The sequence below is a fragment of the Onychomys torridus genome, chromosome 10 (genome assembly GCF_903995425.1).
Source record: "Onychomys torridus chromosome 10, mOncTor1.1, whole genome shotgun sequence".
NCBI lineage: Eukaryota > Metazoa > Chordata > Mammalia > Rodentia > Cricetidae > Onychomys > Onychomys torridus.
The window spans coordinates 34,990,521-35,134,699 of record NC_050452.1 but is presented as its reverse complement, the minus strand read 5'-3'; positions in this window follow the sequence as shown (position 1 = coordinate 35,134,699).

Sequence of the window (144,179 nt, the reverse complement as noted above, 5' to 3'; positions counted from 1 at the left end):
TCCTCCTAGGGAAGTTACAGATGTTGCCTTCACGCCTTTTTCTGCTGCATAAACTTGGTCATGTGGCCATGCTTGGAGGAAATGGTCCTTACCAAAGTTTAACCCAGCTGGCTGACCTGCTAAGACATTACAGTGAGGTCTTCTACTAAGAGGAGGAAAACAGGAGGAGATGCAGAGGACAGTGGTCTTCTCAATATTTCTGGTCTGATGGGAACCATGTACAGTGAGCCTGGCTATAGGTAAACACATGTACACCAGAGAAATAGATGTGCTGACAGGCGCCCAGAGCCTCCTGAGACTCTGAAGACTATAAACTTTTTTTTTTAACTTAAAAATTTTTATTTATGTGTTTGAGTGTGTGGTGGTATTGTGTTCCCCAAAATATTGTGCACGCTAATAAACTTATCTGGGGTCAGAGAACAGGACAGCCACAATATTAAACATAGAGCTTAGGCAGTGGTAGCACATACCTTTAATCCCAGTGCTCAGGAGGGAGAGCCAGGCAGATCTATGTGAGTTCAAGGTCACATTGGAATAGCCAGGTGTGGTGACTCACACCTTTAATTCCAGAAAGCGAGCCTTTAATCCCAGGGAGTGATGGCAGAAACCAGAAAAGATATATAAGGCGTGAAGACCAGAAACTAGAAGCATTTGGCTGGTTAAGCATTCAGGCTTTGGAGCAGCAGTTCAGCTGAGATTCATTTGGATGAGGACACAGAAGCTTGCAGTCTGAGAAAACAGCATCAGTGAGGCAAGGAAGCTGTGGCTTGTTCTGCTTCTCTGATCTTCCAGCGTTCACCCTAATACCTACCTCAGGTTTGATTTTATTAATAAGACATTCTAAGATTCCTGCTACATGGGTGTTTTGCCTACATGTATGTCTGTGCACCATGTGCATGCCTGGTGCCCACAGTGGTCAGAAGAGGGTGTCAGGTTCCCTGGAACTGGAGCTATAGATGCTTATGAGCCACCATGGGGGTGCTGATGGGCTATTCTGGTTGCCTCTAGTGAATTCCCAGAAGTTCCTGGGCCAGCTAGCCTTGTGCAGCATTGAACCCAAAGAGGGCTCTATCTCAGTTGAGATAGAAGAAAAAAACATAATCTCTGATATTCTCCGACCTCTGGATGTACACTGGCACACATGCACTTCTACACACACACACACACACACACACACACACACACACACACACACACACACACACACCCTGTTCACACATACATACAAAAGAGAAAAAATGGTATCAGGACATATTTGTTAAATGCATATACAAATAATGGTGGAAAATGTCACAATATTAGCAGGCTTGAGGCTCTGTCACAGTCAGGGACTTAGGGTAGTTCACTTACCCCTTGACCTACTCCTGCTTTGTACATCAGAGCAGGGGTGGCATTGGCAACAGAGCGGGCATCTTTGAGGCAAATCCTACTTGCCTTGGTGGATGAGGCAGGTTCACCCACAAGCTAACAGGCTGGGGCCTACATCTCACTTCCTTATCCATTGTCTCCAGTGGTGCCATCCACACTGTTCTGTGGTCCTCCTGACAGTCCTGACGCCCGCATGATTGAGGCCTGGAGACAGAGCAGAGAAGCCAGTCAGTGGGGTGTGAACAAGTTTCCAGACCCCCTGCCTCCATGTGGCCCACATGGTCTCCCAACCCCATGCTCCTCAGCCTCTTAACCACTTCACTCTGAATTCATAGCTCTCATGCAAATGCTCCCAGAAGGCCCACGGAAGTAGTACCCCATTTTCTCAAGGGGAGCCCAACTCCTTTCATTAGGGGATAAAGTCAGGACTTGAGACATTGTTCTGGCTCTTGTCCCCTTTCAGTAGACATGGAAACTCACCTGTAAAATATGCAGTTCCAGGTCCTGGAAAGATAAATGTGTTTTCTTCCTCTTTATCTTTTCTACAGAGATTTGGTCTCTGGTTTGGTTTTTGTTTTGTTTCCTGGCAAATACATAAGCTTCCAAGCCTGCCCTTTCCTCTGGGTGGAGGTCAATTCTGAATCTGTGGGAGACAGCCTGTTCTGACCTCCACTGGCCCAGTGAACCACAGCCCTCCCCCCAACTCCATCCGTTTGTTCTTTAACTCACCTGCTTGATAAACGGCACAATTTTTGAAGTATAGATTTCTAGAGTCCCCTCCTCCTATGTGGAATGGTTCTAGTGACCCCCAAATCCAGGGGCTCACACTCTTGTGTAATTCCCTCCTCACTCTGTGAGTTGTGGACAGGATCTATGGCTGTCACCATATTAATTAGAGTATATAATTGTACTTACATATACTTCACTATGTAGCCCAGGCTGGTCTCGAACTCTCTATCACTCCACATCAGCCTACCAATCCCTGGGATCATTGGTGTGTACCCCCACCACATGAGGTTGTCTTGACAGAACTCTTTTACAGATTTTGACCAAGTATTCCAGCATGCTTACCAGGAACAGAGGGCAGGATCCAATGAGCTGGCAACAAGGAATGGAAGCCCCAGTCCCGCCGACGTCTTCCACCAACCACACGACCTTGAAAGTGAGTATCCCACCCTTGAACCTTCATAAGGGACCTCGGCTCCTGGGAACAGCCTGATGGCAGTCTCCTGGATGTTCCTAAAACCCAGAATCCCATTAAGCCATGTCTGGATTCCTCTGGGCACAGAAAAACTAAAGAGGACAGGATGTGTTGTTTTAAGGCCTCTAGCTGTGGTGACTTGTTACACACTAGTAGGCAGCAAATGGACTCTCCTATGTCTAATTAGTGCCTTGCTCTTACCTGCCAGAGAGCTCTATTTGTCTCCACTCCTACCTCGGTTTTGTGTCAATCCCCACAGCGTGCATTTGTGTCAACAATGACTTCCCGAATCAGTCAGGGTCCCGAGGTAGTGAGGACTCACCCAAGCGGCTTGCCTGGAGAATGTGTGCAGGTGAAGCAAGCCAACAGAATTTGGGGTATCAGGGTGACCTAGCCACAGCAGAGAGCCATTGCCACCATGCCCTCAGAGCACAAGGGGATGGCCGCAGTGTTTGATGGGTGCTAGCATGGAAGGCAGCTTTTCTCCCGTGGTTTCGGGCAGAGGCTGGACAGTACAAGAAAGTAGCTAGCGTCCCTTCCCTCCCTCCAACCTCTTGCTAAGTGTCCCTTTGGGTAAATGTGCCCGGAGGTGATGTGGGGAAGGCACAGAGCAAAAGAGAAGCTGTGGCAAACAGATGTGGGCAGAGGAACAAAGGGACAATCATAGAGAATCACTCCTAACTGAGCCCTCTTTTGACCTTGCTCAGCTCCAGTCTGCATAGTGAGCCAGCCTCTGCCAAAAGCAACTCTCCATTTAGACACGCCCCATGATCACACCGTCTTTCTCTGGGGGTGCCTGCTGCCAGGCTGAGGCCACTCAAGCCGTTCTGTGGGGGAATGCATGTGTTGAGAAAGGACCCCTTATCTTTCCAACCATGTTCAGTTTGTGTCTGTGTGTTCCAGCCACACCTAACCTCCTGTGACCTTCCCCCCACTCTGTTTTGCACGTTCCAGAAGACCCCACCATTATTTTCCCAACCAGAAATGACACCACTCATGCTGTAGGGCTGTGGCTCCTCGGCAGTAACGGCTACTGTCTGCTGGCCTGAGGAGGTTTCTTCCTGGAGTTTATTTCCACAGCTCTAAAGGGCAACCCCGTGTCTGTAGCACGGGCCCAGAACGTTCTAACAACCGAAATTCGCACTTCTCAGCTCTGGGTACAAGTAGGGTCACCCCGATAAGAGTAACTCAGATTTCACCTTCACCACATGCTGGAGGTCCTGCTGCATCTTAGTGACCCCCCTGACACAGATAACAGCAGCTCAGCTGCAGCCCCAGTCCTCACCTCCCTGGCCCCTTGGTGTTATGTATCACTGTTTCCCGGCTTTGAGAGACTGGCTCTGCATCCTCATCTCTGCGGGTTCTTCTGGGACCACACCTCTGTGGCCCTGCTCTGCCGTTTCTTGGCGCTGCACAGCTGTAAGCCCTGTGGTACTAGAGCAGTGCCAGTCCCTGCAGCTGGCTTCAGCAGAGCCCTGTAGCCCTCAGCTGCCCCTCACCACCTCTGGCCCGTCATTCACAGTGGTCTTAAAGCAACACATGCTCCTGAGAAAATCAATCCTTTGACCTTATCTGCGGGCTCTGGGGCTTAGAAGGGACCCGGTGTGAGGCTGGGCTGGGTAATGGACACCTTGCTGTCTTTTGCCAACTTCATCTTCTCCAGGTAGACTCCTTCCTTTAAGAGAATTGGCTCACGCACCTGGATGCTTGCAGGTTCCATGGTCCACTAAACCACTAGGCTTAAATGGATTGCATGGCTTCATTTGTCTGCTATAAGGAGCTTTGTCTATCTGTATGCCCAGCATGGTGTGTGTGTGTGTGTGTGTGTGTGTGTGTGGTATGTGATAAACCCACTGGGTGATGCCCGTCATCAGTCAGAGAGATGGACCAGGGATGCAGATGATGCACTCACCCCACTACCCTTCAGTAAGAAAATTAAAGAAGCCAGCTGTGGGCCAAATGCAAGGCTTTGGGACTTGATCTTAACCCTGTGCGTTTTTCCTTTTTCTCTTGAGTAGGGATTTTAGCTTATTTAACGCTGTGTCCTCAACAATCAATAGAACTTTAATGGACGTAATTTTTGTCTTTTAAATAAGGATCTCACTATGTAGGCCAGCGTGGCCTTGAACTCTCAGCCATCCTTTTGCCTCAGCCTCCTGAGCATGAGAAGACCAAGTGCGAGCTGTTAGCCCTGGCTTGACTACATGTTTGAAGAGAGGTTCATTTGCTGTCTGAGATGGGTCTCTTCAAAGACTGGAAGACAAGGCTCCGATGAAGGTGGTTTGTTTGAGAGCAGGAAGAGAGAGGCCAGTGAAAGGCACATTAATGTATGAGTGTCTGTTGAGGGCCAGTCAGCTGGGTCCTGCAAGAGATCCCCAAGGAAGCTTGCGGAGCCTTTTGGAGTGACCCACCAGCAAACATCGAGGTGTGGAGAAGCCGCTGGAGAACTGTCATCCCTGCTAATTAATCTTTGCTTCCCAGGAGACTTGTATACTGGTGCTTTGGGGCCGTTCCTGGCATCAGAGGTCACTCTGTGTATGAGAACCCCTCAGGGGAAGAAGCAGAGTGTGGCAGGTGTGTGGTGAGAAGCTGTCATGGGGTTGAAGATCACTGACTTGCCAGGCAGCTCTGGTTGTGGAGGGGATGGACCCAGCAGTGGGTCTGCTACCCTCAGCCTCCTGGATTGAGAGAGCAGGGCAACATAAATTCATTATTCTCCATTTAAAGCCACCCATTCCTGGGAGCAGTGTTATCTTAGAGGTAAACTACATAAATAGTTTTGGAATAAACAAAAAGAGTCTGTATTTAGTTTTTTTTTTTAATTTTGATTTGATATGTTGATGCTTTTTTTTTTTCCTGTGTTGGGAATCGAACCTATGGGCTTACTCATGCTAGGCAAGTGCTCCATCCCTAGACCTAATCATTAGTTTTAATAATCGTTTAAGGAACTTTTGTTCTCCAGAGAGTCCTGCTTCAGACAATAAACTAATACACAGTAACAGATTTAGACACCAGCTGCAACCACCCTGCCCCCACTCCCATCATTAAGAGCTTACTGTGTATGTCCCTGCATCCGTCTCTACCCCATACCGGCATGAACCCGGACCGCTGTGCCTGGAGCCAGCCATGTCCTCACTAGACTAGAGAGGTAGAGGTTACGAGGGCTGAGTTGTGGTGAAGGGTACTTTCTTTCTCCCACCCAGCACCTTGCAGCCCACCTCCCTCTCTGTCCTTGGAGAGATTTTGGCTTGCCCACTTCCCAGGGTTTCAGCTCCTCTGCATTTCCCAGGTTCCATCTCTGTTCTTCTGTGGCTCGAGGCTGTGCCTGATCCCTGGTCATCCAGGACCTTGGGCTTCTTCTCCGGCTGCAATCTCCTCTTCCAGGGACTGGATCTAGCTCTCTGATCTTTCTCTGACATACATCAGGTACTTCTTATCCCCCCTCTTTCCTCTCCCTTCCTTCATTCTCCCCGACCCCAATCGAATATTTCTGTTTCGAATGTACTTATCCAAAGTCATAACAAAATCAGTCTCCACCAATGAGTATTAGGAGGGTGGAGTCTACTGGCTGTGATATTTGGAAATGGGATCTTTGGAAGATGACTTAGGTTAAAGAAGGCTGTAAGGGTGGGGCCCTCACCCCATGTGACTGTTTCTAAAAGAGGAGACGTGAGGTAGGGAATTTTGTCTTGCTGTGTGATGCAATGAGGATCTCACCAGCTGCAACCCCTTGACCTTGAACCCCCTTAGTCTTCAGCACTGCAAAGCAAAATAAAGCATTGTTGTTTTGCAAATTACTCTGGGATTTTCCGTTATAGTAACAAAACAGAGTGAGACCAGGCTCTCAAATATTTGCCAAGAAGACCACTTCACATCCCTGCTTGACCAGACCTGTGAGTCCAGCGCCAAGTGCATCTGAGTTCGTGTTGCCGTTGACCGTGCAGCTGGACTCCCAGCCCTCGCCTGTTAAGGTTTATCTTCTACTGCCCCAGTGCCTCTCATTTATGTCTGGAACAGGTCTTGGATTTCCCCGTGTCCTTGTGAATCAAGGCAGAGCCTGTATTATACCAAGCTTTGACACAGAGTGTGCTGAAAAAAGGGAATAGGCCTCAGGGTACAGAAATGATATCTATGAGACCAATTCATTACTGAGAGACCCACTCATTCATAAAAACATCCCTGAACCATGCAGGAGCACAGCTTCAGCATCCAGCACGTAGTTGTGGTATGAATGTGCCATGTCCTCACCGGCCTTGTGTCTGATAACCTGGTCTCCAGCTTGGGGCACTGCTTGGGGGAACCTTTAAGAGGCAGAGTCTGGCTGGGGGAAGTGGCTCACTGGGGGCGGGCCTTGCGGGCCCTGCTTCTGGTCCAATTTTCTACTTCTTGGTGAATGAGCTTTGGTCCCATGTGCCCAGGCACTGAGTGCTCCTTCATGTAGTGAACAAGCTTTGATCTCCTGTGCACAGCCATTGAGCACTCCTCCATGTCTCCTGACTTGATGAAGTAAAATCCCTCCGGATCTAGAAGTCACTAGACACAGTTCCTTCCTTAAGGATTTGTGACAGTTGCCCGTGACAGTACTTTTGCCCCAGCGACAAGAAAGGTGACTAATGTACTTATCTTGGAGTTTTACTGACTCTGGAGCTCGTCAAGAAGTACATCCCCTCCAGCGCCAGCAGCCAAGAAGGGAAGAGTGGAGATTAGCCCACTTCAGCTCTCACTCAAGGAAAGCGGACTCCGTCCATAGACAAGTTCTAAGTGTTATGGTCTAAGTTCTATGGGACCCTGTAGTCTTTCTTTTTGGACTTTCTTTGGACCATTAGCCCCCAAATAATGACATGGAGACTTCTTATTAATTATGAAATCTTGGCCTTAGATTAGACTTATTCCCAACTAGCTCTAATAACTTAAATTAACCTGTTTCTATTAATCTTTGTTCTGCCACATGGTTCTTGACCTCTCTTCCGTTCTGTATGTCCGACTCCCTCAGTGTCTTGCTAGCATCTCCCGTGCCAGATTTTAACCCAGAGTTCCTCCCTGCCGCCCACCCTCCCCCTCAGGAGTCCTGCCTATCCTCCCCTGTCTAACTACCAATTATTCAGACCATTCAGCTCTGGATTAAACCAATCAAAAGGTGCTTTAGCAGACACATCTTCACAGTGTACAAAAAGATTATCGCACATCAGGAGCCTGCTTCTGGAGGCAGTTCTGTGATGATGTATTATTTTGTGAGCAGTTTAGGGCAGCTTAGGTCTGTGCTGCAGGGTTAGGAAGTAGAAGCCCTCAGCAATGCTATCGCCTCATAAATTAGAAGAGAGATTATGACCTAAGAGGTATTATGACCAGTTACCCAGATACCTGTCTGTCAGCTGGTTCTCAGCCACAGGGGAAGCAGGAAGGTGGGATATTAGGTCTTCTCAAAATTCATCACATGGTTCCAGTTTCATGGGGTTGGGGTGAGGATTCAATGAATCATTAGGATAAGGTCTGGGGCCTGTCAAGTTGGCTCAGCTGGTAAGGATGCCTGCTGCCAAATCTGACCGCCTGAGTTTGATCCCCAGGCCCCACGTGATTTAAAGGAAGAACTGACTTCCACAAATTGTTCTCTGATCCTCTGATGTCCATACACTATGGCTTAGGAACACACACACACACACACACACACACACACACACACACACATATATGCAATAAAAAATTTAAAGTAAGTCTGGAACTTAGTAAGAGTTACCCAAAATGTTAGCTATTGTTGTGTTAATAATAAGAACAATAGTATCAGAAATAGTATGTTTTCTTAATTGAATTTTATTAGAACATGCAAATCATACATCATAGGTTTTGTCAGGACATTTTCACACTTTGTATAATGTACTTTGACCATATATATCCACCTCTCATCACCCTCTCTGTTCCCTCCCACCCTGTCCTAGTCAGGGTTCCGATTGCTGTGCTGAAACACCGTGACCAAAGCACCATGAGGAGGAAAGGGTTTGTTTGGCTTCCTCTTCCTCACCACTGTTCATCCCCAAAGGAAGTCAGGACAGGAACTCAAGCAGGGCAGGAACCTGGGGGCAGGACCTGACGCAGAGGCCACGGAGGGAAGCTGCTCACTGGCTTGCTCCTCACGGCTTGCTTAGCCTGCTTTCTTATAGAACCCAGGACCACCTGCCCAGGGATGGCACCACCCACCATGGGCTGGACCCTCCTCTGTCAATCAACTAATTAAGAAAATGCCCTACAGGCCTGCCTACAGCCTATCTTATGGAGGCATTTTGTCAACCAAGATGCCCTCCTCTCAGATGGCTTTAGCTTGTAACAAGTTGGCAGGACACACCCTCTCTTGACCCCTCCCCCTTATCCCTCTTCTACTTTCTTTTTTCTTTTTTTGCCGGAGCTGAGGACCGAACCCAGGGCCTTGCGCTTGCTAGGCAAGCGCTCTCCCACTGAGCTAAATCCCCAACCTACTTGTATTTCTCTCACTCTTTTTATTATGTTTTGTGAGCCAATGAGTTTAACCAGGGTTCCTTGCCCGAGAGTGGGTAAGGGTTTGTTCATGGAAGCATGGTCCCCTTACCAGTGGCTACATTACTGGAGAAAATCATTCCCCATACAACCATGAACTGTACACCCTTAGGGAATGGTTGACCCTTATAAGCCCCTCCCACCCTGTGACAGAATACTGGCAGGCTCAATCATGTGCAGGTCTTACACACACACACACACACACACACACACACACACACACACACACTGAGGGGAAAAGAACTCACCATCAAGTATGTATCTGAGCTCTGGCAAATAGTATTTCAGAAAGATAATGGAAAAGTGGGCGCAACCACATGTAGGAAATTGAACACTGGGAGAAAAGGAGCAGCTGGGTGGGACCCGTCACTGTAAAATGTCAGGAGAGCATAGACTGCCTCTCTGAAGGCATGCTCAGGAGCGGCTTCTGGAGGAGACCAGGGCAGCCTTAGACAGCAGGCCTGCCCCTTGGGCCCTGCCCCCACTACTCCTGCTACCGACGCAGGCAGGAAGGCCACACCTACTGCCATCTGAAAGGTCAGGTGTGGCAAGGAGGGCAGGGCCCTGCTCCCTTTCCCTGCCCTGCTTCTGAAGGACAATGCGGGGATGGGATGCAAGCAGAGCCCCTAGAACCTTCCAGAGGCTGAGAATACATAGAATACGCTCTGAGACCATAGCTCTGGTGTTGGGGTTAAAATTTATTTTTCTTATTATCTTCTTACTATTTGTATATGCCAGATGACCTGTGTAGCTAGAGTTTTCCTGCCTGGCCCACGGTCAGGACAAATCTCTCTCACCTGCCAGTCCCACAGCCGCTCAGACCCAACCAAGTAAACTCACAGAGATTTATATTGTTTACAAACTGTATGGCCGCAGCAGGCTTCTTGTTATCTAGTTCTTATATCTTAAATTAACCCATATCTATTAGTCTATAAGTTGCCACGTGGCTCGTGGCTTACCGTACCTTACATCTGGCTTGTCATGGTGGTGGCTGGCAGCATCTCTCTGTCTCAGCCTTCCTGTTCCCAGCATTCTCTTCTCTGCTTGTCCCACCCATACTTCCTGCCTGGCTACTGGCCAATCAGCATTTTATTTATACAGAGTGATATCCACAGCAGACCTATAACGAGTTTATTCTCTCTCTCTATCCTACTCTCTCTCCTCCCTCTCTTTATGTTCCTATACATAAGAAATTCACTGGAAATAGAATAGGAAGAAGCAAATAGAAACTTTGCTTTCACAGGTGTGATGGTGCCTGCCTTTAATTCCAGCACTAGGTGATGGATCTCCGTGAGTTCAAGGCCAGCCTGGTCCACACAGCGAGTTCCAGGACAGCCAGGGCTGTGTAGAGAGATCATGCCAACAAAACAAAGCAAAGCACTCAACTTTGCTCTCATGGAATTTGTGTTCTGATGGTGTGAGACAGTGTTCAGTAAGCAAATGAGCGAGAGACTGCCTGGCTGAGTCCAGGGTAACAGCGGTGACACTGTGGGAAGTGAGCAGTGTAGTGTGGGAGGAAGACAGGGGTTGTAGTGGGAAACAGGTCTCACGGAGACTGCAACCTGTGAGGAAAACTTTGGGAGGAGTGGCATGAAAACGTTCTAGCAGAGGGATGGGAACAGAGGCCTCCAGTTGAGGATTCCGGGAGCAGCCAGAGGCCAGGATGGCCAGGTGTGAGTCAAGGAGGAGAGCGGGTAGTTGTGAGACCCAAGACGGCACAGGGGTGGGACTAGGTGCAGATGCGCCGGCTGTCGGGAAGCCGTGTATCTTTCTGAACAAGGTGGCGAGCAGCAGGAGTGATCTCGGCAGAGAAGTGGCATGATCCGACTTGTCCCACAGCACAGTCAGCTGCTGTATGGATGACAGGTGAGGGACAGGACAGGAACAGCTGTGGCCTGGGGGCAGGAGATCATGGAGGGAATTCAACTGAGGGACAGTGACGAGAGCCAGGACCCATTTCTCTTGATGGATGCATGTATTGTAGGGTAGAGGATTCTCCATGGCGGTGGGGTGGGGACTCTACTGTATATTTCAGAATGTTTTTCAGCATCCCTGGCCTTGACCCACTAATGTCCCTTGTACCCTTTTAGTGTGTCCCCAGATAGGACAGAATCACTAGTGTAGGTTAATGATAGCAGTGGTACAAGAAGCAATCTGAGTTAGGATTTGTTGAGTTTGCAGGTTGGGAATTAAGGAGGAGTCACAGAGGACTCCAGGGCTTTTGATTTTGATGGAGCTGCCATTGACAGAGGAGGGCAGGGAAGGCTGGAGTCTACATGAGAGGTCTGTATTGGAGTTAAATACGAGCCTTACGTCTTGCCACATAATTTTTAAAAAGGCAAAAAGGAGCTGGTGGCTGAGGTCATGGTGGCATAGATGGGCATTAGTGGCCAGAGACAATGGGAGTATTGCCAATGGTTCTAGTACCCCCAACACGTGTATTCTACGCAGTCATTCATTCTTGGGCTTGAGACCAGTGTAAAGAGTACCTTATGAGGGTTGACGATTATTGTGCATACTAGATTCTTCTAATACAGAGGTCGCCAGGATGTCTCCCCGTCTTTGGAGCCACATCTCTGGTCTCACAGCCTTGCATCTTGAGTTATTCACTGAATATTTACTATTGCATATCTGTTTTATCCAGTGTTTAGTTTTACCCCGACGAAGAGGAAGACATGGTTTGGACTGACTCTTGAGGGAATTGTGTATCTGATTTTTACCAAGCTGAAAAGAACGTTCTCTCCTTGACAGGAAGAAGAAAAAAATCCATTGTGTTTTCCCTCCAGCCTTTGGCTGGGGCCCCGAGTTGCAAAGCATCTTGCTGAAGCACAGCTATAGATAGAAAGTTCTCATCTGCCTGGAGGTATAAACAACTGCAGGAAGTTTGGAACATGTTGCTGAGCCTGAGACGTGGTACCCGCCACAGATTCTGTTGCTGCTCTGCAGAGGATGTGCTGCTTGCTGTTGGGTATGTGGCTGCCACAGCTCCTCTCCCAAAATCTCAGCAGAAGCTCCCGTTTCTCCACTGCTGAACAGGCTGGGGAAAACAAATCCAACTGAGACTCATGCCTTTTAACAGGCTGAACAGTCTCTCTCGCAGTCTCTGTCTCTGTCTCTCTCTCTCCTCTGAGACAAGGTCTCCTTATATGAGACTGCTCAAATCTGAAATGTCCTTCACATGCTCATGTTTTGAATACTTACTCCTTAGCACGTGGAGCTGTTCATTTGTTTATTATTTTGAGACAGGATCTCTTGGCCCCCAAGTAGGCCTTGAGCTTGCTATGTAGCTCAAGCTGATCTTGAACTCTTGGTTCTTCTGCCTCCATTTCCCATGTTCTGGGATGACAGGCACGTACTACTACAGTGAGATGTCAGAGATTCCATGTCTTAGAGTCTTGTGTGTGTGTTAGGCGGGCCCTCAACCCCTGGAGCTGTATCCCTGACTTCTGTCTTGCATTCTGAAGCCTTTAGGGATGGGGCATGGTTGGCCAAAGCAGATCTCCAGGAGCAAGACCCAATTGGAAAGCTACCCACACACCCTTGGCTTTTGTCTAGTTCTCTCTGCTTCCTATCTGGGCCATGTGACTGTCCACTCAGTTTCTGACTCCTGTTGCCATGGATACAGCTGCTCCAATAGGCCTTCCTGCTGTGATGGACTGAGCCCATGAGCCAAAACAAACTATGATTTCTGCCAGGTATTTTGATCACAACAAGGAAAAAATACCTGGTACTTTCCACATCTCCTATGCAGATCAGTTTGGCCTTGAACTCCCAATGAGACTGCCTCCATCTCCTCAGTGCTGGGACTACTGGTAACAGCTACCATACATACTGTTTCAGTGTTAGGAAGAGAGTCTCATTATATCAAAATGGAGGTTTCAGGGGAGAGGGGAGGAGAATGAAAGGGAGAGAGAAGGAGATTCTGCCTTTAAACCAGTGAAGATTCTGGGGCTGTTCAGTGGTTACAATCATTGCTGCTCTTGGGTTCAGTTCCCAGAATCAACATGAAGGCTCACAATTGTCTGGAACTCCAGTTCCAGGGCTTCTGATGACCTCTTCTGACCTCCACAGGCATCAGGCACACATGTATACCCCCCCCACACACACACAAACACAAACACACACAAACACAAACACACAATACACACATATACACACATACATAACACACAAACATACACACAAATGTTGGTAAAACTTTCATATACACAAGGTAAATAAATATGAAAATTTTAAATGAATGAAAATTCTGAGCTGAGAATACATTTTATAAAGTATTTATTTACTTAATTCTATGTGTATGTGTGTTTAACTGAATGTTTTTTTGTATGTGTGTGTGTGTGTGTGTGTGATGTGTACACACAGTGTGTGAAGAGACCGGATGGGGCTTTGGATCCCCTGCCATGTGGGTGGTGGGAACCAACCCAGGTCTTCTGTAAGAGCAGCAAATGTTCCTAACTACCGACCCATCTCTCCACTCTATGTTTTAAGGGAAAAGAAGTGTGTGTGTGTGTGTGTGTGTGTGTGTGTGTGTGTGTGTGTGTGTATCTGTGTGTGTTTGGGTGTCTGTGGAGGCCAGAAGAGGGTGTCAGATCCCCTGGAGCTGGAATTGTAGGTGATTGTGAGCTACCATGTGGGCGCTGGGAGCCAAACTCGAGTCCTCTAAAAGAACAAGAAGCACCCCATTGCTGAGCCATCCGTCCAGCCCCACGATGACTGTTTTTACTTAATTTCTTTTATATAAATACAGCCATAAGAACCAAGCTAATAAAAATTCCTTAAGTAAAATTCCCTCTGGAATACACTTTAATAAGCACACACACACACACACACACACACACACACACACACACACATCACATCACATTAGAGCTAACATACTTTTTAAAGATTACCTGAAAAGAGAATTTCCTTTAGAATTTCTATATTATTAACCAAATTACTACATTAAGAAAAGACATAATTTCACAGTCTGTGTTAATGGATTAAAATCAATGCGGTTTTATGCCTGCTGCCCCTTTATGATCACAGGGCTTGCTAATTTGCCTTACTCATGTGATCCTTGTGGCAGGGTTGTAGTGTTTCAAACATGGGTTAGGGTTAAGAGTAATGGAGTAATTAATCGTAAGGAGGTTGGCTTAAAAAAATAAAGAAACCCATGACATCATAAGGTAATTCTTAGACTTCCACATACCAGCGATCTCTCTGCTTCTATTGTTGTTGTTTAATTAGTTTCAGAGATAGGCTGAAGTACAGCTTGGTGGGAAAGTGCTCTGTCTAGCATGCAGAGGCTATGGGTTCAAGTCCCCAGTGTCATAAGCCACAGCAAAAACAGCAAGCCTCCACCAAACTCAGACTTCTGAATTGTCCACATACATGGGTGGACTTCCCGTGTGTTCAGGATCTCAAATGGAGGTCTTCTTAAATTGTAAACAAACTCATTTTACCTGTCTCTCCCTCTTTCCCTAATAGAAAACACTGATGGGCACTTGGGACCTTCCTAGGGTCTGCAATGATGGAATTGTTATACTACCTGTCTCACAGGGCAGACACTGTCTCTCTGGGCAGACATTGGGCAGACACCGTCTCACTGGGCAGACACTGGTTATGAAACATTTGAAAAATGATTAGGGCTGATGTGCTGAAGTTTGAATTTCAATTAATTTTAATTTTAATTATTCATGTGGCTGATAGATACACACTGGAAGGGTCAGCTTCTAGACACTATTCTGAAGAAATAGAATCAGGTTCAAACCCAAGACCATCCCCTTCTGCCTCCTCTCTTCTCCATCTCTTCCACTTTTTCCATTTCTCTTTCTGGATACAGGCACCTGGAACCTTGCACCCACTGTTCTGTGCTTGGCTGTAGAGACTCAGAACAGCCTCCAAAATCAAGGATTTAGTAAAGGTTGAGCCAAGAGTGACAGGAGATGGAGAGAATGAGCACACAGTCAGGACCCGAAGACCACACAGGCCGACTTCCTCCTCAAATACATCTGTATTTGCAGACACCCATTTTAGCTCAATCCTATTTTTCCTCTTATATTGAATATTGATGAATATTCATCAAAATATTCATCAGAAGTAGCCCAGAAGGATATCAAGAAATTTAATGAATAGTGGATGATTTGGGGATCCCTGGATTATGGAGTCAGACAAGCCGTAAGGAAACCAAAATGACATGAGGGACTAGGGGTTAGGGAAGGAAGCGGCCAGTCTTGTTGGATCTGGGATAGGCAGAAAATAGAAGAGCAAAAGGCTAATGGCATCTCGGCCACCCAGGCAGAAGGAAGCCCGAATCATGGTCCTGATTGTCCTCGAAACACTCTGTGGGCTCTGACACTGATTAGCTGTATATGCAGCCACTGGGGACTGACAGTGCCTTCCTGTCCCTTCTACACCGCTGGCTGGCTGCATGGGATGCTACTGAGTCATCTCCACAGAGGGTATAAACTGACTCTTCTGCCTTGGACACATGTTTATGGAACAAAGGAATAAAAAGGAATGTTCTACTTTCCCGTGACTAAGGGACACCTCACCACTTCAATAGTGGCAATAAAGAGGCGAGATCTAAGACAGCAAGTGTCCTGTCAAAGGGCTGATGGGCACCTAGAATTCTTGGCATTATTCAGTCACTGATTCACTAAACACATCTGTTGAAGAGGGTTAGTGGACTGCACCATGGACACAGTAAGGAAGGAGACTTAGGACCCCAGTAAGGAAGGGAGCTGAGTGCTGAGCAAATGATCGTAGAGATGCAAACTAGTTGATTTCACTTCCTGATACAACTCTGAAGAGAAGTTATAGTGCATATTAGAGAGGGATTTCAGCTAACCTGAGGGGTGGGCAGGGGCTGGCTAAGTCCTTCTTCTGAGGAGTAGCCTTGTTAGCAGAGGAGTTGTCCAGGTTAGGGAAAAGATTTTTAGTGGCAGGACACTGTGCTCTCTCTGCCTTCCTGGCTTCTCTTGCAGCTATAGTTATGGGGCTATTTCTCTAGCTTCTTGCCCCCAGGCAAGTGCTCTACCACTGATCTATCTCTACCATTTAATGGCAAACTATAGAGAAGGGAAAAGTGATGTGGGCCTGGGGATGGGGTGGGCTGAGGGATGAGCCGGAGAGATGGCTCAGCAGTTAAGAGCATATGTTGCTTTTTTTTTTTTTAAGAGGACCAGGGTTTGGTTCCCAGCACCCACATCCTAACTCACAACAAGTTCTTGTGGAGTGGATACCTTCTTCTGGCTCTGTGAGAACCGCACATGCATACACATAAAAAGAATAAATAAATCTTAAAAACAAACAACAACAATAATGATGATGAAGGGCTGGAAAGGGAAATTTAACAAGGTGTGGAAAAAGCCCTGGGATGGCTATAATTGGTCATTGACTTAATTAGAGCTGGAATTAACTAAAACCCAAGCAACTGGGTATACCTGTGAGAGATTTTTTTTTCCTCACTTAAATCATTTGAAGTGAGAAGAGCATCTTTTAATCTGTATCTTTTGAGGTGGGAAGGTCCACTTTTAATGTGGACCACACCTTCTGCTGGTTGCCTACATAAAGGACACAGAAGAAGGAAGCTCTCTCTCTCTCTTTGCCTGCTTGCCCTCATTCCTCCTACCAAGTTCATCCCTTCCTATTAGAGCATACTTCCCCAGAAATCTGGCATATACTGAAGACCAGATAAGACATCCAGCCTCAGGGGCTGAACAAATACCAGGTTCTTGGACTTCCCATTGGCAGACAGCCATTGTTGGATTAGCCGGACCACAACCTGTAAGCTACTCTAATAAATCCCCTGTATACATATACATTTATGTTCCTCTAGAGAACCCTGACTAGCAGATGTCTGCATTGCATGATATGGACAAACACCCAAATGAAGGAATACACCAATAGCTCTCCATACACATGGTTGGGGTGGCCAGCCAGTAAGCCCTTGGAGTGGCTATAGATTGCATATTTAAACCTTATGAGGGAAACCACCCAGAGCTTCCCTGGAAGCTCTTCAATTTTGAAGAGTCCCACCCCCATATCTGTGGTATCAATAGGGGACCAGCATGGAAGTCTTTGGATTAATTTCATAAGCTTTTTATATAACATTTATCAACATCCATGAAGCTGTGATACCACACAGAAATGCCAGCGGGAGGTGCACCAAGTATGTAACCAGCAAGAGCAAGATCAGAGGGGAGTTCAAGGCCTGGGGTGCGTGTTTAATAATAATAGCTTCCCCCTAGGGCCCCAATGCCATGGTGGATGAGAGGGCCTTTAAAGTTTAACTGCCCCTGCTGGAGAAGATTAGGCGGTTTCACCCCCAGGGCGAACAGTCACGGAATCGACAAAGCAGTGTCATCAGGCTCATGGATTAAAATGTTTCTATGAGTGGCAGATGTGATATGCACATTTTGGCTAATCTTTTTTTTTTCTTTTTTCTGGCCTGAAGCCTGGGGAATGCTCTGTTATGTTTATGGGATCTGAGAAAGGGGAGAGGCAAGAATTGGGGCTCCAGATTAGAGGGAGCAGGGTGTGAGTGTGAGTGTAGGACTTCAGTTGAGAGAGACAGGTCCAGATGGCCAGTTGTGTTCAAAAGGAAAGAGGCAGGAAGGAGCCAGAGAAAGGTGAGTGAGGTTGATGTAGGAAGGAAGGCGGACAGCAGGAGTTGCATGGGACATGTGGAGCTCTGTGTGTGGAGGCTGGTGAGCTGGAGTCTCTCAGAGCTTTCTGAAGAGTATGGCCACCATTTAGATGGGAAAACAATGCAGCTGATTGCAGAGGACAGTGCAGAAGGAACTCGTTACCTCCACCACTGCAGAATCAAGACATCTCAGAGACATCCCTAGACTGAGGTCCATGGATATGACACGTCTCAGGTATTAGTGGTAAGAGTCCTGGGTTCTGGTTCTTTCCACTATCCCCTCCTATCTCTCTTTGTCTGTCTTTCCTGTCTCTGTCTGTCTGCCTGTCTGTTTCTCTCTCTCTGGGAAGTAGGGATGGGAGAGGCCATGGTAGCTCAGTTTCACCCACGCCCTGCTAAGTAAGTGACTAGGGGGAAGCCAGCAGTAGCTAGCCCTTTTTGGATTCCAGGAGACATCCTCAGACTGCTTTATGGAGGGAGATGAGCGGAGTGTTTGTCTCCATCTGGGCTATGGAGACAATTGTCTGAACATGGCTTGACCTTCCTAAGCATCCTCATAGCTAACACATGGCCCATTGCTGAGAGACATTCCCTGCAAGAACAGAAAAGCTGCCCATACGCCAAGGGCAGCTTCTCTAGCTCTCCTATGTTTGGATGGCTTCAAGGGTCAGGCTGTGAGTGTGGTGCAAATAGGATTTCTGTCCAAACTGGGCATGGCTGCCTGTGGAAACTTGGCTGGCAGAGAGTAGCTGGTTTTGTTCTGGTGTAGGTTTTAGTAAAAATATTAGATACATATTTAAAAATATAGTGTGTATAGGGGCAGGGAGAAAGAGTGGAGTGTGGAGGTCAGGGGCCTCCTTCTGGGAGCTAGTTCCCTCTTACTACCACATGGATCCTGGGGATCAAACCCAAGCTGTCAGGTCTTTTACCCATGAGCCAGCTCGCCACCTCCAAACACGTGTTTCTTCTGTCACACTGCACACAGCCCACTTGATCTTAAACTCTGGGCATTGTTTGGCACAGGTGCCGGAGCGCATGTGAGGATGGAAAGGGAGGAAGAGGTCATCCGGGTATGTGTTGACATTTGCTGCCTTTACAGTGTTTCTCAATTCTGTCTGTAGGCAAAGACGTTAAACAAAAAAAGAACAAATTAAGGGAGAGGAAGAGTCAAGCACGCTACAGGACAGATACGTGCAGTGTAACCTCTAAGCTGTCAGTGTCGAGCCAGGAGGTGCTGGGACTTAAGGCACCCCAAATAGGAGAGATAATTCTCACAATGACCTGGCTTGCCCACTGGCTCCTGACCTAGACTTTTCTATTGCCTGTGTTGTCAACAAGAAGCTCTGTCTACCACTTACTCCAGGGAGGTGGGCTTTGCAGAGAAACCAAAGTGAAAAGAAAAAAAAAATAGGAACAGGGACTCTTATAAAGCAAAGGTCCCATCTCCTTGGTGACACAGAGGGACACTAAGAGACAAGACTGCAATCCACTCACAGCCCCAGAAGGCAGTTAGAAGGGTTTGTACCTGGAACTTGGTTTGGGTAGAAATCAGATTTCTGTGGAAATCTAGGAAGTACTTAGGGTTATGAAGAATATGTATAATTCTTACGACCCGAACAGGGACGTGAATGACAAAGAGGAAATACATGTGAGCAGGATGCCAAGGCTGGAGGCAGAGGAACTTCCCCCAGGAGAATGGCTGATGTCGCTGGAGTCAGAAAGGAAGCTAATCTGGAACCCTGGGTGAGAGAAATAGATTCTGGAGGAGCAGCCAGGCCTGTGGCTCTTGAGAAATATGGAAGAAGATGAGAAGTTATAATCGTTATAAGATACAAAAACATGTAAACGTGAGTTGGAGTTTAATTATCTCATAGGTGAGAGAACGTGAGGAGTAACCAGATGGCCTTCCCCAAAAGGAGTTGACACTCAATAAATCAGGGAGATGTTTCTTAGTGATGCTATGGAGTCCACAGTAAGAGCGACCAGAGGACCACCACTGAAGCTGAGACAATGGTCCAACAAGGTTACAGGATGGGATCTATGGGGAAGGGATGATAAGGAAAACGGATGTAAAATAAGGGTAGTGTTCTTGTGTATCTACAGTTGGTGTAAGGACGTGTTCAGACATTCCCTACTATCTGGGGGATGAATGACTAAGACATGACCTCACAAAATCTGGGGGAAGATGTGATCTGCCATCAGGAGCAGGGCAGGCTGGAAGTTAGTCCGTTGGGACAGTATCTTCCAAGAGGAATCATCCTACCCAGAGTGATGTTGGACACCATTTAAACATTTTGCCATTCATTGTTCTCTCTCTTGCTATGGAAAGAGCAGTGTGAGAAGGCCTTGGAAGCTATTACCAGGTTCACAAAGGAGAACTCAAGGAAGGTACTGCAAATGTGTGAGGTTTTTGTCGGAGGAGAGGAACAGTTCTCCAAAAGGGGCATATTGTTAAGAACTCAGCAGTGACTTGCTGGGAGCAGCAGGGCTCGTGTCACATGAGCAAATGTCACTCTGGAGCAGCTGAAACAGGAAGCAATGGACCTTGAAGCATGGACTGCCAAGCCCAGAGGAAGTCTGCCCCCTGAGGAGCAGGCAGCAGAGGCTGGGACTCGCTGGGTCCCTCATACCGATGTTAGCATCAGCATGGGCAGTTAGGGATCTGCCGAGTGTGGTTCGTGGGAGAGACACATATGAAGGGGAGGAGAAACCTGAGCAAGCAGGTCCTCTGGCTTCAGCAAAGCAGTACTGAGAGAAAAGGGTTTCACTACTGTGGCCCAGGACTAACTGCTTATTACTCACAGTTCCAAAAGAATACGGCCCCATGTCCCTCACAGCTCACCCTCCGTTCCTGAAAGAGACATCACCACAGCTTTCAAGGGCGGGCAGAGAATCTGGACATGATAGAAGGAAAGAAAGTTCTCCCGTAAAACCCACTGAATAGATTTAGGAAATCTTTGATACAGTGTGATGACAATAGTTACGTCCTCGTTAGGGTGACTCTCGCTGTGGTGAAACCATGACCAAAACACCTTGGGGAGGAATGGGTTTCTTCCGCTTCCACTTCCATCACTGTTTATCATCAAAGGAAGTCAGGACAGGAAGCCAAACAGGGAAGAAACTGGGGGAGGAGCCGATGCAGAGGCCATGGAGGAGTACTGCCTCCTGGCTTGCTCTCCATGGCTTGTTCAGCCTACTTTTTTAGTATAGAACCCAGGACCTCCAGCCCAGTGGTGGCACCACCCACAATGGCTTAGGCCCTCCCACATCAATCCCTAATTTAAAAAATGTCCCACAGGCTTGCCTACAGCCCAGTCTCATTGAGGCATTTTTCTAAATTGAGGTTCCATTCTCATCAATGACTCTAGCTTGTGTCAAGCTGACATAAAAGTATCCAACACAAAGTTAATAACAATATACGATTGTGTTTATGAAAATTGATGGGAGTAGATTTTAAGTGTTCCTATCACACCATATATGTACACACACACACACACACACACACACACACACACATATATATATATATATATATACATATATATATATATACACATATATGAAATAATACATATTAGATTGGTTTAGCCATCCTATTATGATTATACATTTCAAAATGACATATTGTACTTGAGAAACATTCAATTTTTATTTTCCACCTAATAAAAATATCCCATACTTGAGGCTACCACTGTCACCCCATCCTAATGTGGCCTCACTCAGAATGGAGAAATTATCGACCTTCAAATGGTAAACAAACTGCTCTGCCCTTAAGCCCTGCATGGAAAAGTCTCCTCACTGGACTTGAATCCACTGTGGTCACTTGGCACAGATCTGGGGGAACCAACTCCATGTTTCCCCTGTTCCTCTGCAGATAGCCCCAAGACTCTGCCGTGGTCAATGGCAGCATGACACACAAATTCTAGGAAGTTGATATACCCTGGACTATCTCAGCTGGCTTTTGCTTCCTATACCCTAAAGAGCCAGTGCTAGCACTATAACAACTGTACATGTCAAAGCCAAGCTTTGCATTTCCTAAAAAGATGAGTCTCAAGAGGGACTTAGAAGACACTATGTCCATCCCAATGCCAAGAAGGATTGGCGAGAGCTGCAGAGAGAATGTGAGTCCCACCTCCTTTCACCTTTGTGAATTTTAAAACTGACTGCAATTTTGTTTTTTTGGAATCATAAAGTAAGAAGATTTTCTTTAAAAAAAATTTTTTTTTGCACTTTAATTTGCAAGGTAATTTAACCCTGAGACTTAAAGTTCTCTAAAAGGATTTGATAAAAAGGAAGACATTTTATTCTTGAAATATTGTCATGTTGTTAATAAGTCAAATTTCAGAATCTTTGATGTGCTACATTGGATGATATATTTTGTTACAAAAAAACAGAAAGGAAGTGAGTTTTCAGTCTTGGATTGATGTACTATTTGCATCTTTGACTCATTGAACTAGCTAGATTGATTTGTCAACCAGCAGTTAGCTAAGTCTACACCTTCACCTGAAGACCTTGGGGTAGAGATGCAAAGGAATAGCACCGTGAAAGGGCTTCAAGGATGGGGGGACAGTACCCCCATAGGATGCTGCTTTCCTCCCTCCATGTGTTGGTGTAAGGACACGCCACAAGAGGAACTAGTCCTGGTTCCTCTCAGCAGGACATGAGTGGTGATGATTTAAATTCTCCCTGTAGTAGTTTGAATGAGAAATGGCCCCATAGGCTCCTATGTTTAAATAGTTCGCCCCCAGTGGGTGAAACTGTTTGGGAAGGATTAGGAGGTGTGGCCTTATTGGAGGACGTGTGTCACTGGAGGTGGGCTTTGAGGTTTCAAAAGCCCATGATGTTCCCAGTTAACTCTTTCTGCTTGGTGCCTATGGATTAAGATGTAAGCTCTCAGCTACTGCTCCAGTGCTGTGCTTACCCGCCTGCTGCTATGTTTGCCTCCATAATGGTCATGGACTCGCCCTCTGGAACTGTAAGCCCACCAAAATTCTTTCTTCTGCAAGTCACCTTGGTCAGGGTGTCTCATCATAGCAGCGGAAAAGTAACCAAGACACTCCCTCTTGGGCTGACCTGCCTGCTGGAAAAAACCGCCTTCTGTTATGTAAGCCCAAACGCAAGGTAAGAACAACTGAGAAGAAGCTGCCCACACAGGGACATCATGTTACCTAGCATCACTCATGGATGGCAAGTTCATTGTATCCAAGGAAGCTGAGTTACGGGCCCATTTGGCCAGATGTTAATGCACGTATTCCAAAATAGCTTTAAATCAGAGAGATCCATCTGTCCAACTCATGTGTCAATACATTCTTCCTTTTCAAGAAAAATTGTGTGCCTTTGGGTTTGGCTTTGACTCACAAGGAGAGGAACAAAAGGGTTAAGGTAAAGAAAGTGTTTCTAGAGCAGTTCCCAGGGTCCTCTCCTCTTTCTCTTACCTCCATCGCTTCCTTCCTTCTCTACTTCCTCCCTATTTCCATCCTGTCACTCATTACAGTCTTGCTCTGTACCCCAGGCTAGTCTCACACTCATGATCCTCCGGCTTCAACACACACATGCATGAGTACACACACACACACACACACACACACACACACACACACACACACACACACACGAGTGTTGGAACTGTAGGTGTATGCCATCATGCTCAGCTTCCAGTATACTTTTGGGGGCATAGTGAAGACCTGTGACTATAGGAAATCCAAAATTCTCATTCCAGAGCCTATAAGTTTAAAACTTGTATCCTAGGAAGACTAGGGAGTACCAGAGTATATTTCCCATGCCATCTTGTTTCCTGTCCACATGGGAAAGAGACCTAGACTCCGGGATGACTGGGATGATGCAAGCACCACTGGCTCACAGCAGAGCAAGAGACCTGTGCTGTCTCTGCTTTCCCTTCTGTTTCCTATTCTTTCTCTTCCTCAACTTCACACCCCTAAAGTCTTCCATTGATCCTGTCTTTTTTTCATTGCTGGGAATCAAACCCAGGGCCTGTAGCACTGAGTCACACTACAACCAGACCATGTTAGCTTATAGAAATCTTTTGTGTTTTTCTTCTGATATATTTTCTTACAGTATTATCTTTAATAGATCTATGCATTCCCCTCTTCCAGACAGGGTTTCTCTATATAACTTTTGGAGCCTATCCTGGATCTCACTCTGTAGAACAGGCTAGCCTCGAACTCACAGAGATTCACCTGCCTCTGCCTCCTGAGTGCTGGGATTAAAGATGTGCGCCACCACCACCTAGCCTAGATCTATGCTTTTAAAAGATTTATTGATGTTTTGCCTGCACATATGTATATATGTGTACCATAGTTGTGACTAATCCCTACAGAGGCCAGAAGATGGATCCCCTGGAACTGGAGTTATAGATGGTTATGAACTTCCATTATGGGTGCTGGGAACCATATTTGACATCTCTGCAGAGTAGCAAATGTTCTTAACTGCTTAGCCACCTCTTCAGCCCCTAGATCTATAATTTAAATACAGACAATGTCTAGAATAATTTTTTTACATTTATTTTCAGCATTAAAAACTCCAGGGTTCCTATGACACTCTCAACAAAGTCTTGTATAGCTGCCTTATATTCTATTTCTGCAGGTAAAAATGTGAAATGTCATCCATTTTGTTCCAAGAATTACTTCTCTGCCTATAGTGCATATTGCATCGACTTTGTGAGGTATCAGAAAGATTGGTTTATATCTTTGTTGGATGCAGGTATGAAAGATACTAAAGGCCACAAGCTTTATTATCAATGATTTCCCTTTCTTGGAAGAAAGAATATTTAAAGAATAATAATGGACTCGCTCAAAAAGTGGCAGGATAAAGGTATGAAAGGTTGTATTTGTGTGTGGAAGCAAGAGAGGAGGGCATGAAGCTGGGGTAGATATGATGGGCCAATTGATCCAACTGGTTGGATTATATGCAAATTTCGAGCTTCATGCATATTTGATTTATACATTTCACAATTTCATACTGTGGCATTCAGGTCCCAGGATCTTATGCTTAGATTCTGGTAAACCTAGACTGAACAAATGTTTTTTTAAATAGCTCTGCTGCTGCCTGTTGATTTTCTCTCACAGACACATGGTAGCTACTGGCTACAGTTCTAAAAAGCTCTTATGAGTTCCAAAGAACAGTGAAGCCCCTCCTCCACCAATCCTTCCCAGAGGTGATGGCACACATGGTTCTCTACCTACAGGGTAATATTGAAACCAGAGTTTCTCGCACATAGATATGCTAACAAATGACCTGGGGATTTGTTAAACATGGATTCTGATTTTAATGAGTCTGAGGTTCTGCCTGTCACAGATACTCAGCACATGTTAATGGTGCTATTACAATTTGAGCAGCATATAACACACACACACACACACACACACACACACACACTCACACACTCACACACTCACACACTCACACTGTCAGGGTCCTGGAAAAGTCCCACAAAAGAACACCATCCACATATGCAATCAACAAAAGTGTTTATTATTCCAGCATGCTGGGGCCAACTATCCTACACGAAGGTAAAATGGCAACAAACCCAAGAGAAGCTTGCAGATTGCTTTTAAGCACAGCCAAGGGGAGTTCCTAGAGCAGTTAAGTTACCTCAGATATGATTGGCCTACTCAAGTGGCAATTGTATCAGTATGTTATAATTGGTGAGGGCTAGTCAGGGGCTGGTTAAGACTATAGCTTTTCCGTTTTGAGGCAGGCCTGGACAAGTCCCAGGCTTTGTCCTTATTTGATTATTATCTTGAGCTATTGACTGTGGAGGCTGTCTGGCCTACTATGCACTGACTGTGGGCACTGGTTCAGTAGCTCAGGTTCGGTACGTGCTATCTCCCTTGTCCCTGCTGTCAGGGACACTGAAAATTGATTGTCCTTTGTTTGTGGCTTCCTCAAATATGTCTTGCTCAGTCTCAGGAAACTGAAACTGAGGCCTGATCTCTGATAGAAGATCAAGCAGCCTATTATGGCATCTGCTCAGTCCTCTCAACATGTGTGCACACACATGCACACGACTCCCTTTTTAACTCCTCTGTGTTGCTGGAGAACTCTATGCATGGTTCACTTGGGCTATCGAGCCTTCCCTTTGCATTCAAGAAGGCAGTATGTGCAATGAGTCTTCAAGGCAGAATAAGTTTGGATACCAGTGACTCTTCCCTTCTGAGGCCCACCCCATTCTCTGAGTCATCCATAAAGTGCCTATGGAATTGCCATGTCCCTCCAGTACTGATGTGGAACCACTAACATCACTATAGATATGGATATGGAAGCTAAGCCACAGAGTTAAAGCCTTGAAATAAAGGTCAAACTGGATTGTAGCTCAAAAGCCCATCACTGTGCTTCTCAACTGCCTCTCCACTGTAATGCTATAACCACCAGAGATGACACAAGGGTCAACCCTTCTTTATCTGTAAGAGCCATACTGAGCTTCTACAAAAGCTATGCCCTTCTTCTGAGACATGAGCCATTTTTCCTTTCCTAAAACATTCTTTTCCTGGGACTGGGGATGGAGCTCAGTGGTAGAGCATTTGCCTAGTGAGACTGGAGTACTGGGCCTTGATTCCCCAGCAATGCAAACATAAATGAACAGAGAGACCAATGATAATGAAACTGGTTAAGACAAAACAAACAAAAATATATCTCCAAGGTTGAAATCAGTGACACATTTCTTTTCCCTACTTTAAAGAACCATTTAATACTTAAAAGTGAAAAGGGGAAGAGCAGGATCATCAGGTGTCTGCTCAAGGAAATAAGAAAGTAGCTCAGGAACAGCCCTGGGGGCTGAGAGCCCAGTGGAAGGTCTCCACTGTGAGGTTCTGGTGAAGGCTGACTTGTTGGCTGGTAGGTGCAGACTTCAGCCTGGGTGCTCATAGGGTAGAAAGAATGAGCTTTTGGGGTGTTTTGTTGTAAGAGGGTCCTGCCGCCATCATCGGGGCCCCATCTTTATCATCTCATCGAAACTTAATCATCTCGCAAAGGTCCCATCTCTGAACACCACCTCAGCTTTGACATGAGCACCTCAGTGTATGATTTGGGGGGCACACAGTCCAGTTCATAGTGAGACTTGGCGCTGGGGGCTCTTTCGTATGTTTTAGCTCCAGGAACTTTGTCACAGAGTTGGACACAAACAGCATATGGAGATGAAGAGTGTAGCCTAGGTGATAAAAGACCAGCATTGAATGTTCTACCTGCTCTAAGACCTGCAGGGACAGTGGGGATGTCCTGGGGGAGAGAATATACATTCGACTAAGTTTTATAAGCAAGGAGCAATTATTTGGAGTGGTAACCTGGAGGCGGGTCTTCTCCCTCCCAGAATCCATCTCCTCCGTATAGTCAAAATTGAAATAACCTACCTGGAGGGCACAAGCATTCTGCAAGACAGCCCTACACAGGAAATGAATGTTCCCTTAATCATTTGGCTGAGAGGAAGAATGGAGATTGGCATGAAAAATTTTGTGAAATAATTAGAAAATAAGAAATTTTTGTTCTTTGAAATGTCCTCTGTATAAAATCAAAGAGTGGACTGGGGATCCATTTTACCATGTTCTCCTCAGACTCAGAGTTTGGAGATGCCACTGTAATAAAACCTCTGTTCTCACCAGGCCAATAGCCCTCCTCCAGAGCGGAGCTGGGTTGGGGCTAAGAAACTCAGGATGGGTTCTCTAGTGGATGAAGCCATAGAATGGTTAGGGGTGCTGAGTGCCCTTTTTTCCCTGTGAATCTGATGGGGAAGCAGGAGTTAATGATGGAATGTCCAAAGGGAAGCATTATACCTCCCCCTGGTTCATTCACTGACGTCTTAAACTCCTGAACTTTGCATACAGGGTCTTTTTTGAGGTTAACAAGATAAAATGGGGCCATTGGGGCAGATTATAATCCATAGGACTGCTTTCCTACAATAAGAGGTTATTAGGCCAGAAGTGGTAGCCTATTGGGAGTTTGGGAAAGAGAAGCAGGAAAGATGGGTATGTAAAAGATGTATATTCTTATTGCTATTGGAAGAAGTCCATGGAAACTGTCACATTTACATATGCTACAGAAATAGTTGGAGCCAGATGTGGAAGCAAGTTGTAATCACAACACGGGGTAGATGGAGGCAGAGACAAGAGAATGGTGAATCTGGAGCCAGCCCAGTTACATAGAGATACACTTGTTTCTTCTTCTTCTTTTTTTTTAAAATAGGGGCTGAGGACATGGATTAGCTGGGAAAGTGCTTGTCACACACGTGTGAGCACCTATGTTTGGGTCCTCGATACTCATATATAAAGCTGAAAGTAGCAGCATACACCAGTAACCCTAGGGAGGCGGAGACAGGTGGGTCCCTGGAGTTCACAGCTAGGGAGCCTGCTTCAAACAATGGGGTGGAGAGTAACCGAGAAAGACATCTGGCATCAGTCCCTGGCCTCCGTGTACATTTGCACATACATGTTCAAGACACACATGAATGTATACGCACGTGCAAAATGATCAAAGAAGAAGCCAGGAGAAAGACACACAAAGGGAAGACTGTGTGAGGGACATGTTCACCCACAAACCAAGAAGAAAGACTCTTAGAGGAACCCAGCCCAGGTGATGCCTTGATGCTAACTTCTAGCCTCTAGAACAGGGAGAAAATATATTCCTGTTGTTTAAGCCACTAGTCTGCACAGCTTTGCTGTGGCTGCCTTGGTAAGATAGCCCCCCCCCCCTAATCAAGTGTTTTTGAAGCCCAGGAACACCCCTGAGCCAGTCCACTCTCTTGGTGACAAATTGCTGACTAGCTCAAGGTGCTTGGAGTGGTAGAGCATTGAAGTGATGGAAAGGTAGGCAAGGGTGAGTGAAAGAAGGAGGGACCCCATCCCCAAAGGGCAAAGGCACAAACACAGAATGTCAGATGGTCTAGACACCTACAGGAACCAGGCCATGGGAGGAGGGCCTTTCATGAGGCAGGTGGGGGCTCTGGCAGTGTGGCATCACTGAACTAATTCAACGAAGAAAAGGGCCTGATCTAGTTTAAAATTTAGAAAAAAAAAGCAACTTAGTATAGCACATATATCACACAGATAATATAGCATATATACAGACACATATATACATGTATATGTGTATGCACACATCACACACACACACACATATAGTGGTCTGTGTCTTCTACACACCAGTGAAGTGACAGGTAGCTGACATCCCCTGCAGAGTCTCAAGAGAAGGTTGGCCATCAGGAAGACCAAGGCATGATGAGAGAGGGTTGAGACTTTCAGTGCAATTCCTCATCTTGGGAGAAGAGAGAGATGAAGGCTTGAGATGATCTCCTGTGGCCACCGATGTAACAGTCTACACAATGAAGCTTCCATGGAAACCCACAGGATTGGTGTGAGAGTTTATGGATTGATAAGCACACGGGGCTCATGAGGGGGCGGTGCCTCAGACCTGACATGGAAGTCCCATTCCTGTCCCATGTATCTGTCTTAGCTTGCTTTTTGTTGTTGTTACTTAGAACACCTGAGACTGGGCAATTAACAAAAAGAGACATGTTCTGGATCACGCATCCAGAGGCTAGAAGTGCAGGGCCAGGCAGCTGATGCTGCTGGGCATCTGGTGAGGGCTGTGTGCTGTTTCTTAGATTGGCAGAAGGGAAGAAAGGGAGGCACAGTGTAGTGACAGCCAAGCCACCCCTTTGAGAAAAGCATTAATTTATGGATGAGGGCTCAGCCTCCATGACATGCACCTTCTGGGTCTTAGCTTCTAACGTAAGCACAATGAATAATTAAGGTCCCGGCATGTGAATCTTAGGGGACACTGAAGCCCTAACAACCTCTTTGCTATCTGGTTGCTCATTTAGATTCTTATGTTGTGGTTGTGAGCCTAGCCTTTAATGGCTGAGCCATTTCTCCAGCCCCATTTATAGTCTTTAAAATACCTCAAAACAAACCGAGAAACGCCTTTCTCTGAGTTCTGCAAGCTTCCTTAGCATAAGAACAGGACCCAAAGAATGGCTTATGGGAACTGTGACCTTGTAGCTGGTTGGTCAGAGTAGAGGAGGCAACTTTCTTGCAACTGGTATCAGAAGTGGGGTCTGTCCTCTGTGCAGCAACCTAAAACCATGAGCTCTGAGGCAGAATGTTTGAAGGTCATGGAGGGGAAGGACAGGGGATGGAAGTTGGGAGAGGATGGGAGGACTCTGTTCTCTGAGACAGAAGGAAGGGGGCATGATGATGGGGTTGCAGGTAACTTTTGAGGTGCAAAGGTAGGAAGTAGATGGTGCCTTGGATCCTCAGAGGAAGCCATTTACCATGTGTGGAAAGAAGTAGACAAGTTCAAAGACTGAGAAAAGCAGACCGAGCAAGTTATAGGACAGGCTCCAAGGCTACACAGAAAAACCCTGTCTGGAAAAACACAAACTAAACAAACAAACAAACAAACAAACAAAAAACCCCAAAGACAAAAAACAAAAACAAACAAACAAAAAACTGACCAAGGAGACTCAGATGACTTCTGAAGCAGCATCCAAAACCCAGCTGAAGCCAAAGGTCACAGGTTTGTAAAATTCCAAATGCATGTGACTGTTCTCTAGCAGAGCCCTGTCCCTGATGCAGGCCAGGAGGAGGCTGACTACTGAGTTGCTCCATGCTTGTAAAACCTGGCCCACTCAGTTCTTACCGTTAATGGCTCAGTGACAGAGCCTTGGAGCTGCACACCAAGAGGTCAGCGGTGGAGCCCAGGCTCTGGGGAAAAGATGGTTTAGCAACATCTCTGAGGGTGCTGGATTACGAAGCAGGCACACTACAGCCATATTTAGACTGACTCTGATCTAAATGACCTCATAAACAGTATAATGTATGTATTGGGGTCACCAAAGATGATACCTCATGGGACCGTTATACCTCATGGATACTATTTAAGGCAGTAAAACTTCCTTCTCTCTCTCTCTTGCCAGGCAGGTAGCAGCATGAACTTGCTTCCTTGGGGACATACATGTTCCAGTAGAACAAATACCCAGGCTTTCTGCCCTGGTTTTCCAAAACCCAAATCCCTGAGGGGAGTGGATTGGCCCAGAGAGACAGCACTGTGGTCAGATGAGGGAAAACATTGAGTGTTTTGATTTCTGCAGGCTGCTACCACAGTCCAACACCTTGGTGGGCTCACCACAGCAGAAATCCATTGTGTTTGAGGTCTGGAGTCTGAAACCAAGATGCTGGCAGGCCCTGATCTCTCTGGTAGCTCTGGAGAATATTTCCTTGTCTCTTCTACTTCTTGAGGCTGTCAGTGATCTGTGGCACGCCTTGTACATGATTTGAGTCATGTGATCACTGTGTTGTGTGTGTGCCATGTAGTGTAGTATAGTGTACGGCTGTATACGTGTTTCTGTGCTTGGACATGGGTGCTTATGCCTATGGAAGCTAAAAGTCAGTGTTGAGTGTCTTTCCCAGTCATCCCCACGTTGCTTTGGAGCTCACCTATTCAGCTAGACTGGCTGGATAATGAGCTCCAGGAATCTCCCTGTCTCTGCCTCCCGGTGCTGGGGTCATAGATGTGTGCTGCAGTACCTGGCTTTCTAGACGGGTGTTGGGGATTTGAACTCCGGTCCCCATCGTTGTGCCCAAGCACTTGCCCAGTGAGCCATCTCCCTAGTCCATGAAATCATCTCCTGTGTGTCTGTCTTTATGTTGTCTTTCTCATACATGTCTGTCTCTGGGTCATTTGCCTTTTTTATTGAATGCTTATCACGTCACATAGTCACCTAGTTGTTACTAATGTCACTCTGTGAGGGCATGTTTTAATTATAAACTTTCTAATTAATTAAATTTTGACATTTCATATGTGTATATGATGCACTCTAATTACTCTCACCCCTATCCTGTCTTATTTCCCTCCCACCCCTGTTAACGCCCACCCCCATCCTTACAAATACCTCTCCCACATTTAGGTCTTTTGGTGTTTTGTTTATTTGTTTTTTGTGACCCTCAGTGTAACCAGGGCCATCTATGTGGCCATGGGTTTGGGACTATCCATTGGAGTTTGCTGAACTCACCAGGAGAAAATTCAACTGAAGACAACATCTCCTCCTCTCCAAGAACCTATCGGTACGCAGTATCTCCTCATGGGTTAGGACCCCATGGAGTCACTCCTCCATCCATGACTGATGGCTGACAGGCCGGTCTTGTCCTGGCCCAGTGCAAGTATCCACAGCAGCGCTGTGAGAGAGAGAGAGAGAGAGAGAGAGAGAGAGAGAGAGAGAGAGAGAGAGAGAGAGAGAGAACATAATGCATAATGGTGTGGGAGGCATGGCAGCAAGTGTCCAGAGAAAGATGCTGCGAGATCACATCTCTGACCACATTCAGAAAGCAGAGAGTGAGCTAGAAATGGGGAAAGCTACAAATTCCCAAAGCCAGTCCCAGTGACATACTTCCCCAGCAAGACTCCACCTCCTAAAGGTTCTGTCACCTCCCTAAATGGCATCACTAACCAGGGACGAGTACTCCAATATGAGAGCCTACAGGGGCTGTTTCTCATTCAAACCACTACCCAGAATATCTCCCTTCCAATTCATTTTTTATTGTGTTTTTGAATTGGGTTATAAGATAGGAACTTTCAAAGGGCTTAGGAATATATAGCTTAGTGGGTGAGCTCTTGCTTGGTATGCGTGAGACCTGGCTTCAATTCACTTGAAACAAACGGGAAAAGAGTAGATTTCCCTATGGCTTGCTCATATAGTCTTCATTTTGACTAACCTCTCCCATCTCCTAATCTCTCTCAACCCTGCTCCCTTCTCTACTGCCACAAGTACTCCAGGTTAAGCATATATAACTAGATATTTGAAGCTAGAATCCCCATCTCAGAGGTAACATGCAACAGTTGTTTTTCTGGACCCAAATGACCTCATTCACTATCCTTTTTTCCAGTTCCATTTTTTGCATCTATTTTCTGCAAATTTTACTTCTCTTTATAGAATCAAATTCCCCCATGTGCATGTACCCCATTTTCACTATTCACCCATCAATGGATAAACGTCTAGGCTGATTCTGTTATTTTTTAGATATCGGGAATAAGGGAGCAGGAATGAGTGAGTATCTTTGTCATAGAATATTGGAGTCCTTTGGTAAATTCGAGGGGGTGGAATAGATAGGTCATATGATAGTTCTCTTTTTATGTTTTGAGAAACCTCCAGATTCCCTTCAAAAGTAACTGCACTAGTTTTAACATCCCCAACAGTTTATAAAGGTTTTCCTTGTTCCACATCAGCATTCATTGTATTCTTGATGATGGTCATTCTGACCAGGGCGAGATGGACTCTGAGAGCATCATAACCTGCCTTTCCTCAGTGCTTAGGGATGCTGAACATTTTTAAATGTGTTTAATAGCCATTTGGGTTTCTTCTTTTGAGAACTCTGTTCTCTTCCAGAGGTCCTCCTCCCCACATTTTAAATGTTTTTCATGTTTATTTATTTAATGAGTTCTTTGTATAGTCTAGACATTGATCCGCTGTCAGATGGCAAAGATCTCTCAATCTGTAGGTTGCCTTTACTCAATGCACAGGTTCCTTTGCTGCAAGGAGCTTTTTAGTTTTGTGAGATTTCCTTTGTTGATTGTTGGTCCTTTTTTCCTGCGCTACCGGAGTCCCATTCAGAAAGTCCTCACCTGTATCTATGTGTTCAGACTCCCTACTTTTCCTCTAGACATTCCATGGAGTCAGGTCTTCTGTGGAGGGAGGACATTGTTTTTGATAAAGTTCATGTTCTGTGGTACTGTTAGTGCTTCTGTGTGTGATTTTTACAGGTTACAGCTTGACTCAGAACACCAAATGTCTATTCCTGTCTTTGCTGTCTGGCTTCCTGGCATTGTAGATAAGATGTCAATAAACTCCAAGAAAGAAAGCCCTGGCAGTGGGGCCTCCCATCTGACAAACCACAGGATGTGCTGGAAGCCATGACTGTCAACAAAGCCACCCTAGGACCAAGCTGCATGGGCTGAAATGTCCTCTCCAGGCCCCCCACCCAAACCTCCAGTTGGAGTTCAGGAGGGCAGCAAAACATGGGATGTAGAGACTGCTTACCTCATGGAGAAGTCACAGTCAAAAGCTATGGGAGATTATGGAGAACTTTATGTCCCTGGCACAGTGGTTCATTTGTAGCCACAAGTTTTACATCCAGAGACCCAACCAACTCTGGCTCTAAAACAGGACAAACAGTGCCTGGACATGATAAATAATTGAAAGGTGGTTTAAAGCCCATGAGAGGATGTGTACTGTTTATTTGCAAATGCCACACTATTCTATACCAGGGTACTGAACATCACAGGTGTTGGTAGACACAAGACCTTAGAGCCAACTCCCCATAAACACTGAAGGACAACAGCATACTTGAGCATGTGACCCATATTGTTGCACCCCCATCACAGCAGCCTTTGGGGTCTGACCCCTCTTTTCAGCCAGGCCCATGTCAGCAGATGTGTTCCCTAGTACCTGTTCATCACCAGCTCTCTGCCTTTTCTCTCCCCTGTCACTCTTTTGTTCAGTATGACCAGTGTCTAATGTTGATAAGCATTATCTTCAGGAGGCCAATTGTAGTTTTAAAGGAGCGTATGGCGAACTGCTGTAAACAACCTGCCTGGTCACTTCATCTTCTGATCTATACTCTTCTTCCTCCTCCTCCTCTTCCTCCTCCTCCTCTTCCTTCTCTCTCTCCCCTTCTTTCTTTCTTTCTTTCTTTCTTTCTTTCTTTCTTTCTTTCTTTCTTTCTTTCTTTCTTTCTTTCTTTCCTTCCTCCCTCCCTCCCTCTCTCCTCCTCCGTTCCTCCCTCCCTCCCTCCCTTCCTTCCTTTCTCTTTAAATATTTTCTTCTATACATTTCATAAAAAGAAAAAATACATAAGAAGAGTATGATTTCATAATCATAGAAGGAATTGCATTTAGAGATGGGCAGCATGCAGTCATTTTCAGCAGTGAAATACAATTCACTCCAGTGTAAGTTGCACATTCTTTTTCTGTTTACAGCTGGAGGGGGGGGGGCGTTGTTTCTGCCAGAAAACGATCCCTGACTTCTTCACCTTCCTAAGAGTTGGGTTTGAGATGCCAGCCTCTCAGCTGGTCCCTGTCATTGCTCTGTGGGAGGGGCCTCACCCTGTAACATCCTAGCAGCGAGAAAAGCTGCAGGCCCTGGTCACACCCCTTCTGTCCAATTGGCTATGATCTCAGGGGGAAGCCGTTTAGTCTTCAAGCTTTGCTCATCTCATCAGAGAACATTAAAATGGAATCAGGTATGCGTTATTTTCTTCAACGGTCCCATTATCAAATGTTCATGAAGGTTCCCAGGTCAGGTGCTGTGGAAATGAAGGGGTTTGTTTGTTTGCTTGCTTGACAGGACTTAAACTCCTTCCTCTGTCCTCTGCCTTGACCTCTGAAGTGCAGAAATTACAGGCATTTACCACCATAGCCAGCTAGCATGGAGTCTGTACCTCCTCATGTAGCGATAGAGGCAAAAACATTAAATGCAACCTAGGTTTAGAAAGGGAGTAACTGCCAGGTGGTGGTGGCGCACGCCTTTAATCCCAGCACTCGGGAGGCTGAGCCAGGTGGATCTCCGTGAGTTCGAGGCCAGCCTGGGTTCCAGACTTCCAGGAAAGGCGTGAAACTACACAGAGAAAGAGAAACCCTGTCTCAAAAAACCGAAAAAAAAAAAAAAAAGGTAGGAACTGAGTGATATGGGTGCATAAACACAACATTTGAGGTAGTCAGGGATTCAGAGTAGACTTCTCTGAGAAACAAAGCTTCATGCTGTTGTACTAAGTGAATAATCAATGAAGGGAAGAAATATGAGTGTTTTGCCCACTTGAGTTTGTATGTTACACCTTGTGTGGCCCTCAGAAGCCATTGGATCCCTTGGGATTGAAATTACAGATGGTTATAAGCCACTGTGTGGGTGCTGGGGCTTGAACCTTAGTCCTCTGGAAGAGCAGCCAGTGTTGTTAACCACTGAACCATCTCATAGAGATGTATCTTGACAAGACTCCAGTGCCCAGATCTGAGGGACAGGTGGGGAGGAACCAGCTTGCTTCTCTTTTATCTGTCCTCTGTCTTTCTCCCACGTGCCCAGGGACCCTGCTGCTCAGTGCTCATGAGCCAGATGCAGCTGTTTTCTGAGAGGCACTGGCCAGCTTATGGAGCCGCATCCCTTCTCAAGCAGCTGGGGAGGTGATTCAGAGTGCGGTCTTCATGAAGGAGATCAGGTTCCCATCTCCATGGATCCAGTGGAGGATGTGAAAGAGGAGAGTCCAAAGCTTGACAGAGAATGTCTGCTGGATCATGGGAGATGCTAAGGTCATTGTGAGCTCCACAGATATGCAGCAAAGAGCCACCCAGAAGACAAGCTTTTGTGGGAGGGCTGGAGCAGGCTGGGCTTCTCTGAGGAGGGGGAAGCACTGTCTAGATTCTTTAGCATGTGGGTATGTGATCTTAACCTCCCCGCTCTGCGGTGCCCACACCCACACCCTTCCCCCAACATACCAGCCATCATTTCATATCCTGCATCTATCTTCCTCCTCTGGTCCAGTCTAGCAGACAATAAAAGAGACAGACACCCCTTCTTTGAGACATTCTGGTTATCTGCTCAAAGTAATTTGCACCCCCAGTATTCTCTGTCAGTCACCTCACTGTGCAAATCCCTTGTTCAAACAGAATCTCTGAGAAGGATTCTGGGAACAGAAAGGCCTGAGATTAGATTGCAATTAATATTTTAATATTATATATGAAAATAATATATACTAGTTCATTAATTCCTTGAGACTTTCATATATGCACACAATGTATTTTGATCATATTCAGCCCTCATTCCTCCCCGCTAACTCCTCTGAGATTCACTGATCTCTTCTAACTTTTGTGATACCTCTCTTTAAAAAATTTTTTAATTCATCAAGTCCAATTTGTGCTGGCCATAAATGCATGGGTATGAGAATGTCTACTGGAGTGTCATCAACCTACCAGGGACCACACTCTTAAAGAAAACTGATTCTCCCTCCTCCAGAAGCCATCTGCTGCCAATTGTTCCTCAGCTAAGGGTGGGTACTCATGAGCCCCTCCCAAACGCCATGTTGGAAGTTGACTGGATTGATATTGTTCAGGTCTTATGCAGGCAACCACAGTTGCTCTGACTTCATGAGTACTATGGCCCTGTCATGTCCAGAAGACAGTTTGACTCTTCATCCACAATGGTCCTTGAGCCTTGCATGTGTGTGCCTGTGTGTGTGTGTGTGTGTGTGTGTGTGTGTGTGTGTGGTATAGAAGTCTCATTTGTGACTGAGCACTCCACAGACACTCTCTGCACAGTGGCCAGCTGTCAGTTTCTGTGCTAACTAACCATCCACTGCACAAAAAAACCTTCTTTGATGTGGTCTGAGACCAAGCAGGTGCATTTTTAAAGAGCAGGGAAAAACACTGTTTGGAACAGCAGAAGCCTGGTTCAAAGGTGCTGCTGCTATTTTCTCTCCACCTGTGTCATGAACCAAGCAGGGTTTTGGAGCTTTGGGATGGGCCCCTGATGTTTCAGAGCAAGGCTCTCTGTGCGTGCCGCAGCTGGTTCTTGCCTCATACATATTTCATCTGTTCGAGTGTGTGTGGTCTGGGGCAACTAAAAACAAAGTAAGTGCTGTGCCTCCACATTTGCCTCCAATATGTAGAGATTGTATTTCTATCAATGCCTCTGAGATATGAGGAAATGCAAGAAGTCCCTGCCAGCTAGCACAGAAGTTCTCTGCAGAGGAGAGATGTGGGCTTGTGCATACCCATTAGTGAGTTGGCATCTCGTCCTCCCCTCTCCCCAGTGGGCCTCCTGGGGAGCTGAAATGCCAAGTTACTTCCCCCAGAGAAATGCTTCCCTCACACAGTACATTTCAATCAGACGTGTCACACGTCCCCAACTGTAACGGACTATCTGTCCGCCAGCCTCATCTACGGTAACTGACATCAGTTGAGCCTGTCACGTGCAGAAATGCTGGGAACATAAATCTTTCAAAAGATTAAGAGGGAAGTGCAGAGCCAGGCGCCAAAGTGCTCATGAGAAAACATCGTGAATGACAGAGACAAAAGCTGTTCAGATGCCCTGTAAGATTAGAAACTATCAGAAGTGGCCAGAAGCCCCGTAATCAGCTTGGGGTGTCTCATTCAGATGTGCTGACAACGCCTATCAGGCTCCTCTGGCCTCCTACAGAGATTAAAAAGGGTAGTTGGGTAGAAATAGTCATCTCAAATACCTTTATTTCCAAATATATCCTCTTCTGAAGAAATCTCATTTCATCTTGCTATCTCATTGCTGAACTTCCGGTGGCTCCAGTGCTCATGGAGAAAAGCACAAACGCTCCAGCAGACAAGTTTGTAGCAATTCTCCCTGATGTCCCCTTGCTGCACTCAAGTGCCAGTGGGTTGCTAGAGAGTCTAATTCATTAACGTTGATGTTTCAATCTCCAATGTCGCCATTCTCATGTCCTTCCTTCCGTGTGTTCTGGGTTCTGCCGCATCCATCCTGCTGCACTCCCTCCAGGGCAGGCTGCTGCAGGGGAATGGATGTCTGCCTGTGATACGGAAGCCTTCATCACTGCCTTTGTTACTGTTTCCTCATGCAACTGCACCTTCCCCAGACTCAGGGCTCCAGGCTCAGTTTCTCAGCCTAGTCTTTGATAATGAACACTTGGGTTGATGAAATGAAATGGAATCACATTTAATAAATTCACTAACCATGTGTTTGTGTACTTATGCATTTGTTTATTGTGCTGCTGGGGATCAAACCTAGGCCTATTAGGACCTCACGAAGGCTGTGCAAGAGCTCTGCCAGTGAATTACATTGCCAGCCCTGGGCTTCTATTGTAAAGAAGAGAATGGATACCTAAGTGATTGACAAGAAACAATGGCCTTTTCTGGCAGGATTTAGTGTAGGCTTACATAAGTAACTCCAAAGAAGAAACTGAAGAATTCTTAAGAAAGCAAAGCTACTGTATTTTATTTGAATATTGTTTTATTCATGCATTCAGTTGCTTATTTAAGGGCTACAATGCGCAAGTTGTAATTCCAGACATTAAGGATTCAGTAGCAAACAATGTAGATAAAAATCCCTGCTCTCACAGAGCTATGATCTCAGGGCATAGTGGTTAGTTTGGGCTCTGAGGCCAGGGGCTGCTCTATTCCCCTTGAAAAAAATAATTTAACCTTCCTGTGTCTTGGGATCCTCATGTATAAAAGAGAAAGAAGAGGTAATGTCTGTTTCACAGGGCTTTTGTAAAGAGAGATAAGTGAACACATGTGAATTACTCAGGGCGATGGCTGGCACATAACACATTCAACAAACTCTACACAATAGGGTTTTCTCAGAGTGGAAACAGAAACTGAGATTCCTCATTTGTCTGTTTTAATCTCACACTGGCTGCTGCCAGGCCCACGTGCAAGTGTCCCTACTCTCCTGTCCCTGAGTTCACCCTGGCATGTCTCTGCTCACATTCCTGCTCCTTGTCCTTTTCTGTGATTAACATCACTTGCTTTCAGTGTCTTAGCTGGGAACCAATATGTAGAAATCAGAAGAGCATGAAGCAGGTTCATGGCAGATTGCTTATCTTGGTGAATTTATCAATACTCTATTGATGGTTGAATTATTCAGTTCTCCACTTTTTATCAGCTGTGCCACTTGGTTCTCCAGATTCAGCTGAGGGACATTCTGGAGAGCTTCCTGGAAACTGGAAACTCTTTCCTATCATTCACTAGTTGTGTGTTCTCCAGCGAGTCATTGACTCCCTCCCTCCCTTTCTGGGTTGTATTATCTGCAGCATAGAAGCTGTTTGTACCTTTAGCCACAGCCAGAGTTCAAGAGGATAGTTTTGCAGAATGTAGTAGGATGGTGGTGGCGCAGGCCTTTAATCCCAGCACTCAGGAGGCAGTGACAGGAAGATCTTTGAGTTCAAGGCCAGCCTGGTCTATAGAGCAAGTTCCAGGACAGTCAGGGCTACACAGAGAAACTGTGTCTCAGCCCAACCCCGCCCCCCAACACACACAAATTATGCAAAATGTTGTACTTGGAACTCTCAGTAAAGTAAGTACTCACTAGATGACAAGATTGTTATTTAATTTTTTTATATGTAGCTGTGTGTCGGGGAGGGTATGCATGCATATGTGAGCCCATGTGTGTGAAGGCCAGAGGCAGATGTTGGGTATTTTCCTCAATCTCTTCTTCCCATTATTTTGGAAACAGGGTCTCATTAAACCTGGAGCTCATCAATTTGACTGGACTGACTGGTTATCACCCGTGGGGATCCTGTCTTTACCCTACCCCGGTGTTGGAATTGTAGGAGCATGCCACCATGGCCAGCTTTTTAGTGGATACTCAGGTCCTTATGTTCACAGAGCAAGCACTTTCCTGACTGGGCCATCTCTTCAGCCTCTATTACTTAGTTTTTATTAGTGAGAGTTTGGCTGCTGCCTTGTCTAATTGCTGGAATCCATGGGGTGCAGTATTTGAATGGTTACTGTAAAAGGGAGCAAGTGTTGCAGCAAGTTGTCTTTCTGGTATTAGTGGCCTCATTTGCTGTTATAAAAAACTTGAAGGCAACCTCCTGCATTCTGCACCAAATCCTTTCTTTAGCAAACACTTATGAGGACGGCAGTGGTGGTAGGTCAGGCTGTCAGGCAATAACATACTGCCTGCAAATCTCAACAGCGTGAGACATCAAAGGCTTGTTCCTCATTCATGTGGCATGTCCTTCAGGGGTTGGGAATAGGGCTACGTTCTTTGAATCCTTCAGTGCTCCTCAAATGATCATGGGGGGTGGGGAGGGGCATCTGAAATTCTGTCGCTGGCCAGAGGGAAGAGATGTCTGAGAAAGGTTCCAACTCAGCCATTAGGTGCTGGAGGAAGAACTCATCTGTCTCCCCACTCCTTGCTGAGGACACAGGTACTTGTCTACCCACACCCAAAGGGCTGACAGTGCACTTTCAAGAAGAGAGAAAACTAGTGACAGGCAGCGGAACCAACCACACTGAAAATGTTGAGCTAGGGACAGTAGTTCTGACCCTGCTTCTCAGGTTCCTTTCAGTCTGGTAGAGGAGATAAGAGACCGCAGAAGGCAGAATTCCACAGACACTATTTCTGTGCTTCCATCAGAGTCCCCCGGAGCCTGGAGGATGAATGGAATGATTAATTCCCATGCACTGCTTAGGACATGGAGGAAATTCATTACCAGGAGCTGGCAGGCTCGGTAAAGATGTTATGTGGGAGACGAGAACCAGGGCAGTAATAGCTCATCATTTTTAAACTTCCAGTGAAGGCTGTCATCATCAAACCCATAATTTATTTAAACATCTATCTGTCTATTCATTGGACCCAGAGAGCAGCAGACATATCCTGCCCTCCAGGAGGGCATGGGAACCAGGGGGGCCACATTCCTATCAGACTTGCAGAGAGGGGCAGGAACAACAGGGACACATGCAAATTGAAAGTTATTTATTTTGAACATGAATCACCTTTCAATTGTAGGTCTTCATTTGGGCACTAGTTTAGTACAAGAAAACAGAAAAGACAAGTTTGGAAAACACAGAAAGATGGAGGGCTGAACCCTGTCCTCTGAATGTTTATAAATATTTAGAGAGCTAAGATAGAGATGAGGGGCATTTCAATAAAAATACTGGTATGATTAATGCCTTAAATGATGGGTTCAGGCATGTCGGTTGGCATATGAAGAGGGGAAGAAAACTTCCCTGGTCACAGAGATGTTCAGGACTGAAAATAGAGGGTTTTGGTCAGTGGTAGGGTGAGGTCAGAGAGGAAAGGAGATGGCATGAGAAATGACATCCATACAAGTGTTTAGGAAGGAAGATGAGAGCCCCAGGTAGAGTTGATCAGGAATGGAGCCTCTGCATAGGTGCACAGGTCACTGGGAAGAAAGGGAATTAGGGAATTCATAGAAGGAAGATCGAGTTGCAGGTATAGATTTGATCTAGGAGCAGTGAAGAAGTTGGAAAAACACAAAAACCTGTTTTCTGGAAGCATGGGCTATTTCAAGGGTCAAGGCCTGCACAAGGTGCCTTACAGACATCACTGTTTCCAGGCTTTACCACTGTGGGATGGCAGGAGTGACCTTATTTCTACACTGGGAAACAGGCTCACAGGTTTCCTGGGTAAGAGGTTGGTTGGAAAGTCAAGACCAGAGCTATGTGATGCCACACCCATGGTTCTTCTATCCTACCTTCTGGCTATGATGACTGTGGGCAGGAATTAGGACATAAAATTATACTTACTAAGATGAAGCGCTCTGAGGCTTAGGGAGAGAGGCTGGGAGACCAATAAGGAGGCAATTATAGCAGGTACCTCGATTTTGGTAAGGATTTGAATTGAGGTAATGATGGGGGAGATTGGTGTGCAACCAAACATGTAGCCACGAACCACAGGGAAACCATACAAAATTGCCAAATTAGGAGGAGTGATGGCAATCTTGATTTCAGACTTGTGAAGACCACAGATAGCCAGGTAGTTATTTGGTGTTATTGGAGTGGACGGGTAACGTGGTGCGAATTAGAAGCGTAGGCATCCTGTAGGCATAAGCATTGCCTACAGAACTTGGAAAACTAAATATATTCATTTAGTAGAAGGTGACATTTTTATTAGAGAGGATGGGCTGGACAGGGAGGGGAGCCTGCTATTCTAACACACAGGGGACTGAGACAAGATGATCTTGAATTGACGCAAGCCTGGGTTACAAAGGGATCAGAATATGGAGGAGAGGAGGGAGGGAGGGAGAGAAGGACACAGAGAGAGAGAGAGAGAGAGACAGAGAGAATATTTACAAATAAGGTTTAGCAATGGGCCTTCTCTAGGGCTGCATTTCTTGGCTGGGAATTCCTGGAGCGGTTGCCTCCTGGGCTCCTGAAATGTTGCCTAGAGCTTCTACCACACAGTGTATCTGATTGATCATCTCGACTTTGCTCATCTGCACAGTGCACCTGCCCTTCTGCATCCCACCGCTGTAGTTTGGAGACAAGCCTGGCCTGCTTGTGCCATGGATGTGGGACTTCTGGGCTTCCTGAAGCAAACCAGTCTCGGCATCCTCCATCCTCTCGCACTGTGTCTTAGGGCTGCTCAGCCTCTTGCGCACACCGCCAGATTGCACTCTGTGACATGGAATAATTAAATGTCCTACAGACATACAGTGTTTGAGTGGAGCAGCCCTTAAACCACATCCACCATTGCCACAAGGTCACATAAATACTCCCAGTTCTTATCATACTGCAATATCATCTGATGCTGGAGAATTTCATAAACAAACTTGGATGTGCAATAAAAGGAGTCCCTACACCCAGCAGGCAATCAAATTTCTACATCTTAAAAGCCCCAATGAATTATATACATAGTAACCAAGTTTGTCCTCATAAAAGTCATTCTGCCATCCTCAAACTCATCATAAAAGATCTATATTAAAAATCAGCATCCTGATGTCCATATAAGATTGAAGAAAAAAAAAATTCCTGTGGCGTCTGGTTCTCTAAGGGCCCGAGGCAACCCTGGCTGGCTTGGCTTGGTTCCCGTGATTGCCAGTGTAACTGAAGGTCCTCATCAACTAGGTATTCAAGCAAGCTCAGGAGTCCCTGCGTCCTAACACTGTGTATTACACCCACCTTGGGAAGCAGCAGAACCATCTAAAAGCACAGATTTAACTGTTGTGTTAATCGTCTCTTCCCAGAGGCTCTGCCGGGCCTAAGTATTACCAGCCTTGGCATTTATTTCATCAATACATCCTTGAATTATTTTTCAAAATCTGACATTAAATTTTGTGGATGTTTCATGTTGCGACAATAATCTCCTCCCCACCCCACCCTGCCCCAACCCATCTTTTCTCTTATTATTCTATTCCTTAAAGCTAAAGCTACAGTCCCTTGGCTTGTGAGAGATTTTGTGAGTTTGTAGAGTAACACCAAGTATCGGACAGAGGTCCCTTGGTCTCAGAAGAGGCCCATCTTGAGAGGAGGTTCTGGGGTGCCTCTTGGGGACTCATATGTCCCCCGGATAAGAGACAGACTTTCTAGAGTTACAAAAACTAGTGTAATTCCAGAGCCCACCCTTGTTCTGAGTGAACAACTCCATCTGCTACAACACCCCAAATGCACTACAAACTAGATCTCATCAGGTAAAGACACTGGGGGCCAGAGGCTGGAGCGACCCATCAAGCACTGAAGGTCAAGGACTGAAGGCCTTACTCCCTGACCTGTGATAGTGAGGTAGCCATGGAGACAAGATGCAGCTGCAGAGGCTACAACGGAAGATAAGGACCCCGCACGTGCTCCAGCAAGGCCTGGTCTCGCCGCCTTAGAGTCCACACTTTTCTGCTCTGTGGCCACTCCCACCCTCTGGGTCTCTTCTGTCCCTCACGTCTCTGAACCTTCTTGTGTCCCTTAATAGAGGTTACAGAAGGGAAGGTGTCCTGAGGAAGGAAAGCTGAGTGGATACCCACCACTCTGGGGCCACGGAGGCTGTACAGTCTCCAGTGGGACATGTGATCCCAGGGCCAAGAGCAGAAGAGGCTATCTCAAGCACCCCCCATGATGGCCTTTGTTGTTCACAAGACCTTAAAATTGAAGGGCCACACTTCTTCCTTCTTCAAGCTGAGGGAGTGGTTTTAGCAAGTCTTGAGAGAATTTGAGAGGTTTACCTTTTCTTTACCAGGAGTGGGCTGGGGCCTCAGAGACAATGACTATGATGCTTCCATATCCTTAGGTGCTGTGTGAGGTTTCTGGAGTAGCTTAGATACGTCATAAATGAGAGCTTACACCAATTCCCAACCTTTGAACGACCTCTAACCCTAGGACCACAAGCCAGGGCTGACTGCATTCCCTTCTTCCTGACCACGCTTGTTATCTCCAGATTATAAGGGAGAAGCATGTTTGGCGGCTGGAGATAATGCTTTGTTCCAGGTATGCTGAAGTTGAGCATCCTGGGGCTCGCTGCGTCTCATGAGGACTTTGGAAGTTTGGGCCAGTGGATGGAAGAATTTCAGAAGTGTTGGCCTTGTAGGTAGAAATGCTGAAATCATGTAATACTGGAGATGACCCCAAGACAACAGAGCAAGAACTAGGAATCAAGAAGGGGAATTTGGGCGACACTCACCTTGAATGCAGACAAAGAGCATATGCAAAGAACCGAGATGGAGAGAGGCTTGAGATCAGGTTATAGTAGCTCAGAGGTAGAGCAATTGCCTGGCGTGTGTGAGGACCTGGACCCCACTCCCAGTACCACCCAAGAAAGCAAGAGAGAGGAAGAGAAAGGCTGGCAGGAGGAAAGGAGCAGAGTCAGGGGAGCTTCTGAAAAATGTCTTCATGACAGAGTGTGGCTGGGAGTGTCACCAAGGGTTACTTCTGGTAGCAGCTTGATGTCATGTGAGGCTCCTGAGCTGTAGGAATGGAAACCTACTTGCAGCACCCACCTCCCTCGGGGAATGGATTCCTATTTTCCACTCCCCCTCCCCACCCACACAATTAGCAAAGAATCCCAAGCAATTCTAATGAAATGCACAAACCGAATAGGCACACTTTTGAAGCACAAAGGACTAACTTCTGTCCTCATCTGGGAGACTCTTGCTTGGCAAATGTCACCAATTTAAAAATAGTTTTCAAAATAAAGTGGTCCATGTTCTTTCCCCACTTGGCTTGAGCATAATACGTTTGGTTATTTCTGTGGCTATTAGGACTGCTCTGATCTACCTAATTTGGGAGCAGGCTGTTACCTCAGAAGACTCTAAATTGGGTGCATTCTTGACTATTTCTGCGAAAACTTGATGTTTCTTAAATGTCACTTTCTGAACTTTAGATATGCAAACACAGAGGGAAAGTCTAAGGTACAACGATTTCTTTTTTACAGCACTGATTAGATTTGTCTAAATCATTGGGTCAGATCTGACAGTTGTATTAAAATCTTTTTTTTTTAATGATAGAAACCAGAAGGTTCTGTCTAAAGTATACATCCTTTCCTCTTGTTTTGGAAAGTCAACGGCTCATGCTTCATATGCAAAACCTTGAACTTGGGACCATTATGTACATATCCTTAAGTGTTGGCTGACCTTTTTTTTTTTTTTTTTTTTTTTTTTTTTAATAAACTTGATATTCCAGAGCTCTGCTGTTCCATCAAGGCATTGCCCAAGGCAGCTTTCCTGGACTTGCAGTTTAACAGAGCATTAGATTGATATAGCCCAGTATTCTTGTTCGCATAAATATTTTAAGTTGGAAAAATCCTTTTTGTTATTTTTCTCTCTCTGCCTAAGAAATACTTTCATGGTCTTTTCCCATAACAGGGCAGTGTGACTTCAGTAACCCTGCATCAGGTGACTAGGAAGTGGCTTCTTGGCCCACTGGCTTTGCACGGCTGTTCTAGAAACAGAGTCTGCAGAGACTTGACACTTGTAGGTCAATGAAAAGTGCCTCATTTCCAGTAACCTGCTCATCCTCTCTCCTTCTTGGTTCTGGATGTGGGAAAACGAACTGAGGGATGAATAGAGAAGCCGGCCCAAGCGTCACATTTTCAACCCTAGAAAGCGCCCTTCAGAGCTTCCGGTTCCCTTCCTGTCGAGGAACTGGGTTTTCACTCAAGAACCGCTTCTGTGACTGATTCCAGCCGCCAGTTCTCCTCCTTCCTTGTCTTCCTCTGAGGGGAGGGAGGGGTGGGTCATGGCTACTCCCCGTTCACTCTCTGTGTTACTTTTGACTTGCTGTTTCACATCTTTGTCTCCCTTGTCTCTCTCACTGACTTAGTGACTTCAGCATGAAAGGCACATCTTTGCTTTCTTTGTTCTTTGAGTCAAACCATCTAAACAGGGATAGACTCTCGAGGCATAAAGGGGGTGGGTTTTTTGTTTTGTTTTGTTTTGTTTTTACCAGCATTCCTGGAAGAAGTTATGTTAGGAAAGAAAGATGTGTGGCCTGATCTAGGTGTTCTACACTAGCTATATATCTTAACACATTTTTACTCAGCCCTCACCCTCTCTGTCTGTCTGTCTGTCTGTCTGTCTCTCTCTCTCTCTCTCTCTCTCTCTCTCTGTGTGTGTGTGTGTGTGTGTGTGTGTGTGTGTGTGTGTGTGTGTTTGAGGTCTTGCTATATGGTCCCGTCTGTTCTGAAGCTCATCTCAAGACCCAGCTGGCCTTGAACATGCAGTGATTTTTCCCCCTCTGCCCTTGAGTGCTGGGGTTACTTATGGGTTCCCAGGCCCAGCTGCTCTGCAGTTCTCATCCAAATCTCCAGTGGAAATCCACACACTCACCAAAAAGTTGGTGTGTGCTTTTGTGTGTGTGCAAAAGAGAGACAGAGAGGGCACACAGAGTCTTCATCCCTCATCAGAGGTCTGAGATACATAGAAGCTTGGAGAACCAGTTTCTTCCTGTGTGGAGACAGTAGGTGGCCTGTGCAATAACACAGTATATTTTAGGAATCAGTCCACACTCATGTAGACAGGAGGGAATTTATCATTTGAACCGTCAGGAATATGCTGGCATGGAAGAGGGCTCTCAGTTGGCCAGGAAGGACAGTCCAGTTTAGCCGGGAGACTCTGGGATGCTAGCATGCTCAGTCCTTCACTGTGGTTAGTGTGCTTGGCACTGATTTGTCCCAGATTTTGCCTCTATTGGCTTTTCCGGGTTGCATTCCGGTTGTAAATCCAGACAACAGCCATTTTTTTCAAGCTGCACCTGACTGTTAGAGCTCACAGGCAGGCAAACAGTAAACTCTGTTAGGGGAGGCAAGGATGCAGGAGCAAAAGCAGACTATGAACCAACCTCCAAATAGACAGCACAGTATGACCTTCATGGAGAGTGCCCTCCACCACTTAAGGGGGAAACAGTTCACCAAACTGGAAACAGACATATGAAAGATTTTTAACCACGATTCAAGTAAATTACCTTAGTTCATCAATACCAATATTTCAGTGGTGGCTTAGGGCTAGAGTGAATCACTTCTCTGCTGACTCCGTTAGGAAACTTCTTGAAGGTCCAGCTGGAGTGCGATTGCTGAGCCTGCCATGTCAGATGATCTGTGAGTTCCCGGAAGGTGGGCCACACTTCTCTGACAGGCTCAAGTGTCCTCTGACTCCTTGAAGAAGGATTCATACACTCAGCTGCAGAGACAGCTGTGGCCAAGAGAGGCAGAGTCTGGCCCTTCCTGGAGTGGCTGGCTCGTTGGAGATTTGTACGGGTAATTCGGCTTGTTGCCATGGCAACCACTGGAATGCTGAGGAGTACATTTGTTCATTTTATTATTATTCTATTATTTATACTGAGGCGTCTCTGAGAGGATGATACATTTCTTAGGAGGAATCAGAAATACTCCCCGCCCCGCCCCGCCCAGACAAAAGAGGCATTTAGCTATAAGGTACCCCAAACTGGATATACCTGTTTGCTAATCATTAGATGCATAGTCTCTTTCCCAGAATCCTTGAGGGAAATCTCCACTACCTGGTGGGATTTCTCTGCTAGTCACAAACTAGGGAGGTGGCAGGTCTCACCGATCAAGCTCAGGCCTCAGTACTCTGTAGATATCCTCCTATGTCAGAGTATATTCAGTGTCGATTCTGGGTCCCCTCACAGCTCATGGATCGGCATACTTAATTCTTGAAATATGTCACCGTATACAGAAATAAGGGAGCTTTCGTATAAACTCACCTGGGGAAACTTCTTACTCGACTCTGCAAACAATGCAAGGGCTAGGAATAAAATATAATGTTCTCACAAATCTAGTGAAATAAATAAATAAATAGGGATGGGGATATGGATGCCAACAAACCACCCAACCTTTAAGATTCAGTGTTAGTAATTTAGTACACTTCTAACTTGTGTTGACTGGATTCCAGGGATTTTGAAGTAAAGGGTATTGGAATGAGGGAAATAGAAAGTGAAAGAATGTTATAGTTAAGTGAGCAGAAATACATTGATTATTGGGTATAAGCGACTGCATATGTAACAATTTAGCACACACATAAGAGGTTTTATAATATATAGATATTATGTATATATTATACTGGAACCAATCTAAAGTCTACAACTGAGAAATTGCATTACTATTGGTTCATGCAAACAAAGGAGTCCCAGCAGCCACTCTCTCTTAAGAATACTGATGAGGGAAAACATGTTTATGGGGGTTTGGAGAGATGGCTCAGAGGGTAAGAGAACTTTTTTTTTTTGTTTGTTTTTGTTTTTGTTTTTGTTTTTCGAGACAGGGTTTCTCTGTAGCTTTGGAGCCTGTCCTGGACTAGCTCTGTAGATCAGGCTGGCCTCGAACTCACAGAGATCCACCTGCCTCTGCCTCCCGAGTGCTGGGATTACAGGCGTGCGCCACCACCGCCTGGCGAGAACTTCTTAAACAAGCATGAAGACCCAAGCTTGAATCCTAAGTACATAAAAAGCTGTGTGTGCCTGTAACTCCAGTGCTGAAGGCAGGGCTGGGGGGCTCACTTGGCTAGGTTCCCTGGACACCCAACATTCTCCTCTATCCTCTATATGTGCCAAAACATACATGAACAGTCACACATGTACATATGCACAACACACACAAATTAATTGATTAATTAATTAAAGTGTGTTTACATGGAAAAGCACTTATAATGTACTGGAATTATTAAAAAAGAGGGAAAAAGTGAGCAGATTACCAACAGTATATATCTTGCAATCACATTTAGTTTAAAATATGCAAATTTGGGGCATAGAAATATAGCTCAGTGAGAGCACCTGCTTAGCACATGTAGGGCTCTGGGCTGTACTCTCAGCATTGCAAAAAAAAAAAAAATTGTTTTTGTTGCCATTTCCCTATGTGTTTATCTATATATACAGAGGAAGAAAATAGGAGGTCATCAAATATTGAATAATCATCATCTTTGATGATAGGATCATATGTCTTGCGTTATTCTCCTCAACAGATTGTAAGATTAACAATATGATCTTAATTATATTCTGTCTATGACTTGTTAATCACCTATTGTGTGCCAGGTTTTAGATTATGTGCTGAAAATACAGAGGTGAATGAGAGTCCTGGCCAGTTATTCTGGAGATTGTTTTTGTTGTTGTTGCTTTTTGTTTTGTTTTATTTTGTATTGACAAAGGGTCACACTCTGTAGGCTATATTGGCATGGAGCTCACTGAGATCCACCTGCTTCAGCCTCCCACATGCTGGGATTACAGGTGTGAGCCCTGTGAACTCATGGCTTGTGTGAGTATATTATGGTTTATGAACTCATGGTTTATGTCTGAGTATATTAACCACTGTGCCAGATTAAGTGGATGTGTGATTTATAAAGTGAATTACTAAAATTGTTACTGAAATTGTTGACACAGGTGGAGGAGATAGACACCTTCCTGAGCAATGCCCCAAATCCCATGACTTGTCAATCAGAAAATGAAGGGAGTTTGACCTTATTGCAGTTCCCTCTGCTAACTAACACCACTTCTGATCCAAGAACATGGTCATTTCTGCCCCTCCAAGAGAACTGGACACCAACTGCTCCACACAGCAGCAAAGTTGAAGGCCACACACGTGTGTGGAGTCCTGTGTGTAGACAGAGAGATGTGGCCGGAACCAGATCAGAAGCCTGCTTCTCATCAGGAGGAGCCTGGGAGGGTGGGATCTGAACTCTGCTCCACCGGGAATGGATTCCTAGCATGGGAGTTTTCCTCACCAGGAACCTAATAGACATGCTCATTGGTTATTAAGAGCAATCTGACATTTGTGAATACTGTGTAGGCACATCAGCTCAAACATGCTAAAGGGAATGAGACAATTAAAAGGCACATAAGCCTCAGCCAGGTTGATACTGGTTTGTTTGGGTTGCATCAAGGGACTCAAATGTCACCAGACTCTCTATGGCTTGTTAGGTTCTTTTAACACACACACCCCTACACACACATACACCCCACATTGCAACCATCTTCCAATCATTAACAGAAATAAATAATTTCTTCAGATTTCAGACAGAAAATCCTCATAGAGGACTCTGCTTATTCTACATTGGGCCAATCTTGTGCAAAGGGGATTGAGTCATAGGGCTAGCACCTGTATAAAATAGAAATGGGTTTCTTACAGACAAAAGCATACCCCCACTTTACCACTTTCTAGTTGAACCATCCAGGGCAAATTGATTTCTCTGAGGCTCAGGTTCCTGAGAAATAGGAACAGAAGAGTGCCTATAAGAACATGTTATTTAATGTGAATAAAAGGTGAAAAGGGCTTCCTATTCAAAAAGTAAAAGAGAGACAGCTGATGTCATCAATAATAGGACAGAAGCATTTATATCACAATTCCATTTTATTATTCAAATGAAGAGAGACATGATAGGAGGTGGAAACTCATACTTTTCTCCTGTACAGTCAATCAGGCTATTGAAACAGCGAGTCTGGAGTTGACAAAGAGGTCTAGGCTCCAGTCTGCTGACTGCCAGAGCTCCCTCTGTAACTGAAGTAAGAGACCGGAGTGTATGACCTCTCACGGGACAAAGAGTTATGAGGGAAAGATGAATAGAGCACAGCACTGTGATGCCTCCTATGTACCCAACAGAATGTAAGTTGCCAGTGCACCCCTGATAGGAAATCACAACATGTCCACACGGTTGCGCTTTCCCGGTGGACTGCCTAGTTATTTCCGGTTCAAAATAGCCATTTCCAGGTCAGAACATCTTGAGTGGCTAGGACTCCGTGGCTTTACGTGGTTGCGTAAAGCGCTTGGCCATGTAATCTATGCGCATGCGTGGAGTAGCCACATGTGGTCCTGTACACATGCGTGGCTCACTCTTTAAAAAGCTGGGGCCATTTTGCACAGGTCTCTCCTCTCCTCTCCTCCTCTTCTCTCCTCTCCTCACTCACGTGTGTGCTTCACACAGGCCTGTCACGTCTCTTCCTATCCTATATTAATAAACAGCTCTTCTGTGGATTTGTCGTGTTCGGGAGGTGTTCCTTGTGGGGTAAGAGCACATAAATAACTAACACCCCCCCCCCATTTTCAACAAGGTTCCTTGTAGCTCAGGCTGGCCTCGAACTGGTTGTGTAGCTAAAGATGACTTTGAACTTCTGTTCTGTAGGCCTCCACCTCCCAAGTGTTAGAATCATAGGGGCACACAACCATGCCCCTGCAGAGCTGGGGGATAAGCATGCTGGGCAAGCACGCTACCAGTTGAGCTACACGTCCTGCCCAACACAGTATTTTTCCTAAAGTCACACTGCTATAATACACTTAAGTCTCTCCCTGAGATTTTCTATACATTTCAAGGTGCACTGAAAAGATGCAGATCATTCGACTAAAGAGTTTGGGATCTGGAGTGATGGTTCAGAGGTGAAGGGCACCATCTGCTCTTCCAGTGGACCCCAGTTTGATTCCCAGAACCCACATGGTGGCTCACAATTGTCTGAAATCAATTTCAAAGTGATTTGAAACCCTCATGTAGATACACATGCAGGCAAAACACCAATGCACGTAAAATAACAAATAAATAAAAAAAAAAACTAAAGATTTTCATTTAAATAAAGTAACTAACAACAGAGGGTGACAGGGAGGAAACTGACCAGGATTAATACTTAGAGTGTGAGGGACTCCTCAGGTTAACAAATGTAAATAGTGTGCTACAGTTACCCCAGGTGCACCCACAGAGGCATTGCGTAAAGATGTTTTTGATTTTGTAATGACAGAGTCTCGGAAACGGGTCATTGAGGGGAAAACACTTGCCACACAAGCCTGACACATTGAGTTGGGTCCCTGGAACCCATGTGAAGATAGAAGGAGAGAACAGACTCCACAGAGTCTGAAATTCGGGCTGTGACACACATGCTGTGCATGAACATCACACACACAGACACACACACACACACACACACACACACACACACACACACACGAGATGATAGATATAGATAGATAGATAGATAGACAGACAGACAGACAGACAGACAGACAGATAGATAGGTAGGTAGATAGACAGACTGACAGACAGGAATATAGATAGATAGATAGATAGATAGATAGATAGATAGATAGATAGATAGATAGATAGATAGACAGATAGAGCAGCAGAATAAAAAAGTAAAACTAACTTCCGAGTTCTGATCCAGTGGCTTGCCACCTAACAGAATGAGGTCCTCACAGATGTGGCTCAGCAAGGTGTTGCTTGATCTGGCACTGCCCTTGTCCCCGTCACATCCCTGAGACCCCAGTCCCACCTTGGGCATTTGCTTTCACCCCTCCCTCTACCTGGAACCCTAACCCCTATTCGTGTATCTTTCCATCCAAGAAGCGTTCTCTACCACCTCCTCCAAAACAATGGCAGAGTTCAAGAAACACCTCCCTAAAATAGGCCACACTGGACTCCAGACTTAGGTCCTCGAGGAATGGTAAATGCAAAAGGGGGCTTCTTCACTTCCTTCAACCACTGTGAATACACTCTCCGGGAATCTCACCCACTAAGACAGATTAAGCTCGCTGGAGTGTCACGCATCCAGTCACCCATCCCTTTGAAAGCCCTTCATTTTGCTCCCCAATCACTTACTTTCTCCTAATCTATCTAAACCACCCCAGCCCCTCTCCTATTAAGGGGGTGCAAGCTTTTAGATACCACAAGGTAGGTGTGTGCGCTTCCCCGATGTATCCAGGCACATGGCAAATTTGTGTCTCTTCACGTGTGTTCATCTGCCTATTGTCATCTTATGTCACAGATTTAATTGTCCAGCCCTCAAAATGGCAGAGGAAAAGGTTTCCTTATCTTTCAATAGCAAAGCCCCGTTTCTCCATCCAGATATCTTTATTATGGGGTGTGTGTGTGTGTAAAAGAGACAGACAGACAGAGACAAGACAGACAGAAACACAGAGAGGTTTGTTGAATAAAATGTTCATTGACATATACCTCTAGCACCTTTGAAAGTATGGACAGGATGTCATTTAGTGTCTACTCAGTTCTCATTGGACTCAACAGACATTAGTTGAGAACACAAACCGGCAAATGAACAAAAGAAACAAGAGAAAGAGACAAAAGGAGACAGTGTGGTAGAAAAGAGGGAGCGCTCTGCAGGCCACAGGGCTGTAGGCTTCTCTTTGAAGGGAGAAAGATCCTTTGGACTAGCCCTCTCTCATCTCCCCCGCCCCCTCAAGAAGGAATTCAATGTGAGTGACTTCCAATACTTTTGGATGTTTTTCCAACTCTTAAGGACAATTTGCTCATTTGAGGAGGTCAGGCTACATTTTTAGGCAGGCAAGGATGCATCTAAAAATAGGCTTTTTCTTTTAACTAGAGGAAATTTATAATTTTTTTAACTGCCAAGGACAGAACCCAGGGTCTTGCTAGGCAAGCACTCTACCTCTGAATTAAACCCTCAACTCTCACACCAAAATTTGGCTTCCATGTGGCATCCTCTCTTGGAAGCAGGTAACAGAAATGACAAGGCATTGTCATATTTCTGGGGCTGTCTGGGGCCACCGAGAATTGTACCACTATGCCTGGTTTATGTGGTATTAAGCTGAACTCAGGTCCTCATGCATGCTAGCTAAGCATTCTACCAATTGAACTACACCCCCCAGGTCCCCATCCTTCTACCAAATGTAAAAGTACATATGTATTGCAGAACATTCAGAGAACACAGACAAGTAACAAATATAAAGTAGAAATGCCTTGTGACTTCACTACCTGGCATAGCTTCTCAGGGTGTGTGCATCTACTCCCTTCAAATGGTTTGTCAATATATTAATTCTTGTACTCTCAGATCCAACTTCTACAAACGGGATTTTGAAAATAAGACTTTATGAAAATGGGGCTTTCCTTCTTCTGGAATTCCCCTCCCCCAAGATGTAGCAGACAGATTCTAATGTGGGCACATTCTACAAAATAGTCTACCAGTAAGCCCCAAGATGTTTAAGATTTTAAAGATGAGGGGTTGGGGATTTAGCTCAGTGGTAAGGCCCTGGTTCGATCCTCAGCTCCCCCCCCAAAAAAACAAAAACCCATCAACAACAACAAAAAAAAAAACTTTCAAAACAAACAAAAAAAAACCAAAAAAAGATTATAAAGATGAGGAAAATGTGAGCAACTGGCCCCACTGGGAGGAACCCAAGGCCATGTGACCCTAAGTGTGGAGTGGGATGCTGCATGAAACAGAAACAAGTACTAAGAGAAACATGAGCAACCTTGTATAAAGCAGGGATGCTGGTTAATAATGTATCAGTTTTGGTTAATTAATTGTAAAGATGTGTCACAGTCATTTGAGATGCTAATAATGGGAAAGTGTAGAGTGCGTGGAAATCTTTGTTATGTTCATTTTTTTTCTGTAAATCTGGCTGTGTTCTAAAATAAAAAAGATTATTTTAAAAAGTGACACTTGGGATGGTATATCTCAGATATCTTAATGGCCTACATAGGAAACGAAGAAAAAAGATGGCCTCTGGAAACATGTCATATTTAGTACAGTATGCAGCACCATTCATCACCCCGCTTCCCTCCCTCGTTGCTGCTGAGAGAGGCAGGTAGACAGAGCTCCGTGTTGCTTGTGCGGGGAAAACCTGGAGTTGTTTAATTAGCTCTCTATCAGATATAGCCTGAGGATTTACATGTTTTGCCATGTTCAGCTTGCAGCGTGGGGCTCAGTCATGTTATTTTAAGAGCCTTGGCTGTAGGTAGAAGCATAAAAAATGTGTTAGTGTTAGTAAAAGTATGCATCAAACAAAGCAATTTACCTGCGAGAGAGTGAACAGTTGGTGGGGGCTGGAGAGATGGCTCAGCAGTTCAGAGCACTGGCTGTTCTTCCAGAGGACCTGGGTTCAATTCCCTGCACCCACATGGCAGCTCACAATTGCCTGTAACTCTACCTCCAGGGGATCTAGCACCCTCTCACAGATGTATATGCAGGCAAACACCAATGCACATAAAATAAATATAAATAAATTGTTAAATAAAAAAGAAAATCTTTTTATGTAATCTGTGGAAAGAAGGACAGCTTCTGTCCTGTTTTGCTCCTTTGAAAAATGAGATACTGAGGACTGGGCCAGGTCTGTTTCTGAGGGGCTGCTAGGACCAACAGAGGAACACTGAAGGAAGAGACTCTTCTTCCTTGCTCTTCTGGAATCCATCTCTTCAAGTTTCCCCCCTACCCACTGAACCGTTGAACCTTCAAGTATCCTTTATTTTAAGAGGAAAATATTTTGGGGCATCATCAAGAGTGATTGATAAATGACAATATTTAAAACAAGAGCTATAGGCCATTTATATACAAACAAGTGGAGTATTCTTTATTTGTCTGTTTGTTTTTGGCTTTTCAAGACAGGGTTTCTCTGTGTAACCTTGGCTGTCCTGGAACACACTCTGTAGACCAGGCTGGCCTTGAACTCACAGAGATCCACCTGCCTCTGCCTCCTGAGTGCTGGGATCAAAGGTGTGCGCCACCACCAGCCAGCCAATATTTTTTATTTTTAAGATTGTTAAATGTATTGCAGTTGTAATGTAATTTTAACATCAGAGTATTTTAATACTCCAACAAAGGAAATTTAAGGGAGGTTCCCAGTGTGAGGGTACAGTCTATCACAGAGGGATAGTTAAGGAGGAAGGAGCTTGAGAAGGTAGTTGTGCACATTGTGTCTGGAGTCAAGAAGCAGAGAGCAATGGATGCTATGTTGCTCAGCTCACTTAATCCATTCATACAATCCCAGGATCTCAGCTCAGTGGGCAGGTCTCCCGACTTAGTCAATCCAATCAAGATACCCCCTCCACAGGCATTTGGAGAAACCCATTGCCAGGTGATTCTAAAACTCATCAAGCTGATAATTGAGATTAACTATCACACTTGTTATAAAGATACAAGGAAAACTACATATTCAAGAAAAGAGAACATTGATTGGGACCCATGAAAGACGGCTGTTTTTATGAAAACTAGTATGGAGAGAATGTGTTGGCTGAGGTAGAGACACTGACTTAGTTTGGAGAAGTCTGTATTGCAAAGGACATGCAGGAATGCTGGGAAGTGTGGTCTACCTACTTTGCAGTCATTCTACCACAGGGCACATATAATAACATAAACTGTACGTTCTCTGTCTATTTTTCTTAAGATCATTGTGTTGGTTGGTTTTTGTCAATTTGACAAACACCTAGCCATATCTTGGAAGAAGAAATTGTGATTGAAGAATTGCCTCTGTCAGATTAGCCTGGAGGCAAGTCTGTGAAGACATTTTATTGATTAATGATTAATGTGGGAGGACCCCAACTTAGAGGGGAGAGAACTACCCCTGGACAAGTGGTCCTGGGTGGTATAGGAAAACAGGCTGAGCAAGCCATGGAGAGCAAGCCAATAAGCAGCACTCCCCCATGGTCTCTGCTTCAGTTACTGCCTCCAGGTTCCTGACTTGAGATCCTGCCCTCTTCCCTTGATGATGGACTGTAATGTGGACGTGGAAGTCAAAGACCCCTCTTGTTCCCAAGTTGCCCTTGGTCACTGTTTTACCACAGCAACAGAAAGCAAATGAATACAATCCTATTGTGTGTTAGGTTTTTCTCTCACAGAAGCACAAAGCAAATGTTCATGAAACATACTGTAGTCACCACACACAGTTTAAGAGGAAGAATATTTCAACATCTTTTATAACATATATTATATGTTATCTATTATGATTATAGCTATTATTTTTATTAGGTTATCATTTTCTCATTAAAGTTTAGAAGTTTTAAAATATTTGCATCCTGGATACCAAAAACCTATAGATTATGTATGTGACAAGGAATTTACCCTGATTTGTAAATTATTTTGTAGCCTTCCTTATGGTCTTTTGAAAGATAAGTTTATAACTTTAATCATCAACTACATCAAAAGTGTTCTTTATTGTTTTTTCTTTGTTTAAAAACAATCTTCCTTTTCCCAAACCAGTCAGAATCTATTTTGGGGCAAATTTAGAAGAAAAATAAACCTTCATTTTGAGAGAGTGGGCCTAGAGATAAACACTGATTATTGCATTCACTATCAAATGCCAACATTTTACAATAAAGTGATAAATGGAAGAAAGAGCAAACGGTGCTGTCCTTCAGAAAGGTCTTGGCTGTTTATACACATTTGCAAACCTGCATAGCCTTATAAGCAGCTTCTAGTGGTCTATGAACCATTCATCCCACTGAGAGTTTGTTTATAATAATATTGAACTTATGTGTAGTTTTATCATCCATGAAGCATACCTATTTATTTGAATGATTTTGTGTGAGTATCAGGATCTTGTTATGTGGCCTTGACTTGCACCCCTAACTCGTGAACATCCTCACTGCTCACAGAAGAAACAAAAGCAAAAATAAATAAATATAAAACAAAAGATTTCAGATTAGTTTAAGACAACTTACCCTCCTACAACACAGGTTGTGTAGTAGAGTTCTCCAAGGAAATAGGAGTGTGTGTGTGTGTGTGTGTGTGTGTGTGTGTGTGTGTGTGTGTGTTTAAAAATACATCATATGTTTAATATATATGTCATATTCAAGCTGGTGAACTAGGCTAGCCTGGCACAGTACTAGATGTTGAGGGCTGGAGAACACAGCTCTGGTGTGCAAAAGCAGGAGAGGGTCCCAGTTCTAGAAGGAAAGCAAATTGTCTGAGCTCTGTCTTTGTACCCTCTATGTCTTCAAGACTTCCATTTATCTATCTATCTATCTATCTATCTATCTATCTATCTATCTATCTATCTATTTATTTATTTCTGATAACTGTCGTTGGGAAAATCTCTGAGCTTTGGTTGTGTTTTCCCACACTTAGTGAAGATACAGCTTCTTACCTAGTCTGATAATTCAAATGTCACTCTCTCCTGAGAACCCCAGCCAGACACACCCTGAAACTGCTTTGTCAGATAGCTGAGGGCCCCCTCAGTCACTCAAGTTTCCCTTGCATGCAGTGTTCAGATTAATCATTTATTTGTACATTATATCTTAGATTAGATTAATATTTATGCCAATTACATACTAATATTACTTTCTCACTTTTCGGTTACATTTTACTTAAAATCAAAAATACAGTCAGAGGATTCACAATTCAAAAACTAACAAAGGACACTCTGAGAAATGTCCTCATCCAAGCTACCCAGTTCTCTCACTTGCAGTTCATGAAGGTTCATTGTCTAAGCACGCCATTTAGAGCTTTCTTGGGCAGGTGAATACCTTTTCATAAAATCTTCCCTTGTTTCGTGCTGGGATTAAAAGCATGCACCATCCATCACACCTGGCTCAGAGATTACACAGAGGGGAACAGTGCTTCCTGCCCAGGGTCCAAGGCTGGCCGTCTGAATTCAATCCCTGGAACCCACCTAAGGTGGAAGGTGAGAACTGACCCCACAAAGTGGCTGGCCTCCAAACAGTGCTGCGACAAGAATCCCACTGTTCCAAGCCAGGTGTGATGGATGGTGCACGCTTTTAATCCCAGCACTCAGGAGGCAGAGGCAGGAGGATCTCTGTGAGCTTGAGGCTAGCCCGGTTATTCATAATGAGTTATAGGACAGACAGGAGAACTTAAAGAGACCTTGTCTCAAAAACAAAAACAAACAAACAAAGAAATCCCACCGACCACTAGTAAAACAAATAAAAGTACCTTGTTTTTTTTTTTCTCTTTCTTGTCTCAAGATTATTTATTAAATGCTTTTCCTTGTACTGAGTGGTTTTGTGTGTCAACTTGACACAAGCTAGAGTCATCAGAGGAAGGAGCCTCAGCTCAGGAAATGCCTCCTTGAGATCTAGCTGTAAGGCATTTTCTCATTTAATGATCAATGGGGAGGGCCCAGCCCATGGTGGGTGGTGCCATCCCTGGGCTGCTGGTCCTGGGTTCTGTAAGAAGATGGGCTGAGCAAGCCATGGAAAGAAAGCAAGCCAGTAAGCAGCACCCTGCCATGGCCTCTGCATCAGCTCTTGCCTCCGGGATCCTGCCCTGTGTGAGTTCCTGTCTTGACTCCCCTCAGTGATGAACAGCAATGCTGAAGTGTAAACCAAATAAACTCTTTCCTCCTCCACAACTTGCTTTTTGATCATGATGGTTCATCAAAGCAATAGAAACCCTAACTAATTGTGGTGATACTTTGTTTGTGATCTAACAAAGCTTGCCTGACTATCAGGATGCGGAGCTAAGCCACTAGTTAGACAGAGGCTGGGCAGTGGTGGCACATACCTTTAATCCCAGAATTCTGGGAGGCAGAGGCAGACTGAGCTCTGTGAGTTCAAGGCCACCCTGGGCTACACAAGACTGATCCAGTCTAAGAGAGAAACAGAGCCAGAAAGTGGTGACACACACCTTTGATTCCCAACATTTGGGATCTCACGCCTTTAATCCTAGCACTAGGGAGATGGAGACAGGAAGTGATATGGCTGGGCAGAGAGAGGACTCTAAGGTGGGAGGAGACAGGAGCTGACAGCCCTTTTGGGCTGAGAAGTTGGTAAGGTAAGAGGTGGTAGCTGTGGCTTGCTCTTTTGTCTCTCTGATCTTTCAGCATTGACCCCTCTATCTGACTCTGGAATTTTATCATTAAGACCAATTAGGATTCGTGCTACAACTAAGACATTCCTATTGAGAAGATTTTCCTTTTAACTATTATTTCATAGTAGATCTGGTGGCGACAAACTGGCTTCATCTCACTGGAGACTGGAGGACATCCTGATTACTTCCTTTGGCTTCCACGTTTCTGATGAGAAATCTGCTGTTCAAGCCATCTTTCTCTGGTGTAAGGTATCCATCCTGTCTTTCTGGTTGCTTTAAGAAGTTTTTCTTTGTAGTCTTTCGAAGTTTGACCTTGATACATCTTGGAGTGATTTGAGTTAATTATTTCATATATTGACTAGGCTTACATTTTTTGGTTCTATTTGGGATTGTTTTCCACAATTATTTTTTCTATATACTTATTCAGGATCATCTCCTTTCCTTGCTGAGATTTCATTGTTTACTATAATCCCACATGTCTTAAGGTTTTGCTACCTTTTTTTTTCTTTCAGTATGTTTTTCTTGGTTATGAAAACTAAATAATTTCTAATTTTCCATCTCCAAGTTCTGAGGTTTTCCCTGTACCTATTCACATTGCAGATTTCCTATTCTCTAGGGCAATCTGTAACTTTTGGGACAGACAAGGCAAAGAGAACTGGGGAGCTCTTTTGGGTCCCCAAGAGAACAGCTACTGTGCGCTTCCAATTCTGAAAGCCTTATGTTTGTGTTCTATATAATGCCCAGAGTTCTCAGCCGGATTTCATATGAGGGGTGGGGGAAAGGATGTTTAACTCCATCTTCGATATTATTATTTTATGCAATCCGTGTTTCCTCACATGCATCACATGGCTTCTTTGCCCCTCATTCCTTCTCACAGGTTAAATTGTACAGTGATGATCATCCTCCGAAGCTATGCCTTCGTTTTTTAAAAATATTAACTGTTAGCAGTAAACTTCCCCAGTTTTGATTGCATGAAAATGGCTTTCACTTTTCTTTCTGACAGATCATTTTGTTTAGTACTCATATATTGATTGTTATTTCTTTTAGCACTTTGGGATCATATCTGTGGTATTTCCTGGCTTCCCGTGCTGCTGTTGAGAGATCAGTTATCAATCTCATCATGATTTGCTCTATCCTTTGTCTCTGGGAGGAAACGCATGGCTCTGTTGTCATTGCTGAGCCGTAGTTTCACTATGATGTATCCAAAGGGAATTCTTTTCTTAAAATAACCTTTTAAAAAAAAAATTCCTATAACATGCATTCTTCTTGTTACAAATTCCACTTTCGAATCCCCTTCCCACCCTCATTATTCTCCCTAAAAGTCCTCTTCCCATATTTATGCCTTTGGTTGTTGTTTTGAAACCCACTGACCTTAACTGGGATTATCTGTGCAGCCATGGGTTTAGAACCTATTGGAGTCTGGAGTCCATGCTAAAGACAATGACTGCCCTTCCCGGGCCCAGCCCATCATTGAAAGAGGTAATAGCAGAAACCATGGAAGAACACTGCTTGCTGACTTGCTGGCAGGTTCACGTTTACGTGGCTTTTTTATATAGTCCAAGGCCACCTGCCTAAGGAATGGTGCTGCCCACAGTGAGCTGGGCCTTCCCACATGAGTTAATTATGGAGACAGTGCCCCACAGGCCAATCTGATCTAGGCAATTCCTCCATTGAGGCTCCTCCTCACAGATGCCTCAGTGTCAAAGTTGACAATAAAGGTAAAGCAGGACACATCTCTTCAGTCCTTCATCTTGCCTAGTTTATCTATTATTTCCCCTGTGATCTCTTATTAGACCTATTTTAGTCTGAAGACTCTACCTTCTGGTTATCTTAAACCCTGATAAGGTCCATTTCTTTTTTATTTTGGGCTGCATCCTTGATAATTACTTCAGATATGTTTTAAAGTTCACTAAACCTGTTCTAATTTATCTGTTACCATGTGTAATATATCTCCCCATTTTTTTGGGCTTTGTACATTAAATCTTTTCTTCTAATCTCCATGCTCATTGAAAAAGGTAACACTTCAAGATAAAACCTGCAAGTATGGTATTGTGATTTGAAAGTGAACTGAGCCTCCAGAGGCTCATGTGTGCACACTTGCCCTCTGACTGAGGTACTGTTTGGGAAGGCTGTGGAAACTTTCAGATGCAGAGCCTCGCTTGAGAGATAGGTAGCTTGGAGTGGCCCTTAAGGCTTTATAGCCTGACCCCACTTCTTGGTCATCTGCTTTCTGACTCTGTGATATGGCCAGCTGCCTCACACTGCTGCTACCATACCTTCCCTACCCTGATGGACTAGGTCTCCTCAACTCACAGTCAGAAGAAACCCTTCCTCCCTTATTTAAGTTGTGGGCTTTTTTCCCTCCAGATATTGGTCACATCAATAAGAAAAGTAACTAATACATGAGTCACAGGCAAAAGAATAGGGAGGCAAACCCTATGGGTTTTCACCTACCTTCAGCAATGAATAATTCACGGTTGATTTGGTTCTTCTGAATATCTATTCACTTTTCCCACTCCAGATAGTTCTGAAGACAATCCCATATATCATATCATTTTATCTGTAATAATTCAATGTGTATCTTTAATAGACAAGGATTATCCTCTAAATAAGCATTTTTATTTGTTTTAAATCCCACTATAAATCCTTACTACCAAATATCCTTAAGTTTAAAGAAAGTCTTTATGGTCTTTGTTTCTACTTCTGGTGTTCTTTTATTTCTTTAAACATACACATATGTACAAATACACATATGTACACATATAATTTGCAGTTGATGTTTAATTGCCCTAACATGGATCGTCTTTATGGTGTGATTTTGTATCTGTTATGTCTGCTGGTTCCTGTTAGTGGTGGATTGTTTCATCATGTATGTATGATGTTTAATACATATGGTGAGCTTATGGTGATTGAAACATTATCCATAACAATCGTTTGGGAGGTGACTGAAGAAGCCTATTCCCTAGAGATTTTTTTCCCCTGCTTCGTGTTCCAATGAACTTCACTATGTCTGCATGGTCACTGGTCACTCCTGGGAACTTAGATACCAGGTTTCACTGCTTAGTCAATAAATGGTTATCTGATTTCCAGTTAGGGGCCTGTAATAAGCCAGCAAGCCAAGCCAACTGGCTGGCTTTCTTTCTTCCTTCCTCCCCTCCCTTCCTCCCTCAAAAGATTTATTTCTTCTGTGTGTGAGTGTAGATGCTCCCTTTACCGAAAGTCACCGCGTCCAGCCTTTTACACGGCTTCAAGGGATTGAACTTGTGTCATTGGGCTTGTAGGGAGAGCACTGACTTTCACTTCCTGAGCCATCCCCCCCATCCCCCACCTCCACCCTCTCCTTAGAGATCTGGAACTGCTCCCTCCCAACTCCTATGCATCACTGACCTGTGATCGTTCACACTCAATTCTCTCATTGGATTTTTGAGACACTGAAGTATTGTAAACTTTGTAGCAGGCCTATAAGGTGTTCACCTTGTGATTGTGTGTTCTCAGATGAGCCTTTATTTTCCTGACGCTAACAGAGGAAAGCATTTCCACTGTCTGTTTCAGTGAAGTGAGTTTTATCTTACCAATTGCTTTTTGTCAGGGCTGTTGCCTTCTGGAGAGCTGTCTTTAGCAAGGGACTCAGTTGCCTTCTTCTTTTACATAAATCCTTCTTTTTGTCTTTGGTCTCCCTCATATGCTAATACATTGTTAAAAAAATTACACAACTATATATTGGCAGATTTCCTGAAAACAAGATTCAGCTCCAATCTCCAATGTCCAGTTTTCTGCTTTGAATTCATGCATTTTATTTATTTACTTTTTTACTACTTGTATCCTAGATGGAGAGTCTGTTCTTCCCTTTTCCCCCTAGACATTGGAGAGCCTTTTCCTTCAATTACCTAAGCAGAAGCATGAGAAAGACAACATGACAACATGGACATGAACTTTCAAACATTTCAAAGTGCCAGACCCAGACTGCATTACATTTATCTGATGGTGTTGCCCCGCCCCAAAATTTGAGCTTTGCAGCATCCCCTGGAAGGCATCAGCAATCCATTTCAGGGTAGACTGCGCTAAGCCCAGTCCATTTGTTTTGTGATGTGCCGCGGATAACGACTTAAACAATAAACATTCACAGACTTCCCCAAGAAACGCATAATATTAAAGAGGCATAGAGCAGTCAAAAGCTGTGCTTAGAAGAGCAACTGCTCTCTGAGGGACAAATAATCTAGATACACAGCTCTCTGAACCATCCATCCAACTTACTGGACTAAACAGAACATGAAATATTTGAGTTCAGGTTACGACACTGAATCTGGGTCTTCCTCGGGAACAATGGGTGGTACTGTGCCTTTGATTTGCATAATCATGAACCCCAAAGTGGTGGTGGTTTTGGGAAAAAGCAAAACAGAAACAATGATCTACTGTCACTGTAAACCCAACTCTCAGCTTGGGACTTCTGTCTTCCAAACGCAAGGTCATAAAGCAAATGCTGTAGCTTTCTAAACAGCAGTTCCCTGAGCTGCTGTGCTCCTATGTTTTCTAGTAAAACTTGGTTTCGTGAAGGATGCCCCTCTTGCCAATATTTCTCGATATATCACAAAGCACAGAGCTTACTCAAGCTGCATACTTGTTAACTGTATATTGATGTCACTCACGAGTGTGAAATACTGCTGGTGGGAAGATTTGACTCCCCCCCCCCCCCCCACACACACACTATGTATGGAAATGAAGGCAGTGATGGAGGCTGGGGGTTTGGTGTTACTGAAATATGTGACACTCTTCAGTCTCTACTCAGCCAAATATGGTGTGACTTTGAGAAACTTCTCTGTCCTAAGTGTCAACTTCTTTATGACAATGTTGGTATATTAAAAAACCATGGCTCCCTCCTCCTTCCCCTCTGTCACCCCTCAGTCTGAAGATGCTTGAAGCCACTCTGGCTTTACAGATGACTAGAAATTTGGCCATAGACAACTGGTGTCATAGCTTCTGGGTTCGAGGCATTAGTCATAGTTGTATTATGACAGCCTCATTTCAGACATCCTATGTGGGTTCTCTGGCCCTTGCAGATGTTTATGAGTTGTCCTCCCCCAAATCAAAGCGGGCAGGGAGGACCAAGGCTCATAAATTGCTTTGTGTTTTTCAAGCTGTTTTCTTATTCCCTAAATGGCAATCCAAATTTTGAAAAATTAAATATCATAATAGCAATAAATATTCGTAGTTGGAGGAAGCTTTTGTATGACTGAGTCACACTGTACACCCAGTATATTTCTTACTTCAAAAGAAGTCTAAAATGTCCGAGAAATACTATTTTGAAAGGGTTTGATAAAATAAAAAATATTTGTTCAATTTTATAAGCATAAAGTAAAAATAATATAATGTTCCCAAATAAAAATTTTAGGACAGCATGCATCATGTGGTAGGTGTGCTGTTCCAACATCTTCTGTTCCTCGCTCATCTGCAGCTGGCTCCTTTACAGTGGAATTTCTAGGGCCTCTTCTTACCCATCAGATGTCTTTACACTCAAGTGTGGGGTTTGCTGTGGCCAACGAGCTATTAGCAGATGAGATGAAGACAGTCTTGAGAAGAGCTTGTGACATTGAGCTTGCTCTTGTCTTTGCCTTTGATGTGGAAACAAGTCCGGAGGACTGGGCTGGAGGATAGACGCCACATGGAGAACAACTAATCCAGTTTCTCACTGGGTTTGCCAGATCTGGTGACTGACAGCTACCTGCACATGAGTGCCAGTGGAAAAGGCCAGAAAAATTGCCCAGCTGAGCCCAGCCAAGGCTGCCCAACCTATGTACTTGAGAGTTAAAGGTTTACAGCTGTGCACGCTGGCGTTTCTCAGCTGTTTGTTGTGGAGTATTACTGTAGCAATGGATAATGATAACCAGGAGATTGTACTCATTAATGGTGCTCATAACAATAAACAATAAACATGGCAGTAAAATAGGTAGTTATTTTGCAAAGACTATGTCAGTTGTTAATCTCAAAACATGCTTTCTGACCTATCTTCATATTTCACATTATGCTGAGTATTACAAGAGGAGCTGTTTCTGAGTAAAGAGATTATATGATTGATTGATTAATAGAAGAATGTCAGAGGAACTAGATCTGCCCAAGATTCTGTTACCAAGGAGACTTGGATGCAGTCAGTCAGGAATCCTCTTTACTAGAACTATTTCCAGGTTGCTGACCTCCTCCATCTTCCAAAATGAAAACCCTGTTTCCTGCCCAAGTCTTCTGGACCTACCTCAATTTTCATAAAAGTTCCTGTAGGATGTCAGTTTGAATAATTAGAGTTGACATTTTGCTTGCAAGCAAAATAGAGGCCCTTTCCTCAGGAAACCACAATGACATTAATATCCTCTTGAGTACATACCGCCCTCTAAATAACCCGATTTGTTTTCCTGAAATTTGCATTTTCATTTGATCATTAAAGATGAGTTTTTCTTTGGAAAGGGAAGCCCATGGCTGTCTTGATTAGTTTGGCGCATTGGTTATCATGGGAAGTTCCTGTGGCCATTTGCTCACTGGACATTCTGTTTCCTGGGGCTACCAGTTACTTAACCAATTCCTACCTCCAAGACATGTAAGTGCTGGCCATCAATAACTACATAGGAACTAGCCAATCAGGAGTCAAGGCGAAAGTAGGGGAAGATCTCCATTAACAGGTTAAGGAATATCTGTCATTCTTATAGCTGTACTGTTTGCAGTGGTTAGGGTTTGGAACCCTGGGGAAAACCTTGAAAGCTACCCACAGGCACAAAATAAATCTCTGTCAGACAGATTTGAAGCTCCCTGAGGCCTTCTGATAATGGAGTTGGAATGCTAGTCACAGTGTTTGTCCTCAAGCTCAGAGCCATGGAAATTTTGCGTATGTCTCAGAAATATCTCAATGTCCAGGCTTGTGAGCCTGAGAGAAGGGTGTTTTGTAGGGACACCTGTGGGTAGTATAAGTCAGTATTTTGGATGCTCGAAGGAAGTAGACAACTAAGGCTTGATTTCATTCATTCATTCATTCATTCATTCACTCACTCATTTATTTATTTATTGAGGCAGGGTCTCTCTGCCTAGGCTTGCCTGTCCTGGAATTAACTGTGTAGACCAAGGTAGCCTCAAAGTCACAGAGATCCACCTGCCTCTGCCTCCTGAGCACTGGAATTAAAGATGTGGGCCACCACATCTAGCTAAAGACTTGATTTTTTTCCCACCCTAAGGACCTTGCCTATAATTATTTGATGTGCTTGTCTCTGTAACCTCAGGGATGAGACTTTTTTTCTACAACTAAGAATTTCTTGTTAGCTCTCATCCTGCCGGTTGTCATTTGTGCCTTCTGACGCTTTCTTTCAGTTTGGGGGTTTGCATTTGGCACAGACAGATACATGGTTTTTAAAAATACCCATTGAATGACTGTAGAGATGGTGGCAGTTTTAAAATGCCTGAGAATTCATGGTGAGTTGATTTGACAGAATTCTCTGAAAGCTTGCACTTGTATGCATACATAGCAGAATGCTTATACAAATTAGATCGCCTGCGTACACTTAAGAACATAAGCATTTCCCAACTAAGACTCTTAGGTTGGCTTATATCAAAATTTGGTTCCATTTCCTCTAGAATTGAAAGCTTGATTTGAAGCTTAAATACTTTAGTTCAAAGTACTTTAGTTTATACCATCAAAATAGTAGATCAAAAATGCTTACTTCAATTCTGGGTATCACAAAACGAAACTCCAAATCTATTTTAATGAATGCGTCATATTAGTTTCTCCTTGGGAAATGATGAGTAGGAAAGTTTAAGATAATCTATTTTAGTTAGAAAAACAAAATACTTCTGAATGCTTTTCAAATAAGATTTGCCTTATTGAGGAGTTCATCATTAATCTCAAAATCATACAAAATATAGGGCAATAAATTAAAAAAAAACAATGAGACTTTCTCCCTCCTGGTTCATTTAAGGGCTTTCCAAATGTGCATTCTGGTTGTTCTATGTCTTTATGTAGAAATTTATTTGTCTGGGATAATTTGAGCACTCACATACGGGAGTTCATTGGTGCTACATTATAACACTATTGCTAATACTTACAATTCCTGGGGGCTGGACATGTGCACTGTGCATACTTCAGTTTGGAGTTAGATTCTTTCTACTTTAAGGGGCTGTCATCTACCCAGCTTAATAAAATCTATGACAGGTTTGAAACATAACTGCCATAAACATGTCTTGAATATAGATATAGTTCACTTTCATGTTTTCTGATTGTCTGCTAGTTTTGAGACCCACTGAGTTGAGCGGTCATTTAGAATTACATCATCATCAACAACAATAATGATATAGCAGAACTGAAAGGAACACATTATAACCCAAGTCTTCCATTTTACACAGGAGATGGCCTGGTTTGTAAAGGTGAAATGAGATGCTCATATTCTGATTTTTAAATTCCAAGACAATTGCAGAAATGCTGAGCCTACAGATGGCAGCTGGAGCATCGTATACATAATTGCTCCAGGTAAGTATTTTCAAAATGCTGTGCTTCTTCGTGTCCAGAGACGAAATAGCGGGTGGGAACAGGACTGATGTGACACTCTGGTGTGTTTTCTCTCACACCAGAAACCAAACGAAGAGCAAGAAGATATCCAGGAAGAAATAGCAAGAAGTCCTCAGAGGATGACTTATATTTTGTGTCCATGAACTTAACCAACTATGGATCAAAAGTGTTAAAAATTGTGACTATATAGGACACATATAATATTTTTCTTTTTTCCTCTAAAATATAGTAGAACAAGTATTTATATGGCATATATATAGAGAGAGGTTTTATTAGGGATTGTAAGTAACCCCAAGATGACTTAAAGAGGTTTTGTATAGAAAATTTGCAAATATCATGGCATTGTTTATCTTCATGATGTAGGAAATCTGGGAAGAGCCTGGATAACCCAAGCCCTTCACTATACTCAGGAGACAACTTGACTCTTGCTTCTTTTTTTTTTTTTTTTGAGCTGAGGCTCGAACCCAGGGCCTTGCACTTGCTAGGCAAGCACTCTACCACTGAGCTAAATCCCCAACCCGACAACTTGGCTCTTAAAGATTGATTGAGATCTATTCTAACCACTCCTAAGGGTCTTGATCTTTAGAAGATTTGGGGATCCTGATGTGGGGGAGTAGGGGAATGGGGATATTCTAGAACAAATTCCCCATGGGTAGACTAGAGGTTAACTCAATTGACTTAGAAATCAGACATTTTGCCTGAGCTGATAAGTGATCATTTCTTGGAGACACAACGTTTGGTAGCCATGTGACATCCAAGAACAGTTATACATACAGAATGACCCAGACAGGTAGACAGTTTGTGAGAATCATAACCAATATCTTAAGATTAGAGCGTTGGTTCATGATCAATCATGTTAGCATTACTTAAGTTGTCTTTTAGGAGGCTGGCAAGTAGAATAAACTTCGGGAAGTTCCGAAGTGAAGGTGGCCAGCATTCCTCAGGTCAGTTGAGTTTGTTTCTTAGATGGATGAAAGCATTGTGCCTAGCTTTAAAGAGAAACAAACCTGGGTTCAAACTTCTACTTCACCGCGGGGAATCAGTGTGGCTCATCGATGAAAGGCTAATAATGACATTGATTTCAAGCATCTGCTGCAGGCACATGCAAGGGTATACAACAGGGGCTCAGTCAATGCTGTTTACTGTCCATTTGCTGGAGCATAATAACGGTACAATGGTTTTCATTCCTGAGTCCTCATGAACACCAGGCAAAAATGTAGTAAATGTCTTATTGAATCCTCACAACCCTGTGCATCGGATACCACTGGCAAAGTTGTTTGCACACAGGAAACAGGCTCAGGAGGATTAGGTAGCACACCACGGTCAAACCATTTGGAAAGCAAGATGCTGAGAAAGGGTTCCAACCCCGGTCTGAGGCTCGTCCTAACTGTTTGACCCTCTCTCCCCACAGCCTTTGGAATCAGGAGGCCAACTCCGCTCCATAGATGGTCTGTCTTTCCACATCTGTTTAGGTTGAAGAGGAAGCTGTTATTAACTAGTAAAGATGATTAAAAGTCCCAGAGCCTGCACTAAAAGCTCCACGTTTCCGTGCTTCCAGCTGAGGCCTCAGGAACCCAGGTGAAACCAGGAGGCGCGAAGACAGATGTTTGACTTTGAGCTTACACAGTGGAATTTTGAGCGCTCTGTGTTTGTTTTAGAACGTATTTTATGGCATTGCTGTTAAAATGATGGGAAGATTGAAATCTCTTTTAGCATTTGGAAGTACATTTTCCTTGGAGTCTCAACGCTTCAGTTGGCTTCAGAGGATGGGGTTTTGAAGACATTTATGCTAACTTCCGATGTTAGCTGCTTTTCTTAGCCCCGCTGTGGTAAAATTCAGGTAAACAGAATTTTCTTCCCGTCTTCCGTTAACAAGGTCAGTAGCTTAAAATATACAAAGTCCTGTTCCATCCAGCCTAAGAAAGCACTATCTGGGATTATATCGCCTTAGGCTTTTCTCTGTAAAGATTTATGATTTGGGGGTGAGTATACTGGCTAGTGACTTTCTGCCACCCAGACTTGAGGCTGGGGTTGGAAGTCATGGCCCATTATACTAGCATCCTCAAGGAGGAGGGTGCTGAAACAGTTGGGGAATGACCTTACTGACAACACACTTGTATCCTGAGTTCTAGAATTGATTAGCAATTTACTTCTGTCCTTTTGTCCACATTGCTGGTATCTATCATGACACACACACACACACAGAGAGAGAGAGAGAGAGAGAGAGAGAGAGAGAGAGAGAGAGAGAGAGAGAGAGAGAGAGAGAGAGCACAAAGGAGCCTGGGAAAGATGCTAGCTAGCTAAGGTGGTACATCACTGTACGTTTAGCACTTGGAATGCTGAGGCAGGAGGATTGTAAGTTCAAGTTCAGGCTTGGCTATAAAATGAGAACTTGTCTCAGAAAGAAAAGGAAAAGGTTTCTGTGAAGAAACCTCCTAGGAATTTGGTGATGCTGGCTCTGAGAACACTAATTTTGGTCATAGCTAGATTTTTGTTTGTTTGGTAACTACCAATCATTGAGGATCTTTAATGTGTAAGGCAAACAATTTGTCTGTTTCAAAAACTCACATTTTCCCCCTAATATGTACCCATCAGATGCAGTTATCATTCTTGAGGATGGTGGATATTCTGCAAGTGAATTACTTTCATGTCATATTGTTAAGAATTAACAGGGTCTTAGACAGCAAAACTATGGTATAAACCAAATCCCTTCACCTCTCCAAGCCACATTTGCATTGTTGTACCCCTGTGCTATACAAATCAAGTCCAAGGGCCTTGCAAAGTACCATGTGAGTGGATGATGCTTCGGAATTAGGAGTAATTATTGTCAGACATAGTGTTGGTCATCGCCTTGTCTCCTAAGAAGTCTCAGTGATATAGACAACATTTGATCATTGCCAAAAGGCTGAGAAATAATGAATGATGTAGATAGTTGTTTTGTGAAGGATATGGTTGACAGTAATGGGTACCAGAAAGAAATACAACACACTGAAGAAATTAAGACAAGTTGCATTGCTGTGTGTTATGGTTTGAATATGGTTTATCCCCCATAGGCATGTGATTTTGGATGCTTGTTTCTCCAATGATGGTGTGGTTCTAGAAACTTAGAAGGTAGGACCAAGCTGGAGGAAGTATGTCACGAGGACAAGGTTCTTGGGAGTGTATTACCACCGCCCTGACTTTCCCCCGATCCCTAGACTGCTGGGAGCTCAAGTTCTACTTTGCCACGCCTTCCTAACCTGCCTTCCTCCCACTGGTAGATTGAAGCCTTAGAAATGGAACCAATATAAATGCTTCCTCTCTTAAATTTTTTTTTAAAAATATTAAATGTGTCCTTTGACAATTTTATACAATGTGCATAATGCATTTTGATTGTTTTCACCTCCAACCTCTCTTATATCCCTCCTAGTCCCTCATCAAACCCCCCAACCATGAATTCATTTCCATGTTCTTATCATTTTGTTTTGTTTTGTGACCACTGAGTTTAACCAGGGCCATCAGTGTGGCCATGGGTTTGGAACTATCCATTGGAGCTTGGTAACTCACCAGTAAATACAAATGTAAAGCCAATGACTCCCTCTCCCTCAGCATCTAGCAAGAACCAATAGTTACCTAGGGTAGGGGAGGGCCCCATGAGTCAGACTGATTACTGACAGGCCCAGCCTCAAGTAGGCACAGTGCAGACAACCGTAGCTACTGTGAGTTATTGTTATGTCCGTATCATGCTCAGAAGAGAGCGTTTCACAGGCCTCTTCCCGATGACATGGCTCATGTTCTTCCTACCCCCTCTTTCATGATGTTCTCTGATCCTTAGAGTGGGTGACATAGATTAGATGCCCTGTTTAGGGCTGAGCACTCGACTGTCACTTATTCTCAGTGACTTGAACAGCCATAAGTCTCTGCATTCACCGCAGTCCACTACAAAAAGAAGCCTTGATCAAAGCTAAGAATAGTAATTGTCTATGGGTATAAAAATAACAATTAGAAGGCCTATTGGCACCATGTCTACTTATCAGAGCAACAGACAGTTCTCTCCTAGGGCCAGTGATATCCTCAGCCACAGGATTTTGATCAGCTTTATAGTACTAGGCATGAATTCTCTCCAGTAGAGCATGCTTCAAATCTAGTCAGACAGTGGTTGCTTTTCCACATAACAATCATGCCACTATTGTGTCAGTAGGCACATAGTGCCTGGCAGGTAGTATTATAAGATACAGCATTTTTGATGAATTTTCTCTTCCAGCAGCCTTCACAGCAACTTCTAGTACTATGATGCTACCTCTAACAGGAAGGTAGCTTCTACCTCATGTCCAACATGATTTCTCTGTGTCCTGAAATCGAGCTATAGAGTAATTAATAAACTTCCATAACTTCTTCTTACATCCTTGGTTTTGATTAACTCTTCCCTTCTTCCTCTTCTTGTCTATCCCTCTTCTGTTTAAACCTTACCAACCCAGAATTTCCTATCTCTATTTTCATGTTACATGTGTTCTATTCTCTGCCTCCCCTAAGACCCATCTGCTGCCAACCCATCATAGCCCTTTACAAGCTTCTGGGTTTCAACAGAAATTCCAAGTTGAACACAGAAGTCTAAATTTCAAAGCTCTGACTCATGTATGAGAGAAGACATGCAATGCTTGTCTTCCTGGGCAGGTGTTACCTTACTTTGCAAATTTTCCAGTCCCATCCATTTTCCTGCAAACTTCCTAACTCCATTTTTCTTCACAAGTAAAACAACTCCATTGTGTATTATGTACCAAATTTTTATTATCTGTTTATCAGTTGACACCTCAGCTGACTATTTCCTAGCCATTGTAAATATGAGTGTGCAAACGTCCCTGTTGATTGGATGTGGTGTCCTTTAGGTACACTTCCAGGAATGGTACAGCAGAGTCACAGGATAGCTCTAAGGGAATGTCCAGACTGCTTTTCAAGGGGCTGTGCTGGTTCACACCTTCTCCAACAGGGTACAGAAGCTTCCCTTTCCTCACATGTTGTCAGCATTTGGCATCCATTGTTTTTTATTAAAGTAAGAAAGAATCTCAAAGTAGCATTAATTTGCATTTCCCTGATGCCCAGGGAAGTTGGACATTTTTGTATCACTAGCTGTTTGTGGTTCTTTGGAGAACTCTCTCTTTAGATTCACAGTTTATATTTTAGACACCATTCTTTGGTAGATGCTAGAGCAAAGATTTTTCTTTCATTCTATGGGCTGCTTCTTCAACCACTTGACTGTCTTATACTCTGTAAGAAAGGTTGTTGTTTTTTTTTTTAGGTTCATGAGGTCCTGCCAGTTGAGATCCCAGGTATTGTTGCCCTTTTTAACTGAGTGACCAGAGTCTTATTCAAAAGTTTTTGGTACTTTGGTCACAGCAATAGAAAACTAACTACTATACTTTATTAGCATGCATGGGTTATAAGACTGACCATGACCTTGTCCCCATGCACAGTGCACTAGGCAAGGTCTCACAACAAGCCCTATATGTAACATGAATCTTAGAAGGTCTTATTAATAAAAAACAAACCCAGAGCCAGATATTGGGGTGAACACCGAAAGATCAGAGAAACAGAACCACCCACACAGCTAACCTCATCTCGCCAATTTCTCAGCTGATCTCGTTTCCTCAAACTGGAAGCCTCTGTGTCCTCGTCCAAATGGATTTCAGCTGAACTGCTGCTCAAAATCTTAAAAGCTTAAAAAGGCTAGTTCCTGGTCCTCACCCCTTATATGCCTTTCTGCTTCCTACCATCACTTCCTAAAATTAAAGGTGTGTGTCACCGTGCCTCGCTGTTTCCAGTGTAGCTTTGAACTCACAGAGATCCGAGTGGATCTCTGCCTCCAGAATGCTAGGATTAAAGGTGTGTGTGCCACCATTTTCTGGCCTCTATGTTTATTTAGTGGCTGTTCTGTTCTCTGACCCCAGATAAGTTTATTGGGGTGCACAATATTTTGGAGACCACAATATCACCACACCTATATGCAAGTATTACAGGGGCTATGTTGAAACTGTTTTCCTGAGCCTCATCTTCATGCACAGCTATGCTTAGGCTCGTGGGACAGACTTGGAGCCAGTGTCTCCTTACTGGTCTTGCTGACTCTGCCTGTGACAGCGTCTTTTCTACTGAAGAGGGGCAGATTATGGTCCCAGAGATGCAATCCTTGCTCTAAGTATGGAGACTGTGAATAGAAGACACTAAAATGTTACCGTCTACCGTACGCTTCGCAAGGAAATTCCCCTGATGAAAACCGTGTCCTCTGTCACGTGTCCAACTGGAATTGTCGTTGCTTAACTGCATAAAAGCAGATGAGGAGGCAATGAAATGCTACTCCATTTTGCAGATGCAATTATTCCATCAACTCTCAGTACTTTCTTTGGTCTTTATTTGTTGGGGTAAATTTAAATCACATAAACAAAACCTTGTCTCTCTGGGATATCTCAGCTTGTGTTTTCCCTTTCTAAGGCACTAAATGTGAGACTAGCCCTGGGTAGCCAAATAAACCCTTCCATGGAGATGTCTCAATCAAAAGTGCCCCCCCCCAAATATCTCACAGGTGGCAAATATTTATTTAGTTGCTATATGGGGCTTAACTACGGGTAACCTTCCCAAATGGGATAAAGGGTAGATTATGACAAGCAGGTGTTATCTAATCTCTCTTCCTGTTTGTTGTTGTTGATGTGGAGGTGTGGTCTCAATAGAAATCCAAGATTCTCCTGTTTCTGCCTCCTGAGGGCTGGGGTGCAGGCAGGTGCCATCACACTTCCATCTTGTTTTGTTTGGGGACAGGATCTCACTATACTTCTGAGTGTGGCTGGAACTCATTATGTGGCTTAAACTGGCCTCAGATTATCCTTGATCCTGTCTGAGTCTGTGAGTGCTGAGATTTTTGGCATGGACCACCAGGCCCTGTTTTCCATTTTTATTTCTTATAGCAGGTTAATAGTACAATCCAACCCAATCTGAACACAGATGGATTCTCAAGTTTCATGTGATTTCAAAAAATGTGAAAGTTTCCATTTTATCCAAGCTGCAAGTTAGAACTATGAATTTATTGATTAGCTGACAGGAGGTTACACCTACCCCTCAATATCACCAAAGCACAAAAGTCACAAGTCAGTTTAAGGATCTTAATTAGCTGCCATTCAACTTTAGACTGAGGCAACACGCCACTCCATGAAATAGAATGACTGTTCCTATAGACTAACCCTAGGATCTCAGTGTCATAGATGGAAAAAGGCTTGAAGAAAACAGAAACAAAATATAGAAAGTGACTCAGTCATTTGAAAGCCTTTCTTGTAGGGCAGGCAGGAAGACAGAACAATAGAAAGATAACTGGTGAACATCAGGTCACTTCCAGTTTGTTTTTGGAAGGATTAAAGCAAAAGGAACTTCAGTATCATGTCAGCTGACACTGATCTGTTTAGGAATTTGGCATCTCTGTCTAATTCTGATTCTTCAGGTCACATCAACAGCTTAGTTCCAGCTTGGTGACTTGGTATCATGGCATGGATGAATTTTTTTTAATTTAATTTAATTTTTTGAGACAAGGTCTCATAGCCTAGGCTAGCCTGGAACTCACTATATAGACTGGGCTATCTTTGTATCTTCTTTCTATAGTCTCCCCAATGCTAGAACAACAGAAATGAACCAGCACTCCTGGATTCCATTTCTATTTTCAGCCTGGTCTGGGTAGGGGAAGGGCTAATGCAGAACCCCAGTTCAAAATAATAGCTTCCTGTACTTCTTATACATTTATATACAATTTATTTTTAAAGCAATTTCTTTATGTTAATCTATATGACATTTGTATGAATTTATAAATATTTGTATAATAATTTTTATCTAACAGTATGTTAACCACAGATAACAGAAGGAAAGCAGAGAGACAGAGGAGAGAAAGATCACTTGAGGTCACAACACTCAACACTCTATGGCTCCCAGACCTCTTGACTATTTCTCAGGTCACATGACTCTCCCATGGAAAAACTAATTAATTCAACTTGGATGTCAGGTTCTTCCTTCATGGTCATCTTCAGTAAAAATGCCCTGTCATCTTCGTGTTAGAAAGATTCACAAGGGCAGCCCAAATCCTTGACATAGGAACTTGACATAAGAAATGAAAGGCTGCAGCTTTGCAAGATAATTTCAAATTTTATCTAGAAGAAAACACAGTCGACAGGACCATCTGGAATGTTGGGAAACCACTCACATTTGCCTAGCCATTCTGCCAGTCATCAAGGCATGAAACAGAGCACAGGAAGTTCTTTAGATTGCTACCCTTAGGTGCCTTTTCCAGCAATTTCTGTTAAACAACAGTAGCAACCACTAGAAACAAATGAATGCATTTTTTGGAAATCCACGGCAACCTCAGAGTCCATCTGAGGCTTCAGATTGCTCTCAGCTGTCTTCCTCAGCTTGACTTCTTGGCTTCAACAAGTTAGGCTTAGGGTCAGTACACACTTGCTTCTCTTATGTTTTTAATATTACTACCACGATTATTAAAACTTGGAGATACACGTGTTAGATGAGGCACTCCACCACTGAACTCTGTGCCCAGTTACCCTTTGAGAACCATCATTCAGCTGCTCAAGAGCATTTGGATCAAGATGGCACTGGAAGGAAGTTTCATCAAGAACTGCTCAATCGGTGAGGTAACCCAGACTCAGAAGGACAAACACGGTATGTACTCACTCATAGGAGGATACTAGATGTAAAACAACGATGACTAGACTGCTACACAACTCCAGGGAGGCTACCTAGAAAACGGGACCCTAGGAAAGACCCAAGGATCACCCAATGACAGAGAAATGGATGAGATCTACATGAACAACCTGGACGACAGTGGGAGTAACGAAAGGGCAAGATTTGAGGGAAGGAAAGCTTAGGGGAGCAGGAGATCCCAGCTGGATCAAGAACAGAAAGGGAGAACGAGGAATAACAGACCATGATAATGAAGACCACATGAGAACAGGAATAGGCAGAGTGCTGGAGAGGTCCCCCAAAATCCACAATCATACATCCTCTGTAGACTGCTGGCAATGGTGGAGAGAAAGCCTGATCTGACCTAGACCGGTCAGATGGCCAAACACCCTAACTGTCGTGCTGGAACTCTCATCCAATAACTGATGGAAGTGGTTGCAGAGATCCTCAGCCAGGCCCCAGGTGGAGCTCCAGGTGTCCATTTGTCGAGAAAGAGGGACTGTAAGAGCATGAATTGTTGAGTCCAAGATTGCAAAAAGCACAGGGACAAATAGCCAAATGAATGGAAGCACATGAATTATGAACCAAAGGCTGTGGAGCCCCCAGCTGGATCAGGCCCTTTGGATAAGTGAGACAATTGAATAGCTTGAACTGTTTGGGAGGCACCCACGCTGTGGGACCAGGATCTGTCTTTAGTGCATGAGCTGGCTGTTTGGGACCTTGGGCTTACACAGGGACGCTTTGCTCAGTCTGGAAGGAGGGGACTGGACCTGCCTGTACTGAATCCACCAGGTTTAAATGAATCCTCAGGGGTGCCTTGATCCTGGAGGACATGGGAATGGAGGGGAGGGGCTGGGGGGAAGGTGGGGATGGGAGTGGGAGGGGGGAGGACAGGGGAACCCATGGCTGATGTATAAAATTTAAAACACATAAAAAAAAAAAAAAAAGAACTGCTCAATCGGGAAGAATTACATTCGCAAGTTCAAATCTCATGCGCTGATCACAAATAATGAATGTTAGTCCCACCCACCCGAGCCATTATTGTCCTCTCTAAATCCTGCAGGCTTGGACACACTTAGAGCTAACAATGTACAGACAATGAATGGATTTCATCTCCAGCCAGGGGGAACCAGAATTTCATCGGTGTTAACTAATGAATAATATAATAATAATTTCTATTTCAACAACTACCCCACACTGATGAATAAAAGGTGCCTTGCATTGCTTACATGTCAGACCTTCATTTGTTTGTTTTGTTTTTTGTTTTTCGAGACAGGGTTTCTCTGTGTAGCTTTGCGCCTTTCCTGGAACTCACTTCGTAGCTCATCTTGAAACTCACAGAGATCCACTTGCCTCTGCTTCCCGAGTGCTGGGATTAAAGGCGTGCACCACTCCTGCCCAGCCTGTCAGGCTTTTTGTTGTTGCTGTTGTTGTTGTTGTTATTGCTTTGTTTTTGGAGACAGGGTTTCTCTGTGTAACAGCCCTAGCTGTCCTGGAACTCACTTCATAGACCAGGTTGGCCTCAAACTCACAGAGATTCTCCCATCTCTGCCTCCTGAGTGCTGGGATTAACGGCGTGCGCCACCATACCCCGACTTACTATTTTCTCCCTTTTAAAAGAATTTTTGTTTGGGTTCCAGTTCTTCTTCACAAGCCATAACCTTTTCCTCCCCCCACCCACTTAGTTTCTAAATTTACTTAAAGTTAGGCTCACCCTTTTTGATAGTGATGTTTGTCTTGAGAAACCCCTTCCTCTAGGTGATGGAGGTTCTTGTCATGTGTTTTGCATTAGTGATTGATTTCAAGTTTCTCGAGACCAGATTCTGTGCCTTTTTAACAGTATTTTAGCCCATAAAATATAGATGCCTGAGCTCATGGGCAGATGGGTGGGTGGGTAAGTAGAAAGTAATGTCACATTTGAACTTGACATATAAAATGAAAAGTTCAAAAACATAGCAAGGTCCATATCAATCCCAGAGCATGGAGATGGTAGCTGAGAGACAATACAAGCAGATCTCTTAGGAAACTAAAAACCGCAACGCAAATGGTCGGAAGTTTCCAACCCAGCCTCTTCTGAGGAGGAGAACTAAAATTATATGTGCTTTTTTTTTTTTGTGAAAGTTTTCAGTTGGGGAAATGAGTTTGCCTTCTGAACATGTTTGGAATATATAAGTTGTCTGTCTCCCTTATTTGCTATTTATTGAGATAGATTATGCTTAGAATCATTAAGAAAGTAATTTTCTCTTGATTTTTCAAGAGAATCCCAGCTGCGACCTGACTTTGGTAACAGAGAATGCAGGTTGCCAGCAAGAGCCGAATTGGATTTGGGTTGTATTTTTTAAGGGGGGCTGTTTTCCTTCTCCCCTTTTCAAGGACAAATTCAAATATCTTCTTTCTTCTTGCCCGAGACAGTTACTCTGATGGGAAACTCTGCTAGAATAGAGATATTTTTGAGGTGTTTAAAAAAAATTCAATTGACAAATAGTTTTGAAGAATCCACTTTTGAGACCAAAATATCCAATTCAGCTCTGAGCCTTTATACCTACAGATACTGAATTAGTCCTTTGATCTTGCACTCAAGAACATTCCATGAGTGGGGCTGAGTAATTATGCAAATCGGATGCTGCCAATTAAGTCCCTTGGTTAAAAATGACCAGTTTTTTTTAGCAGAATTTAATCTCTTGAACCTCGTCATTATACAAACACTAGGCAGCAAGATCCAATGGCTCAAACTGGAAAACATGTCCCTTGCTGCTGCCATTACTGCCACTGAATCGGCACTTAGCTCTGAAGTAATGATGATAAATTTCAGTGCGTTAATACAAATGATGAGCCTTCTGTATCAAAGGAAGTAAGAGAAAAAAAATTATTATGAAATAGACCTTGACACATACATTTGCATTTTGACCAAAGAGTAGTCTTCATGGGGGACTTGAAGATAATATTAATTGGTCTTCTTCACTTGAATTTACCTTGTGGAATCAACTAATAGATCCAGGATATAAAGTTCTGCCATAGCTCAGAAAGTAAATATTTACTCACCACAGAAATGTAAACATGATGATATTTATACTTAGAATTTTCTCTTGCAATATTTAGTATAAGTCAAAGAAAACTAGCACATGTGTGGTAGTTTAAAAGAAAATGGCCCCAAAAGGGACTGGCACTACTAGGAGGTATGGCTTTGTTGGAGAAGGTGTGGCTTTGTTAGAGGAAGTATGTCACTGTGGAGGTGGGCTTTGAAGTCTCATACATGCTCAAGCTACACCCAGTGTCTCAGACCACTTCCTGTTGCCTGTGAGTCAAGATGTAAGGACTCTTGGCTCCTTCTCTAGCCTGCATGCTGCCTTGCTCCCTGCCATGATGATAATGGACTGAACCTCTGAACTGTAAGCGATCTACCACAATGAAATGTTTTCCTTTATAAGAGTAGCCATGGTCATAGTGCTTCTTCATAGCAATAGAAACCCTAACTAAGACAGCATGCTAAAGGCTTTTAAACAGAAAAAAAACCATATATTGAGAAAGACTGGAAGGGAACTGGCCAAGTGGAAGCAGTTACATTGAGCTGGTAGGACTATGGGTGCATTTTATGAATGGTTCTAACAGCTTACTTGTGCTATTGGCCTAGAGCTTGATTGATGGAACTGAAAGCACTCCAGGAATTTGTTTTTGTTTCCTTCTCAAATGGCTGACTGTTTGCAGAAGTTGTTTTGAGTTTTGATTAAGACCTGCAGGGAAAGAAGAAAGCATATAAGTGTAAGTATGTGCAGTCCTTTCTTATAAAGCTGCCCTTCCACCCACTGTCTAGTTAACTTGCTGGAAAATATCTCTAGCCAACAAAAGAGCTTCTGGTTACAAGTAAATACGTTGTCCTGGTCTTTGTTATTGCCTCTACATTCAGAAGACAAGATAATAGGTTAAATAGAATATGAAGAAGCCATAATGTTGAGTTCCTTGGGAGCAGTAGAGAAGGGAAACATCTCCTAAGGGTACTTAGGAGATGAAACAATCAGTTTTGAGTTGCAGCTCAGTCTCTCGGCAGGTCTTAGCCCTGGTGTCCTTGCTTGTCCAATGGCAATAATGGTCTTAGATTCAGAGGATGGGTGGGAAATGCTCTCCAATGACTAGTTGCTGTTGACAATGTCCTGCAGATCACTGAGTCTTGTTTTATTGCTGTTTTCTTTGTGAACCACAATTAAACGCACAGATCTCATGTCCCAGAGCAGATCCCGCCACCACATCCAATCTCCTGTCTTGGGTAGCTCACTCCCGCATGTTTCCCAGATGAGAAGAGCAAAACATCTCTTCTTCCCTAATGTTTCCCCTTCCCTGGCATTTACTGACATGGATCTACAAGGAACCAGAGACCCCTAAAGCTGTCCAGAGAAATTCTCTCAGTGCTCATGATGCTCACGATGCCCAGAGAGACCAACCAAAGATAGTAAGTCTTTCCAGTCAGAGTTCTTCACAGGCACTAGACTGACCTCTCTTGAAATCCTGTTCCATCCACTAGGACATCTCTGGGGGGCCTTTAGCTGAATGTCACCTCTGGAAGACAGAAAGCCACATGCAGCATCCTAAAGTCTTAATGAATTTGGCAGGCTTTTGAAACAAGTTAGAGAGAAGGGCAGAAACAGTAGCTCGTGATGTGTTCGACCTCTTTATGGTTTGTCTTTTTAACTTGCCAATATTTTCCCTGAAGCATTTTGATGTGGTTTATTAGTTGTTTACAGTAGAAAATAAGGATTAATGTTAGTCTACCAGTGACAGAGGACAATGGAAGTGACAGTGAAGGACTCCGTGAGCAGCTAAGAGGTAGGATGTATGATGGCCGGAAGTGTGACGTTGGACTAAAGGAACAGTGAGGTACAAAGGAGGCCCTGCAGAATATGAGACCCCCTTCAAAAAGGGTTATATGCAAGAGCCAGAGTACATGTTTAAAGGCAGAAATGGAACAAAGAGAATGGCCAATGGATGTATTTTTGGTTGAGAACTGGGATTAATATTTTTTGAGGTTAAGGTTAGTAGTATTAAATCCATGACGGGGGTTTGTTGGGCTGGGGGTGTGGAGAAAGGCTAATATTTCTTATTGTCCCTCTGAGACAGACAAAACAGACTCACGTCCTGGCTATGTAAAAGCCTGTGGTATTGGTCACACAAGCACACAGCTTAATTGTAATTATGAAACATGGGGCACACCATGAGCAGGAGCAAACCAATGGGGGCTGAGAGGTGCAAACCCACTTCACCATTCTTCTAGTTGTGGTAGATTAAAAAATGTTCTTGAGGTAGGGACCTTGAAGTGGACAGTGTGGAGTAATTGCTGGTTCTGGAGAATGACAGACCTCTCTCTGTGAGATGTAGAGAAAGCCAGTGTCCTAAGTAGTAAAAAGCCCAGCACAGTATAGATGACAGCTCACAGAAGCTGCCCTCCTTGAGTTCCCTGACCAACTTGCAGGCCATTCCACTGAAGATTTGCCTGTGACCTTGCACTTTTTAATTGTTTATACACCCTCCTGAAAGGGTGTGTGTGTGTGTGTGTATGTGTGTGTGTGTGTGTGTGTGTGTGTGTCTTGTGACTCTCCTAAATTTTGTGAGCTTCCTGAGCCTCACAAGTTTCCTAAGCTTTCTGAGTCTTAGGAGCCTTGTGTTTGCTCTACCTTCCAGGAAGAAATGTTTCAACCCAGGTGAAATGTCTGTATCCTGGCTATAATAGGTTTTGAATAGGATCACTTATTAAAACCAATTCCTCTTTCTTCTCTTTTGTTTGATTACCAAGAAGTTTAAAGCAACCTCATCACAGAATGTGTTTCTCAGGACAGGATTAATCTGGTCAAACACCACCTTCCTTCTTTGGAGAGCAGCTGCCCACCACAGCAATGTGACTTAGGGCATCGGGAACAGAAGGAGAGAGCCACCTGACTCTGTTGTCCTTTGAGTGAGCATTCTCCAGACCTCCCCAAAGCAATCTAAAAGAGTGAAAAGGACAGTTTGTGGTCTGTGAAAACCTTAGGCCTCGGAGGAGCTTCCCTGAAGTTCCTGTTGACAGAAGGATGTACCATTCCTCTCTTCAGCCCCTCTGAGCTCTTCATCAGTGAGACTTGCCAGCCTCTTGTGCATTGAGAATTGTCGCAGCCAGCTCTGCCTTTCACACATGTAGCTTTCGAAAAGAACCTGAGACCATTCTCAGGGAACCATGGAAGAGGCGGCATTGGGCCAGGAATTTTTTTTTCCCCTCCCAAATGCGGTATTTACCAAGGCAGCTGCAATGCTTCCTTCCCCACGAGCAGGCTGCACACTCACTGCCTCTGTTCTTCCAACTGGGGAAGGCCTCTCCCAGGGGTAATTTGCACTTCTAGGTGGATTTCTTCAAATTCCCAAAGCCTAAAGCCTACAAAAATACAAGTCACGGATGAGGTCACTTCAAACCCAAATGGCACCCAGCTACAATGATTTTTAACCCTAATCCGGCTCCTTGCCATGCCAGGCTGCTAAGTGTGTAGAGTCTATCTCTACTTCAGGTGGGTTAGGGCTGAGTTCTAAGGACCAGAGTGGCTTGGGTAGAGGGGGAAGCAGTTGAGATCCTAGTGGTCATTTGCATTTGTGAAGCCCCTGTGGCCCCGTCCTAACCATCGCCATATTCCTAACAGATATTACAGAGTGATCATAACCTCCATTCTGCAGCAGCTTAAAGGGAAGCCAGGGAATGTTACACTGGTCACCACAAGGGGAGAAACAGCCTAATTCGGGGCACAGCCTGTCCCTTCTCTAACCTCCACCTCCCCCACCCCACCCTGCTGTTCCAGGACAGTCAAAGAAATCAGCATGCTTGGTTCAGCAAATATCATTTTCCCTTGTAAGTTCTAGACCCATGTGAGCCTGCAGACATTTTTGTGGCTTCTGAAAATATTCATGATTCTTTTTACACTTTATACCAGGGCTCAGAAGGCCTCAGCTTGCCTTAGAGTCGATGGACAGCATGTTGGCAGCAGATAAGCACCTGTGGGTGACATTTTAAACTTCCAGATGTTGAGACATATTATAGTGGCTTTCTTGGGAGAAGGTTATTTTGTTATTATTTATTTATTTATTTATTTATTTATTTATTTCCTCTCTTGTTTGTCTTTGTGTTCTCAGTCCCCAGGATGGTGTCTGGTCATTAACAATGTGTGACTAACCTGTCCTTTCAAGTCACACAAGTGGACTAAATTAAAACACAGGGGGGAAAAGCTAGATTATTTGTGTCCAAAGAATGCAGGGCATAGTTACTCATTAGAAGATAAGATTATTTATTACCTCTTATATAATCTTTTAATTCTTTTCACCCTGAGACTTTAATTACCAATGAGCAAATGCTTCTCTGAGTATTTGGACATAATTCCTATGTCACAGTCAGATAATCGGACTTGTGAAATTTAACAAGAATGACTACAAGCATGTAAACAAACTTGGTTAAATAAAGCAAATGTTTTGTAGCTAACAGGCCTTCTTGCATGAAAAAGAAATATTTTTGGTAACTGATCATTTCCAAGTCCCTCTTCTATTCTATTCATTCCATTTTTCAAGAAACTATAAAAACAAATGTTCATTTTTATGAGTCAAAACTGGGACGTGTACAAATAAGAGGTTTTCAGTGATGCACGAAAATTATATCAGAATTTGTTTTAAATGTCGAGGCAATTGTGGGTATAATTACAGAGTGTGAGGTTCAACACCCTCTTGCTCATTAATATCTATGAACCCTCTAATGGATGTTCGTCATATTCCTTGGGAATCAAATTTGGCAGGTCAGACTCAAGAATCATTTCCCCCACTTGTCAAATAGATAAGTTTCAAAAGCAAATCAATATCTAACTCAATGGCAACGCTTAAAGTCTCAAGGCCCACTCAAAAGTCAACACCCAATTTGGTTAGAATGAAGAAAAAATGTTAGTCATGGGTTATGTAAAATATGCCACTTGAAGTTGACCTCTTTATATACCACCGCCCTGTCTGTCTGAACAGTTAGGAGGTCTGCTGGCTCTGGTTTTTGTGGCTGGGCATGGGTGAGAACATGTCTTCTTATATTCATATAAGTCCTACATGCTTGTGTGGATCTACCCACGACCACTCTTGGCATTGTTACAAAACTCATAGTGATTTCTCGGTTTTGCAAATTTTCCAAACTTTGGCTTATTCACATTTGTAATCCGAAGCTATAATTAAAATTTTGTGGCGTTGTGCCATTTCCTCTAGAGCGTTCTTTTTTGGGTGATCTACAAATACAAGGGAATGAGTGGGTCTTTCCAAATTCCACAAAGCTAGTTAGTATGGCTCCATGGAAGCAGCTTTGGAAGGGAAGTACATAGGCTCCAAAGCCCTTGGACACTACCTGCCATCTTTGTTTTACCATTTTTGCTGTGAATGTCCCTGTTCCCACCCCCATATAACACATAATCTGTTCTTACCGTCTGAAGTGGAATTGGGGGGGGGGTGTAGAGGGCTTGCTCAAGGACCAGAGAGAGATGGCATGACAAGCAGCTGAGAGTGGATTGGAGATGTGGAACATTGCAGGCCCATGAAACAAGGCTAGTGCAGAGCTGGGTATGGCAAACACAGCCATGTTTGTGTTCACATTGGTAGCAGCCTTTAGAATAGCAATGTTCATTCAAAGCCTGAACTTGAATCTGCTTGGCACCCAGGGTGTTAACTATGGGGACATAAATAACACTGGGTAGAGTTCATTTCTTCATTTGACTTTCCTGTCTATGCTTGAATGGGCATCAGAGGCATAGTGACTTTGTTTTAAACTTTATTCCGAAAGTGCATTTATTAAAAAAAAAAAAACACAAAAAATAAGATAACTATGTGGTATATATCTATATATAATCCCAACACTCAAGGAGACCATGCAGAAGGATTGCCAGTTGAGACCAGCCTGGGCTACAGAATGAGACCTTAATGCATGCCCCTTCCAAAAAAAGCAAAAACATCTTTTCCCCCCAAGGGTGAGAGCTGCATTATTGAATCTCAATATAAAATGTTCTAAAGATGTGGTATTGGGGGAGGGCAAGAAAGGGTGGACCTTCAAGATGGAATGAGGAGTGTTCAGCAACCGGATTGGGGAGTAAGTTCGGGACACTGATTCCCCGAGTTTCTAGGCTCAGGTAGCTTGAAAGATGATGGCGGCATTAATCACAATAGGTGTTAGCATAGTTCTAATCGATCAGGAAACAAATACACAAGGGGAATTGCAATTCTAAGAGAAAGAAGGCTGAGTAGGGTTTTCCTTAGCATGTAGCTATCTGCAACTGAGAGAGGAAAACAGGAATGTCAAAAACTAGTGAGGAGGGCTGATGAGGCGGCTTGGTCGTCAAGATCACTTGATACTCTAGCAGAGAACCTGTGTTTGCTTCCCCAATCCCATGTGGCTGTAATCCCTGTTCCGGGGGATCCAATCCCCTTCTTCTACCTCTATAGGCACTGTATGCATGGAGTCCATACACACGCCTGCAGGGAAAAGGGCATCTATGCACAAAAAAGTAGCTCTTGAACAAGTAGGGGGATAGCTCAGTGCATAAAGGGCTGTTGCACAAATGCAAGGTCCTGAGTTTGGATCCCAAGCACCTATGTAACGTATAGGTGCAGATCTCAGGGCTGGGAATCACTGGCCAGCCTAGCTAGTTGAAGAAATGAGCTTCAAGGTCAGCAAGAGAACCTGTCTCAAAAGCGATGTGGAGGGTGATAAAGGAAGACACCAGCATTGGTCTCTAGTCTCCACATACACCTACACCTGCACATAGGTGAGCAAACCCATCCATACACCACACACACACACACACACACACACACACACACACACACACACACACACACGAGAATAAGAACAACAGAGGGCCCAGTCACAAATCTGAGGATTCAGGTTACTTGGATGGGGCCAGGTCTTCCGTGTTTGTTCTTTCTTAATTTTATTTTTTTAAGTAATAACTTTAAGTCTATCATTCAGTCATATGGTTACTGAAAAGACATTTGATTGAATTTAACATTTCTGTAGGTTTTTTTTTTCACTATGTTTTAAGCTACATTCAATGAAGATTCACTTCTTAACCTGCTCAGTGAATGATGCAGCCGTGATGACTCCTTGCACGCTGTACCCGCATCTGTTAGACGTTGCTTAGCCTCTCTCTACTAGCACGGCTGGAAATCTAGACCTCTGGTCAGCAGGTCGTCCTCTCCCTTCTCTTGGCTCCCGGCAGCATCATTTTATTTTCCACATCCAGGAGCTCCGACGCCTTCAATACCCAATACCCTACACACAGACCCTTGAGGAGTCTGTCTTCCTGCCATCCACTCATTTTACTAAACACCGTGTCCGGGAGGTTCATCCACATTGTAGCTTCTGTGGAGATTGCCCTTTTTTCTGAGGCTGAATAATATTTGAGGGTATGTAGACACCAGTCTGTCTTTATCGATTTGCTCATTGGTGGGGCACTTAGGCAGTTTCTACTGCTTAACTATTGTGAATGATGCTGATGTTGCAATGAACGTGAGGGTATTGGTCAAGATCCTGCAATCAGTTCTTTAGTATAAATCCCTACAGGTGGGTTTGTGGAGTGTATGGTAGTTTATTTTACCCCCCCCCCTTTTTTTTTGAGGACTATGTAGGTTCCCATGGCAACTACTCCATGTTTAATTCCTTCCACTACAGTGGAGTATCCACCAGAGAAAACTACTCAGACACAAATTTAAGCCAACAGAAAGTCTTTATTAGCCAGCCAGCAACTTCACTGGGTGTTGGGGATCCCCATGTAGTCCTGAGCCTTTGTCAGCGTGAATCTTTAAGCACAAAACCACATCATGGGCTGACACACCTCAGTTAGCAGGAGCAGTTAGCCAGAAGCAGATCTACAGAAGCCAAAAAAGCAAAGTTAGTACATTTAGAGACTTTTCCAGAACTGTAGACTTCGATGGATTAGGTCTCTGTTTTCATTGTGGCAGGTGGTGCTGTCTACTTGTTGAATTTTATGACTCAAATGGTACTTCCATCATGGTATCACTTGTGCTAAGGTCTCAGAGCCTACTAAGATGCTGGGTTCCTGTGACGATACCATTGTTAGTGACCCTAATGCCTCTATAGACTCAACTATATATTTTTTTTTTCCTGTAGTAATGTCTGTCCTTATAAATGCATGCTGGTGTCTAATTGTGGCTTTGGATCACATCTCTCTAATGATTAGGGGTGCCGAATACCTTACTCCTGTTCCTGTTGGCCCTCCGTTTGCCTCATTACTAACCTCTCCTTAGACATGTGATATGTGTCTTTTTGTTTGTTGCTCGTTCCCTCTCTTGCATACCCCTTGAGTTCCCATACAGCTCCACTGTCTAGTTTTGCTTTTGTTGTCTGTATTTTGGTGACACAGCCAAGGAATCACAGGTATCAGGCATTGGCTTGAAGCTGCTCCTGGTGACTATCTGCAGGACCAGGACCAGCAGCCATTGCTGTAACATCAAACCAAGTCTGATCTAGACAAGAAATAGTCCTTGGTCCAACAGACCAGCAGCTGACCAGATTTGTCACCGCTTTGGCATGGTCACCCCTAGTGGGAGGGACATCTTGGCATTTCTGGATGACACAGGTGTATAATAGGGAGCAGTTTGAAAGAAGAACTTGGCAGCAGAGGCAGAGAAATTGAAGCTTTTTTCCTTTCCTGATGGAAGCTGCCAGTTAATTTGATGATTTTTGTGACCAACTACTGCAAAATCTGCATTGATGGATGAGGCTTGGTGTGTGCTCATGACTTACTCATTCCTTGAAGGAAAGAAAAATGACTGGACGGCTGGAGAGATGGTTCAGTGGTTAAGAGCACTGGCTGCTCTTCCAGAGGTCCTGAGTTCAATTCCTAGCAACCACCTGGTGGCTCATAACCATCTATATTGAGATCTGGTGCCCTCTTCTGGCATGTAAGCATACATGTAGGCAGAACACTGTATACATAACAAATAATAGATAGATAGATAGATAGATAGATAGATAGATAGATAGATCTTTATTAAAATAAAAAGAAAGAAATAAAAATGACCATAAGAACCTCCAGGATAAGGGAAAGTTATTGGGAGACAATCTCTTAGATGAGTTGTCTTACGTGGACCACATCAGAACATTAGCACATGTCCAGAGTCCTCTTCACCCTCTTTATTCTCAACACACTTGGAATAGAGATTATACTGATAAAGGAAGCTGCTGCTTGAGTTAATCTCCTGGCCTGTGCTTTTGGCAAACTTCCTACAGCCATACTCCCATTTGTGCTTTCATGTCCTTGTTTCCTGTTCTGACATTGGGTTCATAGCTGCAGTAAGAGTTCTCATCCACAAGTCTATCTCTTGCCGATGACTTGCTTTCACAGTCTCTCCAGCATGGCCTTTCAGGGTTTACACCAACATATGTCATATTGGGTCCCACCCTGCCACCAGCTCCCAGGGTCATTGTTCTCCTTGAATGGATTTCTTTGAGAATGAAGTCTTCTTCATTTGTCAGAGAGATGGTACCAAATGCAGCCATGGGGAGCCTTTGCTGGGATGTTATGCTCTGGAAACAGGGCATTCTATAGAGATGGGTGGAATCCATATCACACCCCACCTACTGCAGGAGCTGGACTGTAGTGGTCATGGCTATTGTACTGTGCTTACAAAGACCCCTTTTGGTATTTCTTGAGAAAGTTCAAATCTACTGCTATGTTAGCTGGCTTCACTGCGTCAGCTGTAGGGCACAACCTTGCCCTGGCTATTTGCTTGAGTAATTTCTATCCATTGCTCTTCATGCTCCTTTGTTCTCTGCAATGGCTTTTAACTTTATAGTTGGAAAAGGCTATTTTGGAACATCATGGCACCAGTTTCTTTTTTCGTGGGCCGGGAGTCATTCTGTTCTTTTATTTGTGGGAGCAGTACACACATTGGCGCTGACCTTCCAAACATCTGTCGTTTCTGGATTACGCCTGGCCAAGTTCTTTGACTTGTCCTTACATGTTTTGGAAACCTGGACTTTGCTTCCTTCCTTATCACTGAGGCCTGGGCATTCTTCCTGATTTGGAGCCAGCTGTATCCAGCTGCTATGGATCTAGGACTGTTGTGTGGACCACAGGAGCCTGTCAAGATGTCTTGCTCCGTTCCTCCATCACCCAAATGAAGCTGGGCTGCTGGAAGTTAACTTCACAATTGTTTTTGTTCGTTTGTTTTGTTTTTTGTTTTCCTTTTGGGAAGAAGAAAAACTAAAAGCCAAATTAATGGTAGATTTTTTTTTCTTTCCTTTTCTCTTTTTCTTTTTAAAATAGGGTCTCACTATGTAGCCCTGGCTGGCCAGAAACCAACTATATAGACCAGGCTGGCCTCGAACTCAGAGATCCACCCTTCCTCTGTCTCTCAAGTGCTGGGATTAAAGGTGTGCATCAGCATGCCTTGTCTATTTTGATTTTGTGTGTGTATGTATGTGTGTGTGTGTGTGTGTGTGTGTGTGTGTGTGTGTGTGTGTGTGTGTGTGTGTGTGTGTGTGTGTGTGTGTGTGTGTGTATGTGTGTGTGTGTGTGTGTGTGCATCCCATGCATGCCTGGTGCCTAAGGAAACTTGAAGGGACAGTTGGGTCCTTTAGGACTGAATCATAGGCAGTTGGGAGCTGCCATCGGTGCCACCAACTGAACCCAGGTCCTCTGCAAGAGCCGAGAGTGTTCTTAACTGCTGCACCATCGCTCCAGCCCCAAGTCTTGGTAGTTTTATTCTTTGATTCCATTCCAACCAGAGACTGCATATATTGTCTCAGCCATTGAATTAGCTTTAAAAATGAAGAAATCATTTCAGTCCCTCTGGCTTAGAATTATTTTGTGCGCACTATTGGGAGGTCTGCTAATTAGATATGCTATTGGTGAGAAAAATAAGCCTTGCTATTTATAAAGAGAAAAATACCTATTTTCCAGAGATTGTCTTGGTATGCATTCAGGTTTGGTCTGTTGTTTCTGTTTCACATTGGTGCTGGCCATGGCAGTCCAGGGTCCTGCTCACTGGCCATGCCTTCCCATGGAGATACTGTCTCTAGCTCCAAGGTTGTCTTTTTCCAAACATTCAGTTCTGCTTACTTTCTTTTCATTTTCTGTATGATGTACATCATGATTTTTGTGAAACAATAAGCTAGCTGCCTTTTTCTTTGCATTCATGAGTTTTCATGAGCAAGTGATATATTGAGAGGTCAGAAGCAGGAAGAAAAAGCAGAGTCACCTAGGAAAAACCAAACGCTTCAAATGTCATTTAAAAAAGATTTGTTCATTTAGTCATGTGGTCCAATTATTCTATCATGAGACTGACATGGAAGATATTTTTGTTGTTGTTGTTGTTGTTTTGGTTTGGGTATTTTTAGAGGCAAGGGTCTTGTCATGTAGTCCATCAGGCCCCAATCTGATGATCCTCCTGGCCCTGCCTCCCAAATCCAGGATTATAGGAGTGTACCATCCTGCCCTGCTAAGATTTGTTTTTAACTTTAAAATTATGAATTTGTTGAAGTTACTTTAAAAAATCTTAAGTGTAATTATTTTATTGTCTAATAAATATTGGCTTTCCTTGTTATTTTTAGACCAGTGAGTTTATTCTGCAAGCATTATTCACTATACTAATCCTAAATCCGTCATTTTGAGACCGAGCATTGCTCTACCGCTCAGCTTTTAGGAGCTTACAATCCTGCCACTGTCTCTTGAGGCCTAGAATTATAAGCAAAGCTTTTTTTTTAAAAAAAAAAAAAGTCCCCCTCCAAGATTTTAAGTGATAACAGTGGATGTAGAAGTACAAATTTCTTAGGAAGCTAAGACTGTCTCAAGAAAGTCTCAAAAATGCCCGACACTGAAAGAAATGGCCACGTTTTCTGAAAGAAGAATGCTCAGAGCATGATCATACTGCTAGCTGCTTTTAGCAGAAGTCTTTTCTTTAAATCAACACCTATACTCTTTAAAACATTCAAGTGCAGGGCTGGAGAGGTGGCTCAGAAGTTAAGAACACTGGCTGTTCCTCTGAGAGCCAGGGTTCGATTCCCAGTACTCACATGATGGCTGTACTTCCAGTTTCAGGAACTCTGGTGCCTTCTTCTGTCCTCTGTGGGCACCAGGCAGGCACACAAGTGGTATACAGACATCAATGCAGGCAAAATACCCATACACCACCACCACACCAACAACAAACTAAAAGCCCCTCCTCCAAAGAGTAAAAGTCAACGAGTGTTGGTTCCTGAGAGAATCTGGTGTGTGTGTGTGTGTGTGTGTGTGTGTGTGTGTGTGTGTGTGTGTGTGAATATTAAAATAGCAGATGATAGGATCCATGGTTTGAGTTTGTTCAATGGATTTGAAGGTTTTGAAAACCTTGATTTGATAGATACATCCATTCATTCATGAAATATTTATGACTGTCTCCTACATATCAGAGTCTCTGAAGAGCTCTCTAACAGTATTAATTCCAAGCTACTAGCCCTGAGAGGCAGGCATTGTTGTATAGATAAAAAAGTGGCGAAGTAAAGTGTGATCACATGGTTAAGAACACCTGAAATGCCAGCGCTGTGAACCAAGTTCCTATCTGCCCCATGCTAGGAACCCCGGCCAAGGACCACGCCTGGCCATTATAAGCACCGGAAATATACTTGTGGACACATTGAGCTGGGGATTAGACACAGTTCTGTCTGCTGTGTCTGGAGCTACTGTTCTCTAGCTGGAGACTCTCAGCTCATCCTCCTGCTCCCCAGCTTTGTCGTTTCCTCTGAGCTCAGAGGAAGCTGTGGTCAGAGGAAGCCTTCCTTGCATGGCTGAGTCTTATTCTCTGGAGCTCTAGGGGCCTCAGTCTGCTAATCCTGAATGCATTGCATGTGTGGAGAAGAGCCCTATTCATCCAGGAAAGACCCATTCACATGCTGAGCTCTGCTTGATCTGGAAGAGTAGATGAGGACAATCATCACTGTGTCCACAGGCCAGGAAGCTTCGCATAAGTTAAAGCCAGCAGCACTCAATACTTTATTATGTCATAATAGTGATAGAGCGGCCACCATTAAAGTGTTGAAGGGAAATAGACTGTCCACTCAATCCTCAAGGCTGTCGTGATTTCAGCCTTTTAGTTTTTGCTTGGATTCTAACACTCTATTACTCAAGGACAGTGTTTCCAAACTATCCCTAATTCATAAACAGCACTGATTTGTTTCTGCTCCTTAGATGATGGGGATGAAGATGAAGGAGGAGGAGGAGTAGGAGGAGGAGGAGTAGGAGGAGGAGGAGGAAAGAGGGGGAGGGGGAAGGGTGGGATCCACTTTATCGTTTTCCATCATTTTTATTTTATCATCTCAGAGCACTCTGAAGAGGGTTGAGGAATCTTCACGAGGCTCTCTTAATGAAGCCACAGTAAGCACTTAATGCCGCCTCACTTTCCACACACAAACTTTCCAATTACAAAGGGCCCCTTTCAGACTTATTCAGGCCATATAATCTTATTTGCAGCCCCTAATTGGAGGGCTGTGTTTGTTGAAAAGAACAGAAGCCTCCAGTCATTTAGGAGAAAGCTGCCTCATCGATGCCCGTGGGAAGAAAAGAACTATTTATTTTGTCTGTTAATCCCAAGGACAAACACAGTGAAGCTGTCTTTTCTAATAGTGACCTATTTCATGTTCAATTGGGATAAAGCTAGCTTTGCTCAATAGGACTTTTGTGGTCAACCAGGAAAAAAAAAAAAGTCAATCTTATTAGGAGTCCCATTGAATACCTTCCAATAACTTATCTTTTCAAGAACTGAACCAAAACCCCAATTGAATCCTCTCTGTTGTCTGTCACAAAATCCAAATCTGGGCAGGAAGTAACCTCAACTAGTGAGCCCCATCTAGTGACAGGGATGTAAAATGCCAGGCAAAATCCCACTCCATAATTAGCCCCTATCTTCATATCTGATTTTTTAAAATTCTTCTACATTTGATCATATCTCTGTGTTAGCCATTGGTTCGCCTATTCTTGTACTTCTAAAAACAGCTTTTGTAGTATACCAAGTTCCTTCGGCTAGCTTAAATCTGAGTTTTAAAAAATGCTTAAAATAAGCCAGATGGCCTCATTTGTGGTTCAATTTTAAAATGTGAGTGGCCGCATCCCCATTGCATGAAATGGCACTAGTAGATGAAACTGTATTTTGTATAAGTAACATGATTTGTGTGTTGATTTTATTTGACCAAAGACTCTAAAGGGGCTTCATTCTTAAGAGCCTCTCAAGAATGAAATTGAGGCAGGAAAACCCAGCGGCACGTCTGAGCCCATGATCAGTTTCAAAGTCCTCTTTCCTGGTCAGCCTCCAAGCTTGCTGACTGTGTTGCTCAGGAATGGCTTCCTCTAGCTGTCAGTATTAAAAGTTACGTTAGCCTGCCTACATACACTCTGTGCTTCTGTGTTTCTTGACTTACTTACTCTCAAGATAATAAACATGTCAAACACTGAAAAACTCAGCGGCCGCGATTGACTCTACTCATACATGGGAAGTGCTTTTGCTAATGAGTCTGCCTTAAGTATGTAAACCCTCTTTGTGTGCCCTTCCCCACTCGTTAATAGTCACATGTCACCATAACAGAATGTATCCCCCCCGTTTCCCTATCCTCTAGTCATGTTCAGAATCTCTCCATTGGCTTATGTGGGCAGATCTCCCTAGATAGGCAGAAGCATCTAGATTATGGAGGGAAAAGCCTTAGCACTGTCCTTCATGGGTCCATTGACTCCGAGAAGTCATATCTCCTTATGAGGTACCCTGAGCTCAGAGAACCAAGCCCATAGGGCCGGCTTCCCCGTCCCTCTCTGACCTGCCAGGCTTTAGACAAATCACTCCTCTTGGCCGCAAACATGCCACTGCATGTCGTATTTGCTTCACAGGGTTCTTATGAAGATGAATTGAATACAGAACGTGAAGTGCTTAGCTCAGGGCTTGGCAAGTACCAAAGAGCTCAGAAATACTGTTATCGCTTACAAAATGAAGGGCTCAGCATCATTCGCAAGATGGTTGAAAAGATGGATGGGAGGGGAAGATGTCAGTCAACTCTAAGGCACTCTATCAATGTTAAGGACTAGAGGAAGCCTAGCAGGCCCCTTAAGGAAAGGTCTAAAAGTGTTGTTGGTTGTGTTTTGTTTTGTTTTGTTACTCTTTGTTCTTTGGGGTCCTGTCACCCAGCTCCCAAATAAATACATGGAGACTTATTATTACTTATAAATGCCTGAGTTTAACTTGGCTTATTTCTAGTCAGCTTTTCTTAACTTAAATTCTCCCATCTACCTTTGACTTCTGGGCTTTTATTTTTCTCTAGTCTATATATGTTTCTTTCCTTCTTACCCTTTGGCTTGCTGTGGAGCTGGGTGGCTGGTCCCTGATGTCCTCTCTCCTTCTCCTCTCATTCCTTGATCTTTCTTCCCAGATTTCTCCTCCTATTTATTCTCTCTGCCTGCCAGCCCTACCTATCCTTTCTCTTGCCTAGCAATTGGCCATTCAGCTCTTCATTAGACCAATCAGGTGTTTTAGACAGGTTCAGTAACACAGCTTCACAGAGTTAAACAAATGCAACATATCTTTGCATCATTAAACAAATACTCTACAGAATAAATGAATGTACCACATCTTAAAATAATATTGCACAGCAAAAAAAGAAGAAGGAATATTGTTGAAATGAAAGAACATGGGCTTTTGTAGGTCAGCCTAAGCATCAAGGCAGAATAGAAACTAGATCTCATGATTTGTATTGTTGTCTTTCATCTGACTTGAGGTTATAAATTTTCTCAGAGAAGAGAAAGACAGAAGGCAGCTAGTATAATTGCACTTCCTAACTCTGGATACCCTTTTATTCTTCAGAGATCTATGTATGCTTACTTAAGATTGTGAATTTTAAATGGTGTGGTGGTTTGAAAAAAAATGGCCCACCAAAAGAGTAGCACTATTAGGAGATGTGGTCTTGTTGGAGAAGTGTGTCACTGTGAAGGTGTGCTTTGAGGTCTCATATATGTTCAAGCCATGCCCGGTGAGACAGTCTACTACCTGTTGCCTGCATATCAACATGTAGCTCCTTCTCCAGCACCATCTCTGCCTGTAAGCCACCTTGTTCCTCGACATAATGATATTGTACTAAACCTCTTACAGTAGCTTGAATGTAATTGGCCCCCATAATCTCATAGGGAGTGGCAGTATTAGGAGGTGTGGCTTTGTTGGAATGAGTATGGCCTAGTTAAAGGAAGCCTGTCACTGGGGGGACTGGCTTTGAGATTTCCTATGCTCAGGATACCACCCAATGTCTCAGTCGACTTCCTGTTGCCTGCTAGATATAGAACTCCAGCACTACATCTGCCAGCACACCACCATGCTCCCCATCATGGTGATAATGGACTGAACCTCTGAAACTGTAAGCAAACCACCCTCAATTAAATGTTTTCCTTGTAAGAGTTGCTATGGTCATGGTGTCTCTTCACGGCAATAGAAACCCTAACTAAGACAAATGGTCTCGTCCATGCCTTTGCTTCTGGACCATGAGTATTAAGAGGCCATGTCTGCATGGGTCTACACTCCACTCACAGAAATGATGAGTCAATGACCAAAAGAAACCAGCAGAATCTAGTATGTTCTCTTGATGAGGGAATATCATGGAAGATCCAAAAGCAGAGACAGGGAAGCATGTGAGACCATGTACTCTTCTGGGAAGAAAAACTGCCTGCAACATGGATCTCTGTGGCTATTCTGTGTGACATCAGGAGCCTGTCTAAACTTGTTTCTTTATCTATAAGGACCAATAATGACAAAACCAATTTCTCATGGTTTTTCAGAAATTCATGAGCCAAGTCATGCAAAGTGCCCAGAATGGTATATATTTATGTTTATATATAATGTTTATATATTATGTTTATATATTTATATATATTTACCTAACAAAGCCAATTACAGAATATTCTGGAATTGAAACTCTACCTAGGCATTGCTCTTCATTTTTTCTTTCTCCACATCCCTCACACCACTTTCCCAAACTATTAAATAGAATCAGATAAACAACACAAAATACTGTACCAGCTGATTCGCTTGGAGGTGCTCTAATCCTTCAAAGTCTAGTGAGTTCTAGGAGCTAATAACCTCCCGGTGTCTAAAGCAAAGCTGAACAGAGGACTTCAGAGTTTCTTCTAGCAGCTAGTCCTTAGGGGTTTGACTGCCAGATGTAGGCATGCTGGATCTTAAAGAATGGCATATTTAAAAATATCTCCGCAGCTCACTTCTGGGTGACTATTAGCAGTTGAACTAACTGTTAGCCTCCTGGAAGATTAGATGTTGGGATAATTAGCTCTCTGCCACACAGACTCTCTGGTTTTCAAATTTCACCCCTCTTTTCCCACTGTGTCTCCTAGTTGACATGACTCATTATTACTGAATGCAAGTTCTTCCTTGTTTCTTCAGCGCCCTCACGAACCATGTCGTTTTCACAACTTATCACGCCTAACTCTCGGTTCATGCTATTAACTTTGATGTTTTATTTTACAATGCAATTTGTATCCAAGTACCAGAGGAAACAAAAAGCAAGCTAGACAGGTAGACCAGCTATGGGAAAATCATTTAGAAGAATACCCCCCCCTCCTCGTTTGCAGGTTCTCATGTGCCATGGAGGCAGTGAAATGTGCATTTCTCCATGATCCCAGCTCTGAGAATTTCTCATTTCATTGTCTGACATTAGGGTCTCTGAGCTTTCCCGTTTCATTATTGTAGATGACCTGGGCTTGGCCTTATGCCACCAGGGAATAACATTCTCTGTTCTATAATAAATGGAGTCCATTAAAAAGCTAGATCACAAAAGAATGAGATGAAATGGAGAATTAGCCAAAGGATCCACGTGCTTACAAAAGTTTTTGGCTGGAAGAACTCTGAAAGATCTGTCCCTAACCCTGCACTTTGACCAGACCCAACACTCAATCAGTGAGTAACTGCAGCTCGGCTGTGCAGGAATCCACGGGATGCCCTACCTCTGCACCACTTAGAAGAGCTCGGCACCAATGCAGCTATCCACCTTCTGCCTGTACCTGTAAATGCCATTGTCCAATAGGCAGACAAGTGAGATGACACTTTCTCCTGCCCCCCCCCCCCCATCACCTATCACTTGTAGAGTAATTGTAGAAATTCCATGGTTCCTGAAAATGGTATTGACTGAACCAGTGTCTGAGGTAGTAGAAGAGCAAATGAAGAGCAAATTTCTTCGCTCCCACTCTCCTCCATGGCATCAGCATCAAGGTACCTCCTCTCTCAGGCTCCAAGTACATCCTCCAGCCCATCTTCACAGCTCAGAAACAAATGTGCAAAACCCAAGGACGGTGAAACTGCCCTTCCCTTCATGCTGGGTTCACCTCCAACCAAGTCTTTTCAAACTCCAAGGAAGGGCTAAGTCCTAAGGACCAATGTTTCCAACAATTGTTCAGACCTAGGAACTGTTACCTGGAGACTTAGAACAGGCTGGGAACCTCCCCATCCCGGTCTCACCTGGTGTTTTCACGTTGGTGCTTTCTCGGTGCTGAGCCTGACTTGAGAGTGACTTGCTGAACTGTTGTCTGATGCATGCCCAGCCCAGTGTCTGGATGCCAGCAGCCAGTAGTAGTATGGCAGTGTGTGTACTGAACAGAGTGTAAGTTCCTTGATCAGGCTGACTTTGGCCAGTGGTCCACTGTTTCACTTACTGCTGAATGTCTTTTGTTAACTTGCTTAACCTTGAAGCTTCAGGCTCTCTCTATGTAAAATGGAACTATGAGGGATGTCAAGAATTGGTGAGCTGGGCAGTGGTGGTGGTGCACGCCTTTAATCCCAGCACTGCGGAGGCAGAGCCAGGCGGATCTCTATGAGTTCGAGGCCAGTCTAGTCTACAGAGCAAGATCCAGGACAGGCACCAAAACTACACAAAGAAACCCTGTCTTGAAAAACCATCACCAACAACAAAAAAGAATTAGTGAAAGAATTAATCAGAGAGTTGGCATATTTTTGTGAAGTGCTCAGCACAAGGCCTGAGCTACTTCTGTGGTAACTAACTCACTAGAACTTCTGTAGCAGAAACGATGACTGTAATCCCTGCAGTGTGCCTGCTCTGTACCAAGGACTATGCCAGGGGTGGAGGCCAGTAGGACTTTGAACACCATTGGCCGGTCACAGGGTCAGAACATAGAAACCATTGTAGCGGCTTCCCACGTGGGGCCTTCCAGTCAACAGCTGAGCCCAGCCTCACATCACAGTTGGATTAGGATTTTAGGGGACCTCCCCACCAAGAAGATTATGCACTGCCATCCTCACTCATAATTAAAAATAAACCAACACTAAGCCATAATTAAACGTAAAGCCGCAGAACAGCGTTGAGTATTTTCCCATTGTGCCGACAGACAGACTTCTTTTGAAATATAAAATGCTTTTCTTTTTCAAGAAGATTTTCGGGGGGAGGTGTTTTCATTTTGTAGGTAACCAGCCTGACTCCTCTATGGCTCACACGAAAATGCCAAAGGTGTTGTTCAGTTTAGGGAATGAATCAGAAGGTGGGCAAGAGTGGAGAGGCCAGGGGTCTTGATAACTCACCAATTGCTTGGCGAACACCATAAAGAATGGGACAGTCATTAGAGACTATGGATCACAGGGGGAAAAGCACATGGAAAAGTTTTCCAAGTGGCGTGGCGTGTTTCCTCTGGGACAGACTTTAACTTCTCCCTTTCCTCTCCCCTCCCTCTCTCTTTATTAGACAGGGTCTCCTGTGTAGCCTGGGACCAACTTGATCTCTTGATTCTCCTGCCTAGCTTAAAAACAAATGCCCTGCTAAGTGAGGGGAAGTGTAGAGCCCATTAGACTGTATTTCTTAAGGTGTCTCCAGTGGTGGAGCTGTGTGTCCTGAACGATGGTGGTTCTTCTCTCGGCCCTTCCCTTCCGTTAGTTAAGGATGTCGTCTCTCTGAAGGACCCAGCGGAGCTGTGGGAAGGTTGGTGGCACCTGGAGAAGCTCATCTCAGCTGCTGAGCAGTCACCTTTATAATGCACATGAAAAGGCAAAGTGCCAGGAGAGGCGCAGAAACCCGCAGGGAACTTTCTCAGGCGTAGACGAAAACAATTTACACGATCACTGTAAATAGTTAATAAAATCCATTTTACAGTCCACCTACTTAGATTTCCATTACATCCTGTTCTGTTTCAAACACACATTTTTCTTTTTGGATTGTTAGGCAATAAAGAGTCAAGGCATTCATCAAGCAGTGTCTGCGTATTCTTTTAAAATGTTTTAGCATTTCCAGGAAACATTGGGGCCTCTATAATTAATCTCCCAGGAGAAGCCATTTTAGAAAAACTCCAGAGCAGTGGAAAGAAAAAAAAAAAAAAAACTTTTTTTTTCTTCCCTAAGAGTTTTTGGGTTCTCTTGAATGAAAGCATTCAGAGGCAGATGCCTGCCGGTGCTCTCACGCATTGCAAATCATTCATTCCGGATAACGAGAGAGAAGCAATGGAGGACAGCTTCACTCTTGCAAAACCATCCTGTAACAAAGTTGTTGTAAATGGGACCTACAAGCAGCTCCACACTGTGCTGTAAGTACAGTAGCTCTGCCGCAGGAAGCTGGGTTTCCACAGCTCTTATGCCTTGGACAAAGTCACAAATACCTACTATAGGTGTGAGTGAACCTACCCTTAGCAGCAGCAGCAGCAGCAGAAGCAGTAGTAGTAGTAGTTAGCTCTGCTTACCATGCATCAGGCATCAAAAAACATTTATAGTTTCCTGCATTTTATATACATCACACCAATTCTCTGAAGAAAGTTCTATATACTTTTTCTACGCAGAACATCACTGGACAACTTGCCGCGGACCTACTTTCCTTGGGGCTTCCTTGTAGATGTAATCGAAATAGTCTTATTAAATAAGAAATACAGAGCGAAATGCAGAGTTAAAAGCCCAGAGATGAGCTGTAGCCAAGAGCTAAGACCGCCTTATCTTACCACTTGCTGCCGACCTTCCCCTGAGAGAGAGACCTTCTTCCTGTGTCCTGTCTTTGTATTGCCTTTCTGTTCTGCCTTCTCATTGGCTGTAAACCCAACTACATCACTTTCTCGTCACTGCCTGTCTATACAGACTTCCAGGTCTCTATGGTTGGTACTGAGATTAAAGGTTCTGGTCACCACTTGGCTGTGTCCTTGAACACACAGAGACTCTGCCTGACTCTGATCGGATTAAGGGCGTGTGCTACCACTACCAGACTTCTGCTTAATGGCTCCCTCTTGGCTCTGATCCCCAGGCAACTTTATTTATTAACATACAAATAAAATCACATTTCAGCACAAATAAAATACCACCATACTTCCTCACCCAGCTTTCTGTTTGCTGAGCTCTGCAAGCCCTAAGAGGTATGCAGTGACCAGTGTTCTTTTCTTCCAGTTCTCATGTGTGTCTGAGTACTGTTAGTTATTTCTGGCATTTCATCGGTCAGAAAACAAAACAGGTGCAGATACTAAGTGCCCATCACGAGTCCAGTGCAAGACAGAGCGGAGGCTGCCAACAGGTAGGCCAGCTCTTCTCAGTTTAGAGCATCATCTGCATTAGTTTTATGTGAATAATAAAGCCAATAAACCCAGAACAAACAAATAAAGCTCTGTTGTTCTCTATTTCTTTTCTTCCTTCCTTCCTTTCTTTTTTTTTCTTTTCTTTTTTTTTTTTTTTTTTGTTGTTTTGTTTTTGTTTTGAGACAGGATTTCTCTGCATAGCCCTGGCTGTCCTGGAACTCACTCTGTAGACCAGGCTGGCCTTTGAGCTCGCAAAGATCTGCCTGCCTCAGCCTCCTGAGTGCTGGGATTTAAAGTGTGCACCACTACCACCACCTAGCTCTATTTCTTTTTTTATTTATTTAAATATTTTAATAAATTTTATTATATGGGAGACTCGCAAATAAAACAAAAACATTGTATTTTCCTTTCATTCACATATTCCTTTCTAAGACTGCTTTCCCTGGTCCCAGGGGAATGTGCAAGGCTAGGGTGACCTGTGACACTGAGCAGCACCAACCCCATGGTGGGGAGATTCCACCTGAAGCAGCTGAGCTTTGATACTTAAAGCAAAGCTTCAAGATAAAGAAGCACTTTGATTGGCCTCCTGCCCAACTGGACAGTTTGGAAATGGTTGAGTCGTCTCCTCTGACAGATTAATAACTACTAGGAAGGCCTCCCACCTTTAGGTGTGCATGCCTAAGGGCTCTAGAAAACAATCTGAAAACCCAAGGGAATGTTCTTGCATCCTTAGAAACTTCCAAGGACAGCGTCTACCTCACTGGGTCAAGATTACTGTGTGTGGTGAGGTGCTGGGGTGTATGGCGGCCAGAGGTCTACCTCAGGTGGTGTTCCTCAGGCGCCAACCATCTATTTTTTTAGACAGGGTCTCTCACTGTCCTGAAGCTTGACAACTAGGCTAGGTTGGCTGGCCAATGAGCTTCTGGGAACCTCCTGCCCTGTCTCCCCAGTGTTGGGATTACAGACATCTACCACTGTGCCTGGCTTTGAAAATTTCATTATGGGGATAGAGTTAAGGACCTCATGCATGTGTGACAAGCACTTTAACCACTGGGCCACCTCTGCCCCAGACTTGCTATTTTTGTGTTTTAAACAGGGTTGTATTGAAGTCACAGGCAGCTTTAGGGGGCAAATTGATGCCCAGGGCAACCGCACTGGGCATGATTTAATCTATATGACGATCCTTGCACTCACTTGAATATTTCCTTCCCGAATGAGGGAGGCTTGCCGTGTTGAGAGCTCAGGCAATGCGGTTGTCAGGTAGGACTTAATCTTTTACAATGTCACTTGATTAAGCAGGCAATCATTTCCACTGCTGGGCCTGTGGGGAAAAGTCTTGAGTCACGTGACCACCCATATCTGTACTTCAGAGGGCAAGAAGCAGGAACCGACAGTACGTGGAAAATGAGTGTCTAGTGAGGGCATTGATTAAAATGGCAGAAGCAGGGTTTAGAGAAACTTAAGGGGTGGGGATGCACCCCAGGGCTGGCTGGCCCCAGCAAGGAGCAGGGAGTCTTGCAGAGAAAAGTATAGGAACCGGAGAGACAACTGTATAGGAGAGCCACATGACAGGGACAATGGCTGGCTTTGGGGAGGGACAGAGTCCGCTTCAGTGATTCAACACAGAGAAAGCTAGGGGAGCAGATACTCCGGCTTTCATTCTTCTGCTCATCAAACACTCTCAACCAGGGGACCAAGCAGGTGATGTGTGGTTGTAGGCCACAGGGACGTTCTCTTAGAAGCCAGCACAGGGAGCAGAGGCAAAGGGAAGGGACTCGGGACACCATCTCATTAAGTTCCTCTCCACCGAGGTACATAATATCAGCATTCCCTCCTGCTGTGACATGAGTAGTTTAATAAAGAAGTAATTAGGAGGGAAAACCTAACATGGAATTAGGTGGCTAATTTTATGCCTGTGGCAGAAATCAAAGTTGTAAATTCCTCATTGTGTTTTATGAGTCAGAACTGGATGCACCCAAAGGGTCTCAGGAACACCCAAGATTCACAATACATCCTCTGATCATGGGCAAGGGAGAGTTGGGGGGTGATGAGCTCCCCAAAGACAACAGGCACACAGTCAAAAGTTACCAGGAAGTAGAAGTCAGAAAGAGAGTCATAGTCACACAGTCACGGGCACTTGAAAACTGATGGCGTAAACGTCCTGGAGGCATCTGTGGGAACCTGCTGAGTAGCTGCTCCTCTGTTGCAGTGATCAAGCATCATGACCAAGGCAAGTTATAGAAGAAAGAGGTTATTTATGCTTACGGTTCCAGATGGATCAGGGTCCCTTGTGGTGGGGAAGCCTGGAAGCAAGTGGCAGGAACACTCTGCTGAACACTCCCACCTTTACCACAAGTATGAAACAGAGAGAAAGAGAGCAGCAACCTGAAGGAAGACAAGGCTTTTCTGTCTCAAAGCCAGCCCCCACTGACATAATTCTTCCATCAAGGCAGCCCCTCTAATCCTTCCCAAACAGTGCCACCAACTGAGGACCAAATATTCAAATAACACTACGGGGGATGTTCACATTCAAACCACCACACTTGCCTACCTAAGGGGTGGCCTTTTGCCAGGTAACTGCCCATTCCTCACTCCCCCCCCCATTAACTCTTAAAGGAAGAGACAATGCCATATCTCCATACAGAGATAAATTCAGTTCTTGAACGATGTGATGGAAAGATTTCCCAGTCAGTGCTGCCAGAACTACCCTCAGCATCCCAGAGAGGAAGGGCAAAGCTGTGGGAACTACGCACAAGCTCTAAACATTGATTTGGGCATCGGACAGCCACCCACAGCTGCCGGCCCCCCGCAGAATCACAGCAAGCAGGGTTGAGGGCAGTTTGCATCAATGTCTATCCATGGCTCACAGAACAGAGTCAAGGAAACGCCACACACTAACGGAGCAGAGAGTCTACAAAGGAATAGAAGGACTGATGGAAGTCAACATAGAGCATAGGCCAGACCAGGGATACTGAATCCTGGGTCCAGCAATGGCTGTACTGCCTTCTAGCTCCACGCAGTTCTTCCTCCTCCAGGCAGTCCTTATCTTCCAGTGATCTCACATGTCCTCACCCAGCTCTCTTTCCAGCTCCTTCTTATCTATGTAATACCATAGGTCAGTGCAGCAGGCTAACACCCCCTACTGTTTGCCCTCTCTCCTTTTTTTTAATGGTTGCTCTCTCCCTCCTTCTTTTTCCCCTGCGTGTTTCCTTTCTTTTCCTGTACCCATTCTTCTTACTCAAACATCTCTCAAAGCCAGAGACTGACGTGGTTTATGACACTTGGGTACATATTTTACCAGCTCTTTTTAATCTACTGCTAACCTAAACTCCCGAGTCTCCAACAGTGCTTTTCTTTTGCCTCCTTTGCTCCGACTCCTGTGTCTGGCTCTCTCCTTCACCTCCCACCTAACAAGCTATAGTCATTGCTAGTCTCACTGTAACTGCTTGCCTTCTCTTCTTTTCTTTTCTAGTCATACCCACAATAACTAACATATCACTATACACAATACTGCGACGGTCCCTTTACTACCGAAACAAGTTGGTACTTGATAAGTGTCTATTTTGTAGTCACCTGCTCTCTTGTTGTTGAGTGGGCAAACTGACAATGGTGACTGTTGCTGCAGACAGTACTCAGCCCACAGGGGCTGACTGGAGATAGAGCCTGGTGCTCAGAACAGCAGCTTATCAGATGAAAACAGTGCCCCAACCGGACTACAACCAGGTCTCTACTGAACTCCGTAAACATGTTCATTAAAAGAAGAGCGGGAACTTAAACTATAAGAACAATAACAATGACATCAAATCTGAAGCAGTAAACTCACCCCAGATGGGCAGATCCCAGGGCAAAACCTGAGTACCTCGACAAACCACGACAGATCGTCTTATCCAACAACGATCAATCCTGTAGTCGTGACTTCCAGGGAAAACAGCTTAGATGCAATCCCAGACACAAAACTCAAAGGAATCATCACACATATGGTCAAACAACTCAAAAAGGACAATAAGACAGCCAGCTAAATGAAATAAAGACGTCAATTATTGATATAAAAAAGTAACTCAGTAAAGGGAAAGAAATAGCGAAGAAAACCCAATCTTAAAAGTTGATGGAAATGGGAAACACAGCAGGTCACATAAAAAGTTCAGTGGTAATCCTCCCCAACAGAATTGATCTTGTGGAAGATATCAGGGAGTGAAGAACAGCAGATTAATTGTATCTTTCAGTACAGGTCAACAAAAACATCCTTAGTAATGTATGAACAAAACAGGAAAACACTTTTGGTCACAATGAAAAGGTAAAACTTGCAAAATAATTAGCATAAAAGAGGGAAAGTTACTTCATACAAAAGGCATAGAAAATATTTCTAATGAAAACTTCCAAAATCTAGGAATCCCATTCCAGGCCCATGAGAATAACCAACAATTTTTCAGCTGAAACCATACAGCAAGGAGGGCTTGATCGGATGTGTTTCAAAGTCGGAAAGACCAGGACTGCCAACCCACTCTAGTGCACCTGACAAACCGTCTGTCACAATTGAAGGTGAAAGAGAAAGTTCTCATGACAGAAGCAGGCAAAGGAATTTATGGCCACCATGCCGCCCTTTAGAGGATATTGGAAGGCATTCCAACTGAAGAAAAAGATAAACTCAAGAGATTAGGCAGGGTGGTGGTGGCGCCGCCTGTAATCCCAGCACTGGGAGGCAGAGACAGGCGGATCTCTGTGAGTTCGAGGCCAGCCTGGTCTACAGAGCGAGATCCAGGAAAGGCACCAAAACTATACAGAGGAACCTTGTCTTGAATAAACCGAGAGAGAGAGAGAGAGAGAGAGAGAGAGAGAGAGAGAGAGAGAGAGATTCAGAGGAAAAATAAATAGTACTAAAACACAAACAAAAGAGGACTAAGAAATCCCCAGATGCAACAGAACGACATGAAGCAACACACCTTTCACTAATTACACTGGATATCAATGGTCTCGATTGCTTTGTCAAAAGACACAGACTAGCAGATGGCATTAGAAGACAGATTCTCGATTTCTACTGTCGCCAAAAGGAAAAACAAACAAACAAAACCAAATGAAAACCCTATACACCTCTCTATCAAAGATAAACACTATTTTCGGGTGAAAAGATGGGAAAAGATATCCCAAGCAAATGGTGCCTAGAAATAAGCAGGCATTGCTATTCTAATATCTGAGAAAACAGACTTCAAAACAAGGCTAATCAAAAGAAATAAAAGGGATCACTTCGTACTGATGAAGGGACTAACCCATCAAGAGGAAGTAACAGTTCCAAAGAGACAGATACCAAATACAAACACAGGCATGTCACTCAGTAAATGTTAATAGGGCCTACATCACAGATTAACTCCAATACAATAGCACTGGGTGACTTCAATACTCCATTCTCACCGTTAGAGAAATCAACCGGAGGGAAATAAATAGACATGAATGAAATTACAGCCACAGATCGAATGGACCTAACAGAGGAGTACAGAGCAGTCCACCCAAACACCGAAGAATGCACATTCTTCTCATCAGCACAGAATTCTACCAGACCTTCAAAGAAGTAATACCTGTGTGACCCAAATTGGTTCAATAACAGTAAAGGAACACTTCCAAATGCTTTTGATGAAGTTAGTGTTATCCTGATACCAAAATAAGATGAAGACTTAATCTGAGACACACACACACACACACACACACACACACACACACACACAAGAAAAAGACGGACAGACAGAGGGTATTAGAGGCCAATCTCCCTGGTGAATATAGATACAAAATTATCAATAATATACTTGTAGGCCAAATTTAAGAATATAACAAAAGTACCAATAATGTGATCAAGTGTAATTTATTCAGGGATGCAGGGGTAGTTCATCGTGTATAAATCAATAAATGTAACTCATCACGTGAAGGGACTCAAAGACAAAAATCACATGATCTCAATTGATGCACACAAAAAATTAATTAAAAATCCAACATCTCTTCATAATAAAAGAAACATTGGAGAGAGTAGGGGTAGAAGAAACATATTTCAACATAATAAAGGCTATGTATCACAAACCTATCTTAAATGGAGAAAAATTTGAAACATTCCCACTAAAATTAGAAACAAGTGTCTACTTTCATCACTCCAATTTCAATATAGTGCTTGAAGTCCTAGCTAGACCAACAAAACAAGAAAAGGCAATCATAGGAAAGGAAAAAGTGAAAATCCCTGTTTACTGATGATACAATTGTATGCGTGAGAGATGTAAGACTCCACCAGGAAATACCTGAGCTGTTAAACACCTTCATCAAAATTAACATGCCCAAATCACTGACCTTCCCACATACTAAAGACAAATATAATGAGAATGAAATCAGGGAAATCACTTTATACACAATAGCATAAAAATACATTGGAATAAACCTACCCAATGAGTCTGGCAGTAGTGGCACACATCTTTAATCTCAGCATTCAGGAGACAGAGGTGGAGCTCTGTAAGTTGAGGCCTGCCTGGTCTAGTTCTAGGACAGCCAGAGGTACACAGGGAAACCCTGTCTCAGAATAACAACAACAACAACAACAAAACCTACCCAACGAGATGAAATGTCTATACAATGAAAGCTTTCAAACACCAAAGAAAGAAATTGAAGAAGACACGAGAAAGAGAAACGACTCATCTACATAGATTGGTAAGATTAATATTGTGAAAATGGACACCCTACCAAAAGCAGTCTACAGATTCAATGCAATTCCCATAACATTTCCAGTATAATTCCTCATAGAAACCAAAAGATAGTCAAAGAAATTCTCAACAGTAAAAACACGTCTGGAGGTACTGCCATTCTTGATCTCAAGTTATTACCACAGAGATATTAGTCAAACAGGATGGTACTGGCAAAAAACCAGACATGTTGATCAACAAAGTACAATCAAGGACCCAGACAAAAGTCCACACACCTATTACTACTTGATTTTAGACAAGGATGCTGAAAACATTCACTGGAGAAAGGACAGCATCTTTAATAAATGGTGCTAGGAACACTGGACAAGTGTTCATGAAATTTAAAAGTTTCTGGACTGCAAAGGAAATTGGTAATAGACTGGAGGCCACCCATAGAATAGGAAGGAATGAAGGAATGAAGGAAAGAAGGAAGGAAGAGAGAAAGGAAAAAAATTTAAAAATCTTTGTATACAACAGATGATTTGTGTCTAGAATATACAACACACACACACACCCTAAATGTCAAGAAAACAAACAGCCCAATAAAAAAAAATCGGCCATGGATCTACACAGAGACTCCCAACAGGAGGAATACAAATGGCTAAAAAGCTTTTTTAAATGTCCGACATCCTTAGTCATCATGGAAATGAATATTAAAACTGCTTTGTAGAGGGCTAGAAAGACAGCTCAGTACTTAAGAGCTTGTATTTCTCTTACAGAGGATTTGAGCTTAGTTCCTAACACCTATATTAGAGAGCTCACAACTGTGTAACTTCAGCTCAGGGGAGTCCATGATTTCTTCTGGCCTCTATCTATGGGCACCATACTCAAAAGCACAAACCCACATTCACATGATTTTAAAATAAAAGTCTCCACTGGGCGGCAGTGACACATGCTTTAATCCCAGCACTCGGGAGACAGAGGCAGGTGGATCTCTGATCTACAGAGTAAGTTCCAGGACAGCCAAGGCTACACAGATAAACCCTGTCTCAGAAAACCAAAAATAAATAAAAATATAAAGATCTAGATCTACCAGCAGACCCAGAAAATACGACTCCTATGAACACACCCAAAGACTCCTGGGAATATCCCCAAAGGACTGAATAACTTACTACAGAGCCACGTGGTCATCCATGTTCATTGCTACTCTATTCAGTCCGGAAAATGGATCAGACTAGATGTCATGTCTATCAACTGATGAATGAATAACAGAAATGTGGTATATATGCACAATATAATTTTCTTCAGCTAGAAAGAAAAGTGACATTCTCAGGAAAATATATACACCTAGAAAAAAGTTACACTGAGTGAATCGCCTCAGTGTTAGTTTTGGCAGCGTGCTCTTACCCTGCGAGGAAATGTCACAAAACACAACAGAATCCACTACAAGATTTTTATTAGGATAGGAAAGAGAGAGACAGATGTGAACAGGCCTCTGGAAGAGAAGCGGAGGAATATGGCTCCCCAGCTTATAAAGGCTGGGCCGCGCCTGCGCACACAGGCTCATGTGGCTACTCCACGCATGTGTGTAGATCACATGATTGCACTGCGTGCTTTACGCAACCACGCAAAGCCACAGGGTCCTGGTCACAAGAGATGTTTTGACCCGGAAATGGCTAGGTGGAAGTGTCTAGGTCCCTCAGGCATGTCCAACCATGGGGCATGTTGTGAATTCATATCACCCAGACCCAGAAAGACCAACACTGTATGTTGTCTCTTGGGTGTAAATTCCAGTACTGAATTTTTAGATGCTTGTCTAACGTGGAGTACCTGTAGAACAGGAAACTGTGAAAGGGCAATGGGTGTGGGGGTGGGGAGGTGCAAATCAAGATCTAAATGCAGGGGTGATAGTAGAGTACAGGTGGTAGGAAGGGGGAGGGGAGGGAAAAAGGAGGGAATGTGTAAGGGGTGATGGAAGGGTAAAACAGAGGAGAAGGAGGGGATTAACCAACACTAAGTATGTTTGAAAAGGCCACATACAAGCCTGCTATTTGATAAGCTTCCTAAATATACATATGTAAAAGAATTTACATTGCGTTACCCTACATGAGGGCTAATTCTTCTCATAGAGCCCACAACTGCTAAATAAAAAGTGGGACACCTCCCTTTGAGGTGTTGGTCAATGAATTGTCTCAGAGACATCCCTCCCCCAACAGTACAGGCTATTAACATTGCTCTTGGTTTCCCATCAGAACTTGATGGGAAGACTCTATTGCTGAAGACACCACACCCTCTGGTCTCATGTCATGGAGAAATCCAGTTGGTACTGATGTAGAAGCTTTCTTCCTGCTGCCTGGTTTTGAGAGTACTGGAATGTGCTATGTACTGGACACTGCTTGAGAAGAAAAGCCATCATCAGTCTTACTTAGCTATGAGCTGTGGGAGCTACAATGATGAGGTAAATCCATGTAGTAGTGGCAGGAATGTTATGGGGTTAACCACAACTTTCTAATTTGGTTTAAGGATTCCTATCATAAATCTGGCCAAGAACCTGTGGCTAGGAAGCTCATGGCCCTAGGAGAGAACCAATAATTATTTTGCTAAGTGATCAAACTACTTTCTAAATACCTATCTTTGTACCCAGAGGTTAATGCAACTCTCAGTCTTCATCAGAGAACTTTATTTGTGCAGTGGATTAAGAAACACTGCAGACTCACAGCTTGTCAAAGCCCAGGGAAGTCTTATATCTGGAATGTTTAACCATATTGGACATCTCTATCACACATATTCCCCCAAGGCTCAGTGAACAAGGAGGAAGGAGACCCCAAATAATGTAAGAGATAGAGGGCAAATAGGACTGGAACAGAACAGTATTTTCTAGACACAACAGGACACTGAGCTCATGAACTCACGGAAGCTGTGGGTACCTGCACAGGGCCTGCTCAAGCCAACAGTCTTCTAGCATGGATGAAGGGAGGGGTGTGTAAGGTTCTGCCTCTGAGAAACCATTGTCAGGTGACGGGAATTGAGAGTCAGTTTTCTTAAAGGGTGTGGTAGGTTGACCGGGCTCCGGTGGATGGGTCCACACCCATGCACATATGGTCAACACGAATTAGACTCTGGGTTATAAAATAATAAAATAAAAAGCAAAAACCGGACCTGAAGTTGGGGGGGGGGAGGTTCTGAGAGCAAGTAGAGGAAAGAATGGGGGTAGTCAATATGATCAAAACACATAGAACATATGTATGGAATTCTCAAAGAATAAATAAAAATCATATTAATAATAAATGAAATACTTAAGACAGACTGAAACGTATCCTCAGTGTTCAGTAAGTAACACATATGTATATATTAACTTACAGATACAAACACACATCTCCATAAGTTTGTAGTAGACCCAAGCAGCTTTGCCCAGGGAAAGGTCACGGCCATGCCTGGTCTTTGAGCTCAGACACAGGGTGATAAGAGATCTTTCTTTTTCCTGTCTTCAATCTCTCCAAAAAGACCTTGTATGCTTGGGTTAGCTCTTTCTCCCTAGCTCTCTTTTTGAATTTTCAAGAACCCATCTCTTCTCTCTATGTGTCTGTGTCTGTTTGTCTCTGTGAGTGTGTGTGTGAAGGAAAGAGAAAGACTGTAGAGATTTTATTATTTAAAAAAATCCGTGAGATGGCCGGGCAGTGGTAGCACACACCTTTAATCCAAGCACTAGATCCCAGCCCAGAGGCAAGTGGATCTCTGTGAGTTTGAGGCCAGCCTGGTCTACAGAGCGAGTTCTTGGACAGGCTTCGAAGCTACACAGAGAAACCCTGTCTCAAAATACAAACAAAAGATAAATAATAAATAAATAAATACATACATTTAAAAAATCTGTGAGAATAATTAATCTGTGCTTATTAATTTCACTGTAAGTCTTTGAACTTAGGTCACCATAAGGAAGTCTCAGGTGCCCACTTTCTCTGTCATCCTTTTCTCTCAACTCAAAAGTCACGTGACTGTGGAGTGACAGTTGTCCCCCACCTCACCCCCCAGAGGTCTGACAGGATTTGGGAGGACAGACGTCAGAAAGCTGGGCTCTGTTTTATTGGTTGCCCTTTAATGTGACCAGAACAGAACCGAAGATTTCCATTTAGCTATTATGTGTGTCCCTTTCACTTATAACTGACTAGGGAATGAACCTTACTCTATCTGTGACTGGTGATGTAAAGTTACTGTTACTTATTGTTAATGTATGGAAGGCCTTTAAGGATGGGTTAGCCTTAGAAAGTAATTCTGCCAGCTGCTTAGCAATTTCAGTCTTGGGCCCATATCCTTGAAAGGTATTGACCCCTATAAACGGCTAATGATGTAAAAGTTGACAGGACAGTTTGCCCTCCTGATTGTATTCCGCTCATCATGCATTTGACCTTTTGCCGACAACTTGATGAGTTTCTGCCTTGTTAATTACTCCACACTGTTCTGCGGCAGTCCTTCAACAATCCAGACCCAGTGAACATGAGCACCAACCTTTCTGGGCTTGAAGGAACAATCAGAAATGGAGATTTACATGCATCCAACATGATTTTCCATTTTTGCGCGTATTTTCTTCCTCTGACAGAGCACACAAAATTTTCTGCACAGATCTTGTATTTTTCAATACTCTGTTACTTCTTGCAATTAAAAGCAAAGCAAAGCAAAACAAAAACAAAAACCTTCTTCTTAAAATATCTTGGTAACTCTGGGGTCTCTTCTCCGATACCCCCCTTCCTTCAATTAGTATGCATTGTATAATAATCAATATGTGTGTTACTAGGCAATACCTTGGATGCTCAAGTCTTTTTAATTTCGTCTTGAGTCATTAAAGAGATCTAATGTGCAATGGTTCATTTAGTTTCCCAAATATCCTTCGTCTGGAGTTGAGCTCTGTCTTCCTAATGAACTAGACAACAGTCATTACCACTGACAGATCTCTCTCCCTCCCTCCCAGTTTGTAGAGTACATAGCTTGAGCACCACCCCCAACACCCACCACCCCCCCCCCCCCCCCCGCGCCTCCGTTTTTGAGTCAGAAGTCATCTCTGTGTGTCATTTTCTTCTCTCACAGGGTCCTTGGTAACCTTTGGAGCACTTTGGGAACAAGGCCTACACATTCCAAGGGCCAGATTTCAAAGTCAAATTACAACCCTACCCACTCTTGTATACCCTGGGAAGCCATTAAACAGAAAGGCTTGTGTAGCGGAGGTAGAAGCTAGAATCTGTTTCTCTGCTCTCTGTCTCTCCCTCCAGGTCGGGTCTTTTGATTCAGACACAGTCTTTGTAGCCTTAGGTGCTCTCGTGACAGACTGATTAGGTGGAAGTTGGGTAATACAACTGTCCCAGGTGTCTCCCTGTTTGCTTATATGTATGTGTCCAGTTTGTGCTCTGGACCAGATATTATGGAAAATAATTTACATCTAACCCACAAAGCAGCTCTTCAAAAGATACTAGGATGGATACTTTGCAGATAAGACAAGATGTGGCTCCAAAGGTTTGAATGCTTAAATGGTTCTGTTGAACCAAGGTTAGATAATTTCCCAGAGTTTGGGCTTGTAAATCTGAAATTAAGGCACTGATTTCTCCATCATCAGGGTTCACTTTGAACCACTACTTGGAAAGCTTGGAAAGTTCATGAGATCACCTGACATTTCAGAACCTGGACTGGGAGCAGTCTTGAAGCTCCTAGGCTCTAGAACCCAGCCAACTGTATTTGGAGTCTCGTATCTTTTTTCGTACTGTGTAATGCTGGGCAAGTGGCTCCACCTTTCTGTGCATTAGTTTCTTCATCTATAAACTGAGGACAATAACATCAGCAACCCAAACTCTTTGAGTGACATGAGGAATTACATGTATACATTAGGTGCTGTTTAAATTTAATGATTATTTTTAAAAAACAGCTTAATGCATGTCAGCAAGAGTCGTATTTCCTGATTTGTCAGTAGAGAAGTTGATGGAAGCTGTTATGTCTGCTCTAAGTGGTGGATGTAGGATGCTGAGCCCTTGGAAGCCTGAGGTTCCCTGTGGCTGTACGTTGTTGCTGGAAGCCTGTTCCTCTTATTCATCAGTTCAGGCCACAGTGGAAAAAGGGGGTTCTGGGAAGTTTGCTTGGGCATAGAAACTGAGTGATGCATCTAAACAGCGGGAGTGATAGGTCCTGTGCTTTGCCTCTCTAAAACTGCCGGGCTAATTGGGTAAGACCAGGGTGATAATTAAGAGCTTGGGCTTCTATCAACTTGTCCTATGAGCTTGTTATCCCAAATCAGGTGATTTGCATATCCAAAGGCAAGCTCACTAGTATCTCTTCTGTGGAGAAGGGGGTACCATATCTAAGCAATCTAATTTCAGAGAGATTACAAAGCAGCAAACTGAGTTAAACATTAAAAGGCCAATAATGGCTTTTTATCATTACGTGGCCTCTCCTCTAGGCCAGCAGCAAGCTAGGAGGGTTGTTACCAGGGAATACTTAAACAACAGATACCCAGCAATCAGCAGGACGCCCTGAGAGGAGCTGTGTTTGACGTCATGCCAAGATGTCTAAGAAACAAAGCCCTGCCTTAAAAGGGAACACTTTCCGTGGAGAGCAAGAAATAAAACAATAGCTCAGTGGAGCTGTGTGCTAGAAAAACAGCACAGACGAGAAGCCTACTGGGCAAGCTTTCCCATTATAAACACAGGCTGCATCATTTAATTATGGGCAGCATGTGTGTTACAGGACTTGGCTGGGCAAATTGGTTTTTACTCATCAACATTTCAGACTTCATAAGACTTAACTCAAGCACATTGAAAAAGTTAATTTTAACGTCGTGCGGATAATGGACCCCTCTGAGAATCGATTTCAGAAATTCTAACCCATCTCTCAGGAAACTGCCAAGAAACCCTAAGTATGCATACAATTTTAGGGAACTGACAGATCCCCTACAAATTCCCCCATTAACCTCACATTAAAAACCCGGCTCTAAGAATCTGGGAGTGTGGCCTATGGAGGTGGCTCAGTTGGTATAGTGCCTTCTGCACAGGTGTGAGGGCCTGGCTTCCGATTGCCATCATTCATGTAAAAGCTGAGCATGCAGCTTGCTTCTGTAACCTCTGCACTGCGGGGCAGAGAGAAGGGCAGGGAGATAGGAGGGTCTCTGGAACTCATTGGCTAACCAGCCTAGCCAATCAGTGAGCTCCAGGCTCAGTTGAGAGACCGTCTCAAAATGTGGGTGGTTTTAAGGCTAACCCTTCAGACTTTGCTTGGCTTTTTCCTCCCAATGATCCTAGCCCAATTGGGATGGCAAAATTGGGGGCTCTATTCTCAGACTCCAGCAGAGACCTCTCTAGTCCGAGAGAGCACTTCACAATGGGCCTTGAGGGCTGAATTTGGTCTCTGCTGTCTTTGATATGTTTTCTAATCAGGCAGGGAATGAATGCAGAGGGGCAAGGACATCTTCTTAACCTCAGTTCAGTTGTTTAAATTAAAAAAGGAGAAAAGGACCATGGTGGGGAATTTCCTTCAATGATAGATAGAATAGATGAGGTGACCAAAAGCAGGCCGCCGGCTGGGTCTTGGAGAAAAAGGAAAGGATCCCATTACCTTAGCTCCACCCTAGGGGCCAAGTCACAAAAATCATAAATTCCTTATGGTGGGGCTGTGAGTTGTGACGACTCCTATCTCTGGGGTCCCAGCACTACATAGGATCAAGGGCACAGCAAAGGCTCAGTCAGAGTGTGACATTCAAGACAAAACCAGACCCAGACTGTTTTTCTGTGGCCTAGAGTCAGATGACAGCAAGGAATAGAGTTTGGGGCTCCCCAGTGTGTCTGTCGGCTTCTGCCCTAGCCTGAATGAAGGTCAAAGTCACAAGAGAAAGCTGGAAGTCAGGACACAGGCACTGAAACCTTTGGGAAGTTGCCAGCCTGTGACAGCCTCAAAGGCAATGTCCACAGACTTGTGGCTTTAGAAATGAAAGGTCATGGTGGGATTGTATCTGTAAGTCAATGCAGGTTCAGATGCAGGCCTGGAAAACGTCTCCAAATATCAGGTTTGCGAACAAAGGGAGAGGCTATTTCTCTGTCATGCCAAAGTGCAGAAGGTTGGGGCCACCGTGTGGTTTTCCTCTTATTCCTCAAGACTCAAGTTCCTTCTATGAAAGGGTAAAAATCCTAATATTTACAAAGGGAGGTGGGATGAAATGACAGTATTACCACAGAATGACCTCCAGTTTGCTGAACCCACTGGCTTACAGATCCTCCCCACACTGACTGTGGGGATGGTAATGTTCCTGCCCAAGGAACATGTGTGTGCGATGCTCTCACCAAACTTGCCAAAGAATGGGCTGAGGGGTAAGAGGTGCCTGGCTTAGAGAACGGGAGCTGCTCAACAGAGCAGACCGTCTTACATTACACCTGGGCCAGCCCCCGCTGTTAGGAGGGTTCTAGTAAGGGGTTTTGGGTAGATGGGTGTAACTGGAAGGGGGAGGGAGTTTCAAGGCCACCCCACCTTGTAGCTAGAGTTTTCCTGCCTGGCCCAGTCAGGACAAATCTCTCTTACCCGCCAGTCCCACAGTCACTCAGACCCAACCAAGAAAGCACACAGAAACTTATATTGCTTATAAACTGTATGGCCGTGGCAGGCTGCTTGTTATCTACTTCTTCTATCTTAAATTAACCCATTTCTGTTAGTCTATACTTTGCCACATGGCTTGTGGCTTACCAGTGTCTTTACATGTTGCTTTTCATGGCGGCGTCTGGCGGTGTCTCCCCAGCCTTCTACTTCCCAGGATTCTCTTCTCTCTTGTCCCGCCTATACTTCCTGCCTGGCCACTGGCCAATCAGAACTTTATTTACACAGAGCGATTATCCACAGCACCACCTCAACCCTGCCCCCTGAGCACAAAGTCACAGGCGCGGGACCTGGACTTAGCCATACTTCCAGTCCCGTCCATTTTCCCTTTCTGGTGTGGTACTTGATACAACCTAACGGCTTTCTTCTTTTTTCAGCCTTTGGACTTTTCCTATGGTAGAGTGTCTAATGAGGACTGGTTGGGTGACCCCACACCCGCCTTTTCCAGATTCGATCCCTTCCCCAGTGGTTTGATTACAGAGGGCAGCTGCTAGAGAGGGGCTGTACAGATGGGAATTAGCTAGGTGCTTCTGAGAGGGTTGGATAAGTCATGTCCCAATTTCAGCTCAGAGCTTGGCCAAAAGGAATCAGAAGGGACAAAGTCATTTCAATAGGGATGCAGAAATGGAAGAGGTAGGCCGTCCCATAAACTGATCCAGTGAACTGATAAAGTGTATGGCTTACCAGTTAGTCAGGAGGGGCTCAGAATCTTCTAGGCGGCTACTTATCTCTCTGTGTGTCCACCTCTGATCTTACTCATCAAATGCTCATCTGATGTGCAGTGTTTCGGATAGCCCTCAGCTCTGGGGTCAGATATTACTAAAGGGAAAAAGTTTTAAAGAGAAAATTGTTTTATTTGGGCCTATGAGATGGCTCGGCAGGTAAAGGCCCTTGCTGCCAAATCTAACAACTTGAGTTCAATTCCTGGGACCCAGGGATGGTGGAAGGAGAGAACAGGCCCCTGAAAGTTGTCCAACTATACACAGAAGCAAATAAATATAATGACAAAGTTTAAATGTTTCAGTGTTTGATCTACAATTTCCAGCATAATCTTTATAAACCTAAACCTGCCTTTAATAGCCCCACTGCCGTAACCAGCCAACACATTGGTCTTAAATGTATGTATGTTATTCAATTTCTCATCACCCTGGACAAAAGACCTAAGGCAAGGGGCTTTCTTTTCAGATCCGCTCAGAGGTTACAACCCCCCCTGCTGAGGAAGTCTAGGAGGCTGAAATGGCTTCCGTCAGCTGCTTGGGAGGCAGCTGCAGCAGCAGAGGACAGGAAACACCGAGAGTGGGCTAGAAGAAGAGTGGGGTTTAACCCTCAAAGGGGACCCCCAGACTCCAGGGACTCATCTGATAGCCATTCCAGCCCAAGGCTTCACAAAGCTTCCAAAACCTTGTCCCTAGCTGGGGACCAAGTGTTCACTGTGAATTGAACATAGGCTGTCGGGCTCCATGACATTCGCCTTGAACGCCTGTACCTTTGAACCATTGCACAAGCCCTGTTTGTTTTGGTTTAGTTGTTATTACTGTTGTTGTGTGAAACGGGGTCTCACTATGGAGTCCTGGCTGACCTGGGATTCACAAAGATCAACCTGCCTCTGATTCCCAGGTACTGGAGTTACCGGTGTGTACTACCACTCCAGGCTGGGCTAAGATGTTCCATAAGTGTTCCCTGGCTTTGCCCAGGTGCTAGGAAAGCCTTAACTAGAGAAACGTCTTCTCCTGAGCTGGGGAAGGTCGGGAGGGTGGAGGATGACCTGGAAACATTTCAGAGAGGTTGACCCCCACTTCCTGCCAGAGCCATAAAGGCATCTTTCTAAGATGGGGACCTTGATAACCTGATGCTGTTCTCACAGGCATCAGCTATGGAAGCGTGGGGAGCCTCTTGGGGATGAGCCTTCAGGTTTTCCACTAATTTCTACATCAACCTTTGTTTCTAGCAATTCATCAAAATTACTACCAAAGTGTTCCCAGGCACTTAAGGGTTTCATATCATCTGCTCTATCGTGAGACTCCTTGATTCACCTGACTGGCCACTTCTCAGATAGGCTGAGGGAAAGTTAATTTTAAGTTTGTTTAGGTTTTTATGTAGCTACAAAAAGGATGATTTCCAAGCCCTTTTACATGTCAAATTTGAAGCTGGAATTTATTGCATGGATTCCTAATAGATTTTTAGAAAAATCTACAGCACTTTCCTTGTCCTTCTACTCCATATCTTCTTTTTCTCCTGTTTGTCCTAAGATCTTTTTCTGCTCTTCATAATCAGTCCTGTACTCTCTGGTAATCCTTAAACAGCTCCATGTTCTCACTTTAAGGTTGGTTCACTTACATCACAGGTACCACTGAAATAATAGTAAACAGTTACATCATGACTATTCCAAGAAGTTGGTGGCTATTTTCACAAGTAAAATGATCTCCTGAATTCTTGTGTAATTGGCTTTGATTTAATTTCCTTGTTTTATGATTATTTTGATTTGTAGGCTCATCTTGGACAAAAGGAACATGCCTCACACCCTTTCTGGTGGTATGCCCCATGGACTATGTAATTTTTCAGCTAGGCCCATTAGGCTCTTACTCGAGAACCCTCTTCTAACTCAGGGACCCTTTTGTGCTTAAGGGCAGCATCTATCTTTGCCCTCACTCTAGCAGAGAGCAGGCTCTCTGCCCTCTCCCTCTCCCATGGGGTGGGTGTGGATTATAGGGTTTTATATTATTTCTTACATATTTTTCATGTCTCCTGCTTCTGCTTCTAATCTAGGCAGAAATTTCTCTGGTTATGGAGTACAGGTTGAGTCTGTGTTGTTTTTCTCCTTTAAAGCTTGTTATGACATTTATCTGAAGTAGCGAGGTTGAGGCCCAAAGACTTGGATTTGTAATGCTCTTTGACCTAGGTGATATCAGCATCATCTTTGAGATATATACAAAGTCAGGCCTTAGGCACACATTGTACAAATGCACTAATGGGGCACTAGGGTTTGGATAAGTGTCTAACAAAGACCCCAGCCCATGGCACTATTAGGAGGTAAGGCATAACAGAAGTTAGGTCACTATGGATTTTTCCTCCAAAGAGATTTTGAGTCTCAGGTCCCTTCCTGTATCTTTTATTTCCTAGTTACCAAAGGGTTAGCACCCTCCTCTTCCATGCACCATCAGTAAAACCGTGAAGGCAAACAAACCTTTCTAGATACTTTCAGGTGGGTTATCACGGGTAATTTGTAGCCATAACAGAAAGCTGACTGACTAGCACAGAGGAAAACAGGTGGGCAGGGCAGAGCAGGGCAAGGATGGATGGGTAGACCTGTTCTGAGTTAAGTACTAACACAGTTATGCTGAAGCTGTGGTACTCTTAAGTTGACTCTAACATGTTTTCTTACAGCATTTGAAATCCTGGGTCTCCAGAGAGAAGCTCGAAGGATCAGCCAGGCATTGCATCTGTGACTTCAGTGTTAGGATATTTTTTTTCAAAAACTTGGCATTGGTGGTTTGGTCCTCTAGCATTGTGAGTCTCTGGCTGAACTCAGGGATTCACTCTTTGTGTTGATTCCTTCAGGTACTCTGTGAAGAGAAAAAACATATCCTTCATGGAGACTTCATTTCCTATCCCCTCAATCTTTAGGCACACCCAGTCAATTTCTAATGAAGTCAGATTCACCCCTCTAAGGGCGTTCCTCTCTCCTCTGACTTCTTCCTCCGATTTCATCATCCCAGACATTGGAGTTTTGCACACTGGAGGGTGGTCGTGATGGTGTTTCTGCTTGGTCTTTTCTTGAATTTTATGGCCTTCATTACAGCCCCAAGCTGTGTGAAATTGAGGGAAACACAGTCGGTCTGAACCCTGGAGTCGGTTATTTGACCTGTTTAAGATATTGGTGGTTGACTGTTTACTAAACAGACTTCCCTGAGTGACAGCCCAAAGGCTGGGCCCTCTCCTCCCTCCCCTGCCCCTGTTAATCATTAGACACTTAGCAAACAGTTGGAGCCCTTGATGGTTTTGCTATCACTCCTTTCAGGAGAACCGTTCTGTACCCTGCCATCAGTTAGAACAAGAGAGGGATTGGGTGGCTTGTTTACTCTGAGGATTTCCAGCAGGCAGGGCTTGCCACACCCAAGCAACAGTGGGCATGTGGTGGTGCAGGAGATGTGACATGTGTGATTTTGTTGTTGACTTTATCTTTGCCAGCACACGTGGGTGTTTAACGTTGGCTGGGAAGCTGGGCTCCAGGGTGGAGCAAAGGTTTTAATGTTGTTGACAATTTAATGCTTGAGAGCCATTGCTTTGGTGAGCTCTCCCCCCCTGGAGACTTTTGCCCTCTCCCTAATCCTTTGCATAAACACTGCCTTGAAAACGGCTTAGGAAGTCTCTGCACAGGCATGTGAAACTGTTGGTAAACAGTCGTTGGGAATAATATTTACTCCTGGACGGATCGAAGCCCCCTCCGTTCCTCTTTGATGGGCTTTACCGGCCCATGGGCCCATGCATATCTTTCAAAAGCCACAGGTGTAGTTGAACCCCTCTGCCTGGTTCTTCTCGTGGCAGATTAGAGATCATGACAGAAATGGCAATTTAGCCTTGGGGATGGAAATGGCAGGTCTTCAAGGTTCCTGCATTCCAAGTAGCAATCTCGACTCGATGAAAGGATCTAAAAATAGGAAAATAATCATGAAGCTGTAGAAAGTTGGACATAGACAGGGGTGACCCATATCACTGAAAGGGGAGAAAAGACAGCCTTGGAGGCGAATGTGTACTGGATCTTGTGGTTGTACTAGTTACTTGGGTCCCTAACCCACCGCCTTGATCTTCTCCCTATTCTAAAAGAAGTTAAGAAACAAAATTTGGCAAAGAAAAGGAAGTTTATTTATAGGTTGGCCAAACTATTGTTTCTTCCCCCATCATGTCTATGATAGCCTTCCAGCCAGTACACAGGAAATCTTAAGACAAATGGTCAGAGGGTATGTTGACCTAATTGTGAAACTGCTTACAGGGCCTTCCAGAAAGGTGACTGGGCCTCAGTTGCCTTCATCATCTCTATCCTCAGGATGGAGGGACATGCGTGTCTCTCTTTAGAGTTTAAATATCTTCTTTTTCCACCAGCCCTTCTCTTACAGCATGGAATTACGGTCACAGTGGTATGGTGGAACCAACTGGCTTGTGTATGTCTCTGCTCAGCTCTGTTTTGGGGGCGGGAATCGGGGCGGGAACCTGAAAACTACTAAAGTCAAAGTATATGGATCACAGAAACCAGCAAGAACCTCTTCCCCTGGAGAGCCAGAGGGAGAATGTTTCCAGTTCGTCATGACGACATGAGGTAGTCCTTAACTTCGTTTCTCAGGAGGGAGAGAGGTTGTGTTGTTTCTGAGACAAAGGCATGGCAGACTGCAAGCTATATTCTCAGAGAAGTAATCAAAGCTTGATTCCATGGTATGTCTAAGTCAAGAAATAGCTCTTCCATTTCAATTGAATGCTTTTCTCTGGATGAAAACACATTATACGTGAAATGAAGCTATTTTAGAGACCTAAAGGGGAAAACTGTACACAAGGTAGGCAATTTCCAGATCCTAAGCATCGAGTTCACCTTGGTTTCATTGGCCTGGTTCATTTTATTCATTTATTCATGAATTCCACAATGTTTATTGAGTAACTCCTGTATGAACAAAGACATACTTATTATCTTCATGGAGCTTAGGTCTGATAGAAAACAAAGCTATAATCAAATATTCATAAATAAATGTATAATTACAAACTGTAGTAAATTTCATAAAGGGAAAATACAGACTGCTAAGAGGAAAGGTAACCCTGATATGTGGTCTATTCTGAGGGTGGGGGGTGGGATCCCCATGGAAGTGAGTATGAACTCATCTGAGGAAGAAGAGAGGCTTTGGTGTTTTGTGCCTGTTCGTTTCTGAGATGGTGTCTCACTATGTAGCCCAGGCTGGTTTCAAGCTCGTGTTGGCGCTGAACTTGATACCATCTTGCTTTGTCCTCCTGGGTGGTGAAATGACAGTCTGATGCTTCTTTTCTTGTCTTTGTGAGTTATTCTGAGATTGGAAGGGTTGGTAGCAGTCTAAACAGGTAAATAGAAGCAAGTGTTGGAGGAAGTGTAAGTAGAGAGAACAATGTGCCCTTTGTTAGTGATGGGGAGAACAGAAACATACTCTCAAGAAGTGTAAAGGAATTTGTACGACTGGACAACAGAGAAGAGGGGAGAGGTGTGCAATGAATTACACCAGAAGTGTGCAATGAATTACACCAGAGGTGTGCAAGGAATTACACCAGGGGTGTGCAATGAATTACATCGGAAGTGTGCAATGAATTACACCAGCATACAGGCCAGTTGATATTAAATATGTTGGTGTCAAGCTGTTGGAGTAGATTTGCTCTCTTAATTTTTATTAATTTCACTTTGGCTATAATGTGGAAAGCTGACTGGAAAACAGGAAGAGAGAAGGTGACACATACCGGAGGCTGTCATTGCCTGTTCAGGAGAGAGGGGACGGAATCTCCCGTGTTAGCGGCCATCTTGATAACATAAAGAGATATATGTAAGAGGTGTTTAGGACGCAGAAAGCTGAAGAGAGCTGGTGACAGATTAATTCTATATATGACAGTGAAAGAGATCTTTGGTCATAGTTGATGGCAAGATTTTTGACTCTGAGACTGAACTAATAATTGTTTCACTCACTGAGATTAAGAATCTGAATTAGGATGGGAGCTATGATCATGGGGTTGGCTTTGAGATCTAGTTCAACATCTATAACTGAGGTAGAGGAGTTCTTGTTTTGTTTTTTCTTGATATAGGGTCTTACAATATAACCCAATCAGGCTGCCCTCAAACTCATAATCCTCCTGCCATTATATCTAAGATATATTTGGGGTATGTGATCTGGAGCCACATGGAGGGAGAGCTACGTCTAGGTAGCTGAAGCCATGGCCATAAGGAATATTGCAATGGAAGACTCTGGATTGAAAAGAGGAGAGTGTCCAAGTAGAACTCTAAGAGGTTCCAACAGTTAAACAGTTAAATAGAACTGGTGTTAAGAAAGAGACTTCACTACAGAGGGGCTAGAGTGCTCTTATGGGAAGATGAAAACATCCTGAACAGATTTATGGTGATGGTTATAGCACTTGGTAAAGTCATTAAGTGGCATTGAATTAGACATTTGAAATAAATAACTTCTGTAGTATATAAAATATACCTCAGTAGTATTGTTAAGCAACAACAAAACCATGAGAGTCTGAATGAAAGAAAATAACCGATGGACTTTCTTCCCCCACCCCCGCTCCAGGCAAAGTTCCTCTGTGTAACAGCCTTGGCTGTCCTTGGCTTTGTAGACCAGACTGGCCTCGAACTCACAGAGCTTCTTCTGCCTCCTTAGTGCTAATGTTAAAGAGATGTACCACCACGCCCAGCAGGGGACTCTTTCAAGAATGAAGAAATGTCATGTCTTGAATGTTGACAAATAAAGTCCCATGGTGACTAACAAAGACATTAAGCATATCTTTAATGTGAAAATCATGCTCCAAATATTGGGTAATGTGATCCTGTAAAAATACTGACCTCTGTTTCAAAATGATTCTTTCATAGTTGTAAGAAGGTACATATGTCTCTCTCCCTCCTTGTTCTCAAATATAGAACCTAAATGGAGATGTCAATATGGCCTCCACATGGTGTGGGAGGTAGGATGACAGATTCTCATGAGGCAATCCTGCTACCACCGGAAGTTGTGTTTCTATGTAGGAGATTAAACTGCACATTTACTATAAAATTCTGGGGCACTCAGAGCACATTGTAAAACTCTGGATTTTTCTTTAAATGGTCTAATAGTTATAAAAAAAGAATTGTGTGTCCCATGATCATCTTGAGACACATGATCAGCAATGGTACACCAAAGTATTCGATAAATCTTTGCTGATGACTGAAATCAGAAGCTTAGACAGTAAGAGAGCTCATTAGTCACTATTTATATCTACAATGCAAATCACTACCACAGCGAAGATCTGCAGAGCACATCGCGACATCGAAAAGCAGCCCCGACCTGGGTTGGCAGAGTAAAAGGCTGTCCTTGTTAGGAAGAACCCACACTCACTGTAAGTTTTCATTCCTTTCTCACTTGATTAGCCAAAGAAATTCAAACTCACCAGCCCCAAACCTACATATAAGTAAATTATTCTTAAACCTTAATCTTACTATTTAGAATTCACTTTTGCTATAAATTGTGTTTCATTTATCATCCTTTATTTGGATTAGTCTGAAAAATACTCTTTTTCTCCTCCTTTCTTCTCTGTGCTACCAAGTGGGTATTTCTGAGTTTAAAGTTAGGCTACTCCCTGACCCCGAGGATTCCTCAACCAAACTTCTTAACCTGGGTAGCTGTAGAAAGTTATTGATGAGTGATGGCCAACCTAAAAAATCTTCAGTGAAATATTTAATCTAATTTAAATGACTTTTCCAAACTGGTTTTTCAGAAAATGCTTAAACTCAGCCTGTCTGGTGTTTACTGAATACCCTGAAACCATCTTGTACTTACAGTAGCAACCCCATGTTAGTCTCCACAAAACAAGAAATTAGAGCCCTAGAGCAGAGATATGATTGACAGAGATGCCACAGAAGGAGGAAGTTGATAGGGACACGTGACCTAAAGATGACGCATTCTTCACAGAATTCGATAAAAATCCATTCAGATGGATGCCTGTGGTATTCTGGTAGAGCTGATGACTTCAGTACATCTTTCCTATGGATGTTTCTTCATTTCCTACAGAGAAATCAGTTTATGACTTTAGGATCATTGTTCTGGGTTAGACGACGATAAGAGTTATTGTGGGCTGTGCAGCAGTCATGTAAGCTGGAATATTTCTTCCTCATTGTATTGACCAAGGTGTCCTGCATTCTCTGCAAATTCATTGCCTGATACTACAGCACAAGGAACTCTTCAGGTGGCCACTAGCTCTCTGCAGGACTCACGTGCTTCCGTCGGCTAGCTGTGTTTGCCAAGGATGCTTTGCTTCTGGCACATTCATGACCATGATGCACTTGATGTACAGATAAACATTACACAAGGGTAAGAGAAATCATGAGGGGCATAGCATTCCTATGAAAATTAGACTAAATACTTTTGGAAGACTTGATAAGATGAACTGTCCTCAAACGCCATTGGACTTCAGGTGAACAAGACTGCTATAAAGACTTGAAGAGAGGAGTCATTGTTTCGGCTCACTTTACATTTTCAGCACCTCATTCCACTTAAGAAGTCAAGCTGGAAATAGTGTACAATGCAGGGTGGGCTCACCCATGTAGGAAATCAACCTAGAACATTAATCACAAGGTCATGGCCCATGGCCCACGAAAAACAAAGGTCTTGGGCCTTCCATCACAAGTTGGTCAAAGGATGCCGTTTACATGCTTTAAATTCAGTTGAGGTTTAAAGCATGTAGATTTTTTTTTTTTTTTTTTTTGGTAATTTTCACTTTAACCAATCTTTTTGATAAACCAAGTAACAGATAAAGAGGGCTTTAAGCGTTCATGTGATTTGTCAAGGCTATCTCAGTTAGTCTTTTTGTTTGAAATACCTTCTCTGGCCAGGGTGTAGCTCAGGGGTACTGAGTGATTGCCTAGCATGCACAAGGCCCTGTGTTCAATCTCTAACACAGAGGAAGGGGAGGAGGAGGGAGAGGAGGAGGGAAGAGGACAAAGGGGAGGAGGAAGGAGAGGACGAAGGGGAGGAGGAGGAAGGGAAGGAGGAGGGAGAGGAGGAAGGGGAGGAGGAGGGAGAGGAGGAAGGGGAGGAGGAGGGAGAGGAGGAAGGGGAAGAGGAGGGAGAGGAGGAAGGGGAGGAGGAGGGAGAGGAGGAAGGGGAGGAGGAAGGGGAGGAGAAGACTAAAAATGCTAGCACTGCTTTCTTCAGGTCTTAGGTATTTTCGTTTTGCTCTGGCTTTTCATTTTTGCTGGAATTCACAGATGTGGTCCCATAGAGAGCAGCATACTCTCCACCCGACCAACATTTCACATACCTTTCCTGCCTTTATTTCCTTCCTCAGAATTTACCACACCAAATATACCCCATCTACTTATATCTTATTATTTTTTATCCCTCCAGATAGAAAGTAGGCTACATTGAAGCAGAATACATTGCCTCTCCAGCAGTGAGAATATTATTAATTGAGGACTAGCAATTAATATCAGGAGCTATTGTTAGAATGCTCATTTCGTTCACGGGGAAATTGAACTTACAGACATTAAGTGATTTATTTTAACCAGTAAGGTGCAGAGGTGGGACAAGCCAGGCCTGGCAACTAGGATGTGTCTTTAACCACTCAGCTAAAACTGCCTGGGGCCAGAGAACTATTATGGGGGCGCTGGCAGAAGAGCCTGGAGCCGGGCAGCAAGCTCCTGACCTGAATGCACACGGCCCTCCTCTTCTGTGGTCCTGCCCTTCCTACAGGAATCCGAGTGAGGCTCCAAATCAGTGCTGTGGAGATGAGCTGTGTAGAAACAGCACCCACTACCAGCACTGCTCTCATCCTGTGGCCTCAACTAGCACTTCACCTGGTCATGTGACAGCTCCATCCACTGAGCAGGAAGGCCAGGAGGCATCCTGTTCTTATCTGGCCTGGGTTTGAATCCCAGAGCTCCACCTACTCTTGCCGAGGAAGTACCTCTTGACCGACTCCCTGTCTGCAGGGAGGAGCTCCCCATCTTTTCTGTGAATGCCTTTCCCAGCTCAGCTCATGCTGCAGTTCAGGCCAGCCAAGTCCTGGAGATCCTTTCTCACCAGGGGTCCAGCCTGCTGTCCTTGGTCCTGCACGTCTGTCTACCAGTCTCAGCACCTTTTCCAAGAGGCTTCCTCTTTCCCTTGGCTTCTCGGATTCAGGTACTGACAGCAAAGGAGACGTTACGTTTCTTGTGTCCTTACTCTGCACCACACACACATACATGTTGATTCTGTGGAAACAATACCACACAGCACCCAGTACTGCTGCACAGAACTGAGTCTCCAGACGATGTTCTTAAAGCCTCATAGATAGGGGCCAGAACAAAGCTGCTGAGAGAACAGATTTAGTGTTGTCTTCCCCCTCTCCTTGCTACTCACTGGGGTACCTTCAGCCTGTGGAAACTGTCCTTAAAGGCTGGGGACCCCAGTCCTCCCCAGTCCTTCCTCAGCCAACACTATAACTGATATGTATGTGTGTATATCTATCTATCCATAGATATCTAGATGTACACACATACATATCACACTGAGCATTGTTACAGTGAACAGAGCAGATGAGAATCCTGTCCTCACACAGTGCATGCACACAGAGGGATGAACAGTGAAACAGACACGTGTGCATTAGTCGTGATGAGTGATTTCAGGCTGGGACCCTGGGGAGGGGGAGGACAAGGCGCTGGCTGGACAGGGGGTATGGAGCTTTCCGAGAGTGACCAGCAAAGGCTTCATGCAAACAGCGATCTCAAGGTACTGAGGATGGAGAACACTGCTGCTTCAAATCCAAGGTGAATCTCTTACCTGTGAGACAGGCAAGTCATTGGGTCATTTTGTGACTCTGTGTCCTTTTCTATTAGGTGAATACTGGCAGTGGGGTTGGGTTTTGTTTTTTGTTTTTTGGGTTTTTTTTCATTTGCTTTCCTAATTATTCTGTTGGAAGCACTCCTTTTGGTATAGATGTTTCAAAGTCTCACAGATGTTTCATGTGACATACAAGTATGGGACCTCCTGTCCTTGTGAGGAAGACAGACAATAATAGATGACTGGGTCAATATTATCACCTTTGATAGACCCAGGAGCTCTGACATGAACTGAGTATATAAAATGACTAAGATCTTCCAATGGGCTGCTCGGGAACCCTCATCCTCCATCTCTTGCCCCATTGCCCACCTGCCTTTGATGCCTCCTCTAGGCCGTGAGCTCCTCACAGCAAGAGAAAACAGTAGCTCCATCCCTACCCCAGGAGAGAGCAGAGCCTCAGTCTTGGGGCTTCTCCAGAGGCATTGAAACTGAGAGTGAGGGCTGGAGAGCTCCGCCCACGGCTGCTGGCAGGTGCACAAGAGCTCTGTGGACACTCTGCTCCCAGGGAAGCAAGCTGTAGCTCGCAGGAGGCATTCTGCTTACACTTTCCACCCTCCTATCTCTGCAAACACGTTATTAGCAGTTTTACATTTCCCCTTAAGGGAATCAGTGTTAATTCACCTTGGTGCCTCTCTGGCACAGAGCCATCTAGTCCTGCTCACAGGGTCTTGACAAGAAGAACATGAGAAGGAGGGGGAGGTAAGGAATGAAAGGAGGAAGGCAAAGAAGGGAAGAGACAGGGAAGAAGAGAAAAGATGGGGGGGAGGGGAGGGGGGGGGGAAGGGAGGGGAAGGAAAGAAAGGGAGAAAGGGAGGGAGGTGCTACCTTACGCATTTGCTAAGAAACAGGAACCCACTGAAGGACCATGGGTGAGCTGTGGGTTCTCAGGTCACAGTTGCCCAAAGGCATTGGTACCTCCCCTGGCACTTCGGTTTCCCTTAGAAATTTGGGAGGAAGTACCTGAGTGCTCTAGCGCGGTGATTCTCAACCTGTGGGTCGTGACCCCCCTTTCCCATCTCCTGCATAGCAGATGTTTACATTATGATTCATAACAGGAGCAAAATTACAGTTGTGAAGTAGCAATGGAAATAATTTTATGGCTGGAGGTCACCACAACATGAGGAACTGTATTAAAGGGTCCCAGCGTTAGGAAGGTTGAGAACCACTGGGCTGGGTGTGCCAGGGAAAAGGAGTATCAGTTTCCTTCACTGTGTTCCCTGAGCTTTTCTTCTTTTCTTCTGCTATTTCTAGGGTTAATGGAAATCAAGGTTCAAGGAGTTTAAGATATATATGTTTGAAATAGAGACACTATTCCTTAGCCTAGACAATGAGAGCAGGCTAACTTACTGATTGCACAGAATTCTCAATGGCCTGCCCCTTCACCTTAATTTGGCAGGGCGAGTGTCTTAATCACATCAGTAGTAGAGACCTACAGTAGAGATCTGTGCCTATGTAAGCAACTGCTCTCAGATTGCATAACCTCATACAGACAGGCCAGACTGTAGCTGTTGGGTGGGTTAGCTTGCCTCATTCTGGAATTCAGGATTAGGAAGGCTTCTCATGCCAGCCTGTCTCCTAGTATCAGCTTTCTCAGTAGATCAGGGTGAAGATTTGGCTTCCAGGTTGCTTTACTCTTTGGGCATATGTGTGTGTGTGTGTGTGTGTGTGTGTGTGTGTGTGTGTGTGTGTGTTGCACATATATGCATATAATATACATGTTCATATTTTCTCAGGGAAGAGAAATACTGGTTGGACTCTTGCACACCTCACGAGGAGCTCAGAGTGTGGCACAGCATGCAGCATCTACACACAGTGTTGGGTCCATAGCATCTTTCACATGTATACCTTGGTGACCTCCCTGGGCACAGAGCAGGGCAGGTGTTAGTGCTCCATAGAAAAATGATAAGTGACGCAGTAAAGTGCCTGCCATGCAGCACGACGACCTGGGTTCAGACCCCCAGAGAGACAGAGAGTACAGAGACAGAGAAGGAATGGAAAGTGAGGTACATCAATCTTCAGTTACCCATGAGACAAAAATCCAGATCCCTGAATTTAGGAAGACGCTAACCACAGAATCCACCAAGTCTAGTCTATGTGGCCGAAGATGGACATGAGAACCCATCATCCCTGCTGACATCCTCTGACTGAGTGCAGAGCCTGGCACAGAGACATCACCTAGCACGTGAGATGTCAGTAACAAAACCTGGGCCGATTACCATGCACTCCGGTAGCCACTGACTGGGATCCAGAGACTGTGCCGAGTGCTAACACTCATTATCCTGCTTAGTCTCAATACAGGAACCAAGTGTTATGATATTCATTCTATAGATGTGGAAACTAAATCACACCAAGAAGAAAATGTGGCTGAGGGGGGAAGGGGCAGGGAGGAGAGAGAGAGAGAGAAAATATGGAGGGAAATATGGGAGGGATATACAGGTAAAGAACAGTAAAACCTGACATACCAGGGGTGAAAATGAAAAAATCAGGAGCTTAGACCTCTATAAGAGTTCTAAGAACCGGGCAGTAGTGGCTCACACCTTTAATCCCGGCACTCAGGAGGCAGAGCCAGGCGGATCTCTGTGAGTTTGAGTCCAGCCAGGTCTACAGGGCGAGTTCCAGGAAAGGGCACCAAAACTACACAGAGAAACCCTGTCTGGAAAAAACAAAACAAAACAAAAAGCATTCCAGGATCTACCACACGGCCAGCAAGGAGTAGTGACCAATACAGTCCCTTTTGCTTGGTCACAAGCGCTTCGGCGATGCCTCACAGTGGCCAAATCAGCAAATAAAGCATTCTGCTCTAGAATGTCTGTTATTATCATTTTAACACTGTCAGATCAAGGTGGGAGGTCTGCTCCCATGAGGTCTGAGCCCCACACGTGGGCCACTCCTGTCTGCTCCCCGTCAGCTGACGTCATTTGTTCATTTAATTCACATCTGTCGGATGGGCGCCTCCCTGAAACAGCGAGAATACTGCAGTGAGCCAACAGAAAGAATACAAAAATCCTTTCCTGGTGGAGTCTATATATTCAGATGAATGACATCACGTGTCTTCCATGCTTTGACGTTTGAGTCAATGTCTACCATCCCTTTCCCAAATCTGCACTGTCACCCTCTAAAAATTGACAACCGTCAGGGCTACCGTGGGAAGAGAAGGGAGAGGTACCTTAGTGTCATTGGTGACCCTCAAAGACCTTGCTGGAGTTTGAAGCTCTCCTCTCTGCTGTGCTACCGTCCCAAGCAAGATGGTAGAAATGCATAGTTGGTATAACAAAAGATATATGTTATTGTGCTGAGGGTCACCACATAAGGTTCACACTCTAAATTCCTAACCATGGTCATCAAGGCTGCTCACTTGTGCAGTGTATCTTAGCTGATTGTCAGGTCCAGTCTCTAACAGAGGTCTCTGATTCGAGGGTCAGGATTCTGGGGAGCTCCAGCCACAAGGCAGATCAAGGTGGTGTCTCCCCAGATGTGCTGAGCAGAGCATTGCTCTTGGTTTCTGTTTACACACTGTCAAGTAGGCATCGTAGGGTTCTAGGACTGTGTCTGGTTACCTTGAGTGAGTGATGACACTAGGTTCTGGTTGTCAGGGACAGTCTTGGTTGCAGTGGGGTTCCTGACTAAGTTGTTTTTACATCTAAGAGACATTTTCTTTTTCTTTCTTTCTTTTTTTTTAAAATATGTTCATTATAGATTTGAATGTTTATATCCAATTCCACTCAAGTTCTTATGCTAAAGTCCTCACCTTCAAAGTCATGGAATTAACAGGTGAAGACTTACAGGGATTATGTCCCAAAGGCATAGCTTCCTCGGTGGGATTATGGCCCCTTCAGCATGTGAGAAGGTACCACTAATGGGCCCGAGAGTGGATCTCTACCAGACACAGATCTCTCTTAATTTTGGTCTTCCCAGCTTCCAGAACTGTGAGAAAGGGGTTTCTCTTGTTTGTCAAGTTAAATCACAGCCCAAGTGATAAGGACATTTTCTTCTTCTGCAGGAGTGGTCCTCCAGGCTGCAGCTGTAGGAAGACTACTTTGGTGGTTGTTTAGGCCGAGGTGAAGTTCAGTGTCAAGAAACCCAATCGCCTTGTATATAAATCGCATTCTCCATTATCAGGTTGACTGACAGAAAAAAAGTGATCTTGTTCTCAGACTGTTATTGTCTGACTTCTCACTGGACTCAGACCTGATTACAGAGGAGGAGGGCTATTTTCCAGACTCTTTCAAATGCTGAAGATGCTTAGCATATGTAGCTATACTGTGTAGTATATGTAGCTACACTATGTACGCACAGCAGACAATACTCCATACTTGACTAATATGTAACTTTCTATCTGACATCATGCAAGGGCTGACTAATGTGCATTATAAAACAAAAGGTTGGAAAATCTCCCTCCTCTAGAGAACACTAACCGATTTTGTTTATCGAGCCAGGTATAGAAGTTAGAGTCCGGAAGTCAAAGGTGTGTTTAACAACTTGCGTGGGCGTTTTCTGTTGCCTGTTTACACTGAAATGATGAACATTACTCAAGAGTTAATGGTGGACATTAAATTGTAATTATCCATTAATTACAATGTACATGCCTAAATACCTACTTGTTTTGTGTGTGAACACACAGCCTGCATTCATTCTCAGTTCAAGCTTTGTCTTTAGTGAGTTCAAAGGGAACCAGCTGGGTTTCACTTTCTCTAATGCAGTAAATGGTGATCCCATTCAAATTTGAAAAAGACAAGGCATCTGATGTGGCACCTTGGGGATAGAATGGGGCAGGACTCTAGGAAGCTGTGGTTTATGTTAAAAAATTAAAAGGAAATTTCCGCCAAATCTGTTAAGTTAGAAAGTTAGACAAGTTTGGGTGAGCTTCAAGATCTTGCTCTATCCATATTCTCACAAATCCCTAAACTTCATACTTGTGTTTTTTGCCAAGCCATGCAAGGTAAGATTTCTCCCAGACCAGCTGCCTTCATTAGAAGCTAAACGGAATGCTAAACAAGCTGCAATCTGTATGCTGTTTTAAGAAGAAATATAGTCTCTCTGTGATCATCAGGCTGGCCTAGAATTCCTGGAGGCAAGCAATTACCCTGCCTCAGCCTCCTGTGCACCTGGGGCCGCAGGTGTGAGCCATGACACCCCGCCTTGACTGTTTGATCAAACTTGATAGTTATGGAAATGTTTGCATATTTGTACTTTGGCAATAATTTCTTCCTTAATATCTCCCTCTCCCTCTCTCCCTCTCCCTTTCCCTCTCCCTTCCCCCCCCTCTCTCTCTCTCTCTCACCTATGTGTGGTGTGAGTGTGTGTGTGTGTGTAGGGTGTGTTCCTGTGTGTCTTAGTTGGTGTTCTATTGCCGTAAAGAGACACCATGACCAAGGCAGTTCTTATAAAAGAAAATATTTCATTGAGGGCATGCTTAAACTTTCTGAGGTTTAGTCCATTTCTATCACAGCGGGAAGCATGGCAGCAGGCAGGCGCCGGGCTGGGAGCTTATATTCTGATCTACAGACAGCAGGTGGGAAGGGGTAGGGGAGACTGGGCACAGTGTGGACTTTTTGAAACATCAAAGCTCACCCTCAGTGACACACCTCCGTCAACAAAGCTCCACCTCCTAATCCTTCCCAACAGTCCGCCAATGGAGAACTAAGCATGCATACATACGAACCTAGTGGGGCCATTCTCAGACCACCACAACGTATATGGGAGTGTGTGTGTGTGTGTGTGTGTGTGTGTGTGTGTGTGTGTACCACAGGAGGCTGTGGAGGTTGGAGGACAATGTCAGGTGTTTTTCGCCTTGTTTGTGACAGGATCTCTGTTGTTGACTGCTGCGTACACCAGGCTCTCTCATACGCCTCCAGGGATTCTCCCTCTGACTCCCAGAATGCCATAGGAGTGCTGGGATTGCAACCAAGCATTACCGAATCCAGGTTTCAGTGGGTTCTCAGGATCCAAACTCAGATCCTCATGATTCCATGGCAAGTGCTTAACCTACTGAGTCATCTCCAAGCCCACCTAGTCATTTATTAAATTTTGGCTTAAGAGGATAAAATACCCCATTTAGTCATTTTTTTTTTTTTCAAAAATTAAAGGCAGCCTCTGGTTATGTGACTTACAGGTTGCCAGCTTTCCCATGTGTCCGACAAGTCTTCTCATGACTGGCACCTCTGACTCTTTCTCCATCTTCTCACTCTGTGATCCTATTCTCCTGGAGCCCTCTTCCTCTAAAGGGGTGGTTATCACCCCTCCTAGTTCTGTGACCCCTTAATACAGTTCCTCATGTTGTGGTGACCCCCCAACTATAAAATTATTTTGTTGCAACTTCATGACTATAATTTTGCTACTGTTAGGAATTATAATGTGACTATCTGATATGCAGAATCTCTCTCTCTCTCTCTCTCTCTCTCTCTCTCTCTCTCTCTCTCTCTTTGGTTTTTTGAGACAGGTTTTCTCTGTGTAGCTTTGCGCCTTTCCTGGAACTCAGTCTGTAGACCAGGCTGGCCTCGAACTCACAGAGATCCGCCTGCCTCTACCTCCCGAGTGCTGGGATTAAAGGCGTGCGCCACCACCGCCTGGCGCAGAATATCTTATATGTGACCCAAAGGAGTCATGACTCATACAACAAGAACCACTGCTCTCTATGGCCTTTGACCGCTCCAGCATGCCTTCTTCTGCCTAAATTACTTGGACAGACCTACCTACTATTCCAGTGTTGATGCCCTAGGGCTAAGCAGTTCTTGCTGATCAAACTTTTTCTAGGAAATTCTACATTATTGCAATACAGTGGAAGTAATAGTAATCCCCTGCCCCTTCCCCCCCCCCCCCCCCCCCGCCCCTGTGGTGGCTTGAAAGAAAATGGCCTCCAAAGGGAGTGGCACTATTAGGAGGTGTGGCTCTGTTGGAGTACACCTTTTTGGAGGAAGTGTGTCACTGTGGGGGCAAGCTTTAGGTCTTTTGCTTAAGCTTTTCTCAGTGTTACAGTTTCCTTCCTGTTGCCTACAAGATGTAGAAGTCTCAGCTATTACCCCAGCACCGTGTCTGCCTGCATACCTCCATGCTCCCCTCCGTGATGATAATGGACTAAACCTCTGAAATCATAAGTGAGTCACCTCAAATAAATATTTTACTTAATTAGAGTTGCCATGGTCATGGTGTCTCTTCACAGCCATAGAAACCCTAACTAAAACACCACACACACACACACACACACACACACACACACACACACAAACAAACAAAAAAAAAAACGAAAAAGAAAACAAAAAACCAAAATTAACAAATATCAAAAACCAAACCAAATATTTTTTTAAAAGCCACTTCTCTGTGGGTTCACGTTGTTACACAGACCTTGTTGGACTCCCTGATGCATAGTAGAATCTAGATTTGGAGAGATCCTACAAGAAAGATGTGAACAATCTCCTAACCCTTAAGGAGAGTTTAGCATGTAGGTGAGGATTACTAGTGTCTGGGAACTTTGCTACCATTTCTCTTCCTCTGCTCATGGCAGACATTAATAATCAATGACAGATTCAACATCACAGTCTGTTTCAAAACACTGCTTAAATAACTTCTGTGAGATGAAATGGATTTATCATTCTCAAAGTCAGGCCTAAAAAGAAGGTAGGAATAGAGTGGGAAGAAATTATGGCTTATCTTTGACAGACTCTCAGTGGCAAACTTTTATTAAAGTAGGCCTCTCAAGTGGAGACTGACATTGAAGCATTACTCTAACAACTTCCCTCACACCAGGCACCATGCAGCCCACCAAAGGTTTCACACAGTATCTTGGAGAATCCTCACAACAACTCTCCTGGGTCAGGACTGTGATTTTTCTTGGGTTTGAGAAAGACACAAGCTGAGTGGGCCTAGAAATGTTATCTGAAGTCTCATAGCCAGTGAGAGAGTATGCAGATTCAAAGTCAAGTAAATACCAACTCAAGCTTCTTACCCTAGAAAATGTTCGAGCATATGTGTAGACTGTGCCTCTGTTCTACTGATCTTTATACTTTACACTTCTCCTTAGACCAATACCTCAAACTTGATTGCCAGAGTTCTGTTATCAGTTTTCCCCTCCCTTTGTGTTGCCTTTTGTTGTTGTTGTTGTTGTTGTTGTTTGTTTTTAATACATCCCGACCACAGTTTCCCCCCTCTCCACTCCTCCCAGATGTGATGGGTGATCTGGCTGACCCGGATGACTAGGTAGGTGACCCCTTCGTCCCTCACAGCTCCATGTGCATCCCTCCAGAAGCTGCATGCTCGCTCCATCCAGTCTTTGGTCAAGGATATATAAGTAGCTGGGCTCCCCTGCTAGACCCTCCAAACCTGCTCACAAGGTCCCTTTGTTGTCGGGTTTCCAATGACATAGTGTGAGTCCTCCGCTATTGTTCTTTCTCAAGACAATTTCAGATTATTGTATTATTTCCATGTGTTTTTTATTGCCAACTTCAGCAGAAACAGCCTGTTGGAATTTGGAGGGGAGGGTTATTGAATCTAGAAGCTACCGCTGAGAGTGTCTTTATCTTAACAGTTTTGAGTCTTCCGACCTCTGGACCAGAAATGTGTCTCCATTTTTTTAGTCCTTCTTTAATTTATTTCATCAGTATTTTACAGTTCTTAGCATATAAATCTCTGCTGTGGATTAGTCAGGAACTGTTCCCCAAAGACCTACTTGTCAAAGTAGCCTGTGGTGCTTCTGGGGGAAACTTCAGGGGACGAGAGGCATCCGCAGGAGATTCAAAACCCAAGTGTGAACCACTGGGACATTTTAAGAATTCGTACATTCATTTTTTCATCCAGAAGATGTCCTTTTCAATCTTTACTAACCCTTCCATCCTGTCACAGCCACCTGGACGACACTATAGCTAGAAGGTAGTGTCCTGGGGCAGGGGGCTAGCAGTGGGCTCTTATTCTTCCAGCCCCTTCCGCTACCCAGGAGGCTCTGTGTGCTTAAGGACTGTGTTACCTCAAAGAAGAGGGTGATGGGAACTTTGTACCTGAACTCCAAGTGATCATGGAACTTTCTTGAATTACCCAGAGTTTCACCATTCGCCTTATGGGAAAAGTTCTGAGTAGCTCTGTGAAACCTACAGACAAGTTCCACAGTTTTCTTTTGCAAGAAAGAAGTGTTTTGTACTTTCAGACCTTTACCATGATGACAAATGTTACCAAGTAGGTATTTTTGAACAAATAAATGCACTTCATCTGTCCCCTCGAGGTAAAGGCGACATTTTGACACGTAAGAAAGTCTTTCTAAAATAACTTGTACATAAAGAGCATTTTGGAAATCGTTGAATTTTTCATCTGTTGGTACAAAACAATACACACATGACACATGTCACAGAGCTGGAGACATAATTTCCTGACCCGTTTAAAGACTTTCCAAGCACCTGAAGTACGTTTTGAATGCGTTTGTTAAAAACACCAACATTATGAGGACAGTTGAAGATTACTTTAGTAAGAACAGCAGATACACAGCAGAAGAGACAAAAACTGCCAAATGTCAACACAATTTGCATAATTTGCAAATAAGGCTGAGAACCAAAAGATCATGATTTACAAATTCCAGTGGTAGTATCTCTCTTTTGCATCCCCCAGAGCCTTGATAAGCTAAACTTAGTTCTGTCCTGAAAAACCAAGTTGGGTTCGCTTGAAACCAGCTAGAACCAGCTTGTCAAGTCGCCTGTTTCATAATAGATTCAACAGGGTTGCACCGATTTGCTCCTCTTGCAAGAATGGAAAAATATTGTTTGCATTGTGAGAGACTATAATTGCAATCAGATTAAGAATGTTATTTTGTCTTTACCTCATTTAAAATTTTCCTTTTGTTGTCACTTTTATTATACAGGATATGCTGGCAGAAGAGCCCATGTACGCCATTTATAAAGTGATATGCATATATTGGGCCACACTTAATGTTTCTTTTATTAAAGATACACACCCCCTGAACCTACTCTTTGGAGTGCTTTGCTCTGCTCCTGGGAGCTTTAACAACTGCAGACAGTGGGAAGGATTTTAAGACCCCAAACAGCAGCAGGGAACCCAGAGGCCTTATATATTTACATATATTAAGGCTAATTACCTTATGTAAACTGAATCTGGTTATATTTAGCTATCAGATTAGAAGCTACTGTTAAGTGTATCCTTTGTTCCAAGCCACCCCTCTCTGCCACCATTTCAGAACTACATTTGAGGAGGAATTGATGGGGTGACGCTCTGTTTCCCTGGGGACTACTATCACAATGGATACCTGAGTGCTGAAGGTGACCTTACCTCTCGCTGTCCCAGCCTCTCTCTGCAAGTCTCCAGGAGGGCTTTGACTGCCCTGTTCACCACTTCCATTTATACAGGTAATCTCAAAGTGTCAAGGGAAGAATCTTCACCAACAGCTAAAGTGATTTCTCCCCATTTTTTTTTTTTTTTTATAAATTAAGGGAGAATTTAATTCAGAAGTTTGAATAGTATATGGAAGTTCTAGAACATGAGAGGTCAATCAGTCAGGGGCTCCCTACTATAACAAAATACCCAAGACAATCAACTTAAAAAGAGGAAACTTATTTTGTCTCACAGTTTCTGAGATTTTGGTCCCAATTAATTGGTCTCATCACTTTGGGGCTGTCGTGAGGTTGAATGTTCTAGCAGGAGCTCTTACCGAAAGCATCTTCCCCAGGAATAGGGTAAGAAAGAAAAAAGATGGAAGGAGGTATAGTTTCCAATGCTGGCAAATGCCCCCACATCTTCCACTGGGCCCCATCTCTCAACCTCCCACCACCCCCCAATCTCCCCAGGCAGAGGAGTAAGTCTTTATCATGGGGCTCAGAGCAGGGGCTTCAACATTCCTTTATAGCACTGTCCATTCTAAGGGTTTCTGTGAAGGAAATAAGGAGAATACCTGAACACTCAGGACTCCTCAGAGGTGGAAGGGATCCTGAAGTCTTTAGTCTCTGCTGTGTCTGGAGTCCTTCCGAAACTTCAGTAGCAGCTACCCAGGTTCCTCAGGAACTGAATGGGATTGTTTCCATCCTCACGAGCTGAGAGAATAGTAACTTGTTCCCTATGCCATGTGCTTTTGGCATCTCTGAGTCTGTCTCATGTCCTGTTTACTGACTGAGAGTCTTGAATGCTTAAGCAAATTACCCCTCCAAGCCTTGTTTTCATCAACTGTAAAAAAACCAAGATGCATATTACCAAAGAGATATAGAACAACAATAACAGTGGTCCTATCTATCTATCTATCTATCTACCTACCTACCTATCATCTATCTATCTATCTACCTACCTACCTACCTATCATCTATCTACCTACCTACCTACCTACCTATCATCTATCTATCTACCTACCTACCTACCTATCATCTATCTATCTATCTATCTACCTACCTACCTACCTATCATCTATCTACCTACCTACCTACCTATCATCTATCTATCTACCTACCTACCTACCTATCATCTATCTATCTACCTACCTACCTACCTACCTACCTATCATCTATCTATCTACCTACCTACCTATCATCTATCTATCTATCTACCTACCTACCTATCATCTATCTACCTACCTACCTATCATCTATCTATCTATCTATCTATCTACGTACCTACCTACCTATCTATCTATCTACCTACCTACCTACCTATCACCTATCTATCTATCTACCTACCTACCTATCATCTATCTATCTGTCTGTCTGTCTATCTATCTATCTATCTATCTACCTATCTATCTATCTACCTATCTATCTATCTACCTACCTACCTACCTATCATCTATCTATCTATCTATCTATCTGGTGCTGGGAATCAAACTGTCTATCTATGTACCTATGTATGTATATATGTATGTATGTATGTATGTATGTATGTATGTATCTATCTATCTATCTATCTATCTATCTGGTGCTGGGAATCAAACTGTCTATGTACCTATGTACCTATGTATGTATATATGTATGTATGTATGTATGTATGTATCTATCTATCTATCTATCTATCTATCTATCTTTGTATCTATCTATTTATTTGGTGCTGGGAATCAAACTCAGGGCCTTCTGCACATGAAGCAAGTTCTCTCTCTCATTGAACTGTTCTCACTCCCTAACAGCAGCAGTAATAAGTGGGTTTGTTTCGTATACTGGGTCCTGATGAGCACGTTTCATAGCAGGACACAATTTAATTCGTACAAACTGAAAAGCATTGTTATTTCCCATATTCAGACTAATAACCTGGGACACATACATTTCAGAGTCAAGAATTTAATTGGCTTTCCCTAATCCAGAGCCTAAATTCCTAGCTTACTGGATCTTCTAATCCCACTTCAAAAACGTTGCTGTGAGGTGTTTAGAATCTTTGTGACAGCAGTTTGTAAACAAAATGACAAAACCCAAATATTTATACCATTATCCTTATTCTAACCACAGGAAAAGAGAATTGGAAATAACAGGCACATAGTCCAGGCCTTTGAGAAATATGTAGTTTTGAGAATTAGATGAGAAAACTCCTCCACAACAATGTAAACTAAAAAACGACCCCCGTGAACACAGCAAGCTCAGGGTAGAGAAGAAATATTGTGTGCTCAGGAATTCTTGGACTTTGCAGAATGCCTCATAGCAGACCTCACACGACTGATCTCACCCTGCTAGCCTTCTCACTAAAGGGTGGCAGAAGTATTTCAGGGGAAGGGAGCACCATTTCGGGGTGACTTGAGGTTGGAGTTGGGGGTGCATATTGTCTAGGCAAGTGAGAGCACAAGCCTAAGAGACAACAGAGCCCGGGAAGCCACTTGCCATGGGAAGGAAGCTGCATTATCCAGGTCCATAATTGGATTTGCAACACTATAATGAACTACTGTGGGTGTCGGAACAAGAGACGTGATAGGATTCAAAATACATCAAAGGAAGAAAGCCCAGAAGGACTGGTAGAGAAAACAGCCCAAGGCAAGGTGTTCACATGCTTAGTTCAGGGACAAGATGAACATTTGAATCTGTGGTGATTTGGGGGAACTGTTAAAAAGCAGGAGCCTGGCCCCTTAAAGCCTGGGCAGTGCCTACAGTATCTAGAACTTCATAAGTGTATATAATATTTGTTGCCTGGCTGAGTTTAAGGGGGACAGAATAGATATAGACGTATCTATTTGGGATGTAGCTCAATTGTCAGTGTGTGCCACGATTGCACAAAGCCCTGAGTTCAATTCCCAGCCCTTGCATAAATCTGAGTGGTGGCCCATGCCTGTAATCCCAGTGCATGCTAGGAAGGGGCCAGAGGATCAGAAAGAAGGTCAAGGTCATTCTTAATGACATAGTGAAAAAGTGAGTTTGAAACTAGCCTGGGTTACACAAGACCCTATCTTGATAGACAACAGAAATAAATACCAGACATGGAAGAAAAAGGTGCTACAAGAACAGATTCCCTGGGCATTGACTGCTGCTGGAGATGGAGACACTGGAGGTACTGTTCCTGGTTATGTGAAATCAAAGAAGAGCAGACATCAAACTCATTTGTTATCATGGGTATATGTAGGGGTAGACTACAGGTCCTTGTTTGGAAACAAGAAATGACATTCCTGCTAGGATTCTGCTGCACTTCAGCTGCATGACCATACATGCGCAGTTCAGGAGCTAGACAAGGGGTCTTGCATCATCAGTGTGCACTGGTGATTATGTATGCGCGGCGTGGCCATGCAATCTGTGCCACGCATAACTCTGTAAGCCCACCTGTGCCTTAAAGAGCCGTGACTCAGACCCCACCCTCTCTCTCTGTTCTGTTTCCTCTTCCCCCACCATCTTTCTCTCTCTGCATGAGCTCCTTCCCAGGCCTGGTTCTCTTGTAACACCCCCCCCACACACACACTCCACACACACACACCCCTCTTCCTCCTAATAAAGCTTTGATACTGATACCGGGTTCTGTCGTGAACATGATATTTCCGCATGGTAACCAGTGCCGGAAACCAGCGCTGCTTATCATTCTTAAATTCCGAAGACATAAGATGTCAGAACCGGGATGCAGCTTTGGAAATCTTTTGTGGACAAGTATGTATAAGTTAGGGTTCTTATCGACAAGCAACAGAAATGCGTTCTGACTGACTTAGAAAGAAATTTACTGAAAGGACAGTTGAGGGTTTGCTGTGTCTCTGAGAGTTTAATGTGCTGGCAATGATTCAGCTAGAATTCTGGCCAAAAGTATCTACCAGAACTAGCCAGCAAGACCTTCAGCCATTCCTGCTAGGTCTCAGATGACATCACATGGATCGAAGGGCATAGGGGACCCCTGACACTGCTACCACCAGGGGGACAGATGGTAACTGCCGTTCTCTCCACTGCTAGGAAGAATCTCACAGTGATTAGATGTCTGTGTGAGGCCCTGGCTTGAGGCAGAACCTAGATGGATCACCATCATACTAAGCAGCAGGAGAAGCTGATAATGAATTGGAGCTTCTTTGGCAGAAAGGGGATCCGCTTTTTTCAAGAAGAATACAAGATGGAAAGCCTGGCAGCTACTGCAGCCCAAACCGTGTGTTTATTACCAAGAGGACAGAAGTGAAGTGAATTCTGATCAGGCAGTGGTAGGAGTTCCCAGAGAACAGGGCAGCTCCCAACAGATTAAAGGATGTGAAGATGTTAGTGGTCCATCCCAGGCTTTCCAGGTATCTTTGGATGCAGAACAGGCAGCAAGAGTTCTATATCTCGGGAACTTCAAGCCCTGGGACTTCTCTCTGCTTGTAACAATGAGCAAATCTGTAACGAGGGCCACAGCATCCTGACTGTAGTAGGCCACGAGCTTGTTTCTGTGCTGAAGTTTTTGTTGTGAGGCTTAGTCTTTTTGTTTGTTCGTTTTTCAAGACAGGGTTTCTCTGTGTAGCTTTGCGCCTTTCCTGGAACTCACTTGGTAGCCCAGGCTGGCCTTGAACTCACAGAGATCCGCCTGCCTCTGCCTCCCAAGTGCTGGGATTAAAGGCGTGTGCCACCAACGCCCAGCTTTTTTGTTTTGTTGTTGTTGTTGAGGCTTAGTCTTTAATGGCTGAGCTATCTCTCCAGCCCTGGCTCCTGCTCTAACTCAGCCATCCTGGTGCCAGGACAGAGGCCAGGAAAGGCTCCCCCCAGAGGAAGGCTGATGTAGGCCCCATTGGAAAGAGTGCTGGGGGGTGGAAGCCATGGGGACCCACCCTAATGTAAGCTTCCATAAAGCCAGGGAGTTGGTTTTGTTGTATCAAAAACCAGCTTCATCATATTATTTGCTGTGGTAACCCTCCAGCTGACAGGGCTGAGCAAGTATCCAAAAGCCACATTCAAAAAATGCCTGGTGATACACACTTGGTCACAGACATGCATGTAGGCAAAACATCCATACACACAAAATAAAATAAAACAAATAAAAGAGACACTTCCTGAATGAGTAGTGGAATTACAAGT